The sequence below is a fragment of the Molossus molossus genome, unplaced genomic scaffold (assembly GCF_014108415.1).
Source record: "Molossus molossus isolate mMolMol1 unplaced genomic scaffold, mMolMol1.p scaffold_m16_p_10, whole genome shotgun sequence".
NCBI lineage: Eukaryota > Metazoa > Chordata > Mammalia > Chiroptera > Molossidae > Molossus > Molossus molossus.
In genome coordinates, this window is record NW_023425345.1 from 99,103,220 (window position 1) to 99,247,398 (window position 144,179).

The following is a 144,179-nucleotide window of genomic DNA, read 5'->3' on the forward strand; positions in this document are numbered from 1 at the left end:
AAGAAAAAAATAGGAAAGAGAAAAGAGAAGAAGAATAGTAGAAGCAAAAAAACAAAAAACAAAAACAAGGTGAGAAACAAAGGGAAGAAAAAGTAATATGAAAGGGCAGAGGTGAAAGAAATGAGAACAAAGAATTCAGGAAGGAAAATAGTATAAAAAAAAGAGGAAGAAAAAGATTATGAAAAGGAATATAGAGGAGAAAGCAGAAAGACAGAAAATAAGAAAAGAAAAAAAGAAGATGGAGAAAGAAGAAAAAATAAAGTAATAAAAGGGAAGAGAAAAATTAGAGATATTAAAGAAAACAGAGTCTAAAATAATAACAGATCAATAAGGAAGAAAAATAAAGAAGCTAATGCAAAGAAGGAGGAGGACAGGGAGAGGAAGGGGCAGGGAAACAGGGAGGGGAAGGGGGGGAAAGGAGTGGCCATCATCTCAGCAGATTTTAGTGCCTCCTGGGAGTTCCATTTGGATCCTGCTCTTCTGATGACTGAGGCTGACTGTTTTGTCAGCCAGCTTGGGCTTCCTGGGAGGTACTTAGGTGCCAGCCACTGTCAGAAACTGTCGTCATTTGGCTCTTAGCAATCTTTTTTGCAGCTTCAAGTTTGTGTTTGTCTCCACCAAACTTGACTGTGTGTGGGAGGGGCCAGCTGCACTCTAAAGCCAAGCAGGCTCATTAGCAGCACTGGGCCAGGGGTGGATCAGCAAAGGTAAGTTCCCCCTGCTCTGCCTCCACCTGCCTTGGCCTGCTGGCCAGCTGTCAATCTTAATCACCGAAAGGTCTGTCTCTGAAAGGGCTTTAGGTGGAATAGGAAGTTTGGGAGTATAAGGCTTCTGGGTCTCCTGTAAGGGGGAGGTGCCATTCAGCTTTCAGGGAATGTGGTGGATGTGTTTCTCTGTCTCAGAGCTACTCCTCTGAGAGTGACCCAGAATATTTCCTTGCCCTGGGCTGGGCAGAAATGCAGTCCAGTGGGATCAGCTGGAGACTGGGAGTTGCTATGAGCTCTCCCCAGAGGGGAAATACCAGCCAGGGGAAACACCAGTCAGGTTCCTGGGACACCGCACCCCCAAGCCAGTCACTGATGCTCCCCAAGGCTGTTCAAACCTGTGGGCTTGGCCCCTACTGCTGTCTCCTCTGCAAGGGTTGAGATGCAGGGTGTGGCAGGCGGGGTTCCTGAGGATGGGGTGAGCTGTATTCCCTAGGGCTGGGTATTTTCCTTTCCCTGAGCTGTGGCTTCTGGGAGGGCCAGTGCCTCTCAGGAAAGATGGCCAATTCAGTTTGGGGGAGGTACCACCGAATTCAGGTCACCTGGCTGCCCAATGCTTCCCATCCCAGCTTCTCCTCAAGCACCTCGGGTCTGCACTGCCCTCCCTCCACTGAAGCCTCAGGTGAGTAACTGCAAATGAAAATCCTGTACTCTAGGTTTAAAAAGAACAAAACATAAACAAACAAACCCTGTGGCTTTATCTCTGACTGGCTCCAGTCTCCTCAGCAGCCAGAAACCCTTCTGCCTTTCCCAGGTGGGCTGCTGTTTTTGGCTCTGGTGCTCCAGACTGGGAAGCCTAGCCTGGCATTTGGGCCTCCATCCTCTCAGGGAGAACCCCGCCGGCTGCCATCCCACCCCATCCTCGAAGCCAACAGCTTCCTCCTCTCTCTCTACCTGCTGCCAGCAGAAGTTGGGCCAGGCCCTCTCACGATCTTGCCCTTCTTACCAGTCTCCAGGTAGGTTCTGTCCATCCTTGTTATAAGTCTCCTCCTCGCCTGGACTTCAGATGGTAATCTGGGTGAATGTTCCCCAATTTAGTTTTATTTCCTGTCGGGCCCTGGGAGGAGGTGCAAGAAAGGTCTGCCTATTTGACCGCCATATTCTCTCCTCCAGGTCAGGTATTATTCTTATTTTTATTTTTTGCAATTTTTATTAATTTATTCTTGTTACAGATGTTTCTCTTTTTTGCCCCATTGACACCCCTCCTCCCAATCCCGCGCTCTCCCAGCATTGTTGTCTATGTCCATTGGCTATGCACACATGCATACAAGTTCCGTGGTTTATCTCGTTCCTATCCCCCCACCCCCGTCCCCTTCTTCTGAGGTTTCTCAGTCTGTACCCTACTTCTGTGTCTCTGGGTCTATTTTGTTCATTATATTCCACAAATAAGTGAGATCATGTGGTATTTGTCTTTCTCTGACTGGCTTATTTCGCTTAGCATAATGTCCTTTAGGTCCCTCCATGTCGTCTCAAAGGATAAGAGATCTTTCTTACAGCTGCATAGTACTCCATTGTGTAAATGTACCACAGCTTTTTTATCCATTCATCTACTGATGGACACTTGGGCTATTTCAGATCTTAGCAATTGGAAATAGTGCTACTATGAACATAGGGATACATATATTCTTTCTGATTGGTGTTTCAGGCTTCTTTGTGTATGTAACTAGAAGTGGGATCACTGGGTCAAATGGCAGGTCAATTTTTAATTTTTTGAGAAAACTCCATATTGTTTTCCATAGTGGCTGCATCAGTCTGCATTCCCACCAGCAGTGTACTAGAGTCCCCTTTTCTCCACACCCTCGCTAACACTTGCTGTTTGATGATTTGTTGATGGCGGCCATTCTGGCAGGTGTAAAGTGAGACCTCATAGTTGTTTTAATTTGCATCTCTCTGATGATTAGTGATATTGAGCATTGTTTTCATATGTCTCTTGGCCATTTGCATGTCCTATTTGGAGAGGTGTCTATTTAGGTCCTCTGCCCTTTTTTCAATTGGGTCCTTTGTCTTCCCTTTGTTGAGTTGTATGAGCACTCTATATATTTTGGAAATTAACCCCTTATCTGATGTATCGTTAGCAATTATGCTCTCCCATATAGTGGGTTCCCTTTCAATATTGATGCTTGTTTCTTTTGCTGTGCAGAAACCTTTTAGTTTGATATAGTCCAATGTATTAATTTTTTCCTTTGTTTCTCTTGCCTTAGATGTTGTATCCCTGAAAATTCTGCTGTGTGTGATGTCTGAAATTTTGTTGCCTACATTTCCTTCTAAGATTTTTATGTATTTACAAATCACATTTAAGTCTTTTATCCATTTTGAGTTTATTCTTGTGTATGGTGTAAGTTGGTGGTCTAGTTTCATTTTTTTGTATGTAGCTGTCCAATTTTCCCAACACCATTTATTAAAGAGGCTGTCTTTACTCCACTGTATGCTCTTGCCACCTTTGTCAAATATTAATTGAGCTTAATGTCTTGGGTTAATTTCTGGGTTCTTTGTTCTGTTTCATTGATCTATCTGCCTGTTCTTATGCCAGTACCAGGCTGTCAGGTCAGGTATTTTAATGCTGTTTTCCTGCGCCTGGGATTTTAGATTAACCCCCAAATGTGAGTTGTTACCTTACAATATTCTATTCTCTCTAATATAGTCTGCATGTGCTTTGTACCTGGTGTGGTCATAAATTTACCAGCCAGGGTTGCAGAATTGACTTGAATAGACTGGGCTTCCTGAGATCAAAGAAATGTCTGAAAGAGAGACCCTGAATCATTTTGGATTCAGACTTCCCTTCCTGCTGCATTCCCAGAATGTCTGGCCCATGACAGCATCCGAAGCAGCAGCTACAGGTGTCCTTAACCACCCTCGAAGCCTAAACGTCATAGTCCCTCATTTTGGCTGCTGGGCCTGTTTTGGAAGGCCCCAAATTAGTCATGTGGAGTACTTAACCAAAAATTACTGAACAGCTCTGTTCTTTGGCCCAACACTGGGCCTCCCTGTTGAAGAGCAGACCTGGGTTAGGAGGGACATGTCTGAGGAATGTCTGAGGTTTCTCTCCTAAGAGATGAAAAAACAGCGGATCAGCTCAGAGAAGGGATGAGAGAAATGAGTTCTTTCAATCTCACGTTCATTATTCAATCCACTCTCAGCGAGACATCTGATAGTACTTAATTGTAGATATCAAGACACTCCTTATTTATAAAAGCAGGTCATTCTATACCATTTTTAAAATGCATCACTGTCAAGTTTCATTATTTCTTTCATAATTCTCTTTGGTACAAGGTTCTACATACAATAGCTTTTTATAAATGTTGTCAGCAGCTTCTTATTCTATGACATTCATTCACTTATTTATTCATATAAGAAACAGTTATTAACTTTTGACTTTATGTCAGGCACTACGCAAGGGCTGGGACACAGCTGTAAAGATGCAGTCTCCATTCTCAAGGAACTGATTATTTAGCTGGGGAACAGAGCATGACAGATGACTAGAGTCAGCATAAGGGCAGTGATGGTGGGAGGCACAGAGTTCTGTGGGGCACAGGAAGAAGACAGGAGGTGTGGGAATGGGTTCCAGAGGGAATGTTGGATCTGGTTCTGAAGAGCAAAGGGGAGCTGGGAAGGTGGTTTAGGCAGAAGGAGGGGGTACATAGGCACAGTGGGCTGGGAGCACGCGGGGACTGGAGCACAGAGAGCACGCACGACCAGGTCACTGTGTACTCTGGACTGTATACTGCAGGCCAGCGACTCCCACATTCATTAGCAGTTTATGAAATAAACGACAACGAAATAGAATAGGGAATATGCATGATATGTAGTAAGGATGACTTCTGTTTCATGAAACTTAATGTTGCAGTCTAGATATATGTTTGAGTGTGTATGTGTGTACACACATGCATGTATGTATGTATGTACTAAGTACTATGTTTAATGGTAAAATACAAGGTGGGGCCAAAGGAGGTTTGTAGTTCATATGGAAAATAACACAATAATTGATAAGTAATAATACAAGAATAAACTGTGTTTTGCTTACTCACAACTGTAAACCTACGTTTGCCCCACCCTGTATGTTTGATGTATTCTGCTCTAGGCTGGAAGAACTACTGAAGGGTTTTTACCCAGAGAAGTGACATGATTAGATTTTCATTGTAACATAATTCTGGCCATGGTTACATAGAAGGGATTTGAGTGGTTGGAATGCACCATGGTGGCAATGCTGGAGCAGCTATCTTGTGCGATGAGGTAGGAGCCACATGTGAATGGGCAGATCAACAAGATAGAAGGAGCACGGGTCCCTGATGATGACGGCTGCTGAAGAAGCTGACATTGCCAGGGACGGACCATTAAGGGAGATTCCGGTGAGAGCTCAGAATGAGGATAGCCTCAGTCTGCTTGAGGGATCCTGATCAGAATATGGGTGGGAACAGGAATAGTGAAGGCCATTCTGATGAGGCCTTGGAAATGAGGAACATTTTACTGGACAATGGAGGAATGACCATCCTTTTTATAAAACGGTGAAGAACTGAATTGTGTTCATGTTCTAGCATTTTGTGGAAGTTAGGACTTGCAAGCACTGACATTGGATATTCAACGGAAGCAGTGGAAGCAGTGAAGTTCTTTTAGGAGCATCTGGTTCTTCCTGACTCCTTCCGGGGAAATGCAAGAAGGGAGAGGTAACTTAAAGACAGATTTTTATCGAAAAGGAAGCCGCATTGAAAGACGTGGAAAGCGCTCAGCCTAGCCATATTGAAAAGAATGAGGAACTCTGCTTGGGAGCTAACACTGAGGGTGTGGCCCAGTGACCATTGACAAAGAGGTCAGTACTGATCAGCCAGTTCAGCGGAAGCCAGCGCTATTCTCCGAGGCAACAGAAGAAAGACACCCCGCCCCCTGGCAAGGTGACTCAGAGGTCCCTCCCATCACAGACCCAGAGTGCAAGGGCAGGGAGAGAGGTTTCCAAGGAGAAGCTGCTGGCTTGCAGGACCTCAGTGCAAGCTGGGGCGGGCCGCTCCACACTGCAGGTGGCTTTCCTCTCTCCGGCACCACACTCCTCGGCAGCCCCAGGTGAGGTGCCGGCAGGTGCAAGTGCAGGTGCAGCGTGGGCTGCGGCGGCTGCCCCTCCATACGGCATAGGTCGCAAACCCACCTAGATTCCAAAGAACAGAACCAACGTCCCATGGAGCCATGGAGTGGTACCACTGAGAGGACGGGGCCATTTCGGAGACCGCCCCTCCCCCCAGCCAGGGCAATACCCAGCAGAGCCATCGGGGAGAGACCATCCAAAGCCACGGGAGCAGGGTCCTCAGGAGCGTGGGAACCCAACCCTTGTCTGGCAGAGCTGAGAGGGCAGGACCACCCAGTGTGTCTGGAAGGCGGGATCCCTAAGGTCTAATGGAATTTGCTCCACTGGGTTTGGGACTTGCTTGAGACCTGTACTACTTTCTTCTGCCCTATTCCATCCTTTTGGAATGTGAATGTCTGTCCTGTGCCTGTCCCACCAGTTTGTATTTCAGACGCACCTGGCACGGTCAGTGTCACAGGCTCACAGCAGGAGAAGAATTCGCCTCAGGAGGAATCTTACTTTGAATTGTACTCATAAGTGATTTAGATGATATTCGGATGAGATTTTGGACTTTAGACTTTTGAGTTGAGTTGTGAGGATATTAATTGGGGGAAGGGGTGACTAAGAGTGGAATGTTATACTGAATGTGTCCTCTCCCAAATTCACATGTTGAAGTCCTACGGCCCTCTTCCCGTGATGGTAGTTGGAAGCGGGGCTTTTGGAAGCTGATTTGGTCATGAGGTTGGAGCGCCCTCTCTCCTTCTGTCATATGAGGACACAGCAAAAAACAAAACAAAACTGCTGTCTATGAACTAAGAAATGGGTCCACATCAGACATTGAGTCTGCTAACACCTTGATCTTGAACTTCCCAGACTCTGGAAACATGAGAAAAAAATGTCCACTGCTTATAAGCCGCCCAGTGGTATCTGTGATAGCAGCCCGAGTGCCCTGAGGCGTGGAGGCTGGGAAGAAACATGGACGAGCGCTGGTTACAGCAATTAAAATGAATGAACTGCCCTGGCCAGTTTGGCTCAGCGGTTAGAGCGTCGGCCTGCGGTCCGGAGAGACCCGGGTTCGGCTCCCGCTAGGGGCACGTGCTTCGGTTGCAGTTTGTCCCCGGCCCTGGTTGGTCGTGCGGGTGGCAGCCACTCGATGTGTCCCTTTCACGTCGATGTTTCTCTCTCTCTCTCTCTTCCTCTCTCTCCCTCCCACTCTATCTGTACAAAAAATGGAAAAATATCCTCGGGTGAGGATAAAAAAATAAAATATAAAATGAATGAACTAACTCTAATTTCGAAAACATGGATGAATCTCAGAAACACAATGTTGAACAGAAACAGGCAGTTTTGAGAAAGTATAGCCATGGCTGGGTAGCTCAGTTGGTGAGAATGTTGACCCCAAGGTGCGGGTTTAATACTAGGTCAGGGCACATACAAGGATCAAGCAATTAATGCACAAAAAAGTGAAACAGCAAATCGATGTCTGTCTGTCTGTCTCTCTCTCTCTCTCTCTATCTCTCTAAAATCAATATAAATAAAAATAAAAAATAAAGTATAGTATAACATTTATATAAAACTTGAAAGCATGCAAAACAATATAATATATACTGCTTATAGTATAGAGATACATAATACTAGTAAAAAGCATACATGTAAAAAGTAACATCAGTAGAAATGCATGTATGCTGGCTAAGCAACCATACCAACTAACAAAAGGCCCTCCAGCCTGGGTAATGTACTGCTTGGTCTGGGCTCAGGTCAGGACTGTTTTTGCCCCACCCCTGGGGATTCAGGCCCCTTCCTCACAGCACTCCGCTGTTCTGCCCTGTATGGAACCACCCTCCCTGTGCGTTGCGCAAGGACAGCAGGTGTGGCCGTCCCTTTAAGCAGCAAAATCATGTTGCAGTTGCTGCCTGGGGGCCTCATCCTTTCCAGGGAGGTGGAGAAAATAACTAAATAACTAAAATAAAAAATAAAATAAAAATCAGGATGTGATGGGTACCAGGTTTGTTTGTTTGTTTTTCATTATGCAACTCTGTGATTTTCTTGTGTGTTTTGAAGGTTACACAAACTGAAATCCTTATCTGTCGTGAAGGCATACATCCTGGCCCAGAGCAAGAAAGAAGAAACATTACAAAACTTAGGTAATTCCCGTACTTACTTTATTTCATCATAACTTCACTTTTAGAGTGTGAGAACAGGTAATTTGTGAGTTTGGGAAAAGAAACAGAGACGAGGTTGAGAAAGGGCTTTTAGAAATCTTTATTACGAAAAAAAAAAAAGAAATCTTTATTACGGCTGTCAGCGAGGGTTTGGGAAACATGAAATTGGAGGTGAGATTTGAGAAAGGAGTCAGGCAGCCCCGCGAACACAAGGAGAAAATACCAAAGAGAATGGGATGATGAACTGTTTAGTAGTAGTCAACCATTTAGTAAAGATTCGTATAAGCCAACATTTATGATTTTGTGTAATTTATGCACATAACTCACAAAGAAGACCTAAAATGCAGCAGAAAAACAAGAGGGAAGAAAGGAAATGGAATTGACCACCCCCCACCCCCAAAGTCGTAACTCTCCTTGTCTAGAGCTGACGCTGACGTAGAAGAGTACACAGACAAACAGGAAAAGAATTCCAGGAATGGGAAGGGCCCTCTGGAGTGGCTGGTATCTTCTTAGACGGGGACATGGGGTCCCAGCTGGCCGGCTCCTTTTTGCATTCAGACTTGACGTGTTTTGTGGTTGGGGTTGCTTGGCACAGCACTGCCTTCTACGAATAGAAAACCGGATCACAAGCTGCTTTTCCTCTGTGATGTGCCATCTACATTGTAACATGCTTTAGTGGCTACATCAGAAGGTGACATGCTTTTCAATTCACTGGAAGAGACTCTGTGTGTCACAAATGGAGCAACTCCTGGCAACCGTTTCGGGAGTAATTCACATTGGTTATGTATTCCTCTACTAAGAGTAAGATCCTAAAACAGTTAGGAGAAAGCTAGGCTGCTAATGCACTAGCATCTTGCAGAGTATGCACCCGGGACTCAGGGAAAACGCTACGGCTCCTGCTCTCACTGACGACTCACTAATTGAGTTACACACCCATAATGCTCCAGTGTAACAAATCCACTTTACAACTTTGAGTCCTGGGTTTTCTGTTCATATTTCTAAATTAGCATCAAGAAGTACGAAACTGACTGGCCGGTGTGGCTCAGTGGATTCAGCATTGTCCCATGGACTGAGAGGTCCTGGTTTGATTCCAGGTCAGGACACATGCCCAGGGTTGTGGGCTCCATTCCCAGTGGGGGGCGTGCAGGAGGCAGCCGATCAATGTCTCTCTCTCACATTGATGTTTCTATCTCTCTCTTCCCTTCTTCTCTCTCTAAAAAAATCAATAAAAATATATTTTTTAAAAAAAGTACAAAATCATAAGCAAGGTGAATCCCCATAGCCTACTGCCAAGAGGTTTTGTGTTTATTTTAGCATACACAAGAAATGTTTTGAATTCCTAAAACATGGAGCAGTTCTTTTCATTAAGACTCTGTATGTGGTTGGGAGAGGCTGGCCTCATAGTTCTGGTCGGTAAGGAAAGTCTCCCTTCTAATGGGAGCACTGAGCTGTCCATGACTAAAACAGCAAAAGCCTCGTTTTTCCTGAAAAGGCAGTAAGTTCTTCATTTTTGTCTCTTTTTTTTATTATCTCCTCATATCACCTGTAGGAAAAGGCAGCATCAGAGAGACAAAATTTTCACCCTTGCAAATTCATCTTTTTAATCTTTTCCTTCCAGTCAACAAGTTTCACTTCATGTTATGAGGTCACTTGTACCAATTCCCGGTTTTTGTCATATTTATCTTTTTGCTTCCTTCCACTTGCCAATGAAGGGTAGACCGATGGCAAGTTAAGCAGCCGAGTTTCACCTGCCTGAAAGGTTAGCTTACAGATGCCGCCTGGGGTTCTGACCAAACGCTGGGAGAACACGGTAGGTTCATGGGCAGTGATCCGTACAGGCCAGGTTGGGGTCCACAGAGACAGTGGCTCCGTGGCATTAGGCCCCCGCTCTTCACAGACCTGAAGCACCAGCCCCTCTACCTGTGAGCCCTGGGCCCTGGGCACTTAGGGCACCTGCCTAATTATTTAAAACTCCTCCACTTCTCTCAGGTAGTGGTTCTTTTTGTGTTTTGTTTTGTTTTGTTAATCCTCACTAGAGGGTATTTTTCCATTGATTTTTAGAGAGAGTGGAAGGGAGGGAGGGAGGGAGAGAGAGAGAGAGAGAGAGAGAGAGAGATATCAATGTGATTGGTTGCCTCCTGCACATGCCCCAATCGGGGCCAGGAATCGAACCTGCAACCCAGGTGTGTGCCCTTCACCAGGAATTGAACCTGTGATGCTTTAGTGCTCAGGCTGAAACTCTAACTATTGAGCCACACCAGGCAGGACAGGTAGTGTTTCTTAAACCATTTTGATTGACATTCGTGGTGGGAAACATTTTATTTCACAGTCCTTATTTGTCAGTGTCCAGCAGTCAGGAAAAAAGAAACCAGGGTATTTCAACAGAGAGAATTTAGCATAGGGAACTGATGAAGCAGATGTTGGAGAACTGAAAAGTTTAAAAAGAAACACTGGAGGAACACAGTGTTAGGACTGCCTCTGGGGCCTGAGGTCAAAGAGAGGAGGCTGGCTGAGCAGAACTCGGCGCTTCCAGGAGAGGTGCCATGGAGCTGGCACCCAGACTTCTGGGGAGGGGCTCGGCCTGGCTGACACTGGTGGGCTGGTGGTCCTGGAAATGCAGTAAGAAGCGGAGGCAGGAATACTGCTACCAGGCTGTGCAGGAGAGACTGTCCCAGGATGTGACTGCTGCCAGACCCACACGCTAGATCCTGGCCAGAACAGAAGTTGCTCCCTGTCAACCCTCAGAGACTGTCCGATGGGTCCCTCCCCTGTGCCCCAGACATGCCGGTTCCTGGAACAGGCCATTGCCGGGCCCTGGACAAGCATGTTAGGTGTTTCCCCCTTTTCGAGGGTGGGGAGCACCAGTACCCCCATCCATCCTGCCCGGTTCTATGTAATTCTGCAGCGCCTGCCATGCAGCTTGGAAGATATACACTTGTCTCGCCCCCACACAAAGCCCGCCTCTGTCTTGATGGGGAAAATGCTATTAACACAGGCTCAAAGGCCATTGCTGAGGTGATGCTGACAGGCACAGTACACCAACAGGATCAAGTACACCATGTGATCAAGTCGCTTTCCCTCCTCCAGCCTTGTGCTCTTCCTGTAGGGCCTCTGGGAGCCAGAGGACAATGGAGAAATGTCATCAGTTCCAGCTTCACCAACACAAACCAATAGGTAGAGGGTAGGTCTGAGGTTGAAAAACAATAGACCAGTAACAGCTGTAGATGAAAAGAGGGGTTCTATGGAAGGTAATGTCACAGTGTGATCTGATCATAAATTCCTAACTGGGCAGGTCCTGGTAGTCATGCCTCAGGCATATCACTTTTTGGTAAAAAGTTTATCTTTGCCTTAAGCATGCCTTGTCCATTGTTTCTGTCTTTGAAATAAGTTTAACAACCCCCAAGAGAAGACATAATCTTGGTAACTATCCTGTAATTCAATCCCTGCCTTGCTTTCTCCCACCTCCACGTGCTCTTCTCTTCCCCCCTTAATTTCAAATGCATAAAAGCAGCTTCAAAACTGTTATTCTCTGGAGCATATGAGATCTTGCTCCCCAGCATATGTTGCCATTTTGGCTCAAATAAACTCACAAAAATTCTCTACAGGTTTGGATGTTTCACACATTGACACTGCCGTACAATAGCTGACCAGAACTATGAGCACACACTTTGCATTTAATTTTCTATTGCTTTGTGTTCTAAGTCACTTTACCCTACTGTGCCTTACCCTATCCCATTTTAAATATTAAATAGCTGGATGGGACCCATCAGATTGATTTCATGACCCACCAAATGCTGCTCTAGGACATTTTCAAGGATATTGGAATTCAGTGCCATTTACCTCCTGACCTCCTTCCATACCAGAAGTGACTTAAAGGAATTGCCTCCCAAGGTAGCCATCCACTGAATGCATATAGGGGCCCACACTCTTCCCTGGGCTTCAGAATATTTCTATAAGGGGCTGCAAATGTCCTGTATTATACCAGAAGGAGACAGCTCCCAGAGTGGAGGTTTTACTAAGGAGAAAAATTAAGGAATCACCAATCAAAAGTATTTATTGTGTCCTTTTTACATAATAGGCATTATAAAGGTGTTTTGGGGAATACACAGAAATGTACATCAGAGGAGCTTAAAATCTAGTGAGAAGACAAAAGCCAGTGAGTAAACAACACATGAACTGCCACTAAGCAGGATGGTTAGTTGTCAAGTGGGTAACAACAGCAGGGAGCATTGTGAGTACATAGCAGGGTGATATGGTTGTGAACAAGAACAATCTGCAAGTGTTCATGTAAAGGCCTATGTTAGTTCTTGCAGAATAGGTAGCATTTCGCATAGGCGGTCACATTCCGGGGGAAGAGAACACCAGGAGCCACGGAACAAGTAAGGAACACATGGCATGCTCGGCACGTTCCTGGAACTTGGGCATCAGCATTAGCAAGGAAAATCTGAGCACCAACCAGAGCTGATATATGGAATCTTGGATGTGGAGAGTGTATACAGACTGAACATAGGGAACTAGTCCCACATTTAAGGAGCAGGTCGAAGAGCTGGTGAATAACACAAGGAAGTACACTTTGACAAGGACCAAAGTCATGGACCTTGACTTTGGAGGGTGGTCAGCAAAGTAAAATGCTACAGAGACCCAGACAACTGAGCACTGAGGAAAAACCTCTAGCTTTGAACCAGATGTGCTAAGTCTCCTTAATAAGGTAGTGGCTCTTGACCATATTGTCTATCTGTGTGGATTAGTCTGTTACCACTTTCAGCTCCATCTTTTGGATTTGCACACTGTGTTTGACTGTCGTATGAACTGGTCCAAGGCATCCAGTGCAAACAATAAAGTGCATTCTTAGTCCTCATTCCTTCCCATCTGTCCAGAGCCATGGGAGGTTTTGAAGGTCTTCCTGTGACTTCCCTCCTTCCGCTCACTGCAAAGCAGCTGTTTCCTTTCACTGCTGTCATCCATTCTCCTTAAGCAGCTTATCCTGCTGAACTGATTCTTTGGGATTCCGATTGCAAAATGCAAGGAGGGTGATGTGTTGGGACCTTTCATTTTGAAACTGCACTGTAACCATGGCCAACTGCCTTGCAAATGCAAATAACTGGTCACAGGGAAACCAGATGAGGGACGGGTGGATCAGATGAACCTATCATCCCTACCACAAAACATGTGTTCAACTGATGGCAGATCAGTATCATCTTCTCCAAGAGTAAAGGAGAATCTATTTAAATTCTTATTATATATGCAGAGCTGTGACCAAATTGCCAGAGGTGACAGGTCTGGGTGTTGCTTCTGTGAGGATGTTATTATTGCTTAATACTCAGATTTTGCTCTGGATTTTATTACTTGCATGCTGTCATTTCTTCTGCACAGTATAAGCTATGATCATGTAGACTTTGGTTTCTTTTCTTTCTCTTAGACATCAGATTCCAGCTACTGTCAACTGCTTCCTCATTTATACTGAATATTTTCTAAATTGAACCCATTATGTAGGTAGTTGCTCAATATTTATTAACTACACTGTGGGCTGAATCAGATCAAATATGCAGATATATAATGGCCTGAAGAATAATATTTTAATTGCTGGCACTAGAGTTCCTGGTGGGGCCGGTATTTTCTTTGTGTAGGAAAATACTTTGATAAACAGTTTAGGAATGGGAGGGGGCCCTGAAGGTAGGATTAGGAGACAGAGGTGACTAAAAATACTGTGTAAAGAGGGAGGAGGATGGAGCAGTGAGACCAGAGAGATGGTGGAGAGTGGGAACTTCCTGGGGTCAGTGGATACCAATGTCATTGGGATACAGGAGAACTTTAAGAGCAGGGAATTATAATTTTAGGTTATTTTCATCCTTCATTTAAAACTCCTCAGTTGCCCCAAACCTTCAAAAGAGTCTGCTATACAAACAACCAAAGAAAAGGGTTTGATTTTCGAATTGGGTGTCAGCAGGAGAGAAGAGTTGCAGGAAGTGAGAGGGGAGGGAGTCCGTGTTCAGAGAAAGCAAAACTTGGAGCCAGAGTGACCCTGAGATGTGTGATCTTGGAGAGATCCTGGCCTCTCCACAGGAGGTGGAAAAGGGGATTGAATCAGTCTCAACAAAATCAGTGACCCCAACTGGAATGGGATGACATACACAGTAGCTTGCTATTTTCAATCATACTTCTCAAGAGACATTTATTGTTAGAAAACAACAGGGTCAGGAACCATCCCTCGTTTTCCCCCATTTATTTAATCTTAGGCCTCATTTCCTCATGAGCAAAATCAGGAAATTAGACTTAAACTATCTCTATGGTTTCTATGAGAGTCTATAGCTCTAATAATAATCTTGCAGATACCATACAAAGAACAGATCGATGGTTGTTAGAGGTGGGGGTGAAGGGTGGCTGAAATGGGTGAAGGGGGTCAAAAGTACAAACTTCCAGTCATAAAGTAAATAAGTCTGGGGGATGTAATGTACAGCATGGTGACCACAGTTAATAATATATTGTATTTTTGAAAGTTTCCGAGAGTAGATCTTTAAAAAAATCAACTAATATTTTTGTCTTTTTATGTAAATTTACCTACAGTGAAATGTACAAACCTTAGGTATACCATTCATGAGTTTTGACAAATGCATACATCTCTGTAACCCAAACCCTGAGTTAGAGAGCTTTTCTAAAACTACAGAAAATTTCCTAAGTCAAACCCACCCTCGCCTCCAGGTTACCCCTCTTCTGACTCTTACCACAATGAATTAAATAACTCATAATTAAAGGTTATTAAGTGCCAGGCTTCGTTTCATAATGCTTCATCAGCATCCATGCTTTTATTTCTCCAAACACCGAGAGATGGACATTATGTGGATATATTAAGGAGTAAAAGTTGAGCATCAGCCCTGGTTGCTTATCAGCTACCCAGTGTAGCATCAGGACCTGAACAAGGAAGGAAGTGGTAGAAGCCTGGGCTCCTAATCTCAGTTTGTACCACACTGCATTGTGAGGGCTCAGAACAAGTCACCCCAAAATGTGCCTTGGGAAGATTGTTTTGAGCTAAAAAAAAACTTTAGCCACTGGCTCAAGAGAAACACAGCATCTCTGAGATGGTATGGGGAGTCCATAAACATAATATTACAGATCAAAATGCAAGGGAAACACACGCTACTCGAACCTCCTGAATCATCCTAAAAGCCACATGCATTACATTTTACTAAAACCATTCCCTTCCCTCCCACTGCTCGGAGAAAACGGCAGGAAGGAGGCTGAGAAAGATTGCGAACGTGCTTCCACTGGCGAGAGCCCAAAGCGAGGTGGCTCGGGCTGCAGAGGGGCCTGGGCAGAGCCGCCGGGCTCCCAGTGGGCAGCGGAAGGAGCCAGCCCGCGGGGGCTCCCTCCTCTGGTGACATGGACTTCCTCTCTGCATCCAGCCGCATCCACGAGCTCAGCCTGGGGAATGGCACGCGTCCTGCCACGGAGATGGCCGCTGGCAGGCCCGTCAAGCAGCCTCAGAGCGCAATTGGTCACGCGTCCTCCTCAATGTCACCGTCTTCCTCTCTCATACACTCACCCTGCGCCTCCTCCCTCCCCGCAACCCCCGCGAGAGGGCTGGGTTCCCAGGCTCCTCCCTCGAGCTGACTCAGAACCCCCTTCACCTACACTACCCGCAGCCACCGCTGTCATGGCAACCGCACGCCGCGCCACCGCCTCTTCACGCACGTCGTGAACTAACGGGCTCGGCGGCCAGGGCTCCACCCCCACCCCACCTGGACCGCACCACCAACAGTCGGCCGACCCGAGGCACCTGGGTAATGAGTCCCAGAGAGACTGGAGCGAGCGGGAGAACAGGCAGTGGGGTGCCCAAGGTGGCAGCCACACTCGCTCCCCCTCGCTGGCGCCGGCCGTCGCGCAGGGAGTGGGAGAGCCGCGGGTCATTGTGGGGATTGTAGTTCCGCGGCTCCTCGGGCCCGTGGCCTTGTCTGCGCGGCCTGGACGGGTGAACTACAAAGCCCAGCGGCCCCGACGGCCCGGAGAGCCCGATAAACTTTGAGCGGACCGTGAGAGAGAATAATCTCTCTTTGTGGTGAGGGGTTCTTGGGTGGTCGCAGAACGTGGCTCTGTGCGCTAGAAAAGGGAAGTGGAGGTGAGACTCGACTTCCCGCCGGGCTGTGGGGCCCGCCCCGGGGGCCGGGCTCTGCCCTCCCCGGCGGGGCCAGCGCCTCGCGTAGGCTCGGGGAGGAGCCGCCACCCCGCTGCGGGCCGCCGGGCCTGCGGAGCCTCTGACCCGCCCAGGTTGCTGCCTCTCGGTGCAGAACCGTATGTATGGCACACGTTTGATGTGAGACCCGAGGAGCTCTGTTTGATCAGGCTCGCCTTTCCCTGATACGTTTATTTCTAGATATGTAATCATGTGTATTCTGCAGTAGCCCAGAGGTGTTTGCATATTAAACCCATTGATGAAAACGGACATTGATGTTAAAGGTTAAGTGTAGAAGTGGATAAAAGATAACCGTGCTATTATATAGTAGTATCTGGAGTTTTTACCGTTTTTGCATTTATTTACTGACGGTCAGGATTGCAAAATGAGTTATCCCCCTCCCCCAGCTTTAACAGTGCCTACACGTATTTTGATTCTATTGTGAAGATGAGTTCAACTCTAAAATTGCAGTAGTAGTTTTTAAAGCACAGACTTTATGCTTTTTTTTTTTTTTTTTTTAGCAGTGAGTAGTAGGATCTTCTTTGATGAGTCAATTTTTTTTAAAGAATTTCCCAGGAACGTGTTTTCAGGATGAAAAATGCCATTTTTTATTATTATTGGTAGTAGTAATGTTTTGGCGTACACCTTAGTCTCTGGTGGTAAGGAAGCTGACAGATTTAGGCAATATACCTTGACGACCCTTGAAAAAAAATTTAATCGATAACTATCCTAGAAACTTGATATTTTACATAGTATGTTTGAAAAGTGTTGGTAGTATTGTGTGTTTATGTGTGTGTGTGTGTTTGCACAGTAAAACAACATAAGGCCAGTATAAAAATTTTTTCTCTCAATTAAATGAAACAGGCCTCTGTAATTTTTATTTAAAGTAGTTATTTTGTACAAGGGGATGGAAAGTAGGTTTACTGAGTCCATTAGAAAAAAAAATTGAGCCCTGGCCGGTTTGGCTCAGCGGTTAGAACGTCGGCCTGCGGTACGGAGAAAAAAAAATTGAAGCCTTCTATTTTATAGTATAGGGATTTGAAGTATTTTATTTATTCATTCAGGATTTATGAAGAACCTGTTATGTGCCAAGCATTATGCCAGGTGGGAATATAGCAAATATAGAAGACAGTGTGTGCCCTGCATGGAGAAGAGGCATGTCATCACCATGGTGGGATGGAGATGGGTACAAGTTGCTGTAGGAGCCCAGAGTGGGAATAAATAGTCATATAACACTAACATTTATTGAATACTTACTTTGTGGGAGGCACTGTGCAGCATATTTTGCATGTGGCCCCTTAATGAGTCCTCACAATTTTGTGAAATAGCTACTGTCATTTAGAAACGAGGAAACAGACTTGGAGACCTTGCCCAAAGTCATAGCTGATAACGTGTAAACCTGGGATTTTAACCCATGTGGGTCTAACTCATCTAAGTCAGGATGTCAACCATTAGTGCCATTCACTGTACACATTGGTAGAAAGGTCATGACTGTCTGAGGAGATCAGGGCAAGTCTCCAGTATGATGTGATCTTTGCCTTGTACTAGGAAAGTTGAGTAAACTTTCACTGGAGAGAGGATTAGGCAAGTCATTCTAGGCAAGTGGGACAACTTGCTTTTTGGATAGATTTGAGTGCTTTGTATTTGGGGAACTCTAGGCCATTCTGATGACTGAATCCCAGAATACAGGCAGTGTAGTGGGTGAGGCCAGACCTTAGAGTGCTTGTACCATGATAATAAGTTTAGACTTTTTCTTCAACTTGGGATGACCATGGAGGAATTTCAAGTGAAGTAGTGTTATTGGGTTTGTATTTTATTTTTTTAATATATATTTTTTTCTTCATTGATTTTAGAGAGAAAGGAAGGGAGAGGGAGACAGAGAAACATCTATGATGAGAAAGAACATCAATTGGCCACCTCCTTCATGCCCCCCACTGGGGATTTGACGCACCACCTGGGCATGTGCCCTGACTGGGAATTGAACCAGTGACCTCTTGGTACATGGGTCGACACTCAACCACTGAGCCACACCGGCTGGGCTGGGTTTGTATTTTAGAAAGAAAAATCTAGCTCCAATGTGGAGAATGGACCTTGGAGAGGACAGATTAGAGTGGTGAACAACAACAAACTTCAGTAGAGAAATGAAGAGTCTGAACTGAGCAGTTAGAGTATAGAAAGAGATGGATTGTAGAAATATTTAAGAGGTAAACTGATATGACTTAAGAGTTTGGATGTTGGAGGCAAGAAAGATTTGGAACCCTAAGACAACTGATTCTAGTTTTCAGGCTAGAATGACTGATAGGATCATGAAACCATTGACGTGAGGAGGAGCAGATTTTTGTGGAGGTGAAAGATAAGATAAATCAGTTCAGTTTTGAGTATTTGTTCAAGGTTCCTGTAGGGTCTTTAGGTATGGATGCATTTGGATCTGGAGTTCAGGAGGGAGCTCAGGGCTGGAGGTTGAGGTTTGCATGCATCAGTAGTGAAGTCATAGAAGAGAATGGGCCAGCTCCCAGAGGGGGAATGTATAGAAATGAAAAAGGAGAAGTTTGAATATGGAACTCTTGCAAAGCAGCAGTGTTTACAGGTGTGTGTGTGGGCATTTTTGAGAGGAAGTGGGAGAAAAGCTGACACAGGATACTGAGGTTAGGAGGCAGAGAGGAAGAACCCCAGAGAGCATGCATAACAAATGACAAAGGAGAAGGAAAGGAAGCATGGAGTAGGCCAGAGTATCAGGTGCCTCCCAGAGGGCAAGTAAGGTTAAAGACTGGAGTGTCCAATGGATCTGCTGGCTCCAAATCATTTCCGAACTTCCCGAAAATGAAGAAGAGGAATCTGAGCATAGGCTACTTGAAAAAAAAAAAAGCTTAAAATTTTCCATAATAATACATATCAAAAGGAAGAGGAAATAAATGCGTTCCTATGTAGCCATCACTTAACTTGAAGAGTGACCACGTAACCAGTTTTGTTTCATCTCTAACCTCTGCCTGCCAACTGGATTATTTTAAAGCCAAACTCAGATATAATATCTTTTTATCTGTAATTATTTAAATATGTATCTTTAAAAGTTAAGGATTATTTTAAAATATATAATTATAAAACCCTACTTTAAAAAAATTGACACAGTACGTCCTTAATATAAAATTTTCACACTATTTTTAAATTTGATTTTGAGAGTACATTTATTTTATAGCTTTTTAAAGAAAAATATGTATTTATTGATTTTTTTTTTTTATTTAGAGAGGAAAGGAGAGAGATAGGAAACATCAGTGTGGGAGAGAAACATGGATTGGCTGCCTCCTGCGTGCCCCATACTGGGGATTGAGCCCCTAACCTAGGCATGTGCCCTGACCGGGAATCGAACTGGGACCTGTCAGTCAGTCCATGGAATGATTTGAAATCCACTGAGCCACACCAGCTGGGAGAGAGTACGTTTATTAAAGCTGGGAACAATGAAACAAGAAAGGGCTTAGGATAGAAGAAGCAACAGGCTCGAGTCAAGGCGAGGCTGCTTTGGCTCTATAGAATTGTTATAGGAGAAAAATGAGCCAAGGTGAGGCTGCTGTTAGCTCACTGAGAAGTCAGAGAAAAGGGGGCCTTGGAGACTGGTTCAGAGGGCTAGCCTGGGATGAGCTGCCATTGCCCACTGCTCCCCTGGTTGCAAGCCTTGTGGGGACACTTAGAGGTTAGGAGATGCTGGCCTGAGAGGGAAGAAAGGTGTGGACATGCTCCTGGAAAGGAGAGCTCCACCCAAACTTTTTTCTTTTAATGAAGAATGACTAGGAAAGAAAGAGATGAGACAGTAACTAAAAAAAGGTTTGTAGGGTTTTTTATTTGTTTAAGAGTGATAACAAGCTATTAGGGGAAAAGCCAATAAAAAGGAAATGTTTGAAGATGTAGGGGATAAAGAGAGAGGAGAGAGCTGGTCGAGGTCCCCCCAAATGTTGGAAAGGATGGGATGAGCAGGGTGAAAGAATTAATTTGTTCCATTTTATAAGTACCAACTAAGTGCTAGCTGTGTTCCTAGGCGGAGAGATGCACTGGAAAAGGGAAAAGAGGTGAGAATAGACAGGGATATTTATAGGTTGGGTGGTGAAAGGTGAGTAAGTTCAAAAGTTATGGATTTTAAGAGGTGGATGGGAATAAAGGTCAACTGATGAAGGAAGAGATGGGGTTGGGAAAGGAGAGTGGTGAGGATTTGGCATAGCAATGGTGGAAAGGGAATTGAGCTAAGACAAGTAAGAATTGTTTCACTGAGCTGAGATTAGAATTCAGTAATTTTCAATGAAAGGAGGTTGTGTGATTGTTTTCTTTAAATTTGATTGATTGATTTACTAAGGGAGAACCTAACATTGAGGAAACCAGTAGTCTGTTGTGCTACTGAAGAGAAGAGAATCCAAGTCAAGAACTTCCTTAACAATTTTGGATTTAGTCATTTAACTGATCATTATTGTCTATTTCATGTGCATAACATAGTAAAACTAGACAGGCTCTTGCAGGTCATTTGGACTAATACTTGGTACTTTATTTTCTCAACTTGTGTAATTGTATTCTTTTGTAGAGAACATTCTCCAGGGATCAGTTACTAAGCGGTGTAGTGGAAAGAGTCAGATAGATCTGTTGTCCAGTTCTGGAACTACAGCTTATTTTCTGTGATTATAGGCAAGTTTCCAAACCTGTACCCATACTCAAAAAGATGTAGATACTGTCTCTTTTATAAGATTGTTGGGAAAATAAGACAGTTTTGTGGAGGCAAGCCTCAGTGCTCAAGAACTGAAGACCTTTCTCCTCCCCACCTCCTCCTCACCAACAACGTGCCAGGATTGTTACTTCTGTTGGACAGAAGGTCATGTTCTGGGACTTTACCTGACCACATGAAGCAAGTAGATCAGGTAGTAGTTACATTACAAAATGATCTATAAAAGGATTAATCAATTATACTTTTTAACGAGTCTTCCTTAAACACTAGAACATGTTATTTTATAGTCCATTAATAGTAGTGACTTGGTTTTATCTTCAAAGAAACAGAGTTCCAGGATGTGATTTGAGATTCCAGTAGCTCTAAAATTCTTTGATTCTCTGACTACATCTCATTTCTGGACTGATTTATATTATGATTTCACTAATATTTGAGCATCTATTTGTAAGTGAAAATACACCTATATTTTAATGTACTCAGCATTATGTTAAATGCTTTCTCTACTAGATAACGTATGGTAGCACTAGTGAAAGAATGCCTTAGAGTACCTGGTAAAAATCAGGTACATACAAGCATTTGTTAGATAAAGTTAAGGCATATATTTGTGAGAGTACTTTAAAAAATGGAGTGGTTTTCTAAGGTGAGTTCTTTCATCTCCCCTAGCTGTCTTTTGGTGGGGATAGTTTGTGCTCCTATTTGAAGGTATGGAGGTGGAATAAAGGACCTTTTAAATCCCTTTCTAACTCTGTAATTCTAAATTAGTAATTGCTGATCAAAAGCTCCTGCTAAGCCTCTCTTTTTAGTGAGTCCTAGTTAGAAATTTTAATTCTTTTAAACATTTTTTTGTTAGGAAGATAGTTTTGGAAAAACTTTTATAGTTTATAACAGGCCTGTATTGTTTTGTGTTTTCTGCTTAGTTACTGGCCACCAATCACTTTTATTTCCCAAGGTATTCTAGAACTCTTTAGAATGAGAGTTAATATGGACATTTATCAAGCAAATGTGCCTTGCATTTGGGTTCAAGAAACATTGTGCGCCTCTGTGTTAAGCGTTGCACCAAACTTCGCAATGCATAAATAAGATCTGGCCCCTCTCAAAGGAGCTTACTTGCTAGTCAGTGCTCAGTAAATATTCAGTTGTGGTATACTCACTCTTGTGTTTCTTAAGGAGATAGTTTCCAAAGAACATAATGTATTTTATTTCTAACTTCATGTGTTTCAGGGACAAACAATATAACTTTATTTGTTGTATTTCAGTATCTTGTTCTCATTTATTCCTCTGTCCCCATGAGTGTCTCTATACTTTTTTCCTTTCTTTTCTGATGGTTTTCCCTTCTTTTCATTTTTCTTTGCCATTAGGAGGTAGGAAGAGGAAGTGGATGAGGGGATCAGTAGGTTGTATTTTCTTTTTTAATTTTCTTTCTTTATTGATTTTGGAGAGAGAGGAAGGGAGAGGGAGAGAGAGAGACACATCGATGAGAGAGAACATTGATTGGCCGCCTCCTGCATGACCACACCGGGGATTGAGCCCACAGCCTGGGCATGTGCCCTGACTAGGAATCGAACCAATGAACTCTTGGTGCATAGGTCAACACTCAGCCATTGAGTCACATTGGCTGGGCTCTATTCTTAATTTTTTAAATTAATTTTTTAGAAAGAGAGAAACATTAATCAGTTGCCTCCCACCAGAGATCAAACCCGACACCTTTTGGTGTACAGGATGATGCTTCAACCAACTGAGTCACACCGACCAGAGCTCAAAGCCTACTCTATTAAGAGAGGATGGTGGCGTTCCTGCTAGAGAACCTGTGAAGACAAAAGTCCCTGCCTATTTTATCTTTGTACTTCCCATAGTGTTTAACAGAATACTTTGTACATACTAGGTACTCGGTGAATGAACAAATGAATAAATGCATGCACTTGGCTACTTAATATCCTCAAATAACCTTCAATATCTAACTCTACCCATGCCCTACTCAGAATGCTAGAAAGAGGAGAGAGATCATTATTTACTTACAGTTTTGCTCCTATGATCTAGTTCAGAGAAGCTCTGCTCTTAGTCCTATATTAGATGACGCTGAATTCTGTTCTTGGTGAGTTACCCTAAAATCCACAATGCTATAGGTTTGTAACCTCTGCTTTTAAATAATTTTTCTTTATTGATTTTAGAGAGAGAGGAAAAGAGAGGGAGAGAAAAAGAGACATTGATGAGAGAAAACATCTATTGGCCACCTCCTGCATGCCCCCCACTGAGGATTGGGCCCACAACTTGGGCATGTGCCCTGACTGGGAATCAAACCAGTGACCTCCTGATGTAGTGATCAATGCTCAGCCACTGAGCCATCCAGCTGGGCAGTAGGTTGTATTTTATTTTTATTTTTTACTTATGGGAGAATATGGATGGAAATGGTATTTAACATATACTTCCTGATATGATTATAGTTTTTTTGTATTCTTATTTCCTTGGCATTGTTATATATTCTTTGAAGTGAAGAAGTATGTTGGTAACTCCATGTGGTTTACATTGTTTCTTACATAAGCATAGGTATTTGCTAAATGGGATAGGTGCTTACCAAACAGTGTAGATTGGATGATGAGTATGAGTGAATGAATATGATAAGAAAATAACTTGTTTAAAGACTATTTGATAAAGAAGCAATGTTTTTTTCTCTGGCTGGTTTAGCTCAGCAGTTAGAGTATTTGCCCATGGACCGAGGGGTCACAGGTTCGATTCCCGACCAGGGGCACATGCCTGGGTTGCAGTTTTGATCCCCAGCCCCGGTCGGTGTTGTGCGAGCTCATATGGATGTTTCTGTCTCTCCCCCTCTCTCCCTTCCACTCTATCTAAAAATCAATAGGAGAGTATCCTTGGGTGAGGATTAATAAACAAACAAACAAAAATAATACAAAGCAGACAGGGTTTTGAAAGGTTTTATGTTATATTATTTAACAAAACCTGAAATTAGCCTGGCCAGTGTGGCTCAGTGCACCCATGTTGAGCGTGGACCCATGCGCCAAGAGGTCACGAGTTCAATTCCTGGTCAGGGTACATGCCTAGGTTGTGGGCCCAATCCCCGGTTGGGGGCATGCAGGAGGCAGCCAGTTGATGTTCTCTTTCATCGATGTTTCTATCTCTCCCTCTCCCTTCCTTTCTCTCTAAGATCAATAAAGAAAAAAATATTTAAAGAAAAACTGAAATTAAAGAACGATAGTATTTAATTATATAGGCAACCAGAACAAAATACATTATTTTATCTTCACTAATTAGCTTTGTATCTTTTTTTTTTTTTTTTTTGACTAGCTGTATAACTGAAGGAGTTGATATATTTTGAAGGCATTTGAGGCAGTAGAGTATAATGAGCCAACACGGTGGCCTCTGAGTTAGACTTCTCTGGGTGCAAATCCAGCTCTGGATAAGTTTAAATTTTTTAAAGCCTCAGCCTCTTCTTCCATTAAATGGGGGTAATCATTTTTATTTAGTAGTGTGGTGAGGATTAAATGAGATAATGACTAGCAAGCCATTTTCATCACATTGCCCCTTGTGGATTAAGCATTCTGTAAATGTTGTCACTATTATTTTCATGCTAAAAGAGTATTTATGCACTTCAAATGTATAGTTTAAGCTGCTGTCTTGAGACAGGGGCAGATGATAAATATTATTTTTATATTTTGTAATGTTTTAAAGATGCCAGTGGAATTTAGTACATGGGCAGAAATTGTGAAGACTACTTTTGAGAAACATTTAAGGTTTTAGGATTATCTGTCTAGATTCTTTTAGGTTGCATGGGTAGTTATTTTTATGTTTGTCAAGTATTTGAGAAGTGAGCTTAGGTAAGGAAACAAATAAAAAGACTTAATTGCTATAGACATTTTTCTGTTATCTCTGGGTTTGTGAGTAAGTCATATTCTTCATTATTCACGGCAAGCTACAGTAATTGAGAATATAACCCAACACAAAGAGATAGGAGGAATTGTGACTTTCATAGTTAACTACCTTAATGATGAGTACTCATATAATAGGCTAATTTATTGCTGTTAAATATTTCAAGGTACGATAATTTGAGAAGTTGTGGTTATGTGTTTTTTTAAATTGCTTGTATTTATAGTAATCATTGTGTGAGATAAACTGGACTTTAGTATGCCCTGGCCGGTTTGGCTCAGTGGTTGGAATGTGGTCCCTTAGACTGAAGGATTTCTGGTTCAATTCCTGATTAAAGGCATCCTCCTGGATTGCAAATTCAATCCATGGCCTGGTCGTGGTCATGTGGGAGGCAACCAATTGATGTGTCTCTCTCACATCAGTGTTTCTCTCTCTCTCTCCCTCCTTCCCCCACTCCCATTCTTTCTAAAAATCAATGGAAAAATATCCTTCAGTGAGGATGAACAAACAAACAAATATATATATACACATATGTAGAGCCTCGACACTGATAGAATTCAATGTGGAACAAAATGTTGAAAACCAGACTTGATTTGTTATTGTGTTACTTTGTTCATTTGCTGTAGTGGTGGCTGCTTCAATGTTTCTAGAATAAATATCTACTTTCAGGAATTTACAACTCATAGAAAAGAAGCAATATGAGAGGAATATTAAGGTGTGAGACTAAAAATAGTTTAAAGCAGAACTTTTTCTTAAATCCTATATGTATTATAACTGAATTAAATATCACTCACATAAAAATTTAGTTTAAAAATATGTTTTCTTGCCCTGGCCAGTTTGGCTCAGCGGTTAGAGCGTCAGCCTTCGGTCCACAGAGACCCAGGTTCGGTTGCCGCTAAGGGCATGTACCTTGGCTGCAGTTTGTCCCCGACCCTGGTTGGGTCGTATGGGTGGCGGCCACTCGATATGTCCCTTTCACATGGATGTTTCTCTCTCTTCCTCTCTCTCCTTCCCGCTCTATCTGAATAAAAAATGGAAAAATGTCCTCAAGTGAGGATAAAAAAAATATGTTTTCTTTCCTTTTTAAACACCATTAGACTCTGGAGACAAAAGAATTATAAATGTTACGATTTTATTAAAAAAGAATTATTAGTGACATCCTAAGCTGTCTTGGGTTCTGGATAAAAGCTGGTTTTTAGTTTTCCCAAATATATGTCTTAGTCTTGATATGAGATTAAAAATACAAGTATATTGGGAGAGAAAGCAGGGTGTGTGTGTGTTGTGGGGAGATAGTAGATTTAAAGGAGAGAAGAGTGTGGTTGGAGATGTAGCTGGAGAGATAGGTTGGAACCAGGGCTTTATTTGTTAATTTAAAGCTGAGTCTTAGAAAAGACAAGTCGTAATTATCTAGGACCAAATTAAGCAGTAGTCCTTCTTGGTCTGAGTATGAACTCAAACTGAGCTCTACTTTTTATTTTGAACATAGAACTCTCCTTGAAGATATTACTTGGGTAATTCTATATAAGACCCCATTGCTGTATCAGTTTGGCAGTAAATATCGCAAGAAGATGCTGAATTCATTTTTGAATACATGATAAACTCAAAATAAGAGAAATATTGTGAAATATTGCTAAAATCTCATACCTTCTTTAGATGTTACCTGACCTTTGAAAAACCCTAGAAACTCTTCTCATTTATATTAAATGAAATTTAAAAACCTCTCTATATTTCAAGATTATGGTTGAAAGTAATTAAAGTAATGGCATAGCATCTAGGATTTATAGTGAAAACTGGGTCAGTTCATTTCTTGTTATTTTTGAGGAAAAATGTAAGCTGCTCCAAACCTCTATATTAATGTTGAGTGCAGGGTAAAAAAATAGTTTACATTGATTCAGTGCTCATTATATGCTAAGAATTATCACATTTAATTTTTATAATAACTGATGATATTAAATATTATTTCCCCTATTTTATAGATGTAGAACTGATGCCTAGAGAAATTACATGATTTTTAAAACAATGAAAGCAATTATATATATGTTTATATATAATATATTTAAGAATAGTTTATTGATTTTTATAGAGAGAGGAAGGGAAAGGGAGAGACAGAAACATTGATATATGAGAACACATCGATTGGCTGCTTCTTGCATGCTCCCTACTGGGAATGGAGCTCATAACCCAGGCACATGCCCTTGACCGGGAATCCAACTGGCAACCCTGGCAACCTTCTGGTGCAGGGGATGAGCCACACCAGCCAGAGCAGAGAAATTACATGATTTGTTTGTGGTCACAACTGAAAATTTGTGGTCCTGGATTCATACCCAGGTTTTTCTGTCTGCAATTTTTATATTGCTTTAACACTTGAATAGCTTAGTTTGATATACAGTTCTAGGTTGACATTCTCCCCCTGCCTCACCCCTTAGCACTTGGGAGATACTCTACTGTCTCTAGGCTTCCAATGTTTTTATTGAAGAGTTAGCTGTAAATATTATCTTTCCTTTGTAGATAATGTACCATTTCTCTCTTGCTCTTAGTGTTCTTCAGTTTTACTACATTGTCTTTAGGTGTAGACTTATTTTTATTTATTTGAAATAGAGAGTTATATGACTATAGATTTGGGAAGTTTCTTAGCCATTATATGCTTGAATATTGCTTCTCCTTTTTCCTTCTAGAATTCATAATACATAGGATGGGCCATCTCTTCCTGTGTTTTGCATTTTGCACTTCTTATTTTTGCTTACTTATTCTATCTTTATGCTGCATTGGCAAATTTCTTGAGCTCTGTCTTCTGGTTTCTTGATTCTCCTTTCATTTGCGTCTAATCTGCTACATCCTCAGTCCACTTAAGTTTTTTTTTTTTTTAAAGAGGCCACATTTTATTTCTTGACAACTCAGTCACTGCATACATTCAGTATTGCACAAATTATAAGTGGGTTGACAATTATGTTAATACAAACTCATTAACGTAAAGCTACTGCTCTAGGTTTTGGTGCATTTTGTGACAGGTAGGTTAGTAAATATGACAAACATCAAAAAACTCAGTGACTTCAGTTTATAAGATTTGGCTTTCAAAAAAAGCATGTCATCTCATAATACACTTAATATGTCAAACCCAGGGAAATCAGTAATTAAATTACAAAAGGAACACTGTTAAAAAGAAAAATTGGTGATAAAAATATTAGATTTAAAAATTTTAGCAATTGGACTTAGGATCCAGAAAGTGTATACATACTAGGAATTTTAGGAAAAGACCCCTGTGTTCTATTTTACAGTTACCACTATATTCCAAAAGGGTGCTTCTGAGTTGCTACAGTATCTTCCATGCTAATGTAAACCACTGCTTTATACTTCAAAAGAAACAACATGGTAATTCACATAAAGGGGTTTCAAATAAAAATTTTTACACTCAAAATAGTAAACATACAATTTCCATCAAATTACACGGAAATCTTATTGAAATCTCAATTAGATAGAGAAGCCAGACTGCTCATTTACCCTCACTTTCTGCTTCAGAGCACCAGGCTGGCGTGTCACCTACACAGAAGGGGAGATGTGAGTAGTCTCCATTCTGCAGTGTGCAGATGGGCACAAGCCCTCTGCTTCCCCAGTACTTTGCTTCCTCAGGCATAGGATTGAAGGGGTGTGCTAGATGGCTGTAAGAGACCTTTCAAATGAAAGAATCTAAGTCAGCTGAGATCCCACCTTGAGCAGATGTTTAGAGGGGCAAAAGAAATGGATGAAATATGGTGGGCGAAGTATTTCTTACCTTTCGATGCCGTCACTCAAAACTGTTCTGCACTGCAGTTCAAGGAACTCTTTCATACTTTCATCTAATGGCTAATGTTCCTAAAGGGTGAGCAAATGCGGCATATGACAGTGACATTTTGGAAAATGTAGAAAGGTTATGCCAAGTTTGGTCAGAAAAACAAAGCACCGCTATGTCAACCCAGTGGTCAGGACTTCCTGCCTCTGAATTTTATGAACCATCTGTCTGGCCTGCAGAGATACACATTCAAGCCATTCAACAGAGATCTATAGAGTGCATACCTATTAAGAGTGTCATTACTGAAATCCTCCCAGGCGGGCACCTTCTGTAAAACTGGTTCTAACAGAAAGGATGCAAGAGAATTAAGTGCAGGGTAGGATTTCTTTTTATTTCTTTCTTTTTTTTTTTTTTTTGGTACATGCTCTTAGCGGGAACCGAACCCGGGACTCTCTGGTCCGCAGGCCGACACTCCAACCACTGAGCCAAACCGACCAGAGTGTCTTTTTTTTTTATCCTCACCTAAGGACATTTTTGCATTTATTTTCAGATAGAGTGGGAGGGAGAGAGGGGGGAAGAGAGAGAGAAATATCGATGTGAGAGAGATGCTTCAAGTGGCTGCCACCCACACAATCCCACCCGGGGCTGGGGACAAACTGCAACCTAGGTATGTGCCCTTAGCGGGAACCGAACCCAGGACTCTGGTCCGCGGGCCAACTCTAACTGCTAAGCCAAACTGGTCAGGGCAGGTTTTTTCTTTTTTCTTTACAGATAAGAAAAATAACCCAAAGAGAGTGGTGGCTTCTCAAATTCTGTACCCTAAAAAGAATACAAATAACATTTCTGAAATCTAATACTGGCTTCATTTTCAAAATGCATCACTTTATTTTCTTCATAAGGCAGCCATGTGATGTGACAGTCACATGATTTCTTCAATAAGCCCAGGGCTTCCACAGGCCTTCCCGGAGCTTACAGCCAGAGTAGTCCTGAGGAGCCAAATATTAAAGCTTTTCCCACAGCCACATGTGTCTTGGATGTTTGGGTTGTTGAACACAAACTCACTGGATAATTTGTCCTCAGTATAGTCCATTTCTGTCCCTAAAAGTGTTAGCTGTGCTTTCTTTTCAGTGAACACTGACTCCATCTTGAATAATTTCTTCATCAGAATCTTCTTTTGTCTTCGAATGTTCTAGAGTATAAGAAAGACCATTATAACTCCTGGTTGGGACACCAACTTTCACACCTACGTGTTCAGGCTATCTTTAAGAAGTTGTTTTATCTTGTTTACTGCTGAAGGTGTGTGTGTGTTGTGGGGGGGGGGGGGCTGCAGCTTCCTCTTGCTCACAGTTCAGATAGTGGCCTGGACTAACAAAGCTGACATCCTCACCCTCCTGCACCCTGGTGCCTTAGCTCAGCCTCTCTCCATGGACAGAGCAGACGCACTGATGTCCATTGAGTACTTAATTTAAGTGACTATATTTTTTTAATGCTAGAAGTTTTTAAAATTCTTTTTTATATCTGCCTATTCATTTTAAAATGTCTCATCCTTATGTTTTTAAGTGTACTTACTTTATAGTAACAAATAGACTATCAAGAGCTTTAGATAACAGCATTAAATCTGCTTTATGTTGTATCATTTGCCTCTCCTTCATAGTGGATTATATTTTTTTATCTTGAAATTTTGGATGTAACATCAGTGGAAATACTGTGAGGTGTGGGTCAAGGATATACTCTACTTTTGTGTTTGTTTCTTTCAAGTGCCTTTTGGAGAACAGGTGAATGAAAAACAAGTTTCAGTATATCCATATAATGAGATACTGCTCAGCAATAAAAAACATTGAGTTACTAATATATGCAACAACATGATTAAATCTCAAAAGTGTTATTCTCAATGAAAGAAATCAAACAACAGAATACATACTGTATGCTTCTATTTATGTCACATTCTATAAAAGACAAAACTATAGTGATAAGCCAACAAGAATGCATGATATGAGTGGGAACTGACTGTAAAGTGTATCTGGGGTGATAGAAATATTCTATATGTTGACTTTGGTGGTGGATATGCAATTGTGTACACTTTTCAAAAATCAAATTGTACACTTAAAATTAGTGAATTTTATTGTATAAAAATTATACCTCAATAAAGCTGATAAAAAATACATATACAGGCACAGCTCATCAATGAAAACAGAAGTCAGAATAGCAGTTGCCCTGAAGAAGTAGTACTAACTGTGCGGGGACATGAAGGAACCTTCTGGGGTTTGGAAATGTTCTGTATCTTGATGTGGGACATGGTAATTCATGTGTATCCAAAGTTAGAATTCATCATACATTTAAGGTTTGTGCACTCTGTGTGTTATATACTACAGTAATAAAATACAAAAGGAAAAATACTCTATAGAAGTGCTAGAATGTGAAGTTGGTAAAATAGGGAAGAAAGTAGAACAAAAGGATAAAGAGATGGCAATAGGAGGAAAAGATAAGCACATTAGAAGGCCAAGCTAGGAAGTCCAATATCTGAATGAAAAGTGGTCCAGAAAAAATGGAGAGAAATTACCAGTGAAATAATTCAGAAATTTTCCTAAAATTGAAAGATTAGTTTCTACATTGAAAGAGTTTCAAATAGATCCTTTCCAGAGTTACATCATCAACAATTTTAGAAACCATGTGCCAAAGAGAAGTTGCTACAAACTTGCAGAAAGGGCAAAGAACAGGTGTTCAAATCTTGCACGTATTTTGTTAAATTTATCCCCAAGTATTTAATCTTGAATGATTTTATTGTTTTGATTTTAGTTTTCAGTTAGTTATTGTTAGTATGTAGAAATATAGTTGATTTTTGTATATTGACATTGTATTCTGCAACCTTACAAAACTCACTTGTTCTAGTTGCTATTGTAGATTCCCTAGGATTTTCTCCATTGACAAGTATGTTGTATGTGCATAAAATCAGTTTTACTTCCTTTTTTCCTCACTCTGTATGTCTTTTAGTTTTTCTTGCCTCATTGCGCTGGTTAGAAGCTGTAATTCTGTTTTTGAATAGAAGGGGTGAGAGCAGATATACTGGCCATGTTCTTTCTTGATCTTGATGGAGAGAATTTAGTCTTTCACAATAAATATGATGCTCACCATAAGAATTTTACAGATGCTCTTTGAGGAATTTCTCTTCTTTTCTTAGTTTGCTAAGAGTTCTTATGAATGGTGCTGAATTTTATCAAGTGCTTTATCTGCATCTATTGAGATGATGATATGTTTCATTTCTAGTCTCAAAATTATATTGATTGGGCATCAGAGTAGGTGGAAGTTAGACTTACCTCCTCCTGAAATTACATCTAAAATACAGAACAATCAGTCAGAATAACCAAATGATTAGCTGAAGAGAAAGAAGTCATATGAACAAGGATTTACAGATGAAGCCACATCAAGACTGGTAGGAGGGGTGGAGATGTGCAGAGGGCTGCCCCTGCACCCTGAGAATCCAGAGGGATATTTCAACTGCTCAGTTCTCCCTGAGGATTGTGAGATCCAAGCTCCATGCCAGGCTCCCAGCCCAGGGCAACAAAGCCAGGAAGAGGAACCCACGTCATATCTGGCTGTGAAAATCAGCTGGGATTTTGCCTACAAGACAGAGCTGGCAGTCAGCTAGAAACCCAGGTGCCCTTTTAAAGGGCCAGTGCACAAATTCTTATTCATAGCCATTCAACCTAGGCTGAGGAGGGGGGATGTGGGGAACAGCTCAGAGCAGAGTCGTTGGAGGAAATACTGGGTTGTGTGGCTTCAGGGAGAGAGCTAAAGGGGCAGCTGCCATGGTCCCTGTGCTGAGTCCCCCTCCAACACTGCCCAGAGGCACCATCATTCTTGGGTCAAGTACTCTCCTCCATGTGACATCAGCTGACTCCATGTTGCCCTGCCCAGCTCATGCCCTGTGGAGGAGTCAGCTGCCTGGATGGTGGTGTAGAGTTAAGGGCAGCCTCGGAGGGTATCAGAAACTGAGTTGTGTGGCTCTGGGGTGGGCTCCATTTCCCCATTCCCCATCCCAACCCATAGTGCCTGTTTGGTGCCCCCACCCTCATGGGGCCAGAAATAAACCCATGCCTACATGATCAATATTTGACAAAGTAGGCAAGAGCATACATTGGGGTAAAGACAGTCTATTCAATAAATGGTGTTGGGAAAATTGGACAGACACATGCAAAAAAAATGAAACTAGACCACTTTTCTTACACCATATACAAGGAAAAAATCAAAATGGATTAAAGACTTAAATGTAAGACTCAAAACCAAAAAATTTCTAGAAGAAAAAATAGGCAGTAAAAGTTCTGACATTTCTCTTAACAATATTTTTTCTGATGTATCTCCTCCAGCAAGGGAAACAAAAAACAAAACAAACAAAAAACAAATGAGACTACATCAAACTAAAAACTTTTTGCACAGCAAAGGAAACCATCAACAAAAGGAAAAGACAACCTACTGAATGGAAGAAGACACTCACCAATGATATATCTGATAAAATATTAATATCCAAAATTTGTAAGGAGCTCATACAACTCAACACCAAAAAATCCAACCCAATTAAAAAATGGGTAAAAATATAGATGGCCAATAGACATGAGGAGATTCTCAGTGTGACTTGTCTTCAGAGAATTGCAGAGTAAGACCACAGTGAGATGCCATCTCACACCTCAGAATGGCTATCAATAAATCAACAAACAAGTGTTGGTGAAGATGTGGAGAGTGGGGAACCCCCATGCACTGTTGGTGGGAATGTCGATTGGTGCAGCCACTATAGAAAACAGTATGGAGGGTCCTCAAAAATAAAAACTGGAATTGCCTAATAAAAATAGTAATTCCACTTCAGGGTATGTATCCAAAGAAACCTAAAACACTAATTAGAAGAAATATGTGCACCTTTATTTTTATTGCAGTGTTGTTTACAGTGGCCCAGTTATAGAGGCAACCCAAATACTCATAGGCAAGTAGATAAAAAAAGTGGTGGTGCATATATACCGTGGAATATTACACAGCCATAAAAGGAATGAAATCTTACCATTTGCAATAGCTTGGATGGACTTGAAGGGTATTGTGCTGGGTGAAATGGGTGAGAGAAAGGCAAACACTATATAATTGCACTTAAATGTGGAATCTAATGAACAAACAAAATAGAAACAGACTTGTAGATACAGAGAACAGACTGATTGTTGTTGTGGGGAGGTTGCACTGGGTGAAAAAGGTGAAGTGATTGAGAAGTGTAGATTGGTAGTTACAAAGTAGTCATGGGGATGTAAAGTTTAGCATAGTGAATATAGTCAGTATTGTAATAACTTTCTGTGGTGCCAGGTGGGTACTGGAAATACTACTTTGTAAAGTATACGATCATCTAACCACTATGCCGTGCACCTGAAATTAGTACAAAGTAATATTGAATGTAAACTATAATTAAAAGCTGATACTGATTGGTTTTAAATGTAATAAAACATCTTACATTTTTGGTATAAACCCCAGTTGGGCATAATGCATTATCTTTTTAATATATTACTGGATTTGATTAACTAAAATTTAAATATTTTTATATCTATGTTCCCGAAGTATATTGGTACGTAAATTTCTTTTAATATCTGGTTTTGTATCAAGGTAATGCCAGTCTTAAAGTACGAGTTGGGTGTTTTTCCACTTCTTTTTTGAGAGAGTTTGTTTAGAATTGGTTGTATTTTTTTTTCTTAAATGCTTAGGAGAATTCACTAGTGAAGCCATTTGGATCTGGAGGCTTTTTTGTTTTTGTTTTTGTTTTCAGGTAGATCTTATATTAGAAATTGAATTTCATTGTTTGCTAGAGGACTAGTTAGATTAATTACTCTATTTCTTCTTGAGTAAGTTTGGTATGTTGTGACCTTCATAGAATTTGTCAATTTCATTAAGTCCTCTTTTGCATTTTAATATTTCTAAAGATTGTAGTGGTAACCCCTCCTTGAGGTTTGCTTTTGCTAACCTATGTTTTTTCTTTCCCTTTCCTGGTTAGTAGTGTCACTAGAGGTTTATCAATTTTAATGATTTTTTTCAAAGAGCCAGATTTTGGCTATGTTGAAATTTTCTGTTGTTTGTCTGTTTCTGTTTTATTGATTTCTGCTCTTAACCGTATTATGTTCTTTCTTCTACCTCTTTTGGGTTTTAACTTTTATTTTCTTAGATTCTTATGACAAGCTGAAAGCAGGCGTTGGCAAATTACAGTTTGGGGCCAAATCCTGCCATTTGTTTTTTAATGACCCATGAACTAGTAATGCTTTTTGCATTTTTTAATGATTAAAAAAGTTAGAAGAAGAATACTATTTTGTGACCTGAAAATTAAGTGAAGTTCAGTTATCAGTGCCCATAAATAAAGTTTTGTTACAACACAATCACACTCATTTGTTTACATATTGTCTATAGCTGCTTCTGTGCTAGAATGACAGAATTCAGTAGTTGTGACAGAGACTTTTGTTACATTCTCATTGCTTTGCACTGCTGCTTGGTGCACTGTAATCAGTGTTTTAAGTGCCCGCTTTTACTGTACTGTGACATTTTACTGTATTTATTATCAGCACATACACATCATGTCAGAACAAGAAAAGGCAAGAAAAATGAACTTGACATGTTACACTTTTAAAGCACAGTGGAGTGTAGACCATTGATTTGATGACAAAGCATTGTGATTCATATGCAGTGACACTGTAGCAGTGACACTACAGAAATGCGGTATGTACTGACATTACCAGACCGATCACTTATGGTAACAGTCCCAACTCAGAGGAAAGCAATGGTCAGAAAAATGAGAAAACTTAGAAATGGAATATCTCATCACAGCAGAATTTCTTTACCAAATTAAAAAATAAAAATCAGGCTGCACCCTGATGGAGTTTCTGAGTGTCTCATTTGTTAGCCAAGCAAGTGAATTAACTAAATCGTATTTGATTGTAGCAGGCAAAGAAATATGTTTGGAGAAAATAAATTTGTTTAAGACTATTAGCCTTTTGGTAGGAATAGTTGCTGGAAGAGTTAAGAACATCAATGACCAATTAAAAAACAAGTCATTATTTTGAGTGGTTTTCCTTGGCTTTTGATGAATTGACAGATGTTACCAATACAGCTCATTTGTTGTTTATTTGAGAAGTCAACGCTGAGTTTGAAGTTACTGAAGAATTAATTTTAATGAATAGTGTTCATGCAATAACTACAGGCAAGACTATTTACAAAAACTTGAGAAAACACTATTCTGTACACCCTGAGGTGATATCTGCTCAGATGTGTGACATCTCATGGTATAGAACAGAAAGGCTTAGGTGAACAAATTTACAAAGCTGTGAAAATGTAAGGTGGCCACAGTCTGTGCTTATTCATTGTTTTATTTATTAGCAGGTATTTTGCAGAGAATATCTGAATCTTTCATGCAGTATGGAACCAGTAGTATTTCAAGAGTATTGCTCTTGTGGACTTAGCCATGGTCTGTGCCATGCATTTTTGTCAGAAACAGAAGCTAAGTATCCTGACTTGTTCCACCATACTACAGTTCACTCAGTGGCTGAGCAGTGTTACAGTTATATTACAGTATTTTGAACTCAGGGCTGATTGGCAGTTTTTCTGAATGAAAGGAACTGCTTTCAACCACTGTTATTGAACACTGACTGGCTTTGGAAATCAGTTTTTTGCTGCATACTTGCTAATGTTTTTTAAGGAATTCAACCTAAAATTATATAACAAAACAGTACTCATATGCAAATCTAAAAGTTGTTTCAGTGCCAACTAATATTGTTTGACTCATGATATCAAGCTGTTTTATGTAGCTTTCCATGCAGTTAAAGCAAAGAAATGATATCTTCATTCCCACCCTGCATTTGCAGTACATGTATTTTCTAAGCTCAAACTACAGTTTCAGTATCATTTTTCAGACTTTGATGCAAATGCAAAGAATATTTTCATATTACAAAATCCATTTCACTGTGCAGGTGAGGCACTTCCTCCTAACTCAGTTGAAAGAGATTAATCTGTAATATAATAACATGCAAAAGACAATATCAAGAGAAGAATAGATTTTTTAAATGCCTTCCAAACTATGATTATGCTGAATGAAATTGTATGCTTGTAATTTGATATCAGTATGTGACAGTACCCATCTGGGTAAAAAGACATTTCATTTTCTAACATGAAATGCATATAATCTTGTTAAAAGATGAGCATTAATGTATGAACATTTACATTTGACTTTTTTAGATCCTCACCTGAGGATATGTTTACTGATTTTAGAGAGAGAGGAAGGGGGAGAGAGAAACATTGATCGGTTTCTTCCTATAGTGCCCTGATGAGGGATCAAACCCACAACCTAGGTATGTGCCCTGACTGGGAACGGAAACCACAACCTTTTGGTGTGTGGGACAATGCTCCAACCAACTGAACCACACCAGCCAGGGCTGCATTTGATTTTGATGTTAGGGAACAGTAACTCTGAATACCAGCTAAATGAAATATTTATCCTCCCCCCGAAAGAGTTTCATTTTTATTAGTAGACCTGTTTTACAAAAAGTTGTGCTCAACTATTATTACTATAATATTTTGAATTTCATTAAAAAGAATTGTGGAAAATTTAGTCTCATTGTGTAACTACTTAAACAATATCCTCAATATTGCCCATTAGTCCTTAGAACCTAAAATATTTGCTGTCTGGCCCTTTACAGAAAAAGTTTACTGACTGCTGCTTTACATCAAGGTATTCTTATTCTGCACAGTTGTGTACCTGCACATATAAGCAGAATTAATGCTTAATTTCACAGTGACTTTATAAGAAAATAATATATGGAATGGTTTTGTTTCTACTGGATTTATTTATTTAAAAATTTATATATATTTTTTAATTGATATTTTTACAGAGAGAGGAAAGGAGAGAGAAATAGAAACATTGATGTGAGAGAGAAACATTGATTGGCTACCTCCTGCATGCCCCTTGCTGGGTATCGAACCCATAACCCAGGCATGTGCCGTGACTGGGAATTGAACCGGGACCTCTCAGTCCATGGAACAATGCTTAGTCCACTGAGCCACACCAGCTGGGCTCTACTGGATTTATGAATTGCAGATTATTTACTGTAAAAAGATGTTACTGCTTTGTGTTAATATCCTAATTTGAAGAAGAGGCTTTCTACGGTTTTGTATGCTGTGATAAACCCATGGAATGCTGGAATTTCTTACCATGTAAAAATAGTATACAATTTGCAGTATAATTCTCAAGTAACATAGATGATGTCTTCAATTAACCTATGCTGGGAGAAGCGTTGAATATAACATGCCAAATCACATAAAGGAAACAGCCTTATTTTCAAGAATATACTAGAGTCACTTAAAATGCCTAGAACTAGATGTGGTTAATTTTGAGGACGAGTGTTTGAGCCCTTAAGAATGGGTAAGAGGCAGAGAGAAGAGCCAAAGTACCCACACCAAACTCTAATTTCCTCAGGAAGGCATGGAAGAATACTATGATTTTCTCTTCTAAGGTATTCATTGGTTTACTGTTCAGGGGAAGTTTGGACTTCTTCCCAGGATGTCATTCTTCTGTATCTCTGGGCTTCCTACTCTTTATAGTTTTGGATGGAAAGTATCTGTGCATAGAATCCTAAAATGATTCTGGGAGATGTTTGGAAAGCCTGGAAAAAAGCCAGAATCATGGGCTTGGAGGGCTTTATTGGAAACCAGAGGTTCAGATGATGGTCCTCTGGCATCTTGTAGAATGGAAAAGATTAGCTATGGTTGTTTACACAGACCAAAAACAAAAAAAAAAACACCCCAAAACCTATAGAAAATGATAAGGTCATGGGTGATTACAGTTGAGGAACACAAAGGGCTCAGGTAGTTTAATTCATGGGATTTTGCTTAGATTTAAGTTGTAGGGCACATTAAATGCATATAAATGATGCATGGACAACTATAGGCTATTTCTTTAAAATGTGTTTCTTCATTATGACTTTTTGTTCTTAGGCCAAAAAGTTTTAGTGAGAATTTCTGTAGTTTTAATTGATGTAAGTGGAAAATATGTGCTATTCATATATTTCTACATTGTCAAGAATAAATGGAAAGGAATAAAGCAAGATTATCTTTACTATTATTGCAGCTTGTAGTCATTATAAACGAGTAAGGAAAACCAGTACCTGTAACGTGAATCAGTAGTTCAGAGCTGTGTAATTTCTCATTATCTCCTTGGGTGTTCTTTTGTGATCTCCTTTGTGCTGCCCAAATGAGAAACTTTGTTTAGTATTACAAGATGCATTCATATGCCCTCAAAGGAGAGAACTGTTTGACTTTCCAAGTAGTTTTAAGCTGATATTTTAAAGTCAGTGCTGGAAACTTAGTAAAAAGTTATTATATTTAATATATAGGTCTCCGAAAGAAGATGAACTTGGCTGAGATTTGTGACAATGCAAAGAAAGGAAGAGAATATGCACTTCTTGGAAATTATGACTCATCAATGGTCTATTACCAAGGGGTGATCCAGCAGATTCATAGACATTGCCAGTCAGTCAGAGACCCGGCTATCAAAGGGAAATGGCAGCAGGTAAGGTCACATTATTCATTGAGTCAGGGCAGTGGTCTATTGTACTTGAAAGATTAGAGCTTGAGATGTAAATAGTTCTTACTTGTCAGAATACTGAGATATATTTAAAATGTACTCTGAATAATTTTCTCTTGTCCAGGTAATATTTTATATATACTTTTTTATTATTTCATGAGACATGCTTCAAAGATACTTAATTCTAATTGAATCTTTTTTTTTTTTTTGGTTAATCTTCATCTGAGGATATTTTTCCATTGATTTTTAGACAGAGTGCAAGGGAGGGAGAGAGAGAGAGAGTGAGATAAACATTGATGTGAGAGAGACACATCGATTGGTTGCCTCCCACATGACCCTGATTGGGGCAGGGATCGAACCTGCAACCCAGGTAAGTGCCCTTGACCGGAATCAAACCTGAGACCCTTCAGTCCTTGGGCCAATGCTCCAACTGCCGAGCCAAACTGGTCAGGGCTAATTTAATCTATTTTTAATTTTAAAAAATTTTCATGTTCATGCCTAATTGTGAGTACAAGTTTTTGAAATAAGGTATTGCTATTTGGCCTTTCCCCTTTTAGTTCTACATGTAGTTTTGACTCATTTTATAAAACTTTTCCTTTAAGAAAGTTTCCTCCTCTTTTGAAAGACTCCTTACAAATACAAAGGAGTCAGTAACCTAATTAAAAAACACTAATATATTTGCTGTCTCTTGACTATACAACTTGATTATATAATAGTACAGTTAATAAAACGTTGAATTATAATTCCCCCACTTATTCTTATAACTTAAAATCCTTTTAAAATTAAAAGTACAAAGTCAAGCATTTCTTTGAAGTTTCCATTTTACGTACTAATGCCTTTTAAGTGTTTCTTCTAATTTTTCCACTAGTCAGAAATTGATGTTTTACTAAATTTTCAGGGTAGGTTTGGCTTATTTTCCGACTTAAGTGTTACCAGATTATGTTCAGTGAGAACAATATACTTGCTCTAGCTCAAGTTGAAATTTTTTTGTTTTCTTCTGTCCTGCATATTAGCCACAGATAAGAGTAGTTTATTAAATTAGTATGGAAATATTTTTGACATGTTCTTAATTGTGCTAAATAGTTGCCATTTCTATTCAGATATCTCTACTATGTTTCTTTTCATTAGGTTCTGAAACTTCATTTCTCCAAGTATATCATATAATTGCATATATGAGCAGTTGAACTTTACCTAGGTTTTTCTTTGGTTCTGTATCTCCTTTATATGTTCCTTTCTATATATTATTCAGGGTAAAGTTAAGGGATAGCTGCTTATGTTCTGCTTTACAGTAAAATGTGCTTTCTGATTTAAAAAATTAGAATTATTAAAGTGATTTTATAAATTTCAATCTATTATCTATTTGCCTTTGAAAATTAGTTTTAGCTCAGAGTTTCAAAACATAAGAATTTCCACATAATAGGTACTCAATAAGGTATTTTAAATATAGGAAAAATCTTGCCTTTGAACCCAAAGTAAAATTTACTCAGGACTTGAAAGAATTTAACAAGGCCCAGAGACTTTAGATTTTAGGTAAAGTAAAATTTAAAATAAAAATTAGAACTGGGTAATTCATATAGTATTTTATACTTCAGGCTTCCATATGCTCATGACAGGCATTTCATATTTAGTGAGATTGGGGACAGGAAATGCTGGTCAAAATTTTGGCTGGTAATTTTTTGGAAAATTACCTGGCTGGGTAGCTCAGTTGGTTAGAGTGTCATCCTGACGTGCCAAGATTTCGTGTTCAATTCCCCAGTCAGGGCACATACAAGAACCAATCAATGGGTGAGTAAATAAGTAGAACAACAAATCTCTCTCTCTCTCCTTCCTTGCTCTAAAATCAATAAATAAAAATTAAAAAAAGGTTTTTTGGAAGCTATTTCCAATTATATTAAAAGGATTTAACATTAATATTATAGCTTTCTGGGAATGACTAACTTGTTACTGAATTAGTTGCTTGTTTTAAATTATGTTCATGGTTATTACAGTCCTTGGTAGAAATAAAGTTTCCTTATAAAATATACGTTAATAGTTCCCCAGTGAAAAGATATTTAATTGTCCTTTTTCAAAGCAGTTCCTGCCCTTCTGTCTATATCACTTTAAATAGTTACTTGTTTTTGAATATGTTTTAATGACTCATTTTGCATACTTTGGAAAACATTAAGGAAACTTGCATTCTGTAGCAATGTATTATATGCAATTTATATAAACTTGAAATGGTTTTTGACATAAAGGCTGTATATATAGATATATATGTACATATATATGTACATTTTTTTTTAAGGTTCGTCAGGAATTATTGGAAGAATATGAACAAGTTAAAAGTATTGTCAACACTTTGGAGAGTTTTAAAATCGACAAGCCCCCAGATTTCCCTGTGTCCTGTCAAGACGAACCATTTAGAGATCCTGCAGTTTGGCCGCCCCCTGTACCTGCAGAGCACAGGTAAAGGGACTTCATATTCTCTTCTGGTATTCTGTAGCTAATCATATTCAGAGTGAAGAGAATGACGCTTTTTTTTTCTTCTTTTTTTTTGTTAATCTTCACCCTTGGATATTTATCCATTGGTTTTTTAGAGAGAGTGGAAGGGAGGGAGGTACGAGAGAAAGAGAGAGAGCTGAGAGAGACACATTGATTTGTTGCCTCCTGCAGGACCCTGACTGGGGATCAAGCCTGCCACCCAGATACAAGCTCTTGACTAGAACTGAACCAGTGATCCTTCAGTTTGTGGGTCGACACATTAACCGCTGAGCCAAACCAGCCAGGGCAAAGCTTTATTTGAACAAAGGATGAACAAGTCTTTTTTTGGGAGGGGGGGCATGTAAATATAATATCTGTGTAAAATTTTCATACCTGTAGGTTTGCAGAGTTTGTATTTGATAACAGAAATCAATCACTTGTCATATATCTTATTTTTAGAAATTTTTAAACTTTGTTTTTTTTATCCTCACCTGAGGACATTTTTTGCATTTATCTTCAGATAGAGCAGGAGGGAGAGAGGGGGGAAGAGAGAGAGAGAGAGAGAGCGCAACATCAATTTGAGAGATACACATCGACTGGTAGCCACCCACATGACCCCAACTGGGGCCAGGACAAATTCTACTACTGTACTTGAACAATAGAAATCTACTAGTCCTAAAATTATTAGTTAAATTTATTAGTCTTAGATTTCATGATATCAGCATCAAATCTTGCATGGGTTTTTTTATTTTAAACATTTTTGCTTTGAAAGACTCTTCTTAACTTTAGATGAAATGGCAGACAAATTAGATTCATCTGGTTGGGGCTACAGCCAATTTCCAGAGTCTTGGTATTTACTCTTTCATAAAGGTTAAAGGTCAGATTCCCTAGTGTGGCATAGAAAGCTCTAAATTTATGTCCCTGATGCCCAGCCTGTGCATCATCTATATAAGCCTCTCTCTTATTCTTTCCTGTCTTCTTGTCTTTGCACAGTCTGTTCTTTCTTCAAGGAACATCCATAGTCCCCATGGAAGCAACTTGCATTCATTAAGTCGCAGCTCAACTCCATCTCCTCCTCTCGGCAGCCTTTTTTAATTTCCCCGGGAATGAGTTTGTTCATAGGAGTTGGGTGGAATTTTTTGTTTGTTTGTTTGTCTCTTCACAAGATTAGGAGCTTCGCAAGGTCAGGACCATGATTTTTATTTATTCAAAACAAAAATAACAAACTTCCATTGCTAACACAGGGTTTGGCACATAGACGCTCCACCAATATTGAATGAATAACTCCATTAGTTCCACCAGTGAGGAAAGTGAGGCCTCGGAAATCCTGTAAGTTAGGCTAGATGAGGATCTGAGTTTAGGTCTTTCTGGCTTTCATTCCCCCTAGATTGTAAAGTAGTGTTGTGGCCTGAGTGTTGTATCACAGAAAATAAGTTTCCCATTTGTCCGTAGCTATGATTCTGTGTTTAACTTGTTGAAGTTTCCTAAAACCATTTAAAGAACTTTGAAAAGTGGTTAATTTATTCCTTTAGGTTTTTTACCTCCAAGTTACAGATAATTTTATGATTTCCACTTTAAAAACATTAGATGATGATCCTTTTCTAAGGTCTACAGCAATATAGTGTTTTCCTCACATGTAACTACCTTCAGGCGTTTCAGATTAAACTCACCGTTACCCCTCAAAAGGTAGTGTTTCAGGAGTTACCATGGAAGTTCCAAAGTAAATACTGAAAAAAAGAAATAATGTCATTTTGATCTATCAGAACTTGAAAATTTTGTTATGTATATGTAATAAAATACCCTTTTTTCCCTGAAAGTCATTAATTCAGAAATGTACTTTGTTTAAAACCAAAAGATAACAATAATTAACATAAACATTGTCTAAATTTAAGGTGTAGAATGTGTTGAGTTGATACATTTCTAGAGTATATTGCAATATGATTACCACTGTATTATAGTGGACACCTCTATCATATCACATAATTATTATTTCTTTTTTCTGGTGGGAATAGTTAAAATCTAGTCTCTTAATAACTTCAAAGTTTATAATAAATGTTGCTGACTATAATCACTATGCTGTGCACTAGATCTCCAGAACTAATTTATCTAATGGTTGCAAGTTTGTACCCTTCAATAACATTTCCCCAGTTCTCTTAACCCCAGTCCCTGGTAACCACCCTTCTACTGTCTGTTTTTATGAGTTTGGCTGTTTTAGATTCTACATGTAAGTGATATTATATAGTATTTATCTTTCTCTGACTTATCTCATTTAGCATAATGCCCTCAAGGTTTATTCACAGTGCAGATGGCAGGATTTTCTTCTTTCTCATGGCTGAATAATATTCCATTGTATATTGTACCACATCTTCTTCATCCATTCACCTGTTCATGGTTGCTTAGGTTATTTCCATATCTTGGCTGTTGTGAATAATATTGCAGTGAACATGGGGGTGCAGATAACTCTTTAATATACTGGTTTTATTTCTTTTTGATACAGACCCAGGAGTTGAATTGCTGGATCATATGATTTTTAATTTTTTGAGGAATTTCCACATTGTTTCCAAACTGGTTCCATAGTAGTGGAACCAGTTTTCATTTTTACCAACAGTGCACAAGGGTTCCCTTTTTTCCACATCCTTGCCAACACTTATCTCACATTCTTGATGATAGCCATTCTAACAGGTGTGAGGTGATATCTCACTGTGGTTTTAATTTGCATTCCCTTGATTACTGGTGATGTTGAGCATCTTTTCATGTACCTCTTGGCCATTTGAATATCTTCTTTGGAAAAATGTGTTTTTAGTTCCTCTGCCCGTTTTTTAATTAGATTGTTTTTCTTTCTTCTTTTTTTTCCAGTTGTATGAAATTTTTATGTATTTTGGACATTAACCCTTTATCTAATATATGGTTTGCAAATTATTTTCTCCCATTTGGTAGGTTGTCTTTTCATTTTTTGGATTCTTTTTCTGTGATGAAGCTTTTTTAGTTTGATGTAATAATCCCATTTGTTGATTTTCACTTTTGTTGCTTTTGCTTTTGGTGTCATAGAAAAAAAAAGCCATTGCCAAGGTTAATATAAAGGAGCTTCTTTACTATGTTTTCTTCTAGGAGTTTTAAAGTATTTTAAGCCTTTTAAATCCATTTCAAGTCTATTTTTGTGAGTGGTGTAAGAGGTCCAATTTTTCTGCTGGTGGTTATTCAGTTTTCTCAACACCATTTGTTGAAGAGACTATTCTTTCCCCATTGAGTGTTCTTGGCTCACTTGTCAATTAATTAAGTAACTATAAATGCAGGGGTTTATTACTTGGGTCTCTATTTTGTTATAGTGGTCTATGTGTTTAATTTTATGTCCGTACTATACTGTTTTAATTACTATAGCTTTATAATATAGTTTGATAGTAGGAATATGATATGATACCTCTTGGCATTGTTCTTTTTTCTCATGATTGCTTTGATTATTTAGGTTCTTTTGTAATCCCATACACATTTTAGGATTATTTTTTCTATTTCTGTAAAAATGCTATTAGAATTTTGATAGGGATTGTGTTGATTCTGTAGATGGCTTTGGGTAGAATGGACATTTTAACAATATTAATCTTTGATCCATGAACACAGGATATATTTTTATTTGTGGTTTTTAAAAATTATTATTTCTTTCATTAAAGTTTTATATTTTCATTGTACTTATTTTTCACTTCCTATTTTACTGTTTTAATGATACTGTGAATGGGAAGTTTTCTTTATTTCTTTTTCAGATGTTTCATTGTTAGTGTATAAAAACACATTGATTTCTGTATGTTGATTTTATATCTTGTAACTTTACTAAATTCGTTGATTAGTTCCAACAGTTTTTTGGTTTAGTCTTTTCTATTTTTAAGATCATATCACCAGCAAGTAATGCCAATTTTTGCTTATTCCTTTTTGATTTGGATGCCTTTTAGTTCTTTGTCTCGCCTAATTGCTTTGTCTTGGCTAGGACTTTCAGTACAATGTTGAATACAAGTGATGAGAGTAGGCACCTTTGTCTTGTTCCTGATCTTAGAGAAGCTTTCAGTTTTTCACTATTGAGTATGTTAGCTGTGGGTCTGTCATATATGGCCTCTATTATGTTGAGGTATGTTCTTCCTTTATTCAGTTTGTTGAGGGTTTTTAATCATGAAAGAATGTTGTATTTTGTCAGCTTCTTTTTCTGCATTTATTGAGACAATCATATGATCCGCATCTTTAATCCTATTAATGTGGTGGATACATTTATTGATTTGCATATGTTGAACCACCCTGGCATGGCAGGGATAAATCTCACTTGATAATGGTGTATAATTCTTTTAGTATGTTGTTGAATTTGGCTTGCTGATACTTTATTGAGAGTTTTTGCCTCTGTATTTGTTAAGGATATTGGTCTATAGTTTTCTTTTATTGTAGTGTCCTTATCTGGCTTAGTATTAGGACAATACTGGCCTAAAACGAGTTTGGAAGTATTCCCTTTTCTTCACTTTTTTGGAAGAGTTTGAGAAGAATTGGTGTTAACTCTTCTTCAAATGTTTGGTAGAATTCACCAGTGCAGCCATCTGGTCTTGGCAATAACTTTCATTATAGGAAATACCTGTTATTGCGAGAGCCACAGATAATAACTTGAATATTCAGGGCTCAAACTGAATAAAAGTGTGGCTAGCATTTTCCCACTGATGAACACTTACCTGAAAACTTCTCCTCTTTAGAGAAATACTAGCCAAGGTATTTCCCTAAACTGCCCATAATACAGATCTGACTTACTTTTATATTTGTGCTTTAATCTTTACTCTTTTTTTTTATCCTTACCCGAGAACATTTTTTCATTTTTCGTTCAGATAGAGTGGGAGGGAGAGAGAGGAAGAGAGAGAAAAACATCTACGTGAAAGGGACACATCAAGTGGCCACCACCCACACGACCAACCAGGGCCGGGGACAAACTGCACCCGAGGTACGCGCCCTTAGCGGTAACTGAACCCAGGTCTCTCTGGACCGCAGGCTGACGCTCTAACCGCTGAGCCAAACTGGCCAGGGCTAATCTTTACTCTTAATGAAAGTGAAAGATGAATGGATTAGATTGTATTTCTCTGAATCTCCATTCTCCAGGCTAAATTTTAAAAAGTTTCCTTTGTATGTAGTTAACTGTGTGTATTCTTTTTCCACTTTGGGTCAGAAACCCTTAGTAAAATCAAATCTAAGACTGCATATTGCCTGGGGGAAATTTTTTTAATTCCCATGTATATCAACAACAACAAGAGAAAAAGTTTCACCAACTCCACAACGTTCTACCAGTGAAGAAATTCTGTTTCATATCTTGAATACTAGCATGGGATAAACTTTATGAATAAAATCTTTATATAAGCAAAGCCCACAGATACTTCATCAAACAATAGCATATTGACATATATATAAGGCAGATGTTAATATAGTAAAATTTATACAGGTTTGTAGCACAGAATGTGTTCATGGGCTGATAAAATAAGTAAATATTAAGATTGTAAGTTTAGGGTTAAAAGTTATGGGAAGCTAGAGAAATATAATATTTTTCTCCTTTTGCAGTTTTTTCTTCTGTACGTCATGTAAAACAAACATAATAAAATTTTCTTTAGAGATAGTGAATAGTGAATATTGTCATCAGATATTCTTGGTTTAATAGGAAGACATTTGAGTCCATGAGATCTAAGTTTGAAAAGTCTACTTCTGATACCTGTTTGCTTTATGACCTTGAGCAGGTTATTTAGCTTCACTATCTGTAAAACTGGGATCTCTGTCTCATGGAATTAATTAAGAGAATTTAATGTCTAAGATAGTAACTGTCAAGTAATAAGTAATTAAAACGAATGGTCAGTTTTGAAAGAATGTGCCACAGTGTTCTTTCAGATAAATAAGCAATTAAGAGAATTAAAAAATGATAGCCTCATTCATAAAATTCCTCAAGGAAATTGTTTTTTCCCTTAACAGTCTACATAAATCCTTAGTTCTCCAAAACATTTTGAATAACTGTGTCAAAGAGGATATGGTTTTTCTTTTTTTTTCTATCCATACCCAAGGACATTTTTTTCGTTTTTTGTTCAGATAAGAGTGGGAGGGAGAGAGTAGAAGAGAGAGAGAGAGAGAAACATCGATGTGAAAGGGACACATTGAGTGGCTGCCACCCGCACAACCCAACCAGGGCCAGGGACAAACTGCAACCGAGGTACGTGCCCTTAGCGGGAACCGAACCACAGGCCGACGCTCTAACCGCTGAGCTAAACCGGCCAGGGCGAGGATATGGTTTTTCAAATATCCAAATCTCATGAAGTTGGTGATCATTTTCAGAGCAAATGATAACGAATTATCCACCAGTTACTGAATGTTTTACAAGCATTATCTTTAAAAAAAATGTTTTTATTGATTTTTTTTTTTAAAGAGAGACAGGAAGGGAGAGAGAGAAACATCCATGTGAGAGAGAAACACCTCTCACGCCCCCTACTGGGGATCAAGCCCACAACCTGAGCATGTACCCTGACTGGGAATAGAACTGGGACCTTTCAGTCCTTGGGACAATGCTCAATCCACCGAGCCAAACCAGCCAGGCTACAAGCATTATCTTATTTAAACCTCCAATGATCCCATGAAGTAACTACTGTTACTGTGTACCCATATTATTATTGTTAATTTATTATTTTCAACATCATTTACAGCTGAGGAAGTTGAAGATTATAGAGTTTGTAATTTTCCCAAAGTAATCTGAATAAGAAAGTGGGAGAGCTGGGATTTGAACCTAGATCTCCTCAAATTCAGGAGTCTTATTTATAGCCACTCTGCTGTGTTCCTTTCCTACAGATATACATATCATCTGTCTATTCTGATACATACAGTTGATTAAATTCTTATTAGAGGTGGTAGGAGAATAAAGAAGCTGAAAATGCTAAATTAAATAACTGTTGATATTTTAAATGTAATTTAAATATTTTCTCTATGGGAACAACTCACTGAAATTACCGTGGAAGTCCATAGGAAAATAGAATTTACTTTACCTTATTTTGCGCAGAATGTTTCTAGGATGCATCTGATATGTTTGGCATTAGGCACGAATGTGGTAGACTGGTTCATGGCTCTGTCCTTATTACTTTGTGGACTTGTGACATAAAACTTCTCCTTTATCCCTGTTTTTTTAAATCTTCACCTGAGGATATTTTTCCATTTATCTTCAGACAGAGTTGGAGGGAGGGAGAGAGAGAAACATCGACATGAAAGGGGCACATCAACTGGTTGCCTCCCACACGACCCGGACCAGGGCTGGGGACGAACCACAACTGAGGTACGTACCTTTAACCAGAATCAAACCCGCGACTCTGGTCCATGGGCTGATGCTCTAACTGCTGAGCCAAACTGACCAGGGCTCCTTTACCCTGTTGCTGGACACCAAGGTACTCTGTATACTGTGAGTTCCACAGTGGTGTGTCACAATTTTGGAAGTTATACCTTAGATGTCCTGCTTCTGCTGAGTTCAGTCATGATCCTGTTTTCAGTCACCAGCAGCTGCTTGGATAAATCAAAACAATCTTTTTAAATGAATTAGATTCATTACCTTAAATCTGAGAAAATTGAAGTACAAAAGTAGGATTATGATGGGAGATAGTGGCATATTAGCATTAAACTCCAAAGAGTTGAATCCTCCAGGTCATTTTTAGTGCCCTAAATTGAAAGCTATCTTGTATTAAATTATTTTATAATATTTTTCATATAAGTTTATTAAACACATTCTCTTTAATGAGACGATTTTTTTATTTTTTATTTAATTTTTTTTTAGAGAGAGAGAGGAAGGGAGAGAGAAACAATGTTTTTTATTATTCCACTTATTTATGCATTCATTGGTTGATTCTTGTATGTGCCCTGACTGGGGATCGAACCTGCAACCTTGGTGTATTGGAACGATGCTCTAAGCAACTGAGTTACCTGACCTGGATGAGACCATTTTAAAATGGCCTCTCCCAGTGTGACCTGAAGCCATGAAACTAAGATTTTCTGTATTGGACTAGTATTTGACATAGCATATAGCATAAACTATTCTTTATTCAACTTAAAAAATAAATGTTAGGTCTTTTAAAGTTACATATTTTGGGGAAAGATGGCAGTAAGAATAGGATACGCTAGCCTGAACTTGATTTTTTAGTTTATTCTGTGTAGGTAAACTAGAACTCAAATAGGTCCTCTAATGTGATTTCATCCAGAACCAGGAGGAATAGCGTAGTGTGTTTTTGTGCACATATAGATAGGAAGATTGATTTTTATCAAATTTGTGTTGTTCTGTAGAATTCCAGCCAAGGGAACATTCTTACTGACTTGGTATTAAAATTATTGCTTTGTGTTCCTTTGGATATCCAAATAGATTAAGTAAGTGCTGGCATTTAAAATTCCAATTTGCGGTGGAAAGAGATCAGTTAAGGCCAAGGTCAAGTACCAGTAGACAGTAAACTCTCATCTCATCCTCATAGGTATTTCACCCAGGCTCTGGCTCAGTTATTTTCCTGGGATTAGGAGGTAAGAGAGCAAGCTTTTCTGTCTGTTTCACCACCAGTTGAGTGGTCCTCCAAATTAAGTTTGCTTTTTTGTGTCTCGTTTTTCTCCTCTGTAAAATGTATGTTGTGATGAAATTGTTTTGAAGTCTTAGGAAGATCTATCCACCATATATTTTATGAACATTCATCACATGCTAGACATTATCTCTGGCCCTGTGGCAAGTATAATGGTAATAATCCTCTCCCTACCGCCTACCCCCACCCCCAAACACACCCAGACCTTGGCCTCAAGAAACCAATAAGAGAAAATAATCCAGACATCCTGGGATACTTGAGCGGGGATGCTGGTACCTATTATATGTCAAGTACTGTGTTAGTACTGTGCTGGGATACAGAAACAGAGTCTGTCCCTGCACTCTTCGGCATATAGTCTTAGAGTAAAATGGACGTGAGAGCCATTACTGAGGTAGAATGGATTGGATTTGGTGATTAATGAGATATAGAGAATGAGAGAAAAATTGGAGCAGATAATGAAATTTCTAGACTAAGCTGTTGAATAGGAATTAGAAATGAGAACCATAGTTTAAGAGACATTGAGATTAGTGGTGGTTATTTAGGAATCACCAGCAAGCAAGGAATTTTAAGAAAGAAAATTTAAGGTCATTCTTTATATGGTGGAATAAGTTATTTGCCTAATATGATTCACAGGTTGAGATTAAACTCATTTTCTTAACATTCTGGAGTCATGTTCTCTTTCAAAATCCTGTTTGTGGAGAATGGGATGGACTCTATTTTTAGACTCTGAGTAGTATGTAGGTAGCAGTGCTGATTAACCACGGTAACTGACATTTATAGAGTTCTTGACTGTGAACCAGGTACTATGCTAATAAGCTCTTTACATGGTTTATTTCTTTTTTTGTTGTTGCTTTTTGTTTTTGTTACTCCTCACCCAAGGATATTTTCCCATTAATTTTTAGATAGAGTGGAAAGGGGCGGGGAGTCGGGGAGAAAGAAAGAGAGAGAAAGATAAACATCGATGTTAGAGAAACACGTGGATCAGTTGCCTCCTTCACGACCCCGACCAGGGCTGGGGATCAAATCTGCAACCCAGCCATGTGCCCCTGACCAGGAAGATTAATCTTCACAACCACCCTCTAAAATAGGTACTCTTGGTTTCATCCCTATTTTTTAGAAGAGTCTGAGGTTTAAAGATTCCAAGCAACTTTATCAAATTCTGTCTGTAGGTCAGATAAGGTAGGATTAAGAATTGAAATGGATTTAGCAACAATAGAGCTCATTGGTGACCTTGATGAGCATTTTGAGTGGAATGGTGGAGAAAACAGAGTGAGTTCAGAGAATGGAACCAGAGGAATGGAAAACAATGAATATATGCAATTCTTCAATGAGCTGAAAAGGGAAGCAGAGAAATTGAGTGGTAGTTGAGGAAGACATGGAGTCAAGATTTGTTTCTGAGGGAAAGGAATAACGATGTTTGTATGCTGATGAGATGCTACAGAAGGACGGAGAACATTGAAAATGCGTAGGAGAAAATGGACAACTACGGAGCCCCATCCTTGAATAGACAAGGGAGATGGAACCTAGTGCACCAGTGGAGGGGTGCGTGGACAGCTGTGCCAGAGGAACTGCAGGGAAGGGTTAGTTATGTGGGTGTGGATGTAGAGACGTAGGTAGAGAAGCAGATGCGCACATGTGGAAGGTCTCTTCTTACTACTTCAATGAGGGGGAAAGAGCAAGCAAGGATGTCTGAGAGTGGGGCAGGAGGCAGATGTTACCCGGGGTCTCAATGCTGATCTGAAGTATGCCAGGAGTGCGAGGTCATTCCATGTGGTTGTTTTCTTTTATGTTTTCTCTGTGGAGTATTTGTCTTAATTTGTAGGACTCAGTACTAATTTGAAATCTTCATTTTTGGAATTCTAGGTATTTATTACAATAAGTGCCTAAAAACTTGGTATTTCTGTCAGTTTTTTTTATGTTATAGAAAACATAACTGAAAGATAGAAATTTGTTTTCTTTATTGATTTTAGGGAGAGGGGGAGAGAGAGAGAAACATCAATGAGAGAGAACATTGATTGGCCGCCTCCTGCATGCCCCCCACTGGGGATCAGGCCCACAACCTGGGCATGTGCCCTGACTGGGAATGGAACCGGCGACCTCTTGGTGCATGGGTCAACGCTCAACCACTGAGCCACTCATTAGCGATATTTTAACTCATTAGCGATAAACTAAGAAATGGGAATAAGATAGTGGTAAGTCAGAATGAAATCATAACATGTTACTTTAAAATGTTTATTGAAGAAAACCTTTGCCTTGCTGCATGTTAGCCGCTCTCATTTCCCTTGTTTATCCCTTTGGTGTCTGCTAAAGTGCACATTGTACATCTATTGCGTCTCACTGCCCCCTTTCCTTAGTAACTGAAAGTCCTGGGTCTCCATTCATTGCAGTATTGGGACTGAATTCTTGAAGTTAACTTCCTGATTTAATAGTGGAGTGCCTCTTCTCAAGACTTACTGTGTTTAATTTCTGTACCACTTGATAATGTTTACCATCTTCTTTGGAATGCTCTTCTTATGGCTTCTGTGATACTACACTATTCTGTTTTTCTATTTTCTGACTGTGGCCTCTTCTTGTCTTACCTCCTCCCCTTGTTCCCTAGTCCTTATTGCGCTGCTCTTTGTGTATTCAGTTCAGCTCCACATATTTAGCATCTATGTACTAGGTACTATGGATGCAAAAAACGAGGCTGGTTCCTGCCCTCCAGGAGCTCAGGTTCTAGGAAGGCTGCTTCCTTTGCCCAGAGCTGGATAATTAACCAGGCTTTGAGGTTCTCGTCTTAACTCTACCCCTTAGTGTTATGTGGGAATCACCCATTCAACCTCACTTTTATTTTCCTCTTCTATAAATTGGGGATCAATACTACCTTTACCTCATGGGGTTATTTTGAGAATTAAATGATTGAATACAAGTATAAAGAAGAGACTGGCACATAGGAAGTGCTCAAGAAATATTTATAGTTTTTATCACTCCTGCCCCACTCAGTAATCAGATGGTTAATACCTTCACCTCATTTAGGTCTTTGTTCACATGTCACCTAAGAGTTTTACCCAGACCACCTTATTGAAAGTATTTACCCCCTCACTTGTCATCACTCTGTCCCTTTACTCTACTCTACTTATTGCTACCTGATACTGTACTGGGTTCACTGTTTATTGCTCCCACTCCACCGTAAGCTCTGTAAGGTCAGGGCCTCTGCATTTTTCACTGCTGTCGCCTCAGTACCAAGAATAGTGCCTGACAGTGTTGGCACTCAATAAATGTTTTTTGAGTGAATGAATAGATAAAATGCTTATTTAGATATATCCACGTGTTTACCAGTTGTTGTGTTCACCATTCCTTGCATTTCACTCTTTCTAGATTCAGTTTCTTTGCTGAGGCATGTCCTTTAAAGAGACCTTACAAAGGTTTCTATTAGTGGTAAATCCTCAGTGTTGGTCTCAAAATATCTTTATTTGCCTGCCACTTTTAAATGATAGTTTAGTATAGAATACTATATTGGAAGTTAATTCTCTGTGCTTTGAAGATGATATTAATAATAGTATTCTTTTGCCTCTGGCTTACTTTTTCAGTCCAATTATTGTTTGTCTATAAATAACTTTTTTATTGTCTCTCATTGTTTTTATGCTTTTATTTTTTGTATTTGGTATTAAATAGTTTTACTATGGATTATCTAAATGTGGATTTATTTTTATTTACAGCACTTAAGACTTGTGATGCTTTTGCTTCAAATTCTTTATGCTTTTAACGATTTTAAATATTCATTTTATAGTCTAACTAATAGTTCTATTATCAGAAGTTATTGGGAGTCTTATGTTTTTCAAAATTTCTGATGGCTCTTGTTTGTGGTAAAGTTGAGAATGTCTCCTCAAGGTTTTAGGTATTCTAATGTATGGCTTGTTTTGAGGTATGATACTCCTGTGTTTCGTTTCATTCAGGTGACTTAGGGATGTCACCTGGTTAGGCTGACTTTTAGGTAAATTTCTTTGCTCAAGGTTGTGTAAAACTGAATCCTAAATCACATGAGAGCATAGCCCTTGGTTATTATTTCTAGAGAAGACTTGCTCATTCCATAAATATAGAACAGATAGAAAGACGTACTTGTTTCTGTTCTGTGTGTGTGTGTGTGTGTGTGTGTGTGTGTGTTTATGTGTTAAATTCTACCCTTTCACTGCAGTTGTGACCATTTGAGGGTCCTGGCTTTATGTGGTAGTCTCAGTTCAACCTCTTTGACCTGTGAGGGCCAGAGTCTTTGTCTCAGGTTTCACTGTGCAGTCATTAAATCTCAAGCCCTTGGGTGTTCAAGACTCGGGAACCCCAAAGCACTGCCGGCGCAGTTCTTTTATGTATTTTTTGGCCATTATGAGGGCCCTTTGGTAAGATCACTATGTATATAAAAGGATATGTGTAGCATTTATCCAGAATTCCAATATATTTTATAGTGGGAAGGTTTTCAGCTAATTTTTGTTGTAACCACATATTTATTATTTTTGTATTTCTGTTATCATAAGTTCTTGCGTGTCTTATCCTGTAGTTTGTTGTCTTTGAAAACTCTTGTTGATGGGTTAGTTGGACACTGCTTGAGCAAGGCTTTAGTTGTAGGATTTATATATAGACAGAAGGGGATGTCCAATATAATTCTTATATTTTTTTCTTATTTATTGATTTGAGAGAGAGAGGAGAGAGAGAGAGAAAGAGAGAGAGAGAAACATTATGCATTCATTGGTTGCTTCTTGTATGTGTCCGGTCTGGGGATTAACCCATAACCTTGGCATTATCAGGTCAAAGCTCTAAAAAGCTGAACTATCTGGCCAGGGCCAAATTTTAAAAATATATGTATAGCCCTGGCCGGTTTGGCTCAGCGGTTGGAGTGTCGGCCTGCGGTACAGAGAGACCCGGGTTCCATTCCCGCTAAGGGCACGTACCTCGGTTGCAGTTTGTCCCCGGCCCTGGTTGGTCGTGCGGGTGGCAGCCACTCGATGTGTCCCTTCACATCGATGTTTCTCTCTCTCTCCCTCCTGCTCTATCTGAACAAAAAATAGAAAAATGTCCTTGGGTGAGGATAAAAATATATACATATATATATATGTATATATTTTTAGCTAAAATATAAGCTTCTTGCATGTTTTGAAAAGTAGTAGAGTAATCTCAGAACTAGACTATAAGCTAAACAAAGAACTGTAAGATAAAGTTCAACTGACATTATTTTAGTATCTATAAAAGCTTTGAAATCCTTACAATCTGAAAATAATGCCATTGTCCATCTAGTTTTAAGGTTTTTAGAATTAGGCAGAAAATAAATATTTTAAGATTTTCAGGTTTAAAGGTCTTTAGAGTTAAATGGAAAAGACAAGGGCCTACCTTTTTAAAAAATATTTGAAAATTTATTTATTTATTTTTAATTAAATTTATTGGGATGACATTGGATAATAAGATCATATAGGTTTCAAGTATACAGTTCTATGATACAGCATCTGTATATTGCATTGTGTGCCCCCCACCCAAAGTTAAATCTTCTGTCACTGTATATTTAATGCCAAACAAGAGCAAGGTACAATTCAAGTAATTAACTTTCCTGTGAATGGTGTAATTTTACCATTCGACTAAAGAATTAGTAATGTTACCATCTTCTTTTACCCACATTTGAAGTGATAGAATGACTGGCTTTACAACTTTAAATCAGGCTTAGTATGTCCCATCAGAATCATTGACAAGAACCCCGTAACTATCCTAGCTGAAATAATCTGGTTGTGGGTAACATCGAAATGCTCAGAAGGCAACCTCCATGATGTTAAATGGAATTGCATAACATTTGGTGTGAAAAGTATGTCAGGTTTTAGTTTTTATACCAGATGAAATTTCTGGTTAAATATTACTTTGGTTAACTTGGATGATAATTGGTAAGTGTTCTTCAATCCAGGTAGATTTAGAATTAAAAATAAAAATGTCTAAGAAAATAAAAACTATAATAATATTTTTCTGTTAAGGGACATGTGCATTGGAAAATATGGCTAATAAAACATGCAATTGCAATTTAAAATGTATAATGACTTTTTTTTAATCCTTTCCCAAGGATATTTTTCCATTTATCTTCAGGTAGAGTGAGAGGGAGTGAGAGAAAGAGAGAGAGAGAAACATCAGTGTGAAAGGGACACATCTACTGGTTGCCTCCCACATGACCCAACCAGGGCCGGGGACCGAACTGCAACTGAGGTACGTGCCTTTGACCGGAATTGAACCTGAGACAAAAAATTTATGTTAACTATTTTTGGGAACCATTTAGGAGTAATATATGCTTACCTTATTTATAAGCTTAATTTACTAAGTTTATAAAAGTATATGTAATTTGTTATACTTCATTAAGTAAGACAATTGAAGAACTAAGAAGGAAGTAAAACATTACATTTATAAATGTAGGTAAAATATTTTGGTGGCATTTAATTAACCAGGTTTGTAAATGGGACCAAATATTATTCAAAAGGCTCATAAAAGTGATTTCTAAAATAATGCTACTCTTCTATAGAAAACATTTGTAAGCTAAATTTAAAAGATTTAAGGAGTGACTGAGTTTTTGCATTTTTAACTTTTATAAGTTCAATATTTAAAAAAGGAAAGACTTTGAAGAGTATTTCTGCACAAACAGCACCCTTGAGAACACAAAACAACCCATATCAGCATGGCCTATAGCACTCAATGTATTTCTGAATGTAATTGATTTGCTTGTTAGATAATGAGGGAAGACTTAATATAGCCTCTCATATTGTGTAGCAGTGTCTTGCATTCATTAAGAATTTAGATATTTGTTGAAAAAGTTAATATTTTGAACAGACTGAGTCCTGAATATATAAGAATAAAATATTTGTTTATAATATTCTGATAGTGAACAACTAAAAATTTTAAAGTTATTTTTAGAACTGGAACTTATCATTAAAGATTAAATTCTGTGAAGTCATATGATTTATGAAGAGGGTACCACTGCAATTCAGTGGGAAAGGTGGATCTTATCAATGAAGGATTCTGGGTTAATTGACTATCCATGGTGTGTGTGTGTGTGGGGGGGGTAGATCTTGAACCCCTGCATCACACCATACAGAAAAATTAATTTGAAATGGATCACTACTTAAAATGTAAAAGGTAACAGAAGAATGTCATCATGATCTTGGGATAGCAAAGATTTATTAAAAACAGGATACCAAAGCATTAAAGGTAAAATATTGGTAAGTCAAAATTCTAAAATTATGAACTTCTCTTCATCAGGAGACATACCGTAAGAGTAAAAAGGCAAGCCATCATTGCCCTAGCTGGTTTAGCTTAGCCATTGGAGCGTTGGCCTGCAGACCAAAGGGTCACATCACCGGTTTGATTCTGGTCAAGGGCACGTACTTCCGTTACAGTTCGATCCCCGGCCCTGGTTGGGGTCATGTGGGAGGCAGCCAGTTGATGTCTTTCTCACATTAATGTTTCTCTCTCTCTCTCTCCCTTCCCCTACCCCAACTCTATCTGAAAATCAATGGAAAATATCCTCAGGTGAGGATTTAAAAAAAAAGCAAGCCATTGCCCTGCCCAGTATGGCTCAGTGGTTAGAATGTTGGCCTGTGCACCAAAGGGTCATGGTTTTGATTCCTGGTCAAGGGCATGTTGGATCCTGGCTCTGGTTGGGGCGCATATGGGAGGCAACCAGTCAATGTGTATATCTCACATCGATGTTTCTCTCTCTTTCTCCCTTACACCTTGCCACCTTCTAATCTCTCTTAAAAAAAAAAAAGCAGTCCCGTTGGTGTGGCTCAGTTGACTGAGTGTCATCCCATGGACTGAGAGGTCCTGGTCCTCATTCGACTCCTGGTCAGGGCACATGTCCAGGTTGCAGGCTTGATCATCAGTAGGGGACATGCAAGGAGCAGCTGATCGATGTTTTTCTCTCTCTCTCTCCCTTCCTCTTTCTCTAAAAAAATCAATAAAAGCATATTAAAAAATGGGATTAACAAACAAAACAAAATAAAACAGGCAGGCTGTATACTGGGAGAAGATACTTGAAATTTGTACATCTGACAAAGGACTTATATCCCGAATATATGTAGGCACATCTCATTTTATTACACTTAGCTTTACTGCACCTTGCAGATACTGCATTTTTTATAAACTCAAGGTTTGTGGCAACTCTGTCGAGCAAATCCATTGGCACCATTTTTCCAACAGCATTTGCTTACTTTGGCAAGGACTTTGTGTCACATTTTGGTAATTCTTATAATATTTCAAACTTTTTTATTAATATATTTGTTATTAGGATCTATGATCAGTGATTTTTGATGTTACTGTTGTAATTGTTTTGGGGCTCCATGATCTGTGCACGTATAGACAGTGAATTTCATGGATAAATGTGTGTGTTTTGACTGCTCCACCAACTCCCATTCTTGTACCCACCTTGGGCCTCCCTATTCCCGAGACACAATTATATTGAAATTAGGCCACTGACAATGCTACAATGACTGGTAAGTGTTCTAGTGAAAAGAAGGATCACACATCTCTCATTTTAAACCAAAAGCTAGAAATAGTTAAGCTTAGTGAGGAAGGCATGTAGAAAGCTGAGGTAAGCTGAAAACAAGTCCTCTTGTGCCAAATTGCCAAGTTGTGAATGCAAAGGAAAAGTTTTTGAAGGAAAGTAAAAGTGCTACCCCACTGAACACACGGATGATAAGAAAGTGAAACAGCCTTATTGTTGATGTGGGACTGTTTTAGGAGTCTGGATGGAAGATCAAACCAACCACATTTTCTTAAGCCAACGCCTAGTCCAGAGCACAGTCCTAACTGTTCAATTCTGTGAAGTCTAAGAGAGGTGAGGAAGCTTCAGAAGAAAAGTTTGAAGCTGGCAGAGGTTGTTTCATTAGGTTTAAGGAAAGAAACCATCTCCTAACATAACAGAACAAGGTGAAGCAGCACCTGCTGATGTAGAAGCCTCAGCAAATTATCTACAAGATCTAGTTGAGATAATTAATGAAGCTGGTTACATCAACAACAGATTTTCTTTCCTTTTTTTAAAAATCATTTTTTAATTTTCAATTACAGTTGACATACATTATTATATTAGTTTCAGGTGTTCACTCAGTGATTAGACATTATATAACTTAATAATTGACCATCCCGATAAATCTCGCACCCATCTGACACTGTACATGATTATTAGACTTTCATTGACTATATTCCCTATGCTGTACTTTACATCCCCCAAGACTGTTCTGTAACTACCCACCTGCACTTTGTCCCTTCACCTCTTTCGCCTATCTACCTAAACCCGCTCCCATCTGGCAACTGTCAAAACTTTCTCTGTATCTATGATTCTGTTTTTGTTCTGCTTGTTTATTTATTTTGTTTCTTTAGATTCGATTGTTGATAGGTATGTATTTGTTGATATTTTATTGTTCATATTTTTTATCTTCTTCAAGAAGACCCTTTAACATTTCATGTAATACTGGTTTGGTAGTGATGTACTCCTTTAGCTTTTGCTTGTCTGGGAAACTCTTTATATGTGCTTCGATTCTAAATGATAGCTTTGCTGGGTAGAGAAACTATGGTTGTAGATCCTTGCTTTTCATCACTTTGAATATTTCTTGCCAGTCCCTTCTGGCCTGCAAAGTTTCTGTTGAGAAATTTGTTGATAGGCTTATGGGAGCTCCCTTGTAGGCAACTAACTGCTTTTCTCTTGCTGCTTTTAAGATTCTCTCTTTGTCTTTAATCTTTTGCATCTAATTATGATGTGTCTTGTTTTGGGCCTGTTTGGATTCATCTTGTTTGGGACTCTCTGTGCTTCCTGGACTTGTATGTCTATGTCCTTCACCAAATTAGGGAAGTTTTCTATCATTTTTTCAAACAGGTTTTAAATTTCTTGCTTTCTCTCTTCCCCTTCCCGCACCCCCATGATGTGAATGTTGGTTAGCTTATAGTTGTCTCAGAGGCTCCTTACACTATCCTCATTTATTTGGATTCTTTTTTGTTGTTGTTGTTCTGATTGGGTATTTTTTGCTTCCTTATATACTAAATTGGTGTTTTGATTCTTGGTTTCATCTACTCTACTGTTGATTCCCTGTAAATTATTCTTCATTTCAATTAGTGTATCTTTCATTTGTGACTGGTCATTTTTTATGCTGTTGAGGTTCTCACTAAGTTTATTGAGCATCTTTATAACCAGTGTTTAGAACTCTGCATCTAGTAGATTGCTTGTCTCCATTTTGTTTAGTTCTTTTTCTGGAGTTTTATTCTGTTCTTTCATTTGGGACAAGTTTCTTTATCTTCTCATTTTGGCAGCCTTCCTGTGTTTGTTTCTATGTATCAGGTGAAGCTGCTACATCTCCCAGGCTTGATAGACTAGCCTAATGTAGTAGGTGTCCTATAGGGTCCAGTGGCACAGCCTCCCTTATCACCCAAGGTGGGTACTCAAGGTGTGCCCCCCGTGTGGGTTGTATACACCCTTTTCTTGTTGAGCCTTGCTGTTGGCACGTCAATGGGAGGGTTTTACCCAGACTGATCAGCTGCAAGGACTAGCTGTGAGTGTGGACCACCAACCTCCAACCACCATGGAAGATCAGCTGTGCAGGGGCCCACCTCACAAAGCAAGACTTACTTTAGCAGGGCTCAGGCGCCCACTGAGTCTGCCCCTTAAGTGTGTTTCTTGTGGAGGTGGTTAAGTAGTGTTGTTTCAACATGGTCTGAAGCTGTCCACTGGGCTGTGATTCTGGGGCCTCCTGGGAGGTACAGGCCAGGGTCAGCCACCACCCAGGTTATACTTGGGGCCACTTAGCAAGAGGTATGGGGCTTGCTGAGGCCAGATGCTACTTTTTGGAAAGAATTTGGGAAAATCTGCAGCATGAACCAAGGCAGGTCATTCCTATGGTAAAGCCACTAGAAACAGCTTGGCTGGGCCCAAAAGTTGGGTGGGGTGGGGCCTCAGGGAATCACCAGTATAAGCCAAGTTGATGGAGTCTTAGATGTTGCAACTGCTTGCTGGCTCTGTGGAGCAAGTTCTCAGAAAAGGAACAGTGGCTTCTACCTGCACTTTTGCCAGGCAGAAAGCTGCCCTCCTCAGCTCTTTCCCTGATACTAAACAATTCATTTTCTTCTTGTATGTCTCTGGTGCCTTTAAGCTGCTGCCCCTGCACTAGAACTCAGAGGGAGCGAATCCAAGTAAGTCCATGCTTGCGCCCTTTAAGAGGAACTGCCTGGGACTCCAAAAGCCCTTGTCTCCCTCCACCTCAATCCCTGCTGGTTTTTTCAGCCAGAAGTTATGGCGACTTCTCCTCCTGGCATTGGAACCCTGTACTGGGAACCCTGGTGTGGGACTGGAACCCCTTGCTCCTCAGGGGGTACCTTCACAGCTTATTTTTTTCTGCCTCACGTGGTTGTAGACCAGCCCTTTCCATGTCTCTGCCCCTCCCACCAGTCTTTATGTTGCTTCTTCTTTAATTCCTTAGTTGTAGGACTTCCATTCATCTTGATTTCAGGTGGTTCTGAATAATGGTTGTTCTGTAGTTTAGTTGTAATTCTGGTATGGTTGTGGGAGGAGGTGAGTACCATGTTTACCTACACTGGCATCTTTTTTTTTTTGCATTCATCTCAAGATAGAGCGGGAGGGAGAGGGAGAAAAAGAGAGAGAGAGAGAGAAACATCAATGTGAGAGAGACACATCAACTGGTTGCCACCTACACGACCCCAACTGGGGCCAGGGCCAAATTGCAACTGAGGTATGTGCCCTTAGCAGAAACCGAACCCGGGTCTCTCTGGTCCACAGGCCAACACTCTAACTGCTGAGCCAAACTGACCAGGGCTATGCTGGCATCTTGACTGGAAGTTCCAATAACCGATTTTCAATGTAGATGTAACAGCCTCATTGGAAGAAGATGTCATATAAGACTTTAGTAGCTAAAGAGGAAGAGTCAGTGTCTGGCTTCAAAGCTTGAAAGGACAGGCTGACTCTCTTATTAAGAGCTAATACGGCTGTGACTTTATATTGAAGCCAGTGATCATGTACCATTCTGATGATCCAAAGGTCCTTAAGAATTATGCAAAACCTACACGCCTGTGCTCTATAAACAGAACAGCAGAGCCTGGGTAACAGCACAACTATTTATAATATGATTCACTGAGTATTTTAAGCCCATTGTTGAAACCCACTGCTCAGAAATTGATTCCTTTAAAAATATTACTGCTCATTGGAGTTCACCTGGTCACTCTAGAGCTCTGATAGAAGTGTACAGTGAGGGTAATGTTATTTTCATGTCTCCTAACACAACATTCATTCTGCTCATGGATCAAAAATTAGTTTAGACTTTCAAGTCTTATTTAAAAAATACATTTTGTAAGGCTGTGTTTGGTATAGGTAGTGACCCTTTTTATGGATTTGGGCCTGGTAAATTGAAAACCTGGAAAACATTTACCATGCCATTAAAAACACTTGTGATTCATGAGAAGAGATCAAGATAGCAACATTAGGAGGAGTTTGGAAGAACTTGATTCCAACCCTCTTGGGTGACTTTGAGAGGTTCCAAACTTTAGTGGAGGAAGTAACTACAGATGTGAAAATAGCAAGAGAACTAGAATTAGAAGTGAAGCCTGAAGATATGATTGAGTTGCTGCAATCTCATGCTAAAAGTTTAGTGGATAAGGAGTTGCTTCTTAAGGATGAGCAAAGAGAGTGGTTTCTTGAGATGGAATCTACTCCTGGTGAAGATGCTGTGAAGATTGTTGAAATGACAACAAAGGATTTAGACTATTACATGAACATAGATGATTCAGTAGCAGCAGACTCTGAATGGTTTGACAGTGGGTAAAATGCCATCAAACAAAATTGTCTTGTTTTAAGACATTTTCATATCTACCTCGGCCGTCAGCAACCATCAATTACCCTGATCAGTCAACGTAGAAGGAGGAGCTTCCAGCAGCAAAAAGCTTATGACTCATTGAAGGCTCAGATGGTGGTTGGCATTTTTTAGCAATAAAATATTTCTTAATTAAGATATATCATGTACATAGTTTTTTTAGACATAATGCTGTTGTATACTTAATAGACTGTCATATAGTGCAAACATAATTTTTATATGCATTGGGAAACCAAAAAATTCATGTGACTTGCTTTATTGCAATATTCACTTTATTGTAGTGGTTCGGAATCAAACCTGCAATATCTATAAGATATGCCTTCAAGGAATGACAATTAATAAGTCAATAAGAAAAAAATCAGACAACCTGATTGAAAAAATCATGGGCTAGAGACTGGACTAGACTCTTTACAAAAGAAAATATTCACATGGCCACTACGCATATTGTTGGAAAAGTGCTCAACATCTGTAGTCATTCAGGAAAGGCAGAGCAACACCACAATGAGATACCATCTCCCTCCCTCCATAATGGCTAAGATGCAACAGGTGGACTCAGACATTGTTCATGGCAGTGTAAAATGGCTTCACCACTTTGGAAAACTGGCTGCATGTAAGAAAGCTAATCTTTTATATACTCTATAAACCAGCAATTCCAGTCCTGGGTACCCACCCCAAAGAAATCAATGTTTATGTTTACCATGAACATAATCCCCATATTCACAGAAGCTTTAATAATAACCTCAAACAGAAAACAATTCAAGTGTCCTTCAATAGTAGACTAGATAAGTTGTAGTGTTTTTAAGTACTACACAACAATGAAGAAAGATAAACCAATACTATCTGTAGGAACATGAATTTCACTGGTAATGTTGAAAGAAAGAAAGCAGATACAGAGTATGTACTATAGAATTATACTTATGTGAAACTAATACAGACAAGCCTAACCGGTGATAATAAAGTCAGAAAAGTGATTATCTTTAGGGGCTGGTAATTGACTAAGGGGAGCCAGGAAGAGCTTTCTGAGATATTGGGAAATGTACAATCTTGATCTACTTGTGGTTATCTGGTATGAAAATTTATTATTATTTTAAAAAGATTTCTAAATGGATTTTTAGAGAGAGAGGAAGGGAGAGAAACATTAATGTGAGAGCAGACCATCAGTTGGCTGCCTCCTGCACGCCCCCTACTCGGGATTGAGCCCACAATCTCTGTAACCTGGGCCTGTGTCCTGACTGAGAATCAAACCAGCAACCTTTCGGTGCACAGGCCAGCCCAGCCAATGAGACACACCAGCCAGGGCTATTTAAGCTTTGGTTTTTGCCTCCTGATTTCTTGTCAAATCATTTTTCTTGGACTCAGAAGTCTGGCAAATTGACTCCAAGTCCTTATAGTAAAAATATCAGTATGAATTACTTGGAACTTAATTTTTAAATTTTTTTAGCTATGGAGAGAGACATTTTCTTTATTTAATTCTGGAGTTATATAGATTAATGTAATAGCAAAGTAAGATTATTATTTTTTCTTTTCCAGAAGTTAACCTTAAGTAATCTTGGCTTATGTTCTTGGGCATATGAAGGACTTGTTCCAAATTACTTATTCTTATACCAGAATTCTAAAAGTGTATGAACCAATGGGTAAAATCAAAGAAGGTAGAGTAATCATTAAGCAGAAAGCTAGAAGAAATAGAAGAGCTCAATAGATGGAAATTTTAGGAAGGAGCTTTATAGTAATTTGAGAAAATTGTGATATATGTTGGACCCTATTTCTTACCATGGCATTGAGTGAAGACACCCTCACAGAGGTCCCTGTAGACTTCGGGGATTGTGGTGGAGTGTGCTATGAGACAGGCAGTCCTACTTCCGTAGCCCAGTCTTCTCTGGAGCGTTGCCAGGAGAGGTGCCGTAGATTCACCTGGGGCTGTGTGCTCTGAGGCCACACCACTAGAACATGAGTGTTTCCAGACATGCCAGAAACTTTGTAGCAGCGCTGTAATTTCATTTTCAGGTGCTCAGGTGTCTTAATTAGTATTGTAGTATAATCATATTTCAGTTTTATTAACTACTCAGTAGATAATATGAACAATTAAAATGTATGTAAGGTATAAGGAATCACAATATAGGAGCATCTGTACACTCACCAGAGTTTAAGATAAGGGACTTTGCTGATACCTTTGAAGTCCCCTTAGGGGCTCCTCTGCATCTTATTTCCTTCCCCCTCCCCTTTCACAGTCGGACACCTCCCTGAATTTGGGATTTATCATGCCCTTGCCTTTATATTTTAATATGTACATTTGTATCCCCAAGCAGCATTCTGTTTTACTTGGAATTACACTGTGTGTTCTTTGAATCTATGTTTTCATGCAACGTGATAGTTCCAAGATTCATTCTTTGTCATTGTGTATAGCTGCAATCCATGTTTGTGTGAATATAGGATCCCATTATGTGAACATGTAGTGATTTATGTATCTTTTCTGATACTGGACATTTGGGTTGTTTCCAGGTGCTTGTTATTACAAGGAATGCTGATAAGAATATTTACATGTAATATTGATATTTAATAGTGCAGCTTAGAGGAAGTATTGGATTTTGGAGGAAATGAGGCTTATTTCTTCCTATTCCTATGGAGAAATGTCCTCAAGTAGGAGAACTAAGAATAGTGTAGATAATCTAGTCTGTTATCTGCAGATTTACGAGTGATTCTCTGTATTTGATATAGTGTAAGCTGGTACAGCGTCTGTCTCTGACCATTCAGACAGAGGTTGATGATGTTCTGTAACCATACTAAAATCTCTTTTTAAAAAGAAACCAGTAAAAGAAGGCCTGAGATGTATGTGCCACATAGCCTGGAAGCTGTCACTGAGTCCTTAATTTGAAGCATGACATTGTACAGTGGTGTGTTCCTGGAGGGCAAGTACAGAAGAGAGTCAAGGATGCCCTTTGGAAAGTGACAAGAGTCTGTTACAAATGTAACATCTAGCTGCAGTGAGATGGAACCGAAGGCTCACCAAGCACAGGCTCACTTTCTGTGAGACAGGGACTGGCCACAAATGGCACATGTGGCTTCTTGAGCAGTTTCACTCAGACCGTGTATGAGCCCATCAGAGTATTGAGTGGCAGGGCAGCAGCAGCAGACCCTGGGTATGCAGCCTGTGCACGAGCTTTTAAATAAATCTGACAGCAGCCTGTAGTGTACCCTGATACAGCATGCCAAGGGGGAGCAGTGGCCATGCTTCAGGATCCACTACCACTTACCCCTGAGCATGAGGCCTGGGTGCAGCCATGTGGCCTGGCTTCAGGCTGGCTTTGTGTCTGAAGAGCAGGACCATAAACAATGACAGACTGTTTAGACGGAAGCGCGGCTGCTGATAGGACAAATGTGGCATGTGTTCTGTGTGGAGGAGATGGTTTTCTCTTTTTTGTCTTTGGCCAGACCAATGAATTGGGTTCCAGAAAGGCATCTATACATATGAAAAAATATATAAATAACCTGCTCCTCATTAAAACAAAGTTCAGTCGAAAAACAGTGGTTGCAGTGAAATACTAAGAATAGAGCAATGGCCCTGGCTGTGTGGCTTGGTTGGAGCGTTGTCCTCTATACCAAAAAGGTTGCAGGTTTGATTCCTGGTCAGGGCACATACCTAGGTTGCAGGTTTGAGCCCCAGATGGGGTATGTTCAAGAGGCAACTGATGGATGTTTCTTTCTCACCTCTCTCTCTTCCTCTCCCTCCCCCTTCTCTCTCTAAAATCAATAAATAAAAAGAATAGAGCAATGTAACATTTTTAGTTTTCTATTCTTTCCAGTCTCATCACATTTTTCTTTTATTGGCAGAATGCTCAAATGACTAATAATGCACTGGATCCAATAATATAATAATACCTTAAATTTGAAAATGCCTTATAACCAGTTTACTGTATACACAATTGTGTATTCATTGTTGTCTCCTCCAAGGGGCTAGCATAGCAGAGGCCAAATACCTCCTAATGGGTGTTCAATGCACAGATGTTTGACTGAACTCCAAGGGTTCAGCTGTCCATGCTCAGAGATAGACATACAGTTTCTACCAGCCTCTCTATCCTTAGCAGGTTCTTGTAGTCATCTAATTCCAATAAGCTGAAGATGCTACATTAGATCTGCAATATGTTGTCAGATTTTTACCTTTCTTTTTGCAACCTCCCTGGCTTTTCATCCAACTTCATGTTTTGCTGGGTTCATTAAGTTCTAAATTTTTCTGAATTTAGAACAAGAAGCTCCATGATGTGTTAGATGAATTAAAAACATGAAGCTAGAAAGGGGATAATAATAGATGTGGCCCATTGGTGAAAAAGGAATACACATGGATCTGAAGGGCTACCCTAGTACAGGCAGAGCTACAGATAGAAAAGGTAGGGAAATGTAGGCAGAGAGAGTTCAAGGAAAAAGGAAGAGATTACACACATAGTGATAGAGCCCCCCCCCAACACCCAGAGAGACAAGTAAATACAGTGCTGAGTTACCTCAAAATTTGGCTGTTTTAGAAAGACATGTTTCACATTACATGAAACAAAATATGCCACTTTGCATTGTTACATTTATATAACTATCAGATTTATTTTTTTAATTTATCTTTATTGTTGAAAGTATTACAGATATACCTCCTTTTTTCCACCATTGACACTCTCCTCCCTGCTCCCTGCCCCCACCTTGACTGCACTGTCGTCTGTGTCCATTGGTTATGTCAAAATTCTTTTCTTAAAAAAGGAGGTATAATTGACATAACCTTATATTGATTTCAGGTGTACAACATAATGATTTAATATTTGTATACATTGCAGAATGATCACAATAAGTCTCATTAACATCCATCACCATTCATAGTTACCAAAAGTCTTCACATTTGGGGACTTGTATAATCTGAAGGATCTTGTGATTTTTTTACCCTCCCAAAGCAAGAATAATATTTTAAAATATAAATTACTTTGTTTATAAGATTTGATTATTGAGTCCTGCCATTTGTAATTTATGGATGAAATGTTGGATTTTCCAGTACAGAATCAGAGAAAATCATTTTGTTGTAAAAAGTAAATTATAAACTGCAGATAGGCATAGTTTGAATTCTTGTCCTTTCAGCTTTTATGCTGATTTTTTTTTTTTAAGTTACTCATTCTTGGTTTAGGACAGTAATGAATAAAGTAATGGACTTTCAGTTACACTATTAAGATAATTACATGGGAATAGTCTGTATTGCCCTCTATTGGTGATTGATAGTTATTTTCGACAAAATAATTGCTGCTATACATGTCATTTATATGTATTTAATAGTTGTATCAACCAGTATATTAAAAAAAAAAAAAAAACACTTTTAGAAATTGACCTAATCCATGTGGCCATTAATTGGCAAAAGGGGGAAAAGTGGAGATTTGGGCCTTCTTGATTTAATAGTTTTATTGACTAAGGTAGTATTAAAATACTTTTGCCTTTGATTAACTTTTATTTCATTTTGTTTTTTGTCAGAGCTCCACCTCAGATCAGGCGTCCCAATCGAGAAGTACGACCGCTGAGGAAAGAGATGCCAGGGGCAGGAGCCCGGGGACCCGTAGGGCGAGCGCACCCCATATCAAAGAGTGAGAAGCCCTCCACAAGCAGGGACAAGGACGGTAGAGCCAGAGGGAGAGAGGACAAGGCAAGGCTGTCTCTTTGTAACTGACATGAAGCCCATGACTTTTGGTGCATAGTAGAATTTTTGTTAGTTTTTCAGAGTACCCTGGTTTTGATGTAGAAGAGATTAAGAAAGGTCTGAATTAGAAAACCTAAGGGGCCTTTGTGCTGCAGAGGCCATTCTGCAATGCCAGTAACCTCAGAGGTATATTTAAAAACACATGCACACACACAAATATTTAGTAAAATGGATCTTTTGTAGAAATATTCAAAATAAAGTTTAAAAACTTAAAAACTAGATTTAAAAAATTATTCTAAATTAAAATGAATAATAAATGAGCCCTGGCCGGTTTGGCTCAGTGGTTAGAGCATCGACCTGCGGTCCAGAGAGACCCGGGTTCGGTTCCCGCTAAGGGCACGTACCTCGGTTGCAGTGTTTCCCCGGCCCTGGTTGGTCGTGCGGGTGGCAGCCACTCGATGTGTCCCTTTCACGTCGATGGTTCTCTCTCTTTCTTCCTCTCTCTCCCTCCCACTCTGTCTGAAGAAAACATGGAAAAATGTCCTTGGGTGAGGATAAAAAAAATAATAATAATAAATCAACTGTAGGGGAAGACTTATAAGGAAGTAGATGTATATACAGAGTGTGGCAAAAGTAGGTTTACAGTTGCTCATAAAAAATGATGTAATAATTAATAAATAATAATACAAGAACAAACTGTGTGTTTTGAACTCTCACAACTGTAAAACTACTTTTGCCCCACCCTGTATTCACAGAGTAAGATGACAGATACGATTTTACTACAGCTAAAAATTAAAAGAAATTCATTTAACTGTACATTTTTTAAATTAGAAAATGCCCTGTGATTATGGTTCACTGTATACATTTACTTTATCTAGGAAATTGATCAGTGAATAAACATAGTACTGGGTACAAATTCTCTATTGCCCATTAAATGGACTTCAGAAAAATGGGCTGAAGATAACCCTACAGAGTAAGGAGCGAGCCAGGGTGACCTGACACATCTTTTAGCCTTAAGACAAAAATAAATCTTTAGTGATAGCATTTCCCATTTTTATTGTGATGTCATACATGAATGATGATATTGAATTGCCACAAAGAAGTTTTATTATCGAGGGGTTAATTTACATGAGGACAAGAGAAATTATAGATCTTGCCCAAGATTCTCAGGATCTTTGGATTTTTAGTTTAGTGTTGCAAGTTGTATGATGGAGCAGCAGCAACAGATGGCACCCTTGCTTGAGCACACTGCACCTGTGCCATGCCCTTTTTGAAGCTTTTTACATATATTGGCTTATTTAATTCCTGTATATATCTGTGAACTCAGCATTATTTTCCTTGTTCTATGCATAAAGAAATTGAGGCATCGAAGTCATAACTGAAGGACATGGTAGAACTAGGATTTGAATTCTTAACTCTGATATCTGAGTTTTTAATCCTATACCAATACAGCCTCTTGTTTGAAAAGGCTTACAATCTTATTTTCATGTTTCATGAATACTTATTTCTTATAATAGTACCAGTTCATTTTCTGAGAATGATTAAAACCTTTTTTTCTGTTTTTTTTAATCCTCACCCGAGGACATTTTTCCATTTTTTGTTCAGATAGAGCGGGAGGGAGAGAGAGGAAGAGAGAGGAAGAGAGAGAGAGAGAAACATCGATGTGAAGGGACACATCGAGTGGCTGCCATCCGCACGACCAACCAGGGCTGGGGACAAACTGCAACCGAGGTACGTGCCCTTAGCGGGAACCGAACCCGGGTCTCTCTGTACCGCAGGCTGATGCTCCAACCGCTGAGCCAAACCGGCCAGGGCGGTCCAAGCTTTTTTAAAAATACTGTTTTTCAATAAGAATCATAGGCTAGTTTGTTACCTATTTACTTAACACACCTTAAGTGCATAGTTTGTGTAAGTCATGTTTCTAGGATGTAGGAATATAAACTTTAATAAAGTGGGACTCCTGGCCTCAAGCTGATTATTTTCTTATTGACTCTAGAGGTAGTCAGATAAATACATTAACCTTTACAGCTATATTTTTCAGTCTTATTTGAATGTACCTAAGAAATTTGGATATATTATTTTACTATTTAAGCCTAATATACATGGAAATAACAGATACATCTTTATTTTAAAAGAATAGTCTATGCAATATTAAGTAGCAGAAGAAATGTTTTTGTATTATTACCAAAAATAAATTTAATTCATTCAACTCCTATTCTCAAGTATTTTTAAGACTATGGCTTTATGGTTAATTAACTCTTAGTGAAATGAGCCGTGCTTCCATTATGATCTTATAATTAAAAGCTGTGTATGTTTTTAAATACAATTCAGATTAAAGTATGATAAATTATATTCATAGAATTAATTTAAAGTTATTAAACTTACAGGACTTTATTTCATTGAATTACATGTAACAAACAGCCATTTTTCAATACTTTTCTAATGACTAAATCTAGGGATATCTGAAATAGAAGGGTATTGTGGACTGGATTGGAGTATCCTTTGAGAGCTGTTGGTTGGTGATTATACATGTAAACAGTGACTTTAAAACTTTTTTTATTAAAGGAACATGCATAAATTGTAAGGATACTATTTGATGAATGATGATCAGCCAACCATCAGTATACTGGATAATGTTTAAACATAGTGCTATGAATATATAAAAATATAGTTATATGATTATATGCTTGTGTATACTAACTCATGATTTAAAATGAATTTATTACTTTGTATCATGGCCCACAGTTCACATACATATTCACATACAAGTTTATTATAAATTTGACTGATACAAAGGATGTGTAGCATGTAATTTATAAATAATAAAATATACAATACTCTGTATTATAAATTTTATAGTCAGTGGACTCTCACAGAATGCCTTTGCTCAGCTGTTTTGTTTTTTTTTAATCCTCACCTGAGGACACTTCCATATTTTGTTCAGATAGAGTGGGAGGGAGAGAGAGAGAGAGAGAAACATTGACGTGGAAGGGACACATCGAGTGGCTGCCACCCGCACGACCCAACCAGGGCCGGGGACAAACTGCAACCGAGGTACATGCCCTTAGCGGGAACTGAACCCAGGTCTCTCTGAACCACAGGCCAACGCTCTAACCGCTGAGCCAAACTGGCCAGGGCTGCTCAGCTGTTTTATCTGTAGCCAACCTGTGGCTGCAATGGATAGATGGATATGAGTGTAGTTCTGACATAAATGTTGGTTAATAATTTGTTTTGGTTAATGAGTAAGATAAAAGTAAAACAACAGAAACATGTTGGAACTTCACTCATACATCAATCACTTCAACAATTTTGATGAATCAGATAATTTTCAAATACTAGAAAAATATTTCCTTAATTTTTGTGCTAATTATAATCTAACAACTATAGAAATGAGACACTTTTAAGTTTCATCTGCATTATTAACATTTTCCTTAATTATTTATGTCTAGACAGTTAACAATAAGTCAAGCCCTGATTTGTAGCATTTGCTGATTTCTATGGTATAACTATTTCCACTATGACTCATTTCAGGCTACCCACATGATGAACTTGGTAGAGATGAGATGGGCAGTAGCCTACCATTCTGTAATGTTTCCACCATAACAATACAATAGACCAAAGTAACCTCCTGTGCATAGGTAATAGTTCAATAATGAGAAGTGAAGAGTTTTGAGTATTTATTACCTTTGTTTTTAATATTATTTATTCTAATTTTATATAATTTTATATAATTTTATTAATGGCTGTATTTCACAGCTGACTTATAAAATTCCTGAAAATTTAATAATCAGCTCTTACAAACCAGTAAGAGTCAGCTTGAGCACACCAGTGCATGTAGCCCCTGTAACTGATGTGTAATCCATGTAACTATCACTCAGAGGTCAAGGGCAGAGCACTTACCTCCTTAGAAGCCATATTCATGATCCCTCCAGACCCCTGCCACTTCCTTCCCAAAAGTAACCACTATTCTGATTTCAGATACCATAAATTAGTTGTGCCTATTTTGAAATTTTGTATATAGTTAACTCTTTCTTTCTTTCTTTTTTTTTTTTTTGGTGTGGCTTTTTGCTCAACATAGGTTGATGAGATTCTTCCATGCTATTGCATGTATCTGAAGTTTGTTTATTTTTATTAATATACAGTATTATGCCACATATTAATGGATATTTAGATTGCTTTTAGTTTGGAACTATTATTAGTGATGTTACTTTGGATAGTTTTATACTTCTCCTTTGGTGTTTACATGTAAGCATTTCTAGTGAGCATATACCTACGAGTAGAATAGATGGTTCATAGGATATGTATATGTTGAACTTTGGTAGATAACACCAGATAGATTTCCAAAGTGATTGTACAAAGTTCCACTCCTATCTGCAGAGTATGAAACTTCTAGTTGCTTTGCATTCTCACCAACACTTGATGTAGTCTGTCTCCTGTGGATATAATCAGATCTCATTGTGATTTTACCAGTGTATTAACTGTTATTATGTATTTACCTGGTAACATATGAGGTTGAAAGCTCTTTCATATGGTTATTGGCCATTTGTATTTTCAGTGACTCGTTTTTAAGAAATACCTTGTTCTGTTCTTTGGGTATTAAATTACTCCACAAATTATTTTTCTAATAGCAGCCAATTCATGTTATTGGTTTTTGCTTTTGCTTTGTTTATTACCTTATTGTATTAGATTAGAGTAGTAGTTACTTGCTGTTCTGTACCTAATTGTTTTACTTGTTTATGTATTGTGTTCCCTAACGTGGATGTATGTGCCTCATGAGGGCAGGGATTTTAGTCTGTCTGGGTCACAGTTATTCCCCAGTACTTAGAATAGTGCCTGGCACTTATAAAATGTTTGTGAATATTGTGGGAAGACCACATATGTAGATAAGTATGCAGAATGCGGTGCATTCATTATTTCAACGTAAGTGTATTTTGTATTAACCCTTCAGTGCAGGGCACAGCACTGAAATTAGGACGCACCATTTTTGCATTTATCAATCTGGTCTTTTATTTGTAAAATAATCAAGTCTTAGAGTGGGATGCAGTTTAGAACTCTTGTCTTATTTTTGCTGTGTGTGCTTCTCATACCGGGGTAGGAGTAGCTCGCAGTGTGCAGCAGGATGTCAGTGTGTACCAGGTAATTGAAAGCACTGATTCTGGATCCAGACTGCCTAGGAATCCGGCTGTGTATCCTGGAGCAATTTACTTAACCTCTTTGTACCTCAGTTCTCTTGTCTATGAGATTGAAATAATAAAGAGTACCTACCGCACAGGACCTTTAATGTGGTTATTGCATGTGCTGAGAACAGTGCCTGGCACAGCGTAGGCAGTGTACAAGTGTTAGCTATAAGGTAACAGGAAAGGGGGGATCTAACACAGACGTGATGCAGATCACTTATTTATTCATTTATTTATTTTAACTAATCTTTATTGTTGAATGTATTACTAATGTTCCTCACTTTTCCCCTATTGACCCCCTCCTCCCCACTCCTGCCACCCTCCTGCTTTCCCCACACGATTGTCTGTGTCCATTGGTTATGCATATATTCACATAAGTTTTTTGGTTTATTTCTTCCCACCCCCACCCCCACTTCCCTTTGAGGTTTGTCAGTCTAACAACCAATTTGTACTTAATCCCTTCACCTTTTTCACCCATTTTCCCAACCCCCTTCCCATCTGGCAACCAACAAAATGTTCTCTGTATCTATGAGAATGTTCCTGTTCTACTTGTTCATTTTGTTTGTAGATTCAATTCGATAGATACGTATTCATTGCCATTTTGTTTGTTCATATTTTTTATCTTTTTCTTCAAGAAGAACCTTCAACATTTCATATAATAATGGTTTGGTGGTGATGAACTCCCTTAGTTTTTTCTTGTCTGGGAAACTCTTTATATGGCCATTGATTCTAAGTGACAGCTTTGCAGGATAGAGTAATCTTGGTTGTAGGTTCTTGCTTTTCATCACTCTGAATATTTCTTGCCACTCCCTTCTGGCCTGCAAAGTTTCTTTTGAGAAATCAGCTGACAGTCTTATGGGAACTCCCTTATAGGTAACTGCTTTTCTCTTGCTACTTTTAAGATTCTCTCTTTGTCTTAAACCTTTTGCATTTTGATGATGATGTGTCTTGGTGTGGGCCTCTTGGAGTTCATCTTGTTTGGGATTCTCTGTGCTTCCTGGACTTGTATGTCTGTTTCCTTCACCAAGTTAGGGAAGTTTTCTATCTTTGTTGTTTCAAATAGGTTTTCAATTTATTGTTCTCTCTTTTCTTCTTGTACCCCCAAGATGCGAATGTTGGTACGCTTGAAGTTGTCCCAGAGGCTCCTTACACTATCCTCATTTTTTCGGATTCTTTTTTCTTTTTGCTGTTCTGATTTGGTGTTTTCTGCTTCTTTATATTCCAAATCAATGGTTTGCTTCTTGGCTTTACCTACTCTACTATTGAATCTGTGTAAATTATTCTTTATTTCAGTTAGTGCCTTCGTCATTTCTGACTGGTCCTTTTTTATGCTTTTGAGGCCCTCACTAAGTTCACTGAGCATGCTTATAAGCAGTGTTTTGAACTCTGCATCTGTTAGGTTGCTTATCTCCATTTCGCTTAGTTCTTTCCCTGGAGTTTTGTTCTGTTCTTTTATTTGGGACCTGTTTCTTTGTCTCCTCATTTTAGCTGCCTCCCTGTGTTTGTTTCTGTGTATTACTTAACGAGAGGTATGGGGCTCGCTGAGACCAGATGCTGCCTGTTTGAAAGAATTTAGGAAAACCTGAAGCAGGATCTAAGACAGGTCAATCCTATGGTAAAGCAACTGGGAACAGCTTGGGTGGGCCTGAAAGTTGGGTGGGGCGGGGCCTAGGGAATCACCAGGGTGGGGCAAATCGTGTGAGCCAGGTTGCTGGAGTCCCAGATGTGGCGGGGACAGCTGTCTGCCGCCCCAGGGAAGGGCTCACCAAAGGAACAAAAGCCTCTGACAGCAAGTCTGTCCAGAAGAAAGCTGCCTCTCCAGTCCTCGTTCCAATGCCAAACAACTCAGTTCTTCCCCATATGTTTCTGGTGCCTTTCAAGCTGCCTCCCCCTGGCTGGAGCCTGGAGGGAGTGAGTCTGAGTCCATCCCTGTGCGGGCCCTTCAAGAAGAGCTGCCTGGGTCTCCCACAGCCTCAGCCTCAGTTCCCAGTGGTTTTACAGCCAGAATTGATGGGGATTCTCTTCCTGGCACTGGCCTGACTAGCTCAGGCCAGTGTGGGATGGGGACCCCTCAGTCCTCAAGGAGGACCTTCCCAGCCAAGGAATTCTCCTGATTTTTATCCGCCACACGTGGGTGTGGGACCAGCCCGTCTGCCTCCAGCCCGTCTGCCTCCACCCCTCCTACCAGTCTGGATGTGGCTGCTTCCTTAATTCCGTAGTTGTAGGACATCCATTCAGCTTGATTTCAGGTGGTTTTGAATGATGGTCGTTCTGTAGTTTAGTTGTAACTTTGATTTGATTGTGGGAGGAGGTGATACCGTTTTTACCTGGGCCGCCATCTTGACCAGGAGTCCAGATCACTTTTTTAACAAATAAAGAAACGATGAGATTTTCAAGAAATTTTGTATGTGCTTTGGGCTATTTTTTTTTCTTTATTACTTTTAGAGACAAAGGAAGGGAGAGAGAGATAGAAACATCAATGAGAGAGAACATCGATTGGCTGCCTCCTACATGCCCCGCACTGGGGATTTGTCCTACAACCTGGGCATGTGCCCTGACTGGAATTGAACCTGTGACCTCTTGATGCATGGGTTGATGCCCAACCAGTGAGCCACGCCAGCCAGGCTGCTTTGGGCTATTGAATTCAGAAAACTGGTGAATAAGTGGGCAAGTGGAGGCAGTGGCTTTATAGAAAGAACCGAGGGTCAGCTATAATTAGGGCTATACATCCCTGGTTGGTAATATAAACCACTGGCCCACAGTGGTTTTTATTACTAAGCAGCCTGAAATTTTGATGTTGGGTAGCTCACTACCTAACAAGAGAGATGAGTCTTTGTTGGACAGAGCTCATTGTTAGAAAATTCTTTTATTGATCTGAAATTTACTTCTTCTGTTGCTTTATATTGGTCCGGGTTCTTTCCTTTGGAGGAATATAGGGTAAATAGAGGTAAATAGGTTAGTTGGTTATATTGCTTCATTAGCACTTTCTTCTTCACCTTAAATGTCTCTGGTATCTTTGGTGCTTCTTAATTTGAACCCTTTATCATCCTCCAGCCTTCTCTGGGTATAATTTGCTTGTCAGTATTTCTCTTGAAATGCAAGACTGGCTAGTGACTGGCCACGTTGTACTTCACGTGCCGATGTTAGAAGTACACAGTGAAATGAAAAAAACCACTAGATTTTTAGGCCAACTGTGTCATTAATTAACTCTATAATATTGTTTAGTCACTAACTTTAGCATCATTTTCCTCAAATAGAATGATTAAAATATTAATGGATGATCATTAGCAAACCTTTCTTGATATGAGTAATTTAGATAATAGTAAAAAGAAGCTAAAATATTTTGCTTTAATGAGAAAAAAACACACCAGTCTTTATGCTAAATATCAAATTCTTGCCAGTGTTGTCCTTATTGTCAATTAATATGAAAATCTAAGCAAAGGGCTCGAAGATCATTTCAGTGACATTGCAGTTAATATTATTAGTGTAAACTGTATAGGTAATATCTTGAGCAAGATTAGCTTTATTGCCTAAAAAATGTTTCTTTTAGGGATTGCAGTTACTCCAGCTGGTTAACTGCAATCTCGATTATTTATATTTGAGATCCCTATTCCAATTTATCTGAATATTTATTATGAAGGATAATTGTCACCCATTTTGTTGATTTCCCAATTTAAACAAATTAATTACTTATTATTAGTTTTCCTAATTCATTTTTAAAAGTAACATCACCATTTTGATTTGAAAAGGTCTCTTGAATCTTTGAACTTAATTTTTTTTGCAATATTTTTAAATTATTATTTTATTTATTATTATTATTTTAAAATATATTTTTTATTGATTTTAAAGGAGGAAGGGCGACAGAGAGATAGAAACATCAATGAGAGAGTAACATTGATCGACTACCTCCTGCCCGCACTCCCCTCCCCACCCCCACTCCTGCCGCCTGGGGATCGAGCCTGCATCCTGGGCATGTGCCCTGACCGGGAATTGAACCGGAACCTCTTGGTGCACAGGACTACACTCAGCCAACTGAGCTACGCTGGCTGGGCTTTGGACTTAACTTGTATTCACGTCTTATCTCTACCACTGAGGATCTTTGGATTCTTGGGTTTGTTGATTGACTGGCTTACTCCTATGTTTCCTCTGGATGGAAGAGGCCTGGCCTTTAGTACAGCAACAGCCTCTTATTTCTTTCCTTCTAGTCTTCCGTCCACCCATTTTTCTATACAGCACCCAAAGGGTCATATATAAATGTAAAGATCCTGTCTTTTCCCTGCTTATTATGTTTCAAAAATTTCCCCATGCACTCAGAATAAATCCATACCCTGTGGACTGTGGGGGCCCAGGTGAGCTGGCCTCTTCCTGTCTTTCCAGCCTATTCCTTCTAGCACATGGATCACTCAGTGTTTTCATGGCACTTCACAGTTGATAATTCTGTGTGATTTGGGTTTACTTGTTCCTTATTTCCTTCACTATTTAGATACTCAATGGGGGCAGATAAGGTATTTTCACTCACTTATTTAAAACTTAATGCTCAATAAAATGTGCTGGGCATAGATGCTCATGTATTTATTGTTCTTAAAATTCTATGATTCCCACTACTTTCAGAGAGTGTACAGCTGTTCCTTTCCCGTGGTAGTATTTACAGGTCCTCCCTACCACTTGAATATTTATAACAAAATGGCTATGTGCTTACATTTTTTTAATACTAATTTTTTACAAGTCTCAAATTATAGTGTCATATGAAGGCTGGTTAAGTCCCAGATATATCAGGTTTGGTTACATTCTTTAGTTGATTTATTTCTAAAAAGCTTTAAAATGATTACAGAGGGTTCCCAGTGATGTATTCAAATATGACTTTGTAGCCTTGGCCTATGTGTATTATAAAATGTAATTCTAGGCTGAGATTTTTTAAAATTTGTTGATATTTGTTGTGTAGATATGCCAGAAATTTACTCCTTTTAATAATGTCAGTACTGGTGTATGTCAGCTGAAATAGAAGACTTTTTCTGAAAATTTAGTTTAAATCTGTAGCGATGATGCTACCCAGAAACAGTAAATTATTCATTTTTTGGTCAAGTCAGTAAGTACTGTTTGGTGATTTACCTGGTGGCTTAAAGAGCATCTGCCAAAGGGAGCCATTTAGTCCCCTCTTAGCTGTGGTTTAGCTCTATGAAGTGTGTACGCTAATGAGGTTCATCCTGTTCTCTCTCTTCAGATTAAGGTTAGGAAACTGACTCATTTTTTATTTATTTTCGTACCATTTTCCCCTTTTATTTTTGTATTAGACAGTGACAGTGAGGCTGAAGCGTGTATGTCTGGGGCGGGGGAGGGGTATTTGGATCTGTCTGCTGAAGCATTTCCAGTGGTTGAACTCTCTCTGGCAACTGAGCATGTTTCATTTTAAAGCTTTTCAAAGTTCAGTAAATCTTGGCAAAACCCCAAAGAAACTTTAGCATATACTTCTTTTTTATTTTTATTATTATTTTTTTATCCTCACCCAAGGATATTTTTGCATTTATCTTCAGATAGAGAGGGAGGGAGAGAGGGAAGGAGAGAGAGAGAGAGAAACATCAATGCAAGAGAGACACATCGAGTGGTTGACACCCACACGACCCCAACCGGGCCCAGGGACAAACCGCAACCAAGGTACATGCCCTTAGCCGGAACTGAACCCAGGACTCTCTGGACCGCGGGCCGACACTCCAACCACTGAGCCAAACTGGCCAGGGCTATACTTCTTTCTTAAAGCTACCATATTATTAGATAAAGAATTTAGATAGGTATATTGCTTTGTCTTAATAAACCTATTTAAAAAGGTCCTTTTACCATTGTCACAATGACTTTATGATGTGGCCCGAGGACTTTATTAGGAAGAAACTGAATCCTGAAGGGGTACTTACAGCAAGAGGGGAAAAACCTCATGAGATACAGTTCAGACCCAGCTCTTCTCTGTGCGCAGCCTCCTTCTTGAATGCTTTGGAGGATGTAGTAGTCAGGCCGTACACAACCCACTCTCAGGCTTCACGCTGGCTCAGCCAGGCGCCAGGCGGTCTGATGCTGGGGAAGGCGTGGGCTTTTCCCATGCCCGAATTAAAGTCTGAGTCGGGAAGACGCGAATTAAAACCTCTACTCTGACATTTAATAATTGTGAACTTGACGAAGCTATTTAATCTTTTTGAGTCCCAGTTCCTTATCTGTAAAAGTAAGGATAGTAATGTCTACCTTATAGTTGTATTAAATGAGGTAATATATTAGATTTCTTGCTATGTAGTAAGCTTTTAATAAATGAATTTCTTTCTTCCTCTGTTAATATTCTCAATATGTTCTGGTGGGAATCCCTTGCACCCACCAAATCAGAGGTATTTTTCAATGATTATTTTAGTGTTAACTATAGCTTTGAAGAAGTGTGTAGTAAAGCAGGCCAGTTCATCTGTTTCTGATTAATTAAAAAGGAGAGGATGACATTTAGATAATGAAAAAACACTATCTTAAAGTAACCAAAAAATAATTTTTAAATAATTACATTATATATTTTATAGCTTAATGATGCTAATTAAAATTATGTTGCTATTGACCAGTACTTTTTTTATACCTGTCTCCAGGGAAGGAAAAATATGCAAGATGGTGTGAGTGATGGTGAAATTCCAAAATTTGATGGTGCTGGATATGATAAGGATCTAGTGGAAGCCCTAGAGAGAGATATCGTGTCCAGGAATCTTAGCATTCATTGGTTAGTGTCTTTTAAGTTCTTGAATTAAAGTAGCAGAGAAGACAAGTTATAGGTTGGCTTGGTTTGAGTCTTCTCTTTTAACCATGAATCTGTTTATGATTTCATCCATAATATGAGTATATGGAATTGATAGGACAGCCGTTTTTTCAGAATACAACCAAGACACTTTAACATGTTAATTTGATGTTGACGTAACTGACAGAGGTTGTTAATTGAATAACAACCTCTAATAAATAACTGGAATGTTATCTGATCATTGATCACATTTTATGTGGAAGAATTAGAATAATGTTCTTAATATAAGAATAATTTCATAAGTAAAAAAAGAAAGGAATTAGTATTGACCATCAGTCAGAGGCAGCCTTGAATAAACACGAAACTTTGCTGTTTTTACAAAGGGATGACATAGCAGATCTGGAAGAAGCTAAGAAGTTGCTGAGGGAAGCTGTTGTTCTTCCAATGTGGATGCCTGACTTCTTCAAAGGTATTAGAAGGCCGTGGAAGGTGAGAATTTATTAAAATAATATAGGTATGGAAATGTTGCTTGCATGATAACGAAAGACAGCATTGTCGTTTTTATATGTGTTTATAAATGCAGTTTGTAAAGGTCAGGGGAGGTTTGTATGTACCCCAAATTCCTGGACTTGAATTTGCATTTGAGTTGTACAGCCTCTGCATGGCAGGAGAGGGATTTGGAGTGTTGAAACTGTAGTCTTTAATTATGTCACTTCACTCAGGGTTGCTCAGCTAGAGATTCATTTAAATAATTTTCTAGATGTCTGTTTCTGTTAATAGTTAACACACAAATTAAAAGTAATCAAACATAGTCTTACAGAATAAGAGTTTGATCAAATAAATACCTTTCTAAAAGTTGGCATGTTCTTCACTAAGTATTTTGATCACTTCATCTAGACTTGGTCTAAATCTCAGACATAATCAGAATGTGTGTTCCTTGTCATCTTACCCTCTGCCTTAGAGTTCAAAGTCTGCCCAGATGATTTCATTCACAAGTGGAATTTAGTGAAAAAACCGAACTACCAAGCAAAATAGAGACAAACGCATAGATAGAGAGCAGGGAGACAACTCTGATGGGGGTAGAGGATGTTGGCAGAGAAAGAGATTGAGCAAAAAAGAAAGAGAGAACTTTTTTTGGTACGTGCCCCTAGCAGGAACCAAACCTGGGACTCTGGTCTGCAGGCCGACGCTCCAGCCGCTGACCCAAACCGGCCAGGGCGAGAGAGCTTATTGACATGGAGGACAGTTTGGTGATTGCGGGGAGGATGGAGGATCGGTGGAGGTAGAAGAAGTCATAGGCAGGATAAATAGTGATGGAATAAATTTTTTTAAAATGTCTTCCCAGAACTAGTTCCTCCTAAGTCCAGTGTTTTCCTGTTAGCATATTGAAAAACCCTACCAACAGCTGCTGCCTGAAATTTTCTTCTTAACATAGGCAGAGTCTTCCTTTACTCTCACCGGTAGAGTGCAATGAAAGCGTGGTCTTACTTTGCCCTCCTGAATGAGCTGGGAAGGTCTATTTCTCTTCTCAGTCCCTGTTCCTATTTGTTTACACAAGTAGCTGGGGCACCCATAGCATTTCGATAGCCTCTCACAACTTAAATACTTTTATAGACTGTTATAGATTTACCTAATTTGGGGAACATATTACCATATATTTTTACTTTATTATAACTTATAAAACAGTACTTAAAAGAGACAATAAGGTTTTAAAATAGGTATTTAAAGTAGATTTAAAATAGCTGTAGTGGTAGGTGTAACCTACCTGCATGAGGAGCCCTGTGAGTTTTTAGCAGAAGCGGGGTTTGCAAATGTGGACAATCCCTTTGGCAGCATTATGGAGGATAGATCGGAGATGCATAGATTGCATAGAGATGAGGAGTCTGATCAGGAGGCTGTTTCAGCAATCTAGCCAAATAACGAGGACCGGCACTAAGGCATTTGTTATTGGGCTAGTGAACAGATGGGTCAGTTTATGAGAGGTATTTAGGAAATATGTGATAGCATTATGGCTGATAGTTTATAGCTTGAATTGAAGGAGTATGCAGTTACTTCTGTGACCCACAGCTCAAAATTGGTCCAAACTTTACAAGTTAAGGGCAGTTTTCACAAGACTGTCCTACTTGAGATGATAGCTGCAAACTTGGGAGTCCCCAGGTCACCCTTACTTCTGACCAGCTGTCTATAAATTTGGGGCTTCTCTCTACCCCTTCGGGTTCAGTAATTCTCTATAAAGATTCACAGAACTTAGGAAAGCATTATACTTAAGATTACAGTTTTATAGCAAAAGGAAGTCTTTCAGAGTTAGCCAAAGGATAGAATACATAGGGCAAGATCTGGGATGATGCTGAAAGTAAAGCTTCTCTGTGGAGTCAGGATGCTTTACCCTCCTAGCACATGTATGTGTGACAATACATAGAGTATTGCCAACAGGGAAGCTCACCCAAGCTTCGGTGTCCAGTTTTTATTGGGGTTTTATTACATGGTCATGATTTATTAAATCATTGTTCATGTGTCTCAGTCTCCAGTCCCACCTTCTTCTCCCCAAGCCCCAACCCTCTAATAACATGGTTCATTTTCTAGCAAAGCCAGCGCCCATCCTGAGTCATCTCATTAGCATAAGCTATAGGGGCCCACCATGTGTCACCTCATTATCATAAAATGTCCAGGGCTCAACATGGACAATAAAGGCACTCCTGTCAGTTGGGAAATTCCAAAGATTTAGAGTCTCCCTCCCAGGAACTGGGGTAAAAGGCTAACCAAATGATTTATTATATAGGGTACAATGTTGGAAATCGAGAAAAGGAACAGGTTTAAATAGAAACAAATTATAGTTTAGGTAAATGATCAGCAGGTAATTGGAAATAGAGGTCTGGACTTTAGGATAGAGTTTGAGTTAAAATTGTGAGATATAAGTGGTGGTTGAAATATGTGTGTAGATGAAATTGTTCAAAGAGTTTATTATAAAGGGAAAAGCACGAAAGACTTAGAATTGCTTTGGGACTGTAAAAGGCAGGGTGAAGAGGAGACCTTAAGACATGGAAAATAGTCATGATGGAGAAGTATCAGGAAAGAGCAGTGTCACAGAATCAACCCAGGGAGGAAAGGGTTTCAGGAAGAAGGGAATAAATACCAAGTATCAGCAACATCAAAGGTCAGAGAGAGAGAAAGAACATGTGAGTTGAGAAGTGAGTGGTAGATTAGTAAATTAGATATTTTCAGTGAAGTAGTAGAGGCAAAAGCCAGATTGTAGCTCATGAAAAAAGCAATAATAAGCTTAAACCATTTATTTAAGAAGGTAAACTGAGAAGGGAAGGAGAGGTGGACAGTACAGTAGCTAGAGGATTTGTAGAGTTAAGCAAAGGATTATTAAAAAATGGGACAGATTTAAGTATGTTTGTATACCAGCGGGATAGAACCAATAGAGAAGGTAATCAAAGGAGTAATATCATGAAGAGGTCAGAAGTATAAGTACTGTACTATACCTTAGTATGGGAAAAGGGAGGGGCCATTAGAAAGAGAAGTATGAACTTGGCTATAGCTGTGCCTATACCTTTAGTTGTTTTTGTAGTTTTCATGTACAGTTACAAGCTCCCTTTAAAGCACAAAGTTTTTAATAAAACTAGTGTTTTAAATCCTGGTGATCCCTGGTTATCCTGGTGATCCCTGGTTGTTCTGTGTGTTCACATTCTATAGCTAGTTTCTGAATTTAGCTTCTGAAACTTTGACATGCACATAGTTTTCAAGGGTTAAATCCCCAGCTTACTAAACTAAATCAACAAGTGGGTCAGATTTCCTTTTGAGATCACTAACTATTATGCAAAAGAAACATGGTGTTAACTGTGACCTGAGCTCCCATTAGAAGTGGCTAGTGAAGTAAGTGTTTAAGAATATTATTAGTCCTCTGAACCTCTATTTGCCAACACACTGGACAACCTGGGTGAAATGTACAAATTCCTAGAAACATACACTCTGCCAAAATCCAATCAGAAAGAAATAGAAAACCTGAATGGGCCAAGAACAACTGATGAAATTGAAGCAGTAATTAAAAAAACAAAAACAAAAATCCCCAAAACAAACACCTCCCAGCAAACAAGAGCTCTGGTCTGAGATGGCTTCACAAGGGAGTTTTACCAAACATTCAAAGAAGAATTAACACAAATCCTCCACAAACTATTCCAAAAAACTCAGGGGGAGGGAAGCTCTTTTTTACGAGGCCAGAATTATCCCTAATTCCAAAGCCAGATAAAGACACTATAATGAAAGAAAATTATAGGACAATATATATCCCTGATGAACATAGATGCTAAAATTCTCGACAAAATACTAGCAGATAGAATTAGAATCAGCAATTCATTAAAAAGATCGTACACCATGACCAAGTGGGATTTGTTCCAGGGATGCAAGGATGGTTCAATATTTGCAAACCAATAAATATGATATACCACATAAACAAAATGAAAGATTAAAATCATATCAATAGATACTGAAAAAGTATTTGACAAAATTCAGCACCCATTTATGATAACTCTCAGCAGAGTAGGGATAGAGGGATCATACCTCAATATAATAAAGGCCATATATGACAAACCTATAGATAGCATCATACTCAGTGGGCAAAAACTAAAAGCATTTCCCTTAAGATCAGGAACAAGACAGGGATGTCCATTTTCACCATTCTTTTTCAGCATAGTACTGGAAGTTGTAGCCACAGCAATCAGACAAAAAGAAGAAATAAAAGGCATCCAAATTGGAAAGAAGGAAATGAAACTGTAATTTGCAGATGATATGATATTGTACATAGAAAACCCTAAAACTCCACCAAAAAACTGCTAGATCTAATAAATAAATTTGACTAAATAGCAGGATACAAAATTAACACCTGGAAATTGATGGCATTTTTATACACCAATAATGAATCCTCAGAAAGAAAAACTAAAAAAAAAAAAATCTCATTTATCATTGCAACAGCAACAAAAATAAGATACCTGGGAATAAACTTAAGCAAGGAGGTAAAGACCTGTTTTTGGAAAACTATAGGACATTGAACAAGGAAATACAGAAAGACATAAAAAAGTGGAAGCATATACTGTGTTCATGGATTGAAAGAGTCAACATCATTAAAATGTGCATACTACCCAGAGCAATCTACAGATTTAATGCAATCCATATTAAAATACTAACAGCATATTTCACAGAGCTAGAACAAATATTCCAAAAATGTATGTGGAATCAGAAAAGACCCCAAATAGCCACAGCAATCTTGAGAAAGAGGAGCAAAGTTGGAGAGATCACAATGTGAGGAGTCAAGCTATACTACAAAGCCATTGTAATCAAAACAGCCTGGTAATGGCATAAGAACAGGCATATAGATCAATGGAACAGAACAGAGACCCCTGAAATTGACTAATGTCAATATGGCCAATTAATATTTGACAAAGGAGGTAAGAGCATACAATGGAGTAAAGATAGTCTATTCCATAAAAGATGTTGGGGAAATTGTTCAGGTACATGCAAAAAAATGAAACTAGACCACCAACTTGTGTACACCATACATAAGGATAAACTCAAAATGGATAAAAGACTTAAATGTAACTCATGAAACCACAATAATCATAGAAGGAAACATAGGCATATAATCTCAGACATCTCATATAGCAGTATTGTAACCAATACATTGCCTAGGGCAAAGGAAACAAAGGGAAAAATTAACAAATGGAACTCCATCAAAATAAAAAGCTTCTGCACAACAAAAGAAACCATCAACAAAATGAAAATATGTATAGGAGAACATATTTTCCAATGATATCTGGTAAGGATTTAATTTCCAAAATATACAGGGAACTCATACACCTCAACACCAGGAAGACAAACAATCCAATTAAAAAATTGATTGGACCTAATAGGCTGTTCTCCAAAGAGGATGTACAGATGGCCAATAGACACATGAAAAAATGTTCAACATCACTAATCATCAGAGAGATGCAAATTAAAACTACAATGAGGTATCACCTCACACCTGTTAGAATGGCTACATCAATAAATCGACAAACAAAACAAGTGCTTCTACGGATGTGGAAAAAAGGGAATCCTAATACACTGCTGGTGGGGATGCAGACTGGTACAGCCACCGTGGAAAATAGTATGGAAGTTCCTCAGAAAACTGAAAATGGATCTGCCATTTGATCCAGTGATTCCACTTCTGGGAATATATCCTGAGAACCCCGAAACACCAATCAAAAGGAATATATGTACCTCTATGTTCATAACAGCACTATTTATAATAGTTAAGATCTGGAAACAGCCCAAGTGCTCATCAGTAAAGAGTGGATTAAAAAACTGTGGTAGCCCTGGCCAGTTTGGCTCAGCGGTTAGAGCGTCGGCCTGCGGTCCGGAGAGACCCGGGTTCGGTTCCCGCTAAGGGCACGTACTTCGGTTGCAGTTTGTCCCCAGCCCTGGTTGGTCGTGCGGGTGGCAGCCACTCGATGTGTCACTTCACGTCGATGTTTCTCTCTCTGTCTCCCTTCCTCTCTCTCCCTCCCACTCTATCTGTACAAAAAATGGATAAATATCCTCGGGTGAGGATAAAAAAAAACCCAAAACTGTGGTACATTTACACAATGGAATACTCTGTGGCTGTAAAAAAAAAAAAGAAGTATCTCTTACGCTTTGAGACAGCATGGATGGACCTGGAGACTATTATGCTAAGTGAAATAAGTCAGAGAAAGACAAATATCACATGATTTTACTTATAGGTGGAATCTAATGAACAAAATAAACTGACGAACAAAATAGGTTTACAAGTGTGGATACATGGAACAGAATAACAGATCTTGGTGCGGGTATTAGGTGGTAGGGGACTGGAAGAAATTAACCAAAGAATATCTATGCATGTTGCATAACCCATGGACACACAGAATAGCACAGGAAAGGCTTAGGGTGGGGCAGTGGTGGGGTGGAGGGAGACAAGAGAGAAAATGGGAGACATCTGTAATACCATCAACAATAAAGTAAATTTTAGAAAATACCAAAACTTCAAATAAATAGAAAAACATTAAAGTGGGAAAAAAAGAATCTATTGGTCTTCAAAACTAGAGGATTAGTGTCCTCAAATAAGTTTTACTCCTCATTGATTTATTTTTATGGAATTATCCTTCTGTTTATTTTCAAAGGTGAGAAGTAACTGCAATTTAGTTTTTAGTCTATATTTAGTGGCTCTTTCATCAGTAACAGTGTTTTATGTAAACTATTATCTAGCACATTAAACTGATAAAATGCTAGCTCATTTGATTGTTTGAATCACCACTAGATTTTAGTTACTCTATTAACTGATAAATGGATCTTTATTTTTATTAAAAGATGTATATTATGCCCTGGCCGGTTTGGCTCAGCGGTTAGAGCATCGGCCTGCGGTCCGGAGAGACCCGGGTTCGGTTCCTGCTAAGGGCACGTACCTTGGTTGCAGTTTGTCCCCGGCCCTGGTTGGGTCATGTGGGTGGCAACCACTCGATGTGTCACTTTCACGTCGATGTTTCTCTCTCTCTCACTCCCTCCCACTCTATCTGAACAAAATATCAAAAAATGTCCTCGGGTGAGGATAAAATAAATAAATAAAATAAAATAAAATAAAAAATAAAAAAAAAGATGTATATTATAAGTGTGTTGTGGAAGATAGGTTTGTTGTCTTGTTTTCATTTTGTTTATACAGATCAGTCACTTTTAAGTGGTATCTAAGACTATGCGTATTTATCTTCTGCCAGATTTAGGAAAATTGGGTAGGTTCTTTCTAAATGTATCAGAAGATTCCATGTTGTCTAAGCTCTTTGTTAGCCCATCTCTGATTATCTCTGATTTGAGACGTTTTATGAAATCATTCTTCATTTCTTTCTGTCTATAAAATGATACAGGACAATTTCCTTGTATTTTAATAGCTGGCCGACATTTTATAAGAAAGCATTTAATCTGATAAATTATTTACTACATCTTTTGAAATTTCAGGGTGTGCTGATGGTTGGACCCCCAGGCACTGGTAAGACCATGCTAGCTAAAGCTGTTGCCACCGAATGTGGCACAACATTCTTCAACGTTTCCTCTTCTACACTGACATCTAAATATAGAGGTGAATCTGAGAAATTAGTCCGTCTGTTGTTTGAAATGGTGAGTGATGATATATTTATATTTCAAAGTACTGTTGGTGTAAGCAATGATATCCCTATAATCTAGATCCATTCGTCTAGGGCAGGTTTCGTTGTAGTTTAATGGTTCTTGACATACTAATAAGATGTGGGGTAGTGGGGTTTCTGGAATCGTTGATGTGTCTTCAGTGTTTCTTTCTCTGAGATAAAAGAAGGCCCTTTGGCATCCTATCCAGGTAGAAGAGACTTTGGAAATGTGTGTGGTGTCTCTAATGAGCTGGCTGAGCAGAAGTCTATTTTAATATATATTTTAAAAATCAGAAATTGATCTATCATTAAAGTTGGTTCCTTTTCATCAGGGGTTTGCAGTAGTTAAAAATGCATATTTGCGGGAAGAGAGTGATGATTTATCTTTTAAAAAATGTTTTTATTATGGTAATTTTCAAACACAATAGTAGAAAGAATAGTATTATGAATCCCCATATATTTTTCCCTGAACTTCGCCAACCATATAACTTATCTTTTACTTTTATAAATTTACTTTTTTGATATGAATGACTGATTTAACCTCTGTCTATAACCCAATGCTAGCATTAAGGCAGTGAGAAAATTCTGCTCTTCTTTAACTATGATTTTAGAAGGAGAAAATTGCATTTAAAAAATTCAGATTATTTTATGAGATAATCGAATGATTCCTTTAAAATATTTTCACAAAGGCTAGATTTTATGCCCCTACCACGATCTTCATTGATGAGATAGACTCTATCTGCAGTCGAAGAGGGACCTCTGATGAGCACGAAGCAAGTCGCAGAGTCAAGTCTGAGCTACTCATTCAAATGGATGGTAATTGATGTTTAATTACTGTCGCAAAACTGCTATATTTCCTCTTTGAGCTTTGTGTAGATTAATACTTTGGAAATTCTCAGTGGATGGGCTTGAAGGAAGTGGACTTTATCTGTAATCATCTGTCAGTCCACTCCCTTGTTCATGCACTTAGAAAGCAATTCCTGTATACTTGTTATGAATTGCACACCATTTCAGGTTGTGAGCGTACAAAAAAAAGTAATGTAATGGCCTTCAAGGCTTGTATTACTTACAGCAAGGGTTCTAGAGATGTGGTCTGGTATCCCAGGGGTCTTTAAGATCTTTTCCAAAGGTCTGCAAGGGTTAAACTATTTTCATAATAATATGAAGACATTATTTACCTTTTTCACTCTCATTCTCTTACAAGTGTACAATGGAGTTTTTCAGAGGCTACAAGACATGTGGGGTGTAATAAATAGATGGAAAGCAGAAGCAGATAATGAGGGTCCAGCAGTTCTCCATGAAGTCAGACAATAAAGAGATTTGAAAAAATGTTTTAAAAAAATGTGCTCTTCTTACTAATTATTTTGATTTGGAAAGTCATAGTTATTTTTATAATAATATTTACATTAACAAGTAACAGATTTATTGTCACTTTAAAATGAATTAATATTTTTAAAAATTCTGTTTTAATTTCTGATGATAAATATTGATAGCTATACTCCACACACATAAAAAAAGATCTTTGTAGTTATATAATTTTTAAGAGTATATAAAGATCCTGAGACCAAAAAGTTTGAGAACCACTAATCTAGATGGGAAGCAGGCAACTAACAGACAATTACAATACATTATAATTTCTGTGATAACTAAACTATGGGCATAGTGAAAACATAGCAGGAGAGGCGCCACCCAGACTAAGGGAGTTATGGAAGGGAATAGCCTAGTTGGGCTTTGAAGCATTAGTATAGGTTATGCTGACAAAGAAGAAAAGGCGTTGGGGAGCCATTGAAGGGAGAGAGTGATGCGTGCTGAGCTGCCTTTAGAGATACAGTGCTTTGGTCGTTGTGTGGGACAGGAGGCTGTTTGAGCAAACTCCGAAAAAACGAAATCTGTTGAAACAAATATCCAGAGAGTATTGTTTTAAAACAGCTATGGTTATCCATCAATCATGCATATTTATTGAATACTTACAATGGGTGTTGTGTACAGAGCCAGTCACTGTAAGAGAAATAAAATAATGTACTACAAGTCCCTTCTCTCAAAGATTTTGCCATTTTAACTTCTGCTGAGGTATAAGAGAAAGAAGTGACTATGTTATATTTTGAGGGATAGCTATAGAGGAAAACACATTACATGTTTTAAAAATATCATTGAGTACGAATTTGGTCAGCTGAATTTCATTTAGGGGTATTTGTGACTGTTGCTGATTATTAGTTGGACAGCCTGATTCTTTGTGATAATGATTCAAATAGTAGTTTAGTAATAATTTATTAAGAAAACATCATATTGAGCTTAGTTTCTTTAAATCCACTACTTTTTTATACCAGGAAAGAAACTGATAAAGTTTGTGAGTTGTTGATATATTTTTTCACTGTGTATTTCCCAGAGTTTTCATTGTATCACCTGAAGCTTTTTGTTGTAAATTTTTAATTCTAGGAAAAGGAGACCGTCTCTCTTTCTATACATATATTTGGTTTGGTATAAAAAGAAGGGGTATTTTCAGTAGTGACCAATAATTAGATTTATTCTTAAATTTCTTGTTTAGTTTTTATGAATCACTTCGAAGTTTGAAGGACAAAACTACTAAAATATAAACTGCCTTTCAAAGTTATGATTGCATAATGTATATTAAGTAAATGTGAACCCCCTTCTGTTCTCTCTTTTTGAAAAAATAGAATTAGACCAACAACTAAAATAAAATTTTTGAGGAGGGAGATCCAAGATGGCAGTGAAGTAGGTAGAAGTTACACTTACCTCCTCCCAGGACCAAGTCAGAATTATAACTAAATTATAGAACAATATACCTGAATAACCAACTAAACACTAACTGAACAGAAGCCTTATAACTACAGATCTACATAAGAAGCCACTCTAAAACCAGTAGGAAGGGCAGAGACTCAAAATGGGCTGACCCTGCACCCATGTGTAGTTGAGAATCTGGAGGGATATTTCAGCTGCAAAGGTCCTCCCTGAGGAATGAGAGCTTTCAACCTTACACTTGGCTTCTTAGCCTGGAGCATAAATGCCTAGAAGAGGAGCCTACATAACATCTGGCTGTGAAAATCAGCAGGGATTCTGTCCACCAGAGTGAAGTGGTACGCTGCTGGAAACCCAGGTGTACTCTTAAAGAGCCAGTGCACAAAATCTTATCCACAGGCACTCACCATGAGCTTCAGCAGAGGAATGGCAGCTCAGAGAAGACTGGAGTCATACAGGGAGAGATTGAGTTCTGTGGTTTTAGGGAGAAGGCTGGAGGGGCAGTTGCCAGTATCCTTGTGTTGAGTCTCTCTCCAACGCATTCACAGATACCATCTTTCCTGAGTTGAATACTCCCCTCCATATGAGGGATGCACTAGCCCCACCCTCCAAAGCTCCCACTTTGTGGAAGAATCAGCTAGCTGCGATCAGTCTAGGCTTGCGTTGTAGACTTTATTGGAAGGTTCTTGAGGAGGTCCAGGCGGACTTGGGGTGTCAGAGACAAGATGCACAGAGTGGTATAGCTTTAGGGCAAGGGCCAATTTTTCCATGTGTTCGACTGGCATCACCCATCACCAACCCTGGCCCCTTTGCATTGGCCTGAGGAGAAGCACTCGCCCCATTTTCCCAATTCTGGCCCCACCCTGCCAAGCTTGCACCATGCAGGGTTTGACCAGTCTGCACCTGCATTGCAGTCTTTCTTGGAAGGCTCTCAAGGAGGTCTGGGCAGGCTTCTGATGTTAGAGATGACAGGGTGGGACTGAATTGTGTGGCTTTGGGGCAAGGACCATTTTCTCCCCTGCATACCCCAAACAGCACCACTTTTCCTGTGCAGAGCCCTTCCTTTACACAAACACATTTTAATCTGCTTTACTCTGATGAACTCTACTGGCTTGACCCTGATGATTCCCTAAAATCACACCTTGCTGCACAGGTCCTCAGGCCTCAGGTGGGTGGTGGCTGGCTTTGGTGTACTCTGAGACTTTTACTGAGTGGACTGAAAACAGCACTGGTCCTGAGTTTGAATTTGTATCAGCCTGATGAGCACCACTCACCCTTACCTGGTGACTCAGAACCTGTCTCATGCAACTTGTGTACTGCCAGAAGTTCTTTCAGTGGCTGAGTCCAGCAGGTATCCAGCAGGTACAAGTGGGTCTCAGAGCACCGTGGGCCTTTTGCTGAGCTGTCCTAGGCTTGGTGCTGGTGTAAGCCAGCCTTGGTATGCAGCTTGGCTCTTCCTATACACAGTTAGGCCCAGCAGAGACAGCCACCAACCATGGATTACTTTGTAGCTCCTAGCAAGTGGCCCACAGCTGGTCACAGTGTCTGACATTGCCTGCACCAGAGCTCATTCCAAGAGGCCCCAGAATCAATACACCTGGTGGCTGGCTTTAGACCACATCAGAGCATCACCTGATTAGTTACATAAGTGGCACACCAAAATGATGATCTTGGCAGGCACCAGACATACTGGGGCAAATTCCACTTTGTGAGGTCAGCCTCTGAAAAGCAGCTCATACACTGTAGTTGGGGGTCAATCCACACAGTCAACCAGCCTCAGAGCCAATGGACAGACCAGGTTACATCAGGAGGGCTCGCATATCCCACACAAGGGACATTCCTGGAGCACTTAGCTCAGTTGATTAGGGAGACTGCACCACTGAGCCCCACAGGGCACCTACTATATAAGGCTACCCTACCAAGACTGGGAGAAATAGCAGATCTACCTAATACCCAGAAACAGATACAAAGAGTTAGCCAAAATGGGGAGACAAACATGCCCTAAATGAAAGAACAAGTAAAATTCCCAGAAAAAGAAAATGAAATGGAGGCAGGCAATCTACCAGATACAGAGTTCAAAATTATTGTTATAAGTATAACCAGGATCTTAGAACTTTAACACAGAGATAGCAAGTATTAAAAAGGACATAGAAACCATTAAAAAGAACCAGTCAGAAATGAAGATTACAATATCTGAAATGAAGAATACACTGGAAGAAATCAACAGCATACTAGGTTAATCAGGGGATCAAATCAGCAATTTGGAACACAAGATGAGCCCAAAGAGGCCCACCCAAGACACATCACAATTAAAATGGCAAAGGTTAAAAACAAAGAACCTTAAAAGCAGCAAGAGAAAGACAGTTATCTGAAAGGGAACTCCCATAACACTGTCAGGTGATTTCTCAACAGAAACATTTCAGACCAGAAGGAATTGCATGAAGTATTCAAAGTGATAAAAAGCAAGGACCTACAACCAAGATAAGTCTCCCTATCAAGACTATCATTTAAAATTAAGGAGAAATAAAGAGCCTCCCAGACAAGAAAAAGGTAAAGATGCTCATTTGCCACCAAATTAGTATTACAAAGAAATGTTAAATGAGCTTCTTTAAGGAGAAGAAAGCCCGGTTTGGCTTAGCAGTTAGAGTGTCAGCCTGGCCCTGGCCGGTTTGGCTCAGTGGTTAGAGCATCTGCCTGCGGTCCAGAGAGACCTGGGTTCGGTTCCTGCTAAGGGCATGTACCTCGGTTGCAGTTTGTTCCTGGCCCTGGTTGGTTGTGCTGGTGGCAGCCACTCGATATGTCCCTTTCATGTCGATGTTTCTCTCTCCCTCTCTCTCTCTCCTTCCCACTCTATCTGAACAAAAAATGGAAAAATGTCCTTAGGTGAGGATAAAAAAAAAGAAAAAGAAAAAATAGAGTGTCAGCCTGTGGACCAGAAGTCCCAGGTTCAGTTCCTGCTAGGGGCACGTACCTTGATTGCAGTTTGTCCCCGGCCCCGGTTGGGGTCGTGTGGGTGGCAGCCACTCGATGTCTATCTCATATCGATGTTTCCATCTCTCTCTCTTTCTCTCTCTCTTCCTCCCGCTCTATCTGAAGATAAATGCAAAAATGTCCTCAGGTGAGGATAAAAGAAGAAGAAGGAGAAGGAGAAGAAGGGAGGAAGGAGGAAGAAGGAGGAAGAAGGAGAAAGAAGAAGAAAGAAGACGAAGACGAAGAAGAAGAAGAAAGTGGGGGTAGAACATACATGTATAATAAAATAACAATAAATATATGCATATCAGTAATCACTTTAAATGTAAATGGATTAGAGGCTCCAATAAAAAGACATAGGGTAGCTGAACTGGATAATAAATCAAGACCCATATATATGCTGTCTACAACAGACCCATCTTAGAATGAAAGACACAAACAGACTGAAAGTAAAGGGATGGAAAAAGACATTTCATGCAAATAGAAACCAAAAAAAAGCTAGGATAGCAATACTTATAGTAGATAAAATAGAATTTAAAACGAAGGCTATAAAAAGATACAAAGAAGGACATTATGTAATGATAAAGAGATCTATGCACAGGAAGATATAACCCTTGTAAACATTTATGCATCCAACATAGAAGCACCGGAATATATAAAAGAAATCTTTTTTTTTAACTTCCAGCATTATTTATTTATTTATTTATTAATCCTCACCTGAGGATATTTTTCTGTTTATCTTCACACAGAGTGGGAGGGAGAGAGAGAGAAACATGAACGTGAGAGGAACACATAGACAGGTTGCCTCCCCCATGACCCTGACCAGGGCTGGGGACAAACCACAACTGAGATACGTGCCCTTGACTGGAATCGAACCCATGACTCATTGGTCCGCGGGCTGATGCTCTAACTGCTGAGCAACACCAGCCAGTGGCAAGCTCATTTATTTTTCCCATTGGACATAAATGGAGCATTCAACAGTAATGTAGTAATAGTAGGGGATTTTAACACCCCATTGACACCAATAGATAGATCTTCCAAACAGAAAATCAGCAAGGAAACAGCAGCCTTAAATGACCCACTAGACCAGATTGATTTCATTGATGTTTTCAAGAGCATTTAACCTCAAAGCAGCAGAATATACATTCTTTTCAAGTACATATGTAGCATTTTCTGGGACAAACCACAAGTTAGGACAGAAAACAAGTCTCAATAAATTTAAGAAGATTGAAATCATGTAAAGATCTTCTCTGACCACAGTGGTATGAAACTAGAAATCAATTATAAGAAAATAACGGAAAAAAAAACCCACAAACACATGAAGACTAAATAACATCTTCCTAAACAATGAATGGCTTAACAATGAGATCAAGGAAGAAATCAAAAGATACCTTGAGATAAATGGAAGTGAGAATACAACAACATTAAATCAGTGGGACACAGTGAAAGCAGTCCTAAGAGAAGTTCATAGTGTTACAGACCTACCTCATGAAACAAGAAAAATCTCAAATAATCTAACCTTACGTTTAAGGGAACTAGAAAATAACAGCAAACAAAGCCCAAAATGAGAAGGAAGGAAATAATAAAGATCAGAGTAGAAATAAATAGAGTCTAAAAAAATGTAAAACCAACAGTTGCTTGTTTGAAAAGATAAACAACCCGCAGCCCAGGTACACACCCTTGACTGGGAATTGAACCCACAACCCTTTGATCCTCTGGCTGATGCTTGACTGCTGAGCTAAACTGGCCAGGGCTAGATTGATTAAATCTTTAAACAGACTCATCAAGAAAAAAAGACAGGACCCAAATAAATAAAATTAGAAATGAAAGAGAAGAAGTAACAACTGACACCTCAGAAATATAAAAGGTTATAAGAAAATATTACAAACAACTATATGCTAACAATCTGGAAGAAATGGATAAATTTCTAAATACATTAAATCTTCTAACACTGAATGAAAAAGAAATAGAAAATCTGAACAGACCAATTACAACCAACAAAATCAAAGTAGTAATAAAACAACTCCCAACAAACAATAGCCCTGGACTGGATGGCTTCACAGGTGAATTTTTTCAAACGTTCAAAGAAGAACTAACACCTATTCTCCTCAAACTATTTCATAAAATTCGGGAGGAAGGAACACTTCCAAGCTCATTTCAGAAGGCCAGCATTATCTGAATTCCAAAACCAGATAAAGACACTACAAAGGAAGAAAATTATAGGCTAATATCCTGATGAACAGATGCAAAAATTCTCAACAAAATATTAGCAAACCAAATTTAGCAATGCATTAAAAAAGATTATACACCATGATCAAGTGGGGTTTATTCATGGGATGCAAGGTTAGTACAATATTTGTAAATCAATTAACATTATACCCATACACAAAATGAAGAATAAAAATATATGATTATATCAATAGATGCAGAAAAACATTTGACAAAATCCAGCACCCATTTATGAGAAAAAAATAAACAACTTTCAGCAAACAGAGGGAACGTATGAGGGAATAAAGGGAATATACATCAACATAATAAAGGCCATGTATGACAGACCAACAGCTAAAATACTCAGTGGGGAAAAACCAAAAGCATTTTCCTTAAGATCAGGAACAAGGCAGGGATGCTCACTTTTACCACTCTTGCTCAACATAGTTCCAGAAGTCCAGACCACAGCAATCAGATAAGATATAAATGACATCCAAATTGAATAGGAAGAAGTAAAACTCATTATTTGCAGATGACATGATATTGTATGCAGATAACCCTAAATATTCCACCAAAAAACTACTAGAAGGGATAAATAAATTCAATAAAGTAGCAGGATATAAAATAAGTATTCAGAAATTGGTTGCATTTTTATACACTAATAATGAAATATCGAAAAAGGGAAACTAAGAAAACAATTCCATTCACAATTGCATAAAAAGTAATATCTCTAGGAATAAATTTAACCAAGGATGTAAAAGACCTGTACTTGGAAAATTATAAGACACTGAAGAAAGAAATTGGAGAAGATACAAGTAAGTGGAAGCATATACTGTGTTCTTGGATTGGAAGAATTAACATCATTAAAATGTCACTACTGACCAAAGCAATCTATAGATTCATTGCAATTCCTATCAAAATAGCAATGGTGGTTTTCACAGAACTAGGACAAATAATCCATAAATTTATATGGAACCATAAAACATTTTGAGTAGACACAGCAATATTGAGAAAGAAGACAAAGTTAGAGGAGTCACACTACTTGATATCAAACTATACCACAAGGCTATAATAATCAGCAGCATGGTACTGGCATAAAAACAGACACATAGATCAATAATACAGAATAGAGAGCCCAGAAATAAATGAATGCCTAGATGATCAATTAATATGTGATAAAGGAGGCAAGAACATACTGTGGGATAAAGATAGTCTATTCAATAAATGGTGTAGGGAAATTGGACAGACACATGCAACAAAATGAAACTAGACTACCGTCTTACACCATAAAGGAGAAAAAAACTCAAAAGTGGATTAAAGACTTAAATGTAAGATGTGAAATCATAAAACTCCTAGAAGAAAACATAGGCCGTAAATTCTCTGATACTTCTTTTAACAGTATTTTTTTCTGATGTATCTTTTTGGGCAAGAAAAACAAAAGGAAAAATAAAGTTATCAGAGTTCATCAAAATAGGTTTTGCAGAGCAAAAGAAACCATCATCAAAATGAAAGGACAACCTACTGAATGGGAGAAGATATTCGCCAATGATAAATCTGATAAGGGGTTAATAGCCAAAATTTATAAGGAACTCATACAACTCAATACCATAAAACCCAAACCCCACAAATGGGCAGAGAACCTGAATAGACACTTCTCCAAAGAGGACATACAGACATGGCCAGTAGACATGAAAAGATGCTAAGCATCACTGATCATCAGAGTAGTGCAAGTTAAAACTGCAACGAGATATCACCTCACGCCTGTCAAAATGGCCACCATTAATCAAACAAGTGTTGGAGAGGATGTGGAGGAAAGGAAATCCTGGCGCACTGTTGGGAATGCAGATTGGTGCAGCCACTAGAGTAAACAGTATGGAGGCTCTTCAAAAAATTAAAAGTGGAACTGCCTTATGACCCAGCAATTCCACTTCTGGGTATATATTCAGAGAAACCTCAAACAGTAATTTGAAAATATATATTAACCCTGATGTTCATTGCGGCATTATTTACAATAGCCAAGATGTAGAAGCAACTCAAGTGCCCATCAGTAGACATGTGGATATGAAGTGGTGGTGTACATATATATGTACACACACACACACACACACACACACAAATTTTGAGGAACTACATGATTTTAAAAAGTTTGAGAGGAATAAAACAATCTTTCATGCCTTTTCTTTTCAGAGGAATATACATTCATTTTCTTACAGACAACAAAGGTTTTTCTTACTGGATTAGAATCCTGTAATCGATTATGTGAATTCTTCTACCTCCTTTTTTATAGTTATCTTTTGATGTGCCTGGTTCTGCCACCATCCAGAGGTCAGAAGGACTGCATTATTTTTATCATTGAGCCTATCACCCAGCCTGTGACGGGTGCTTAGAAATGTTAGTTAAATGAAAGAATAACAGACTTTTTCCTCTTTCTGTGTGTAGGAGTTGGAGGAGCTTTAGAGAATGATGATCCTTCCAAAATGGTTATGGTATTGGCTGCTACTAATTTCCCATGGGATATTGATGAAGCCTTGCGAAGGAGATTAGAAAAAAGGATTTATATCCCGCTCCCAACAGGTACAATACATTCCCTTTACTATGTTTTGAATTTTTGTTGTTGCTTGCTGCCTTTTTTTTCTCTTGTCTTTATTTTATTGACATTCTGCTAGAAGAAGTTTATAGCATCACAAAACCTATTTGTCGTAGATGAAATAGAGGCCACAGTACTCTGTTGAAGTTTCTTACATTTCAAGGCAGCTCTTACACTTAGAGCAGTAGTCACGTTAATACATTGGGTAGGGCATCTTAGTTTTTACTTTTAAACTTGAAGAGTCCTCATTAAACTTCAAGTGTTTAAAAATAAAGTTTTCTTGAGATCTTTTTCAAAATACACTGCTTTGAAAAATATTTTATTTTATTGATGAATACTGAAATTTTCATAAGTGAATTTTTTCTTTTTATATTGAGATATTCATTTAAATGTACAAATCTTTAGTGTATAATTTGATGAATTTTGTACTTTTTAAGTTTTTTTTTTCAGTTTTTAAAAAATATATGTTTTTATTGATTTTTTTTTAGAGAGAGAGGAAGGGAGAGGGAGAGAAAGAGAGAAACATTGATGCTCACATCAATGTGAGAAACATCGATCGGTTGCCCAGATGCACCACAACTGGGTCCAAACCTACAACCTGGGCATGTGTCCTGACTGGGAATCGAACCGGCGAGCTTTTGTGCACAGGATGATGGTCAGTCAACTGAGCCATATTGGTCAGGGCATTTTGTTCAGTTTTTAATTGATTTGTTTGTTGTCTTATTAATGCTGTGTTGTTCATTATCATATACATGTATTGTTAATACTTTCCTCCAACTTGTGGTTTCCCACTCAGTTTTTTAAATGGTTTCTTTTGATAAGCAGTAGTTTTAATATTAATAAAGTCCTCTTGTCAATTTTTTTTTTTTTTTTTTTTTTTATGGAGAGTGCTTTTTGTGTCTTAAGAAGCCATTGTTTACCCCAAGTGGGCAAAGGTTATCTGGGTCATGATTGGGAAGGTTCAGCTGCTGAGGGTGACCCCACATCTAGAGCCTGGGATCATCTGGAATGTCTTTACCCACATGCCTGGTGGTTGAGTTCTGAGGCCTCAGCTGGGTTACCTCCATGTTTCCTGTGTCCGTTCCGTGTGACTCCAGGACGGTCAGATTTCATCCATCGTAGCTCAGGGTTCCGATGTGATTGTTCCTCTGGCAGAGGTGCAAGGTGCATTATTATTAGGACCTAGCCTGAGGTCATGTATTGTCACCTCTGCCTTACTCCGGGTGGAAGGCTTTACAAGCCCAGTCATTTTCAGGAGGAGGGGGATTAGCCTGCCTTTGTGTGGGAGAGTGACAAAGCCTCATTGTGGGAGCACGTGTGAGATGAGAGAGACTCATGCAGTCATCTTGTTAAATTCGGTCTTCCGTGGTCAATGAAAGGCAAGAAGTCAAGTAACAGGACAGGTGGAATTTGGCCTTATACTAAGGTTTAGTTCTTGCATCTAAATATGGCAGTGTCCACCTGGTCAGCCTAATGGACTCCTTTCTCCATCCCCCTTCATTTAATTCTACTTTACTTTTAGACTAACCTCCATAACCACCAAGGCATCATCGAGTCTCAGGCATTGTGTGCTCTCATTTCCTATTGCATCAGGGTCAGAGGTGTGTGTTTGTTTGTTTGATTCTTTTTTTTTTTTTTTTACTGCAAGTTCACACTTTCCTTCTGCTGTTTGTGGCATTTGCCTCTTGTGGTGCTCTGCTGTACTTTTGCTACTGACCTCGTGCACTCTGGTGTGTGTGCTTCTTTGTACTTCTATGTCATTTTTGATGATGCTCCCATTCCCTGGGTTGTTCATTTTCTTCTCTTCCATTTAAATGTTATTATTTTTCAAAGTCGACATTAAAGCATTTAATTCCAAGGTCTTTGCCCTGGCCTGTCTCCCTGTGTGGACTCCACATCTCTGGGTGTTTCATCACGTCATCTGTCTCCCAGACAGTCCTTCATAAAAAGGATCTGGCTTTTCTCCATCTCCCTCTACTCCTGTTTATTGACTGACCAATGTGGTGGTGATAGGACAACAAGCATTTACTGAGTGCTGAATGTGGGCCACGCTTTCCATGTGTTAGCTCATTTAACTCTCCTAACAGTCTTAAGGTAGATTCTGTTCTCATTTTTATTTTGCTCATGAGGAAGCTGAGGCACTGACAGGTTAAGCGTCTTACCCAGGGCAGCAGCACAGGAGTGAGCACAGACATCTGCCCCAGAGCATACGCTCCTTATCCACGGCCGAACTGTGTGCATGAGGAGAGCTGTATGTGTGCAAAGGCAGGCTAATCCCCCTCCTCCTGAAAATGACTGGGCTTGTAAAGCCTTCCACCCAGAGTAAGGCAGAGGTGACAATACATGACCTCAGGCTAGGTCCTAATAATGTTTCTTCATATTTAGAATGTGTGTTAGCTTGGCTGGGTAGCAGTGGCAGGTCTCTGTACTATTAGTAACACATTAACCCCTCATTAAATCTTTTTCAAAGGTCATTATGTATCATTAATTCAGTTTTGTGGAGCTGATAAATCCTACTTAGAATCTTCTAACAAATCACTGATACAACCAATATTAAAAGTTACTTTTCCCCAAATTATAGTTATTAGGGAAAAGGAGGACACTTCCAACTTCCAACTAAACTTTAGAGCACCAGGCCCTCACTTATGAACAGGTTTATGCCCCAAAGTTCACTTAAGTTGGCTGTGTATAGAACTTCCTTTCTCAGGGAGAATACATTTCATTAAACTTGGTCTTTAAATTCTTAGGGCAGGCCACAGTAAAACATCTGCTTTACAAATACAGTGGAATTCTAATGTTGGGACTAAACGAGCAAAGTGATGTTGCTCACCAACTCCTGCTCCATGTGGGGCACTATGAGATGAGTTCTGCTGAATTCGCAGTTCCTGCTGGGGCATCAGGAGCACAGCTGCCTTCAGTAGCAGGGGACCCAGCAGCTTCCTCCACTTCCCTCTTTCTTCCCACACCCCTGCTGACCACCAAGCGGAGGAGTTCTTTGGCCCTGCACCACCTGCAGTGTACCCCAGTGAACTGCAAGGTGGACTTACTGGCTAGGGATGACCAAGGATAGGGAGTTCCCAAGATTATGGAATTCTAGAAAGACTGGTTTTCTAGTCACATCCTTTTTGTTTTTGGCCATCCTACAAAGTACCTGGTTGCTTCTCTTTCCACTGTGGCTGCTCTTTGCTTTGCTTTGTCTTACTTTGTGTGCACACACATGCATGTATATGTGTGAAAAATATTACTCAGATACAGAAACATAGATTAAAATACTTAATTAAGCCCAGGCCGGTGGCTCAGCTGGTTGGAGCGTTGTCCCGTACAACCAGCGGGTCCGACTCCCAGCTAGGGCATATGCCCAGGTTGTGGGTTCCATGCCTGCCTGGTCAGGATGTGTACCAGAGACTGCTGAGAAATGTTTCTCTCTCTCTCATCTTTGGGTGAGAATTATTTTTAAAAAGAATTCCTGATAAGTGTGATCATTGCAGGGATACCTCTATTCTTAAGAGATAAGCACTGAAAAATTTAAGATGAAGTGTTGTGATGCCTACAGCTAGCTCTCAATTCAAAAAAGGGCAGGGAGAAGAGAAGGGAGTCATAATGACAATATGTTGACAATTAGTGAATCTAGATGAAATGTATACAGGTGTTCACTGAGTTTTTCACTTTTGAATTTAGTTTTTCAAAATAAAAGTTGGGGAAAATTAAATTCAATTTCATACATCAGGAAATAATAGAGAGCCAGACCCAACTAATCATGCATTATCTTAGCATGCTGTATTAAGCAGATTTGCCACTAAAACTGGCAGTACAACAGCAAGCATGATTGGTTATTTTAAAAATTCTGTTTGCATTGACTCAATCCACATTTCAGTCATACTGGAACAGCAAATGTCTGTGGGCTGGCTCTCCAAGAAAAAACGTACATTAATAAGCATTTTGTGCCAATTGTGCTTTCCAGAAAAAGAAAATTGGGTTTTTTAAAAAAACTACTGACTACAGTTGTATAATTCCTTTCCTGTATCATACTAAAGAGGTGAACAAAGTAATTCATAGGAGTTACAGTCTATGCAGTCTAGTTTTATAAAACTTAGGCCAAATGTTTGTCTTTGGTTGCTTTGTTTTGTTTTTTACTAAAAACTTTCCTGGTGCTTGAATACTAAGGATTTTATTTTTCATAAAAGGATATCAGATCCATTATTCTCATAGCATGTGTCTTCACAGTCTTTAAGGAAAACATTGAATTTATTTTAATTTTTAGTTACTTTAACCGTGGCATATAAGAAGTTGAATGATTCCAGGAGTCATGCAGTAAATTGGTAATACTAGTGAACTCACAGTTATTGACTCTTTCATCTCCTGAATGCTAATATGTGATTTCTCATCAAAATGATTTATAAAGGAAAACATTTAATAATAACAAAAAATCTTCCAACAGCGAAAGGAAGAACCGAGCTTCTAAAGATCAATCTTCGTGAGGTTGAATTGGATCCAGATATTCAACTGGAAGATATAGCAGAGAAGATAGAGGGTTATTCTGGTGCTGATATAACTAATGTTTGCAGGTATTTCTTTCTTTTTCTTTTTTAATGATCTATGACCTTAGAGATTAGTTATAGATTTGGCATGAGGACTGGTCTAAAGTTAGGATAGTTATTAGCCCTTGACATTACGCAGCCACCCATTTTCTTGAAATGATCTCCCATTTGTCTTTTTGTTTTCCCTACATAACTTCATTGTTCATTGTTAGATGAATGATTACGTAACAATATGGTCACCTTTTCTATCCTGTGATTTTAAAGGAATTGTTTTGTCTAACTTTATAACTTTGACAACCTAAGGTTAATTTAGCCCTCAATTAGAGCCTAGCTGCATCACCGTAAAATAACACCACTCATCACTTAGTGTTGGTTGTCATTATTTAATCATATGCAAATGAACAAAGTTGGCCAGTTTAAGCTGTGAAAGATACATATATATTAACATTTCCCTTTCAATTTAGTGATATTATAATTTTTAGGCAATGTAGATCACTCAATGAAGAGGATGCCTTTTCTTTTAGTTCTTACTTTCATAATGATACTTCAATTGACATCAGTTGGCTTTTCTTTAAAACCATAACATCTGTGTTTCTGACTTTTTCTACTAGTATTTTTCCTGGGTGCATCTAAGTTTAGTGGTGCACATAAGCTCATAGTAGTTTCTATTTTCACTATAATAAAATATATAAGAATTTGAAGTTTTGGTTGGCTTGGCATCCTAATAGCTTTTTCATGAACACTAATTGTCCATTTTTTGGAAACCTTTATAGTGATTTACAAGTGATCAGAATGAAGCTGAAAATAAGATCTGGAGAAGTCAGATGTGTTACCCTTTTAGCTGCCTACAGATTCTCTGTGTAGGGAATTCCACATCCGCTATGTGCAGATAAATTCGTGTTCCAGAGAGAGAGCTTCCTGGCTTTACCTCCTGTAATTAGATTGTAGACAAATTAGTAAAAGATCTGAATTATCTTGCTATTTAGTCATATGTTCATTTCCAAGTGTACAATTCAACATTTCAAAATTCTCCTTCAGTTTTCTAAATTTCTTGGCTGTCTTTGAGGTACAAGTGGGGAAAATAAAATTCCGTATTCTCTGAGTCCAATGTGGACTCTCAGGGTTCATTAACAATGCATTTTATGTGTAAGTCCTTTGCACCCCGTTTTAACCTTTTCTGAACTCTCAGGATGTCTCTGAGGTAGAAGATTCTTCGCAGCATCATAATAACCTATAACATGATCTTTTTTGAATGTATTTTCTTAACTTTTTTACAACTGAAAGTGTTTACAGCATTTGCAACAGTAAGTATTTACTGACTTTGGTGCATTTTTAGGGATGCATCCTTAATGGCAATGAGACGGCGCATCAATGGCTTAAGTCCAGAAGAGATCCGTGCCCTTTCCAAGGAGGAGCTTCAGATGCCTGTTACCAAAGGAGACTTTGAGTTGGCTCTTAAGAAAATTGCCAAGTCTGTCTCTGCTGCAGACCTGGAGAAGTATGAAAAATGGATGGTTGAATTTGGATCTGCTTAAATTTTTGTCAGCTCTCCCATTTCTGGTATTTTTGTTTCTAAAATGTGAAGAAATTTCTGCATTTAAAAAAATAGGTTTGGAACTTTTCATTGGAGGGATTTTCACTAAATCTAAAATCACAGAGTATAAATGTAGTTGAAAAACAAGAGAAGCTTACATAGAGAGACTGATGGTCCCCGTCACCCAGCTGTGCACTGGTATCCCACACATTCATGCATTCATATTGCACCCTCAAACCAGGGTACCAGGGCAGCAGAGGAAAGGGACCAGTGTGCTGTTGTGGAAACTTGTTTACAAAAGATTTAGAAGGACCTGTATTTTTCACTTGCATTTGTTGTCTTTGGTGTTTTTGTGTTTTTCTATTCTTTGCTCTAAACATGAGGGACCTACATATGTTGACTTTTACCATCAAAATTGAGTTTGTGTCAGATTCATTGTTTGTTGTTGAGAATGATAGTTTTGGATTAAATAATGAATTTGCTAGTTGTTAAACCTGTAGAATTCAGCTATTTGCTGTTAGAGTCTATCATATAGTTTGGATTTTTACCCTTCCTTCCCCCACCATTTCTTCTGTTAACTATTTAGTCATTGGTTGAGCTCTGGGCAAGAATATCCTCATGCTTTGTGATTTTTGAGTTATTTTGCCAGGTTGTTTCTCTGGTCTTTAGTATTTTTTGCCAATACTTCTCATATTTCATATTGAAAGGAGAATATTATGACACAATGCACTTCATTCTAGACCTCTCAGTTTGTTTTCACTTTTCTTTTGTTGAGGTCAGATAAACCTGTTATTTTTTTTTCATATCCAACACTGTTTGATTTTTGTTGAATTTGACTTTTATATTCTGACTTTTATAATTTGACTTTTGTATTCTGAACAAATCCACTCTCTTACAGCAAAACAACGTTTATAGTTTTCCAGACAGCTTGTTTAACAAAATAACATCATGCATAATGAACAATGTGCATTTTAAAATTTTGAAATTGTTCTTTGTCAAGGTGAGAACTTGTACACATGGTAAGAAGATTAGGATAGAAATCGGCCATGCTCGTTTAGTTCGGCAGGAATTAGACAGAAGGAGGCCAGAAAAAGTAGATGGCATATATCTAATCATAAGTAGAGAGAGTTTCCTGGTGTTAAAAATTAAAATTACATTTGTTTAAAATTGCATTTATCCTATTTTGATTGAACAACCTATGCTTTTGATGGTCAGGTCAAGCTTTTAAAATTGTATTTGATGATACTCTGAATTCTCAATTTTGGAGAGCACCTACTGGTTTAAAACTAAAAATAACATAACTCATCAGACTCTTTAAAAAAAGAACCCTTATTATCTTGAAATTTTTTCCCTACTGAGAATTATGTAATTTTCAGATAACCCACGTCTGACTCTGAACTCCAGTGTTTATCTAATGCTGTATGTTACCCCCCTTTCTTCTGAGGCATAGGTTGTAGAGTTAAAATTATAAGTTTTTAAGATTTTAAAATCATGTTTTTAATTGAATTAATTAATCTTAAAACTTGAGATAAGTTTTATTCATTTTTTTCTGCCCATTTTTATTTGTATTATTTATTTTTTAAAGTATTTTTTATTTTTCAATTAGTTTACATATAATATTTTATTAGTTTCAGGTGTACAGCCCAGTGATTAGACACTATATAACTTACTAAGTGATCATTCTGATAAATCTTGTACTCATCTGACACCATACACAGTAATTAGAATGTTATTGACTATATTCCCTATGCTGTACTTTACATCCCCATGACTATTCTGTAACTACCAGTCTATATTTCTTAATCCCTTCACCCTTTTCACCATCATCCCAACCCCTTCCCATCTGGCAACCATCAAAGTGTTCTCTGTATCTATGAGTCTGTTTCTGTTCTGCTTGTTTGATTTTGTTTTTTTAGAATTGACTATTGGTAGATAGGATCTTTGCCATTTTATTGTTCATATTTCTGGTGCTTCTTTTTTTTAAGAAGAATAACGTTTCATGTAATACTGGTTTGGTGGTGATGAGCTTCTTCAGCTTTTTCTTGTCTGGGAAGCTCTTTTTATCTTTCCTTTGATTCTAAATGATAGCTTTGCTGGGTGGAGTAATCTAAGCTGTAGGTCCTTGCTTTTCATTACTTTGAATATTTCTTGTCACTCCTTTTTGGCCTGCAAAGTTTCTGTTGAGAAATCAGCTGACAGTCTTATGGGAGCTCCCTTGTAGGTAACTAACAGCTTTTCTTTTGCTGCTTTTAAAATTCTCTTTTTGTCTTTAACCTTTTGCACTTTAATTATGCTTTGTCTTGGTGTGGGCCTCTTTGGGTTCATCTTGTTTGGGACTCTCTGTGCTTCCTGGACTTGTATGTTTATTTCCTTCACCAGGTTAGGGAAGTTTTCTGTTATTAATAGGTTTTCAATTTCTTATTCTCTCTCTTCTTTTAGCACCCCCGTGATGGAAATGTTGGTACACTTGATGTTATTGCAGAGGCTCCTTACATTATTCACATTTTTTTTGGTTTTTGTTTCTCTTTGCTATTCTGACTAGGTAGTTTTTTTTTTGTTGTTTTTTTTTTGCTTCCTTATATTCCAAATCGTTGATTTGATTCTTGGCTTCATCTACTCCACTATTGATTCCCTGTAAATTAGCTTTCATTTTAGTTAGTGTATCCTTGATTTCTGATTGGTTCTTTATTATGGTTTCCATGTCCTTTTGAAGTTCTCACTAAGTTCCTCTACTCTTCCCCTAAGTTCATTGAGCATCCTTATAACCAGTGGTTTGAACTCTGCATCTAGTAGATTGCTTGTTTCTATTTTTTTAAGTTCTTTTTCTGGAATTTTGTTCTGTTCTTTCATTTGGGACATATTTCTTTCATTTTTAATTAAAGAAATAATTCCACTAAGGAAATCTTGCACACTCTTGCCATCCGGTAACATTTTTGCCCTGAAGTCCTAGGAGCAATTATTAAAACATTAGTGTTTTGATTGCTAGAACTTGTATGGATACTTTAGTTGATTAGTTAGAGCAGTTTTCTAGGTTTTATATTTCTTGTCTTGGCATGCATTTCATTTTTGAAAAAATTCTTCATGGATAATGATATGGTAATTGTGATTTAAAAAATTAATTAGGTAATTCTGGCCAGTTTGACTCAGTGTTTAGAGCTTCAGCCCATGGACCAAAGGGTCTCAGGTTTGATTCCAAGTCAAGGGCATGTACCTGGATTGCAGGTTCAATCCCCGGCCCAATGTCTCTCTCATATCGATGTTTCTCTCTCTCTCTCTCTCCCCACTCCTCTCTCCCTCCCTTCCACTCTTTAAAAAAAAAAAAAATCAATGAAAAATATCCTTGGGTGAGGATTAACAAACAAACAAATTATTAGTTAAACAGTATTTGGAAAGTTCAAGCTTCCTGAAAACTTATCTTTACCAGGTTAAGTGAGTCAGCTGTGCTTTGTTATTTCCTTTGTTTCTCATGTTGCTCCATCAGTGGAGGGTGAATGCTCTGTGTATTTCCAACCCCTGAACCACCTTGAGAGACTTGCTTCAGGTGCTTACTGTGTACCAGAGCCCCAGTGGGGGCTCTGTGCTTACAGAATTGGACAAGGCAGCACAGATCCGCTTGGGCACTTTCCATAACTACACAGCATAGCTTTTGGCTCTAACTAATGAAACAAATTCAGGTCATGAATGGAGAGGCACAGTAATCTGTGTGTGCTTTGGAAAGATAATAGGTAAAAGTTTTCTCTTTTTCTCTCTTTATATCTGTTTTAAAGTTAGAACTGATATCTATTTGTGAGAACAATATAACTTACAGATCTGGCTATTTTTATTAATCATCTTTGTTATTTCCTAAGCTATATGTTTATGTTAAACATGTATACATGTAATTATGGTAGACATGTAAACATTATGTGTTTGTAAACATTTTGCTCTCATAATTTTTTCATTTTTTAAAGGAATTAATATTGATGAAATACAGTGGACCAGTGGCTCTTTAATATAGGCGGAAACCTTCTAGTAATGCAAATAGACAATAGATAATGACGTTACAGTCTTCTGGACAGTAGCAGCATAGGCCTTGCAGAATGTCCATACCCATCTGTGCTCAGACTCTGGTCTCTAGAAATGCCAGGACACCTTGGAATAGGACACATATGTGGTCTAGCTGCATAATTAGGGGCTTCATCTGAGCTCCCAAGATTGTAGTTTTTATGATGTGATATTTGATAGTCAAAAAAATAGGCTGGTCCTAGCCAGATGGCTGTGTTGGTTGGAGCATCGTCCTTTACACCAGAAGAGTTGCAGGTTCAATTCCAGGTCAAGGCACATACCTAGGTTGCAGTCAGGAGGCAACTGATCAATGTTTCTTTCTCCAATCGATATTTCTCTCTCTCTTTCTCTCTCTTTGTCTCCCCTTCTCTCCCTCTCCCTTCCTCTCTCTCTCTAAAATCAATAAAACATATCCTTGGGTGAGGATTAAAAAAAAGAAGAAAAAGAGGCTGAAATCACTAATTACTCAAAAAGTGAGCAGGCAAGTGTCTGGTGAATCTACTATGAACAAACATACAGATACCTCAGGAAAAACGTGTGTGCACAGCCCAAATGTAAATATAATGGTCACTCTTCCACTTCGCCACATGAAGCCTGACTGTTGGCTGTGAAAATATTGATAGTGTTTAGGTGTGGAGCAGCTTGAGTTTGTTTGAATTCCTTCCTAGGAAATTTCTGTGTGCACTCTCGAATTCATGTGTGAGTAATAAAACAGGAACCAGTGGACTTGGGTATGTTTCACTTCCCCCATCCTAACCTGAGATGCAGTAAAGGACTTAGGCAGGTTTTCATGTTGTTCTGGTTCTGACTCCTTCAGTATTGTCTTGATTATTGAGTCTCTTTTGCATAATAGATTTCCACTTTTCCTTTGATCTTATTGATGATAAATACCTTAGGATATATTCTGTATGATAGGCATAAAGCATTAAGGATATTTGCTGACCTTTTGCAAGAAATGGCCACTTTAACTTGTATGAGGAAATAATAGTAATGATTTTAATATTTTTGTATCTTTTGTTCCTTAACTTTTTGATTATATAATATTTTTTGCATACCACTTAATTTGTGATACACATAATATTTATGTGAATCTCAGACTCTGTCACAATAGAAAAGAAGTAGGAATTATAGTTGGAGGCAATGTTAGGAGATAAAAATAAACTCCAAATGTTTTTTTCTCATCTCCGCTAATTATTTTTTCAGAAAAAGCTAAAAACTCTGTTATAATGAGTATGTTTACTTATTTATACTTTTAATTAGGGCTTTCATACTTATTTAATTTTTTAGGACAGTTGCTTTTAATATTGTTTCTTAATGTAGGAACTGTACAAATATTTAAAAAATAAAATTCCTAAGATAGTAGATGTTTTTAAACATTCACAAATTAACAATAATTCTTTGAATTTTTATTAGTTTTTTAGGTTCTGGACCTCTCTTTAGCTTAAACATTTCTAAATTTCCAGGTGATTCATTAATAAAACAAAAAATATTAAGGTAATGTCATAAAATTTATTCTTTTAGTTTAACCTCTCTCATTTCTTGTTTGACCTTATTTTGTATATGTGAGTAAACAACCTGGATACTGCTTTGTCACCAGTGGTGTGTAGGTTTTTGTACATTTGGAAATTGGGTACAACAAATAGGAAATTAATAGGGGTTTTCCTCCAGTAAAAGGGCTCTCATTTGATTTTATGTTCAAAACTATAAAATGCACTTTTGTTTTACAACCTCTGAAATGACTAAATATTGCCCTTTGGAAAACCTGAGTCTTTGCACATGTTATTTCCAGAGTCTACCTCAGTTAACCAGGATTACTTAGTTTTCGGTGGGAAGGAATGGAAACGATTTAAATTCAGATCAGCATCCAGGCAGATTTGTGTGTTTATAAGCATTTCTTTCTCCTCTTACCCTCATCCCATTAACTTTTGTTTTTTTTAATACCCTGAAATTTTTATTTAAAATATTTGTATTTCTTACTCTAGCAAAGCCACATATTGCAAATTAAGCTTCTGGGAAATGTCCAGATTATTCTTCCCATCTTTGTTACGGCCAGCTTCCTTATACATCCTCTTAGTTTTTCGTAGCTTCATAAATACATGCTAATGTGCAACATTACAAGTCTGGGAACCTAACTTGTTTCTGTTCTCTAAGAACCTAAGTACTTCATGAACACACATGGGAATGGACACATGTGCTCAGATGGCGGACGGCAGCAGTCGCCTGTAATGCTCATGGTACGGACAGTGTCCGGCGAGATCACTTCACTACATGTTACAATGGTTTGTAAGTGTTTTTGTGAGATTTTTGTTTCAGTGTTTGTCTCCCAGTATTTTGACCTTAATTTAAAGACAAATGTTTCTATGTATTTATTATATGTGATTTTCCTTACATTTTGTGCTGCTACTTTGCTAGTTTTCATGAGCTTAGTTGTGTTTGTGCACAGGTTGTAATTTGTTAATAAATTTTTAGAGTGCTGCTTGTCGGTGTTTTCTTTGTGGTTCATATTTGATGTTCAGTCACTGTTTCACTTAACTGTCACCAGTGGGAGTAACCCCTCCCTGATAAGCAACGACTTTCCCAGAATTTTAGTTCTGATAAAATTGCATAGTATAAATCTGACATTTTGTGTTTGCCATGTATTATACGAATAATTTCAGGTTCCATGCAGGTAAGATGAGTGGCTTTTCAACCAGGTGTGCTGGTTTAATAGATACACTCATGTTATTTGTGTGGCACCACTGCAATGGATGTTCCATAGGGTGCCTTTTCCAGATGACTCTGTCTGATTTTATGAGTCCCCGAAGTTGTTGTTGTTGTTTTTTAATCCTCACTGGAGGATATTGTATATTTGTTTTCAGATAGAGGGGGAGGAAGGGAGGGAGAGAGAGGGAGAGAAAGAGAAACATCAATGTGAGAGGGACACATTGACTGGTTGCCTCTCGTACGACCCTGACCAGGGTCAGCCATCAACTGCAACCGAGGTACGTGCCCTTGACTGGAATCGAACCCGCAACTCTTTGGTCCACGTGCCGACGCTCTAACAGCTGAGCCAAACCAGCCGGGGCCCCAAAGTTGTTTTTAAATTCACAGCCTTTTTTTTTTTCCAGCAGTTTTAGATTAACGGAAAAACTTAAACAGCAAGGAGAGTTCTTATATACTTTCTCCCTCCACCTCTCCAGTTCCCCCATTTATTAGTATCCTGTTTGGTGTGGTACATTTGTATAACAGACATATTGATACATGATTATTAAAAGTGCATAGTTTACATTAAGATTCATCTGTGTTCTGTAGTTTGGTGGGCTGTGACAAAAGCGTGACGTGTGTCCACCATTCCAGGGTCACACAGTTTCACTGCCCTGAAATCCTCTGTGCTCCTGTTCATTTCTCCCCTCCCCCAATCTCAGGCACTCAGACGTTTACTGTCTCCGTAGTTCGCCTTTTTCAGACTGTTGTGTAGTGGGAATCGTGTGGCGAACAGCCCTTTTAGACAGGCTTCTTTCACTTAGCAGTGTGCATTTTAGGTTCTTTCATGTCTTTTTGCAGCTTAATAGTCCATTTCCTTTTACCATGAAAAATATTCCTTCACATGGGCGTGCCAGTTTGTTTATTTGTTCACCTACTGAAGGACATCTCGTTTGCCTTCAAGTTTTAGCAATTAAGAATAAAACTGCTGACTTCCGGTCAAGATGTTGGCATAGGTAAACATGGTATCGCATCCTCCCACAACCACATCAAAATTACAACTAAACTACAGCACAACCACCATTCAAAACTGCCTGACATCAGCCTGGGTGGAAGTCCTACAACTACGGAATTAAAGCAGCAGCCACATCGAGACTGGTGGGAGGGGCGGAGGCAGACAGGCTGGTCCCACATCCACGTGTGGCGGATAAAAATCAGGAGGGACACCTCAGCTGGGAAGGTCCTCCCTGAGGAGTGAAGGGTCCCATCCCACACCAGGTCCCTAGCTCAGGGTTCCAGTGCCAGGAGAATCCCCATCACTTTTGGCTGGAAAAACCAGAGGGAGCCCTGGCCAGTTTGGCTCAGCGGTTGAGCATTGGCCTGCGGACCAGAGAGTCCCTGCTAGGGGCACGTACCATATAAATAAATAAATAAATAAATAAATAAATAAATAAATAAATAAATACAGCGGGAACTGAGGCTGAGGGAGGCTGAGGCTGCTGAAGCCCCAGACAACTCCTCTTAAAGGGCCCGCACACGGACTTACTCGGACTTGCTCCCTCTGGGCACCAGGGTGGGGGAGGCAGCTCGAGGGGCGCCAGAGACATACAGGAAAGAACTGAGTTGTTTGGCACTGGAGCGAGGGCTGGAGAGGGGGCTTCCTCCAGGACAGACGTGCTGTCAGAGGCCTTTGTTCCTTTGGTGAGCCCTTCCCCCACGGGGCTGGCAGATAGCCGCCATATCTGGGACTCCAGCAACCTGGCTCACACTCTGTCCTGCCCTGGTGATTCCTGATTCCCTGAGGCCCTGCCCCACCCAAGCTGTTTCCAAAGGTTTTACCATAGGATTGGCCTGTCTTGGCTCCTGCTTCAGATTTTCCTAAATTCTCTCAAACAAGCAGCATCTGGCCTCAGTGAGCCCCATGCCTCTCATTAAGTGGCCCCAGGCCTGGCACTAGAAGCAGCCAGCCTTGGTTCACAACTTGGCTTTGCCTGAGCACCTCCAAGCCCAGCACAAGCAGCAGCCATCTGCAGACAGCTTTGTAGCTGATGCCTGGTGGCCCCGGGTAGAACACAGGCAGTGGCTGACCTTGCCCCAGAGCCAGCACACCCAGTGGACAGCTTCAGACCATGACAAAGCACCACCACCCAACCACCTGCACAAGTGACACACTCAAAGGAGTGGACTCAGTGGGTACCAGAGCCCTGCTGAAATAAGTCTTGCTCTGTGTGTTGGGCCCCTACACAGCTGATCATCCAGGGTAGTCGGAGGCCAGTGGTCAGTGGGCACAGCCAGTCCTTGCAGCTGATCAGCCTGAGTAAACCCTCTCATTGATGTGCCAACAACAATCAAGACTCAATTACAACGAAAGGGTGTAAAGTCCACACAAGGGGTACACCTTGAGGTCCCAGCTGGGAGACCAGGGAGGCTGTGCCACTGGACCCTACAGGACACCTATGACAATAGGCCACCCTAAGAAGCCCAGGAGACATAGCAACTCTACCTAATACATAGAAACAAACTCAGGGAGGCAGCCAAAATGAGGAGACAAAGAAACAGGTCCCAAATAAAAGAACAGAACAAAACTCCAGGAAAAGAACTAAACAAAATGGAGATAAGCAATTTAACAGATGCAGAGTTCAAAACACTGCTCATAAGAATGCTCAATGAACTTAGTGAGAACTTCAGTGATCTTAGTGAGGGCCTTAAGAATGTAAAAGAGGACCAGTCAAAAATGAAGGAGGCACTAACTGAAATAAAGAACAGTTTAGAGATTCAATAGTAGAGTAGGTAAAGCCAAGATTTGGAGTATAAGGAAGCAAAAAACACCCAATCAGAATAGCAAAAAGAAAAAAGAATCCAAAAAAATGAGGACAGTTTAAAGAAGACTCTGGGAGAACTTCAAGCAAACCAAGATTTGCATCTTGGGGGTGCCAGAAGGAGAAGAGAGAACAAGAAATTGAAAACCTATTTGAAACAATAATGGCAGAAAAATTCTCTAACTTGGTGAAGGAAACAGACATACAAGTCCAGGAAGCACACAGAGTCCCAAACAAGATGAACCCCAAGAGGCCCACACCAAGACACATCATCATCAAAATGCAAAAAGTTTAAGACAAAGAAACTTAAAAGCAGTTAACTACAAGGGAGTTCCCATAAGAGTGTCCGCTGATTTCTCAAAAGAAACTTTGCAGGCCAGAAGGGAGTGGCAAGAAATATTCAGAGTGATGAAAAGCAAGAACCTACAACCAAGGTTACTCTATCCTGCAAAGCTGTCACTTAGAATCAATGGCCATATAAAGAGTTTCCCAGACAAGAAAAAACTAAGGGAGTTCATCACCACCAAACCATTATTATATGAAATGTTGAAGGGTCTTCTTGAAGAAAAAGATAAAAAATATGAACAAACAAAATGGCAATGAATACGTATCTATTGACAATTGAATCTACAAACAAAATGAACAAGTAGAACAGGAACATTCTCATAGATACAGAGAACATTTTGTTGGTTGCCAGATGGTAGGGGGGTTGGGGGAATGGGTGAAAAAGGTGAAGGAATCAACAAGTACAAATTGGTTGTTAGACTGACAAACCTCAAAGGGGGGGGGGGGGGGGAAATAAACCAAAGAACTTATATGGATATATGCATAACCAAAGGACACAGACAACAGTGTGGGGGAAGAAAGGAGGGGTGCGGGAGTGGGGAGAAGGAGGTCAATAGGGGGAAAAGGAGGAATAAGTGTAATACATTCAACAATAAAGATAAGTTAAAAAAAAAAAGAATAAAACTGCTACAGTCATTCATGTGCGGGTTTTTGTGTGGACCTGATCATTTCAGTAAATACCTGGCAGTGCAGTTGCTGGAATGTACGGTAAGAGTGTGTAAAACTCTGTAAGAACCTGCCAAACTGTCTCCAAGTGGCTGTGCGGTTTCCATTCCCAGCAGCAGTGAGCGAGCTGCTGGCCACACCCTCCCGCACCTGGTGCCGTCGGAGCTCTGAGGTTCCCTTCCGGTAGGGGCACAGTGGCAGCTCACTGCTTTGTCATTTCCAGTTCTCCAACCATCTGGTTGAGCCTCTTTCATATGCTTATGTGTTTCATTGATGTTTATTAAAACCCTGCTAAAATGTATCACACTTTTCCCCTGACTTTGTAAAATAGACAGTTTGAACTTAACCTTTTCTTTCTGATTCAGAGTAACCCCGATGGTCTGCCCCCCTCCGCAGCTAGTGGAGGGTGAGGGTGTTTCTTCCTGTCACCGAATGGCCTTTGAGTTTTGGTGTTTGCGATTATAGCATTTTTACTCTTCTGTTATTGGGCTGTCAACCTTTATTCCTCTTCTGGTTTCCTACCTCCAGTCTTCAGTGGACCTCGTGAAAACAGAATTATGGGTGAGTTAGGAGCACAACTGTTTGGGCATGAGGAGCGGTGGGGAAGTTTATTGTTGAGTTTAGTGCTTCGTGTCACTTCTCTAGGCTGTCTGTGCCCCGGCTGGCTTTATTTTTGGTTTCCGGAAGTGTTCCAGGTAGACCAAGTGTGAAGTAGATATTTGTGCATGATTATGTTGTCGTATAGTTGTACGATATTTATTGCCAGAAGGCACCTAGCAACAATTTCATAACTACCCTTTTTTTCTTGCTGTGATCATCCATGAAGACTTGATCTCGTAAAGGTATAAAGGAAAAGAATTAGGTACAAAATGAATTAGGGACAACAATAAGAACATTGTGCCCTGGCCGGTTTGGCTCAGCAGTTAGAGTGTCAGTCTGCGGTCCAGAGAGACCCGGGTTCGGTTCCCGCTAAGGGCACGTACCTTGGTTGCAGTTTGTCCCCGGCCCTGGTTAGTCGTGCGGGTGGCAGCCACTTGATGTGTCCCTTTCACATCAATGTCTCTCTCTCTCTTCCTACCACTCTACCTGAACAGAAAATGGAAAAATGTCCTCGGGTGAGGATTAAAAAAACAAAAAACAAAACAGGAGCGTTGTGGCTAGGGCGTTCCCGCTCTCCTTCAGTCCTTTCTGCATCCTGCAGTGCGTTCGGCCGGTGCTTCCTGGCAACGTGGCGCGGCCACTGGCTCGCATGGCAGAAAGACTTGAGTGTTTGCTCAGAGAATCCAGGTATTCAGTTGAGAACTGTGAGATAAGAGCTTTGCCTGGCCAGCATCAGCTGCTGCCCTTCAGGTGGACAGGCAGAAAGGCAGGGTGGACTCACCTCTCACCTGGCTGTGTCCGTCAACGCAGGCTCAGATACTGGAGGCTGGTACCCCTGGCCTGCCTCCCTCCCGCCTGGCACAGTCAGCTGCACCGGCCCCCGACAGACGCTGAGATTCCCGGGACCTCCCAGCCTCTTCACAGCCATTGCGCCTCAAGACGAGCACAGGCAGGAAAGGACCTCGAGGGGGAGGAGCACGTGTTCAGCGCCTGCTTTTTATGCTCTTTATGATCAGAAAACGTTTATGGCCAACTCTTCTCTGATTCTAAGTCTCCTAAGCTCTTCTCAGGCCCTTTCCTACAAGTTTGAGAGGTTCAGGACATTGAGACCTGAAACTGGGAACAAGTGACTGGTTCAGCGCCCACATGGGTGAAGGACCTGGACCCAGGCAGATTTTAAGGTGTGCGTTCAAGATCGCAGGCTGAACTGGAAAACAGGACTGATACCTGTTTCTGAGCTTGAGGAATGGGCCGAGAAGGCGCAAGGAGAGTGAGCCAGGCAGCCACGTGCTCTTTAAGGAGCTTGAAGCCTCTGAAACATGACACAGACTGTTTACCCAAATTGATGATAGTTAAGAATAAGAAATATAAGATAAATTGATATCATAGGATTGGAACTAATATAATGTTTGCTATGTGCTAGAGGCTTTTATTGTTTTATTAACTCCATATGTTAGCTCTAAGATGTGTTGACTGCTGTCCTCTCTGCAGAAGAGGGACTGGGGCTTGCGGAGTGACTTGCTCTAGTCGTTTGGCTTTTAAGAAGTGGAAGGAGGAGTGGAACTCGGTCAGTTCCGTACCAGAGCCTGTTCCTGTGTATATTCCAGCATTACGTTCAACGACGTTCAGTGCAAAAGGACTCAGTTCTTGGAATACATGTATTACATTCACTCACTCTTCTGAAGTTATTGATCACTCTTTACCTTCTCTTTCCTGAAATGCTTTTTTTAAAAACCAGGAACCTTATAGCAGATGACTGTGATCTATCCTGTTACAGTATTTATGCTGATAACGATAGGAAGAAAATAGTGTTTCTTGTGTGGTGAGATGAAAATGAAGTTGGGGATATGCTGCCATTTGCCGAGCCCGAGTGTGAACACGCACCCACTGCAGGGCAGGCTCTATGAGCTGAGCCGGTTGTTCCCACCATTCACTAATGGAGCTCTAACCCTTATTTTCCTTAGAGGCCCTGCAGCCTCTGCCCCCTGGTGACGGGTCTGGAGCGGAGTGTGTGGTCCCGCCAGCTACGGCGAGCAGCCCCAGGACTTGGCCCTGGGTTCGGAGTTCGTATTTGAAGCACCACCCAGAACTGAGCATAGTTATAATGTCAAAATGCTTTCAATTAGCACATCTTAAATAACTTTTTCAAAAACAAGTAACTAATCGTGGGATGACTCCCATATTCCATAACATCGATCCTACACTGCAGTGCTGGCGATTATTATGAAATTAGAGACGGGGGAATCGAGCTTCAGTGGGGATTTGCAAAATACCTCAAGCTATTTTTCAAATATTTAAAAATGTATTTGGTAACATTTTTCAAACATACTCTACCAAGTATATTTTCTCTAATTTTTAAACCCTTGTGTATTTTAAGGAAAATTTAATCCATATGTTTCTGATTCTTTTGCACTTATCAAAGTTATTTTTGAGAACAATTTGGTTTCCAAGAAGCCTTAGGAAACCTTCTCATGAATTCTGCCAGCCTTTAAAAGCCTTTCTCCCCAATCAGAATGGTTTTCCCCAAACATAAATGTGGGTGAAATGTTGTAGTTCAGTTTACAATGCAGAGCCCATGTTTCAAAAGCTAATCTAGTTCTGAATGTACTGTAATAAGTTATTCTGCATTTACTGTAAGAACTAGCTTCGTTTGTATTTCGTCAGTGCGAAGTACTGAAGTGTTGGGACAGTATGCTTGGTACAGTACGTTCAGTGATAAGTGTGCTCTCGACCACAGTGCACTGATGGGCTACACTGCCCTCCCCGTCCCAGCACAGGTGACAGGTGTGGGCTCATCAAACGTATCGAACGGAATTAACTCCTTATTGGGGACCTGTCACATATGCTGAATATATTTACATATTTTTGTACACATTCCAATGTAGATGTGTACACTATCTTTTTTTGTTTTACCTCTATTATAAATTCTAACAAGACATTACTGTATTCTGGATTAAATTAATAATTTATTGTGAAACGACTATAATTGTTCTCATCTCTCTTCAGAAATGGTTTTTACGAGATTTAGTTCAATAGGTTTCTGTTGCTTAGCAGTAGGTTTTGAGAATAGCTTTTTAAAATAATTTAATTGAACAGGTTGATTGTCTGAAATCTTCTTAGAAAAAGTAAGGTCATTGCAGTGAAGGTAAAAGGAACTATGCTGACAACTAATTGGACAGGATGACGCACACCTCAGACTGGAAGAGATTTGCAGAAGCCTAGCAACAAAGGACCGGAGGTTGCTCAAGGCAGCTGGAAACTGCATTCAGAAATACTCACATTAGAAGAACATGAATATTTTTCCTGGATTCTCATTAGGGAATTGTGTGAAATACATAGTTTGCTAATCATAAGAAATAACCTCATCAGTTCCTATTCTTGATGGAAGTGATCATTTTTTCATTGAATTTTTAAGTATAGGATTATTAAGCAATGAAAACATCTTTCCTGAACATTCCAAGGCATACCATTTTTTATATATTTTGTCCGAGCTATAAACTCAATATTTTAGAAGTATTTAGAAGGAGCTTTTATGACAGATAAATTCCTTTTAGAAATGAACAGCTAGCGGCTCTCCCTCCTGGGAGCAATCCAGCGCCTCGCTCCTCCCCGTCTGCCCCTCCGGTGGCGCCGTTACCTGTCTGTCTCCCAAGCTCCGAGGGCCCTTCTTTTGCCTCTATAACTTGCTTCCTGAGCCCATTCTTTCTACAACTCACTTCTTCTACCTCTGGGACTCTCTAAATAAACTTTCTCTTATAGCGTGAGTCTTAGTTCTGAATTGTTTCCTAGCTAGAACTCAAGTACCAAGGTCGCTGAGCTAAGGTCTGGTCCGACCCCACTGGTCTAACACCTGGTGCCATTCCGTTGTCACCAGCGATTACATTCAAAGAAGGATGACATAGCCCAGGAAGTGTAGATGAACTGATTTCTGATCATACACGTCTTTGTAATCCCAGCCTTCAAATTCCAGTGATGTCGAATTTGAGGTGATTATGAAGTTTATACCATAAATAATAGAATTTTGGAACTTAGGCCATAAATATTGTGTTTGAAATATTGGAGAAATCAAGGTCGTGTCATAAATTCTGTGCACATTTTTTCCCCTGACCATCAGTCAGTTGTCTTCCAAATGGAAAAATTATTACCTAATGATATCTACAGAAGAGAACTGTGAATACTATTAAACAATTTTTCCTTTACCCAGAATGAACATTTGAAGGATAAACGTATCCTGGTTAAATGGAGTAAAGCACCCGCACGCGGGCAAAGCGTCCTAATGAGTGACATGTATCTGTGACAATAGATGACTGTAACAGATTGGATTAAGCATTTGAAAACTGTTTCCACTGTAGAAATATCTATACTTCAAGTGTATTTTCTGAAGCAGGAGCCCCAGAAGTAGCAGATTTAGTTAGTACATTTTTTTTTTTTAATCCTCACCCGAGGACATTTTTCCATTTTTTGTACAGATAGAGTGGGAGGGAGAGAGAGGAAGAGAGAGGAAGAGAAACATCGATGTGAAGGGACACATCGAGTGGCTGCCGCCCGCACGACCAACCAGGGCCAGGGACAAACTGCAACCGAGGTACGTGCCCTTAGCGGGAACCGAACTCGGGTCTCTCCGGACCGCAGGCCGACACTCCAACTGCTGAGCCAAACCGGCCAGGGCTAGTTAATACATTTTTAAATATATATTTCCAGAGTACTTTACACTTTGACTATGTGACCACAGGCCTAAGAAAAGGATGTAAACTAAAACAGTGCATCACTTCTTAGAAAAACATTTAAATTGAAATTAATAGTTAAACTTTTCTTTATTTAAACCAAACAGATAAACCTCTTCCACAAGGGAGACTTTTAGTCTTTTATTTTGTATTTTCTATATAATAATGACTTTATTTTACACAGGAAATAGGCTCACAAAATTATTAAAGTTGTTTTTAAAAAGAAGTATTTGTAGCAGTCAGGTCAGTGCCTGCTCTTAATGTCTGCGCCCAAAAGCCGTTGGCCTAGACGCCCCTCCCGGGCCGCGGCTCGTGCTCCTCGCGCAGGGCAGGACGTTGGCCGCGGTGCGGCCCGGGGCAGACTCCACGGACTTCGCGCCCACACCGCTCCCGAGTACGATGTCCGGGAGCTTCACACTTGCTGTGTTGGTAGTTTACAGTATGGGATTTATAAAAATATTCACAAAAGTAGAAAACGGAAAGACTGGCAATGTGAAAACACTGAAAAATTGTATTGGTACAAAATGCTGTCTGTAAACTATGAGTACTATTTGTATTGAGATTAAATATGCTTTTAAACCTTGGTTTAGTGTATTTCAGTGCTTAGTTTTAATGACTGTTGTAGGTGAAACGGGTACTTCCTAAGGGTATGTAGATCCAAGTGGAAGGAAGACATCATTGGTGCAATTATAATTCCTTTTTAATCACCCCCACTAATTTGACAGAAGTTTTCTTTTAACTTTGTTAAATTTATATCTTCCCTGATGTCAGTCAGTTCTTGCGGATTAATTGGAAGGTGCATTTTGTAAGAATAGTTTCAAAACCCACTGAACCTCTTCATTTGGAAGATTTTAAACACATAGAAAAATGCTTTCAAGTTAGGAGCATATAGTAGAGTTTTTAATCAGAGACCCGTTTTTGGTAACAAAATGGTGGAGAAAGGAAATGAAGCCTCAGGTCCGGGCCTGGGAGCCTGCCCTCCTGCCTCCCCAGCTTCATAGGCCCTGAGGCCAATCCCGGTCCCTCCCAACCGTTCCTGGTTCCCGGTCGGGGGCCGCTAGTCTCCAGCCAGGAGGACCAGCTGAATTCCCCTCGTGAGTTTCCTTGGTCTTAAGGTCCTGCCTTGTAGCTGTGACAGGAATAGATCACTGTCCTTTCTTCCTCTTCAGTTTTCAGTGATCCTTGTGCCAGTGTCCACAACAGTCTCTCCAGAGTGTGTTCAGAAGTCCCCTGGGGAGGCGCCAGGTCGTGAAGTTCTGGCATTGGGTGAGACATTCCGTCAGCTGTCAGCCCCTGGGACAGTGCTGCTGCGTGTGACATCCTGCTCGTGGAGGAGGAGTGGAGCCCTTCAGTTAGCCGCGTGGAACTGCTGGGGGAGGCCCCGGCGGGGAGCAGACTCTGTCACTAGCAGGTGCGGAGTCAGCCGGAAGGGGCGTCGTGGCCTGACTGGAGAGGGACAGGAACCACAGTGTTGGGTCTTATTCTGACTGCGTGCACTCTGGTCAACGCATCATTCCTGCTCTTTGGCCCGTGATCTGTTAGCTGTATAAAGAGGGGTCTGTTTGCTGGGTTGTAAGAGGCGTTCTGGTTTTGTGACAACTTCAGCTCCGTGGTCAGAAACCTGGATTCTAGCTCCAGCTCCACGACTTCCAAACTGGGTGACTTTCGGCCAGTTGCTTATCCTCTCTCTGCCTCTGTTACCGCCCCTACGTGGGCTGGACAGGCCGCTGGTAACGCCCTCCTTACAGAGCTGGGGAGAGGGAGGGAGACACTGAGCAGAAAGTGCTCCTCGCTTCCTGGCTCCACAGTAGCGCTCAGTAAATGGTAGCTGGCGCCCAGTGGGCTTCCCCACTGTTGGGTCTTGAACACCAGGAATGTCGGCAGCCTTTGAACTGCGGATAGCTTGAAACTGGCCTTGGTGAGCGTGTGCACATCCTGGAATCAGCACACATTGCACGTCACGGCTTCCTCCTCCACACAGCCCCCTGGAGAGCCAGTTTACCAACTCAGCACAGGTTAGCTGTTTTAATTTTGTGTGGGTTTTGCCCTTTCTTTCTGCAAATAAAGCAGCTCTGGATGCCTAGCCCAGCTCCTTGTCAGCCCTCTGAAATTAGTAGATGCAGTGATGGGTGATACCTAACCCTTGCCAGGCATCATGAAGAGGGTCCTTGGATTTGCAGTGAGCCATTTTTAACTCAAAGGGTTTGGGATCTGCTAGAATTCGGGACCACTCTTCTCTTTGATTGCAATGTAACAAATCTTAGGACATCAGAAAGAGACCAGAGTGTCTGTCTAGTTTAGTTATGACACACACTGAGCTCTATCTAGGCAGCGCACGGTTTCAGCCTTTTGTGCAAGGGGAGGCTGTTCCATCGCCCAGAAGGCTGTGCTCCTGAGAACTGGGTGGCTGTCCTGCCCTGGCAGCAGACTGGTGCGCAGAGGCGCTGTGCCCGTGCGGAGAGCCATGGCCGTGCTCCAGCGGGAGGGAGGGGGGCTCTGCTCCCACTTCTTCTAGTGCCTCCCTCCCTGGACCAAAAAATGGAGCTTGGCGGGAGCACCCAATTGGAACAATCTTGCCTCATTTAGCTAAAGATCAAATATCTCCTATTTACAATAGAAACAAAACAAGCAGGATTTATTTAAAAAAAAAAAAAAAAGGCACTTTAATAGGGAACTCACAAACCACTCACTGTTTCCTTATTTCAGATATGTGCACGTCTAGAGAGGGTCACAGCTTTGTGTATTTTCTTAGGGAGCACAGACTAGGGTTCCATTCGCTAGGCCCAGCCACTTTTCCCGACACAGAACGCATCGCCGACGTCGGGTCTCGGGTTCCACGAAGGGGAGGTTCCCGAGGTTTTCTGAGGACCGTTTTCCGTGTAATCCCTGGCGGACTGTGCAGGAAAGGGGTCTGGAAGGACTAGCTAGGATTTACTTTTCCATCTATTCTAATTTGAATCCTACACAAATGTTCCTGTATGTGGGTCTGTTATTTAGACCTTTACGAAGGCAGTTTAACTTCCTGACTGCTCAGCAGATGCTAGGCCTAGCTTGCCTTGAGGCCTCGTCCTGGAGAGTCCTGGCACAAGCACCGAAGGTGGACAGTGTGCATGAAACACCGTTCATTCGTGTTTCATCATTGTATTGTTTCCCACGCGGACAACTGCAAACTCCCTTTGCCCCGCCCTGCATTTGCGTTGGTGACAGGGGACATGTGGCTGAGAAGGGGAGGAGGAGGAGAGGACAGAGAGGGCTTCTCGGAGGAGGGCATGTCGGCCCTATTCTCTGAAGCCTGAAGAGGAGCTTACCAGGTGGCAGGAGAGGGCGTAACAGTCTACGTGGAGGTAAGTCGCCGCCGTCCGGTGACTGTTAGGGCTGTGGTTGCCTTTCACTGGGGCGAGTTTGATTTCACAGCTGTTTCCCCGCCAGGCGGTGAACCTGAGGGCAGAGCGCTCGCTGCAGGCTCACAGCCCAGCGGCAGTGAGGCTTCACCGCGTCCCTTTCTCCTTGGTGACCCGGGAAGCAAAGCTGTCCCAAAGAACCCGCCCGTGCAGGCCCAGATCCGCGCAGGAGGGTGGCCACGCCGGGGATGGAAATGGGCCCTGAGCCGAAAGCCCGGAGCAAAATGGATGTTTGGTGTGTGGCCATGGGCTCTAAAGGAGCATAAAACTTCATTCCCTTCCCTCTTTGTAGCTAAAGCCACCTCGCTGCGATGATGGTTCTCAGCGCCGGTGAGCTGCCGTGCTGCTGGGAGGGGTGTGGTGCCCGGCCCAGCGGGACAGCCCTCCGCCACCGCAGCCCTTGGGGCCTCAGCGCATCCTCCGGCTGTCGCAGGATCGCAGGTTTCCACGCAGGGACGCGCCTGCTTCCTAAACCAGAGGCGCCTCTCCGCGTGCCACTGAATATTAAGTTCACACATTGCAGAGAGAAATGCATACGACTATGCTGCATTACACTTAATAGTAACTTCTTTCAGCTATTGCCCCCGGGCTGCAGAGGAATGAAACAACGGATCTGAGCTCTTTATTTTGACCGTGTTCACAGATCGTAAATCCGATCTCTGATTATTTTTCTCTTAAACTGGCATACACGTACATCACTGTGAACAAAGACAGATAAGTACCGTGTTCATCCCACCTAAATTATCCTGTCAGTTCCCTTGGAAAACCCATCTGTTTTCTGCCCTGATTTGCTGCATCAGGCTGCTGGGTGCCACGGGAGAGACGCAGTACCAGCTGCGAGACGGCGGGCAAACTGGCCAGGTCGGGTGATGCTCTAGGACCCATCTGATCAGAGCTAAAGGGCACCTACAGACCACTAATCCACTATTTCTCGTCTTGAGCTAGAGAACAATCTGTGTTCTACAAGGAATTTTTAAATACTGCATTTTCATTTATCAGGTGGGAAATGTCCAGCCTGGGGGCTGCATAAGGCCCACGACATCAATGCCAGCTAACATCACACTCCTCACCAGATCAGCCTGACAGACACAGCAGGCCGACTTTTAATGTTTGTTTTTTTTATTGATTTTTTTATTTTTTTTTTGAGCAAGAGGAATGGAAAGAGAGAAACATCAATGTGAGAGAAACATCGATGGGCTGCCTCCTGCACATCCCTGACTGGGGATCGAGCCTGCAACCCTGGGCATGTGTCCTGACCGGGAATCTCAGTCCATGGGACGATGCTCAAGCCAACAAGCCACACTGTCCCGGCAGCAGACTAATTTTTAAGTTGCTAATTTTGTATGCCCCTCTAATGATGTTATAAATATTCAAGTGGCACCCTGGCCGGTTCGGCTCAGCAGTTAGAGAGTCAGCCTGCAGACCAGAGAGTCCCAGGTTCGATTCCAGTCAAGGGCACGTACCTTGGTTGCAGTTTTTCCCCGGCCCTGGTTGGGGTCGAGCGGGAGGTAACCAGTTGATGTGTCTCTCTCACATTGATGTTTCTCTTTGTCTTTCTCTCTCCCCTCCCACTCTATCTGAAGATATTTGAAAAAATATCCTCAGGTGAGGATTAAAAAATATAAAATATCCAAGTGGCCCTTGGCAGAAAAAGTTTCCCCACCCCTGACTTAGATGAGCAACCATATATATCTGGTTGACCTAGAGCAGTGGTTCTCCACCTTCCTAAGGCCGTGACCCTTTAATACAGTCCTCATGTTGTGGTGACCCCCAGCCATAAAATTATTGTCGTTGCTACTTCATAATTGTAATTTTGCTACTGTTATGAATCGCCATCAGAAGTACGTGTTTTCCGATGGTCTTAGGTGATCCCTGTGCAAGGGTCATTCCACCCCCAAAGGGGTCGTGACCCACAGGTTGAGAACTGCTGACCTAGGGGGATGACCTCTTTGAATGGTGAACTGTGAGATTTCACAGGTCAGTGACTTGACTCCAGAAATAGGATTGATGTTTCCCACAGACCCAAAGGATTCAGCACTCAGGGTTCGGCCTGGGGCCTCTGAATGACAAGTGCAGGGTCCCTCTGCTCCCCCTTGGACTCAGACACGTGGTGCATTGAGGCAGGACCACCGTGGCAGGGTCATGTCAGCTCCACGGTCTGTGGGACGCAGCAGTGCCACGGACTGGAATAGTGTATTTCTGGTGTTGGTACGATCTGAATCACGAGCTGCTGCCACCGGAAGCTTTCCCCCCACGAGCACACGTTAGCCACGCTGTCCTTGGCGTCCGTCGAGCATCTATCACACGTGGAGAGGGGGGAATCGGTGCCTTGCAACAGCAAAGCTGTATAGGTTTGTGCGCATGTCATCCGCAGCTCTGCTTGGCTGTGGTTCTCTGTCCCTGCACTGTCTCATTTCGGGATTCCTGACACCTTCAGTAGCCCCTGTTCTCACAGAGTAGGGAAAGGAGCAAGGCGGGCTCGGGAGCTCTCAGGGGTCCTTAAAATTCCTCTGCAGATTTGCAGACATCAGCTCTGCTGTATTCCATCGGCCAAAGGAAGTCATATTCCAAACCCTTGTCAGCGCACTGGGAGATACTCTCTGCAAGATGTCTCCTGGCCGTGGGTAGAGCTGTCATCCTCTCCCAGGCAGGGGTCACATACCTGGGACAGCAATGCACTGAGCCACAGTGGCGTCGCCCATGCAACTGGGTGTCTCACAGGCACTCATCACTCTGGCTGGCTGGACGCTTGACTTTCTGCTTTTAATTTTCAATTTAGAATGGGAAGACCAGAAAGCTTTAGGGCTGGGTGGACACTGAGGATCTTTCTTTTTTTTTTTTTTTTTTATCCTCACCTGAGGACATTTTTTCATTTTTTGTTCAGGTAGAGTGGGAGGGAGAGAGAGGAACAGAGAGAGAGGGAAACATCGACGTGAAAGGGACACATCGAGTGGCTGCCACCCGCACGACCGACCAGGGCCGGGGACAAACTGCAACCGAGGTACGTGCCCCCAGTGGGAACTGCACCCGGGTCTCTCAGGACTGCAGGCCGATGCTCTAACCGCTGAGCCAAACCGGCCAGGGCGGATCTTTCTTTTCTAGTAGAGGAGCTGAGACCTAGCGAGGCATTTTGCCGGAGATCACAGAACAGGACTCCACTCCAGCACACTCCACAGCACCCACGTGTGAAGTTGGGGCAGAACTGCTGCTTTGCTCATCATAAAATAAAACGCTTTTGTTAGTGAAGTTTTACCCCATCTGGGAAACGGAAATGAAGCAGAACCTGGGCAGTCTGTCTTTGAAGCAACACTGGCTAGTTTTCCATCCTTTTCTCTCCAGCACATGTGTGCTGGGGGCAGCTGCCCCGAGTTCATCGTGTAACCAGTGAAGTGCCGGGAGCTGGTTAGCAGAGAGTCACGGTCTCTGCCAAGACTGACCGCATGTCTTGTGAACGGTCTGCACCTTGTTTTCTTTCGACCTTTGTGTCAGGGCGGTAGGTGGGCGACTCAGCACTGGAGACAAACTGGGTGTGAGCCGTGCAGTGGGCATTCCACGGGCTCTGACGTCCTCACGATGCTCAGCTGGTGAAAAACACCCAAACACAGCACTTCCGTGGGAAACGTGGGTGACCTTGATTCAACCACTGACTTGACCAGCACCCCACTTCTGCTTTTCACAGATTTCAAATTCCAAGTTCAGTGACCAATAAAAAAGAGACAAGATAGATGAAAGTTAGGGAAGAGCTCCCACGTGGAGGCAGGACTGGTTGGGAGACCCCGGGAAGGGCCGACTGGGAGCTACCGCTGCGCTAGGGAGAGGTTGGCCAGCTTACTGCGCAAGAGGCTTGCGAATGAGGTTCCCAAGGGCAGCGGTGGGGTGACGGCCTGGCCCAGGTGAGCCCGAACGTGCAGTGCAATGATCCCTCTTCTCCAAGGGGAGCTCCCGGCCAGCGCCTGTGGATGCCGGCTGCACAACTCCTGGTCACACAAGTGGGGGGGTTCTCGTGGAGCTGCCAGCGTGGTTGAGCTTAGGTGGCCCGCAGGGGTGGTGCCACGGGGAGAAGGGGCACCCCCCCAGACACAGCTGCATGGTCAGCCTGTGGTGGGGAAAGGAGGAAAGGGCCCCTGAACGGAGGTAGCTGAAAAGGGCTCTGCATCGGGGGGCTGGAGGCAAGGGCAGAACAGACCTCTGACTTCACTTCCTCTCACCTCCTGAAACATCTTCCCGCACGAGTGCTCAGTTCCCTTAGCTTTTCCAAAATGTCGTGTTTTCATATCCCACAAGCCTTCTGCATGTGGCATCAGGATAATCCCCCGTCCACCAGCTCAGAGCGCCTGCCCCTGAGGGGTAGGGCTCGGACAGCAGTCTGATTACACGTTACTGTTCACCCAGACACGAGCCCTTTGCGGATCCGGCCTCGTCAGCTTTCCTGTCTCTTCGGCCGCCATTTCTAATTACCCTAAGGTATAAGATTTATATACACAATGTTTCTAGATAATCAACGAGGGTGATTGGCAGGACACTTAGGAAACTTTTAAAAGCACACATGCCTGAACCGCTCAGGATCTGCTATTGGTAGGGTTTGGCGTGATCTGGTGTCTGAATTTTCAATAAGCCTCCCAGATCATTTGAATCCAGTCATGTAATTCTTCGCCCCCTGGCGGGTAACAGGTGCGAGCAGGACACCTGCTCTCCTGTAGCATGCCCAGTGAGGGAGGCCCTGCCTTTTTACTTAGACTCCCTAGAACCAGCTGGTATGGATTTTTTATTTTTAGAATTCTTTACTATCTGTTCTCTTGGATGAACTGAACAAATATTCTTAGACTCTGTTCTCCCTGCCCACATTCCTCGCTCATAAATTCAGCCATGGACAGGGATTGGAAGCACTGCAGTCCTTGGAGATTCTTGGCTTACAGGAGAGCAAACCCCACCCCTAAAACTGAGCTTACTAGATGGTCTGTGTCCCTCACATCCTTTCTTCCTGTTTTGTAGGAACTCTCTCTACTGTCCTCACCACAGAGATTTTTTTTTTGCTGTGCAAGAGAGTGATTTCAGTTGTTGTGAATGTCTATCATTCCTATTTAATTACCATCCAGCACAGTCGTGGCCATGCATCTCATTAAAATGTATTAAATGTACTGTGCTGTACGCCTTATTCAAGGCCCAAGCTGACCTCTGCTTTTGCGTTGCTCTGACACTCTGCACATCTACTCAGAGGTTGACAGCGCAAAGTGGGGCAGTTGTGGCATTTCCTCTGTGCTTGACGACAGTGTGGCATGGCTGCACCCAGGCCCAGGTGTGAACAGCAGGCTGGAGCTCACTGGCTCAGCTGGAGCCAGAGAGGTTGATATTCTCATCTTACATATTCAATTTCAAAGCAATTGCATCATCCCAACCTTCTACCAAGATAGAGGTGTGTGTGTGTGTGTGTGTGTGTGTGTGTGTCACACGCGGGAATTCACAGGCATCGGTCCGCCCATCTTGGGGATGGAAGAAGGATCTTTGCGAAGACATTTGGCAACGTCTGCCACGAGGCCCTGGTGGACAAGGTAGAGAAATGTAACCTGGGTGATGGTTCGCGTGGCCTCGGCTGCTGGCGTGCTGCAGCAGAGGGCCCAGTGAGCCTGCGCGGGACTGGGAAGAGGGCTTTCGGTGCTGCTGTAGGGCCTTGGTCGCCAAGTGTTTTAATAGGAGGTGAAGATACAGATAACACATTTCTAGCTGACTCAACGCCGAGGGGGACAAGTTATGTGTAAGATTATTGAAACAACATTTAAAAAGAGCTCAGTAGGTAGAAGGAAGAGCTGGAATGAGCAAAATGAAACGAAAGAAGTAAAACGAGGTCAGAGTAGATGTAAAGGCCTGTGCTTCCTGCCAAGTGCTGAGGCGCCAGGGAGGGAGGCCTGTGTCCCCAGGGACCTCCGGCGGCTCCGTGGGTCTGGGCTGTCTTGGGGGGGGGAGGGGGTGTCTGTCATCCAAAGCTAGAGAGAGAAACCTGGACCCTGTGCTCACTCAGACGTGCCGGCCACAGCAGCCCGTGCCCGTCCGCAGTGGCGCACTCACGGCTAGGCTCTTGGTGCGTCGGTCCTGTGCCCTGTCAGCTCCAGAGGAAGGACCACTCACCGCTGAGTTCACAGCGCCCAACACAGACAGGAGAGCAGGAGGCGCCACGGGCGGCACTTGCGGGCTCGGAGGGCTCGGCTGGGCGCCTGCATAGGCGCCTGGCGCGCGGGTCTCAGTGCGCCCCCTGGGGAAGGGTGAGCGACACACACGTGCCGAGCCGGCGCCTTCCGTTCCCGCGCCCCGGCGCATCTGCCTGCACCGCGCCACGTGGCTACTTTACAGCAGGAACTTCGCAGCTTCTCCTCCGGCTTCTCAGTTCAGACCTGCCCGTCTCCGACTGCACGCCGGGTTTACTCGGAAAAGCCCAGATAGGACAATGAAACTCTGATGCTCCTTGGACACAGACACAGGGCAGGCACGGCGAGCCCATCGCCCTGTGCTGGGATGTGAAGCGCTCGGGCGGAGGTGAGGGGGGCTGGGTCCAGCGTCCGGCCCGCAGATCCTCAGAGACTCCCGACCTGGGGAAACACGCTATTGTCGGAAGCCTGTTCTCTCTTGGAAAGTGTAGATGAAACACGCCGAGGGGTGGATGCGGTGTGCATAACACACACGGCCATCGGAATAAATGCCACCGTTACTATTGTTAGTTCACCCAGGCCTTCGCTCAGACAAGAGCCATGAGGAGGGAGGGAGAAAACACTCCGGGAAAACTCAAAAGCAAAAGAAATTAGAAATTGCTAAAGTCTTGCCTTCAAGACTTGCTTCTTTTGTTGTCGGAGCGCTTGCTCCTGTTGGAGAAGTAACTCCTGGACAGGGAAACAGAGGCCCTGCATCGCCGAAGGAGCTCCGGTCTCCATGGCAACTGCACACCGGATGCTGCTGTGGGCACACCTGGTATTCTCAGGTTGCTCCACCATATGGCACCTCGTATATTTCATCAAGAAAAAAAGCCCCCCTTGGCCTCCCCGTACTGCGCAGGCACACACGGCACAGCCGCTGTCTAGTCCGCAGCCCCCGGAGCCACGAGCCCCCGCGAGAGCCGCTGGAGAGACTTCCGAAAGCCATCCGGCCCAACACAAAGCCACACCGGCCATTCTCGCTTCAAAGAGGTGTCCAGAAGGGAGGTACCTGACATACATTTGCGATGTGCTTTTTCTGTGAGACTGACGCAGAGTCAGGCGGCTCCCCACCCCCACCCCAGGCGTGCTAACAAGTGGCCCCATTCATAACCCCGCCGAGAGCAGGATCACGTCCTTGACCGTCACTCATCTCGTGACACCATTTGTAAGAGTGGCCTCTCCAGCTCTCCCTGCATAGAAATGTCCGTTAGATGCTCCGCTGTGAACTAGTTTAAAAGGAAAAAGCAAGATTTCCTGGCAGGATTTTTAAAAGTGCAGACAGCTTGCAGTTGCCATGTGACACCACCAGAGAATTAGGGCTGCTTAGCGATTTCCTGCTCTGCTCCAGAAACAGATGTTTGAAAACTTCGTGTCAAAGAGATGTCAGGAATTGGGGATAAAAGTCACTGTGCCTTGCAGCATATCAAAGTCTTCCTTTTCAATGGGCATCTTATTGATTTGGTGTCTTCACACCACATCGCCGGGAAAGCCCGTGTAAAGTCACCAGGCTCGCCGCTCCAGCCATGTGCACGGTGCCTCATAAAGGCCCGTCGGGGACAATGCCTTAGATGCCACAGTTAAGAAATGTTAGAATTTAGGTTCCAGAAATGTTGGCTTATGTACAGTGCTCATGGTGGTGGTGTTTTTTCAGTACCTTGGGTAATCTCCTGTGTCATAAATACTAACGAGCCAATGTGTCTGTCCAACCTGGGAAGTGAGCTGTGACCTGCAGAGGTGTCGTTTCTGTTGTGAAGCTGGCTGGGTGTGCAGGTGTCGGTCTGTGAGAAAGGCATTATGTTATCGCAGCGGGAGCCCTCTCCTCGGGGTCACTGCGACCTTTGGCGACCTCGCTGCTTTGTCAGCAGCGTCTTCACCCAGTTGATCCGAGGGAACTGTGAGATTGCCTGCCAGCCCAAGAGGAACCACAGGTCCTTTAGAACATTCCCGACCTCTCCTGAACATGCCAGATAGAGTCAGACTTCCAGCTCCAGCCAAGATGAGGTCGCCCCATTCCTCCCAGCTCTTCCTCGCGCAACGGAAAGACCATGGACACAGTGCAACAAATATGCCTAAGGAAAGTCTGAAAGGCAGGCAGACTCCCCAGGGCCCGTGGCTGGAGGGTGGGTCTCCGGGTTTCTTTACTGACTTTGCATATTCGTGACAGGGATCTGCATGAGCCTGCAACCTGGAATTACCAGCAGACACAGACCCCAAAAAGACCTTCCACAAAAGCCTGCTCCCCATAGCCAAATAGACGAGAAAGGGCTGATCTAAGAACAGAAATCGTTTTGGCAGTACTCACCCTACTCCAGCCAAACACCAGCGGGAAACCTCCACCCCAGCCCTGGAATTTTAGCAGGGCCAAACAGGGAGCCGATCCCCTCCGCTCCCCTGCTCAGCAGGGCTCAGCCTAATCTCCCTCGCCAACTTGGCGGAGGTAGGTGGTGCTCTGATTCCCCCACGGGGTGCTGTCCATGGGCTGAGTGGGTGGTTGATCTCCCCTCCTCTGCCCAGTAGAAGAGGCAGCGCTTCAGTTTCCTGTCGGGGTAGAGTAGTAGCTGGTTGGGCCTCACACTTCACTGAGATCAGAGAGGCCGAATGGAGAGGGGAGCAGGGCTCTCTAGCATGCTGGTCCCTCCCTCCCTCTCCCTGGCGCCAGCAGGGCCAGCAAGGGGCTGTGCTTCTGTCAACCCTGCAGGGTGATGTGAGTCCCCACCCCATTTCTTCCCAGGGGAAACTGAGCTCACACCCACCCTTGGAGGCAAGGGGGCAGCGGGGAGGGGTCCCTACTTTTTCTGGGAAGGTATCCATGGGGTTGAGCTACACATTTATAGGCTCAAGAAGCTGAGTGAAACCCAGCTTGGATAACCCCAAATGGTGTGAAATCCATGCCAAGACATATCATAAGTAAACTTTTAAAATCTAAAAAGATACCCCCCTCCCCATTTCTCTCTGTACGCAGCCAGAGAGAAAGAACGCATTGTTTATAGGGAAATGCCAGTTCAAACGACACTTTTCTCATCTGAGACCATGGAGGCCAGAGGGGTGTGGTATAACATTTTTCAAGTTTTGAAAGAACAGAACTGTCAACCACCAAATCTATATCCAGCAAAAATATCTTTCAAGAATGAAGGAGAAATAAAGACATTCTCAGACAAGGAAAAACTAAGAGATTTTGTTGCTCGGCTGAAGAAAGTTCTCTCCGCACAAAGGAATTGATAACAAAAGGCTTGGAACTTCAAAAGGGAAAAAAAGGACACCAGAATGGGTACAAATAGGGACCTGTGGACTATCCTGCTTCTCATGAGTTTCCTAAAACATTCTTGATGTTTGAAGCAAAAATTATATAGCGTTCAATATATGTATGTGGAAGAAATACTTAAAAAATTATATTTTAAAAACCTAAAAATGTACATTCTGGAACCCAGCTGCTGCCTGGCTGCACACCCCAGCTTCTGTCTCTCGAGCTTAAGACCCAGGGCAAGTGGTGACCCTAGGGGGGCCTTACGAGATGTCCCGGAAGCCCAGTGGAGCTGCCGTCTGCGCACAAGGACACCTGCTGCCTGGCAGGGACCTCAGAGGAGCTGGGGATCTGTGGTGATTCATGGCACCAGGCGAGACTGTACCAACCAGGACGCCCCTCTGAAGCAGAGGGCGTGCTGACCGGCTCACTCCTGACCTGAGGGGGTGTGGGGACTCGCTTTCCCAAAGTGCCTTCCTTGGGAGTTTGACTAGAGTCTCCCCTTGGTAGCTGGGCCCTAAATGTTGGGAATCTGTCCTTCAGCTGCTCCACAGTCCTCTTCCAAGAACCCGGGTTCTGGTGCAAAGCACTCCCACAACTCTCCTGAGAGACATATGCAGATTAGGCCCCACGGTGACCCCACACAAGCAACCATGGCCATAAATAACCCAGCCTGAAGACACGCTGGGGTCAGCCTGCGTGCCATTTGATTAAGTAATGCATAGAAGTGGGTGAGGGCCCATCTCATGATTGAACGTAAATCTGAGAGACCGGTCAGGAGGAAATCGACACCTTCCTTGTTTGTATCATGATGATGCGTGGTGGCTGGAAAGGACGTGATTTACTTGGGAAATCTCCACCGTGACACAACGAGATGACTGGTACTTTGCTAATGATGTCTGAGCTCAGTTTTTACTTAGTGTCCAAAATGTATGGGGGTGACAGGAGGCAGGCTCGTGCTAAGCCAAGGAAGGTCTCCGAGCCAGTGAGACTGTGGCTGCTAAAGGAAGATTTCCCCCTGGGCCCTTTTAGGGAGAAACATGGAATCATGGCCTCCCACCCAAGGGAGCTCTGGGGGCCAGCCCAAACGCTTCCTGACGCGTCCATCCTGGCTCATCTGCCTGTAGTGCCATTTTTACTGCTGGTGGCCCGACTTCAAACATCTGGTCATTTTACCAGGACACTCTCACGCCGGCCTTACCCCGTGGCCTTCGGGGGTCTGCATCCACCACATGAGGAGGCTCAGCAGGGCCACCTGTCCAGATGGCACCTTCCCCCTTGTTCTGTGTCCATGTTGGCCTCCCAGCCTCTCATTGCTTCTTCACTTGTCCGTACCCTCAGTTTTAAGGTGCATCTGGGTTTTTGCTTGCCTCATGGCTCTCTCTAGTTTTGACCCTTGACATTCTCTCAGACCTGCCCATACTGACCCCCAGACTGCTGTCAGTCATCACCCATCTAGACAGTAGCCTCTTTGACGAGAGTCCCCAAAGGGTGTTCCAGCTTCTCATTCTTTTTTTTTCTTTACTGATTTTTTTTTTTAGAGTGAGAGGAAGGGAGAGGGAGAGAGAGATAGAAACATCCATGAGGAGAACATCGATTGGCCGCCTCCTGCATGCCCCCCACTGGGGATCAGGCCCACGACTTGGGACATGTGCCCTGACCAGGGATCCAACCTGCAACCTCTCGGTGCATGCGTCGATGCTCAACCACTGAGCCACACCAGCCAGGCCAGCTTCTCATTCTATGCCCTCATTCATCCATGCCCATGAATGATCCCTCCAGAAATCCAATTTAGCCTTTCTAGAAGCCCACTATGGTCAGCAACCATCTCTATACCATGCACACCTCTCTGTGTGGCCTTGGGCTGAGGGTGGACAGCCTAGTGGTTAAAGTGTGCCTTCAGGAGCCCAGCTGCTGCCTGGCTGGACACCTGAGTTCCGTCGCTCTAGCCATGGGACCCAGGGCAAGTGATGACCCTCCTCAGCCTCAGCCCTTCTCTAGGAAACGGGCATCGTCAGAGTCCTGACAGTGCTGTTGAGAAGATTAAATGAATTAATCCATACAAAGTGTTTAGAGCGGGGCCTCGTCCTTAGCATGTGCTCTGCATTTATTGTTTTGCTGAGCTGATCTTTAGAAGCTGAGCCAGTGTTCACAGACTGGGCTCTGATGTTCAAAGCGCACTCTTGTGCTGTGCTCAGCGTGCCTGGCCACCCAGCCCGAACAGGGAGCCCAAATCAAAACCAGGTTCCGAGGGAGGCATTCCACAGGCTTCTCTGACCAAGTTTTGAAAAGAGTTCTCTTTCCTAAAAACGTGGAGCTTAATATCAACTCCTGAAGCAGACAACTGACTCTTGAAGAACAAGTTTCAATAGAAGAAATGCCTCGAAACAGTTCGTACCATTTCCTCTAATGCTTCACGTCCTTTGTCAGCCGACTCAGGATCTGCCCAGTGACCTGTGCTGTGGGCCGGCTCCTTGTGGCTCCGGACCCATCGGGGAGCCATCATCTCTGCTTCTGAGCCGCGGGGGCCTCCGCAGCCCGCCAAGGGTGTGTGCATTCCTTGCAAGGGAGCCCATTTATTGTGCAGTGTTCTCATGCTCCAAGTCAGTCTCCTGTTTCCAGCAGAGGAGGGAAGAAAGAAGTGTTTCAAAGCCGCATGTCGCCATCGAGAGCAGACACATTCCTGAGCAAGGCCTGGAAACCACAGCGGTGGCCGCATCGCCCAGAGAGCCCTGCCTCCCTGGCTGCCAGCCCCTTGGCTGGCTCGGGCCCTTGCGGGTCCACACTCTCGGGCCACACAACCCACCTCCTACCGTTTCCGTGTCCGCCCCGCCCACCTGTGCTGCAGCCGGGGCCGGTGTCTCCGGCTTGGCCTGAGACTTCTCTGGGTGATGGGAGGACCTGGCTCTTTGTCCCTGATTGTCCTGGCCTCACACAGGGTCTCTGCAGACTCATCCCACAAAGGCCACGAAGGAGTGGTTGACAGGTGCCGTGACAGGAGGGCATGGAAGAGCCAGTGCTTCCGGGCCTCCGAGTGGTGGGGTCAGAAGAGGCTTCCTCAGGAAGGTGGGTGAGGCCTTTTAAAAGACGAGTAGGTGTCACCAGTAGATTGCACGGTGGGGGTGGGGAGGTGGAGAGTCCCAGGTGGAGGAAGCCCGGAGAGCAGGTGAGGAGGCGCCGCACAGGGGCGGGTGCAGGGAGAGGTCAGAGGGCAAAGGCAGCGGGATGCCCGGCCCACTCTGCTGCCAGCTGGGCTGTTTACTAACAGTCGTGCCTGCTGCTGGACAAACCGCCCACGGGGTTTGCCCGCAAAAGGTTATGGAGTCTCCCTCCTTTGGGACGAGGAGATTTGAAAACCAACCTCTAATCCCTGACACATTCGCTGCTTGACACGGGCCAGCACTGCTCGGCTGAGGCCTGGGCGGAGAGGGGCCTGGAGGACCCTTCGGGGAAGCTTCGGTCTAGAGACAGGTGTTGGAAGGAGGCACAACAAGGGCCTGCAATTAAATCATGCTGACCCGCCTCCAGGATAAAGCCGGGCTAAACGAATTTCATCCTCCCTCAAGGCAGGAATTTCAAGAAGCATCCTGGACAGATCCTGTACTGATGAACAATTTCCCATTATGATTAATTAGCTAGTTAGACATTCATTTAATTAATTAGTGAAGTATCTATTGAATGGTATCTATGTGACAGACACCACACATCCCCCAGGGGATGCAAAGAAGAGTGAAACATGGTCTCTGCCCTCCTCAGCTCACGGTGGAGAGATGGATTCATAAACACACACCACCAATACCCTGCGGTGTGTGTGTATAGCCACAGCTATGTAGAAAGGAAGACACTACCTTGACTAGCAAGGGGCTGCAGTTTAAGGATGAGTGTGGGTTTAACTGGTGGACAGAATGGGAAGAACCTTCCAGGCAGTTGCAACAGCATTTTCAAAGGCTCAAGGTTATGAACAGCCTGGTATGATTGGGGCATGTCCAGTAGAGACTCATCCGTTCATGCACATCATGCCATTCCCCACTCCCTGAGCCATGCAGACAAGCCAATCAAGAAGTTCACCTCTCATCTGGTCAGTCTTTTTTATAGATAGCTCACATACCAGGTCAACTTGGTCACCGAAAGCCAGTGCACCTAGGCTATATTGCATTAGTTCCCCACAAAAATCCCATTGAAAAACTACAAATCCATGGTACCCTTGACTTTTAAAGATGGTCCATGCCATGGACAGCAGTGCGGTGATTGCGGGGGGGGGGGGGGGGGGACTGGGGGGAGGTGGAGGAGGGTAAAGGGGGAATAAATGGTGATGGAAGGAGACTTGACTTGGGGTGGTGAGTACACAGTACAGTGTACAGATGATGTGTTGTGGAATCGTGCACCTGAAACTGATACCATTGTAATTAACTCATTATTAATAACAGGAAGGGAGCAAAGGGACGGCCAGACATAATAGGCATGTTCCCTGCAAAACAGTGCGGTGGGATCCAACAAAGGGAAGATAGACACGTGCCCAGTGAAGCTGGGGTGACATAGGGAGGAAAATTGTCATTCACATAGGAGGTTGGCCAGGGAGGAAAATTGTCATTCACATAGGAGGTTGGCCAGAATGGGCGTGGCCACCACAAACACAGGGAGATTTCAAATACATCATCCCCTGGAAAAGGAGCTCGCTCTCTTGTACTTTTGGTACTCAGGGTGCACTCTCTTGCATTTGCCCGCTGCCCAGGGCCATGCAGCAACCCCCCCCCACACACACACACACACAACGGACTAATAGCCTTCAGCTGGCCTGGTGCTGGACTGGACGCGGCTCCCCCACAGAAAGAAAAGTCTGACACCAGCTCTGATTTCAGCTGTGCCGAACCCCAGCTACACCCCTTCTGTGACCGGACTAAGGGAGATGGGACTTGGGAGCAGCGGAGATCCATTCCACAGAAATAAAGCTTTCTACCGAATCTCATCCTCCCGCGGGGCCTCCGGAAATGCTTGGCCAGCAGTACCGCAAGACCCCACTGCCACCAGCACCTGGGGGAGACAAGGCCTTCTTCCCTCTGATAATAAAACCTCTGTAATCTTGATAACCAGCGTCACCCCAATAAGTTCAATAAAAAGGAAAAAGAAATTTTTAAAAAGATGGTCAATGCCCTGTGGTCCCGAGAGGCCTGAGTTCGGTTTCCGCTGAGGGCATGTACCTCGGTTGCAGTTTGTCCCCGGCCCTGGTTGGTCGTGCGGGTGGCGGCCACTCGATGTGTCCCTTTCACATCAATGTTTCTCTCTCTCTCTGTTCCTGTCTCTCCCTCCCACTCTACCAGAACAAAAAAGGAAAAATGTCCTCGGGTGAGGATAAAAAAAAGATGGTCAATGCGAGGAACAGTTGTATGGATCACTACGACATGCAGACCTGTGTACGATGGGTCCTGTCAAAGCTCGTTCTCGTACCTGGACGGCCTCCCAGCAAGGAAGCTGCGCGCCTGTTTGCCGTGCGCCCCAGTTCCTGGCCGAGGGTTCTGGACGGAGCTCTCTCCAGTCGTCATGGCTTTGTAGTAGTGGTTTTTTAAACCTTTTCAAAATGGATTCCTATACATTTTTTGACTATTCACTTTCACTGCCTGTCTTTTGTTTCTCGAAATAGGTGGCACATCACATTAATAGCTCTCTAGAAATAATTTCACACACTGGCTACTATAAGCTGTCTTACCTAAAAGGATCCTTTCTTTTTTAAATTTATTTTTATTTATTTTTTAAAAATTAGAGCAGTTTCAGTTTTATAATACAATTGAGAGGGAGGTACAGAGAGTTCCCCAGTACTTCTGCCCCCCCCCCCACACACACACACAGCCTCCCCGGTATCAACATCACTCGGCAGAGGGGTACATTTTTTACCAAAAATGAACCTGCATTGTCACATTGTTTTCACATCAAATCCACAGTTTACCTTAGGGTTCACTCTTGGTGTTGTACATTCTGTGGGTTTAGACAAATGCATAATGATATGTTTCTATTGCTATAGTACCATACAGAGTACTTTCAGTGCCCTGAAAATCCTCTGTGCTTTGCCCGTTTGTCCCTTCCCTACCAACCCCTAGTAACCACTGATCTTTCTACTGTCTCCGTAGTTTTGCCTTTTCCAGAATACCATGTACTTGGAATCAGTACAGTATGTAGCCTTTGCACGCTGGCTTCTCTCACTTAGTGATATGCATTTACATGGCTTCATAGCTCATTTTGACCTGGGCTCCGAGGCTAAGACGACCAGATTCCGTTCTTATGTAGGCCTCTTGGCTGAGGCGACTAAATAACTTCATCATCCAGGGACCTTCCTCGGTATTTTCCAATAATAGGTTAATTACCCCTAGAAGTAAAGGAATTCTGCCTAGGATTACAGCTGCCCCACGTGTTGGGAGCATCTGCAGTTTCCGAGTGCTGGTAATTGCAGGCATTTGCAGGTACTCGGGAGCCCGGTGAATAATGCTAATTCTGACTTCTGTAATCGCTGTCATGCCCACTATTGTACAGTCCTTGGGGAGAGGGGTAAAAAGGAGGATGGGGCTACTGTCTTTAAAATCGACGAGCAAGAAGAATCGTGGCTGCTGATCTGAGGGGAGACTATGCCCTCCGCAGCCTGCCGGCAAGAATAAAGCGCTCCTTGACAATGTGGCTGTGCGTCTCTGGTTCTCTCATTGACACATTATCACAGTTTTTTTTTAGCTCGGAATAATATTCCATCGTCTGGATGCACCACAGTTTATTTGTCCATTCATCCACTGAAGGACATCTGGCTGCTTCCAAGTTTGGGAAATTATCAATAAAGCTTCTATAAACATCCATGTGCAGATTTTCGTGTAAACATAAGCTTTTGGCTCATTTGGGTGAGCACCAAGGAGCATGGTTGCTGGGTCACATGGTAACAGTGTTTAGTTTTGTAAGAAGTTGAACTTTTTCTAGGTGGCTGTACCGTTTAAATTCGGGTGGGTTTTTCTCTTCACACTTTAAATATTTCACTCCACTCTCTTCTTAGGCCTGAGAAGTTTGATATAATTCTTTGTTTCTCTACAGGTAAGGTGTTTTATTTCCTTGGTTTCTTTCAGGATTTTTTTTCTTTATCTTTGATTTTCTGTCATTTGAAAATGATATACCGAAGTATAGTTTTGGGGGGGGGCCTTTATCCTGCTTAGTGTTCTCTGTTTCCTGGATCTGTGATTTGATGTTTGACATTCATTTTGTGGAAATTATCAATCATTCTTATAATGTTTCAAATATTTCTCCTGTTTCTTTCTCTCTTCTTCTTCTGCTATTCCTATTACATGTATGTTCCACCTTTTAAAATTGTCCCACAGTCCCTGGGTAGTCTGTTCTGTTTTCGGCCTTTGGTCTCTTTGCTCAGTTTTAGAGGCTCTTACGATATTCCTCAGCTGGGTCCATTCTCCTAATAAGCCCACCAAAGGCACTCTTCACTTCTCGTACGGTGCTTTTGATCTCTAGGGTTTCTTTTTGGTTCTTTCTCAGTATTTCCTCCTGTTTGCTGGCATTGCCCATCTGTTCTTGCATGCTGTCTGCTTTATCTATTAGAGCCCTTAGCATATCAATCATAGTCGTTTTAAAGTCCTGTTCTGATAATTCCAACATCCTTGCTGTGTCTGATCTGACTTGCTCCGTCCCTTCAAATTGTGTTTTTGGCCTTTCGGTATGCCTTGGAATGTTTTCTTGATAGTTAAACATGGTGCCCCCGGTAAGAGACTGCGGTAAGCAGGCTGCTACGGATGTGGCTGCCGGGTGCGGGAGAGGGGAAGCGTCCATTGTCCTCCGACCAGGTGCCGCCTCCGGTGAGCTGTGCCTCAGTTTCTTTCTCCCCTTTAGGTGGGAGAGGATGGCAAGAGTGTGCTGTAGTTGGGGGTTTTTCTTCCCCGGGTCAGTTAGGCTCTGATACCGACTTTCCCCGAGGGCAGTCTTGTTAAGAACACAGCGCTGTGGCCAGGCCCGTGTGGCTCACTGGTTAAGCGTCAGTCCCATGGACTGAGAAGTCCAGGTTCGATTCCTGGTCAGGGCACATGCCCGGGTTGTGGGCTCGATCCCCAGTAGGGGGTGTGCAGGAGGCAGCCCATCGATGTTTCTCTCACATCAATGTTTCTGTCTCCCTTCCTCTCTCTCTAAAAAGTCAATAAAAACAGATTTTTAAAAAAGAGCAGAGTGCTGTCGAGTATTTCATGATTGTCCCTCTGGCCGTCCCCTGTTGGAAGTCTATGGGAATTTCCCCCCAATATTCATTGTAAGAACCTGGTCAATTTCCTAGAGGTAAATCTCACAATATTGTGGGGGGCCCCATGACTGGATCCCCTGGATATTTAACTCTCAGAACTGTCTACACTGAGCCCCCAGCAATTCATCAATCACAGGTCAGGTCCCTGCGGAGGGTTCTGCTCTCACGCCTCTGTTCTGGTCCCCCAGGACGTCTGTCTCTCCCATTTTAGGAGTAGTAGCAGTTTAACCTGTGCCCCCCCCCCCCCCCCCCCCCCCGCCATGGATGCGAGAAGAGCTGTTGATTTTCAGTCTGTTCAGCTGTTTACTTGTTGCCAGGATGGAGTGGCAACTTTCAAGCTCCTTACGTTAGAAACTGGAAACCAGTAGTACTGTCCTTTCCTTTACCCATGCGAGTTCAACACATTCTGGAAGATTGGGAAATAGCACGCACACTCACACTCTTGTGTGGTCTCAAAAATCTAAAAAGATAGGATACTGTGGGCAGCATTTTAAAGAAGAAACGACCTTAGCCCTGGGACACTCCTTTGAAAAAGACCATTGCCTTCCTTTCCCTGAGATCCCTCATCTTCACACCCTGATCACAAATAAGAAACAGTTGTAGCAGTTAGTGCTGTGTGTTGGGCTCCCTGGGCTCCAGGTACTGTGCTCAGGCCTTGACTGTGCTGTTGCTAACCCCCACCAACAGTCTGGTGTGCAAAGAATCATTTAACCCATTTCCCTTACTAAAATGCTGAGGCTCAGAAAGGTTTGCACCTTGCCTTAGGTCATACAATTAGCCACTTAATAACCAAATAATATTTTAAATCACTGCGGTTAAACCTATCAGTCAGAGTCCCGCCAGGCGGTGGCGATCAGTGAAATGCCCGTTGGCTTCCGAGGCAGTAACCCTGAAAGACACTGGTGGGTCTGTGGGCTGTGTGTACATGCAAGATATCTCTGGACCATGTTATTATCCCGTGGTTCGGAGTCGGATTCCAAAATGTTTTCCCAGCCCATTTTATCAGAACCCTCTAAGGCTTCCTCTGGCCTCACCCATTTTGCACCTCAGTATTGCAATTTCCAACAGTAGGACGCCTGGTTTTTCGGAGACATGAATAAGTTTCCAATAGATTTATAAACACATGGGTTTCTTATTAGGCTAAAAGTCGTTTGGTTTTAATTTTTGGTAACCCCTTGTTTAACCATCCTAAAATCAAATTGTCTTTTTCAACCCAAATACGCTATTTCCTTCTTAGATCCAAGAGCTTTCAAGCTTTGAAGATAAAAGGACAGGCTGTTTCACAGCTCAGAACTTTCCATGACCTGTTACTGAGGCAGGAAGTGCATTGCAATCCTGCCACGTCCCGAGGAGCTCCTTCTGCAGAGGCGTCTGGTGCGACAGCAGCACCCCTTCTTCCCTGGACCCGCTGGGCACGCCGCTCCGCTCCACGTGGCATCTCAGAGGAGCCGGGCAGCGCCGGCTGGAAAACAGGAAACTCCGATTTGTCAGTGACAACGCTACAAGATTAAAGGCCGCATGTGGAAAACTTGATTAAAATACAAATTCAATATATGAATGTTTTATCTTTTCAATGAAAACTGAAAAGTCCTAATCCACACATTTGTCATGCTCAACAGAGCCTTAAGAGAGGTTAACATAGAACATTCAACACCCTCTATTAAAGAATTACATTTCAAAATAATGAGTAAAAGGAAAAAACATTAGCAAACAAAGGACACTATTCTTTTCCCCCAGTTAATTTCCATGCGCAAACGACACCATTCGTTACAAGAGGAGAAAAAAGGCAAAGTTAAAAGCTCTTAAAATTTAGGATGTAATAGAATTGTTTCTTCTTGTGAAATACTGTTTTAAGTCTGTTCCAAAGTGAGGTCAGATGCCACACCAAGGTT

At 41.1% G+C, this 144,179-nt stretch overlaps 1 protein-coding gene and 1 pseudogene across 6 annotated transcripts; one reads left to right on the plus strand and one right to left on the minus strand.

Annotated features, from left to right (window-relative positions):
- The first annotated feature begins 7,879 nt into the window (after nucleotides 1-7,879).
- KATNAL1 (katanin catalytic subunit A1 like 1) lies at nucleotides 7,880-111,734 on the plus strand. Of its 6 annotated transcripts, none has more exons than XM_036252437.1 (12): nucleotides 7,880-7,958; nucleotides 38,882-39,057; nucleotides 41,357-41,517; nucleotides 68,474-68,642; nucleotides 80,422-80,549; nucleotides 80,948-81,053; nucleotides 88,563-88,721; nucleotides 89,416-89,542; nucleotides 99,101-99,235; nucleotides 103,687-103,813; nucleotides 105,123-105,346; nucleotides 111,516-111,731. In XM_036252437.1, the coding sequence occupies exons 2-11, from the start codon at nucleotides 38,896-38,898 to the stop codon at nucleotides 105,319-105,321; spliced, it is 1,473 nt and encodes a 490-aa protein (XP_036108330.1). In that variant the 5' UTR covers nucleotides 7,880-7,958; nucleotides 38,882-38,895; the 3' UTR covers nucleotides 105,322-105,346; nucleotides 111,516-111,731. The 6 variants fall into 6 exon arrangements, with proteins under 6 accessions (XP_036108330.1, XP_036108332.1, XP_036108329.1 ...); XM_036252439.1 differs by having other exon boundaries at nucleotides 105,123-105,284; nucleotides 111,516-111,730; XM_036252440.1 differs by lacking the exon at nucleotides 7,880-7,958 and adding an exon at nucleotides 50,022-50,067 and having other exon boundaries at nucleotides 38,946-39,057; nucleotides 111,516-111,734.
- Nucleotides 29,407-29,868, minus strand: LOC118623820 (annotated as a pseudogene).
- Nucleotides 111,735-144,179: the final 32,445 nt, after the last annotated feature.

Bases quoted from the DNA above. Each gene is read 5' to 3' on its own strand.
- KATNAL1 (XM_036252437.1), top strand. From the start codon at position 38,896: ATGAACTTGGCTGAGATTTGTGACAATGCAAAGAAAGGAAGAGAATAT. The intron at 68,643-80,421 runs GCAAGGCTGTCT...ACCTGTCTCCAG, and splicing joins CCAGAGGGAGAGAGGACAAG to GGAAGGAAAAATATGCAAGA. The intron at 99,236-103,686 runs GTACAATACATT...ATCTTCCAACAG, and splicing joins TTATATCCCGCTCCCAACAG to CGAAAGGAAGAACCGAGCTT.